The sequence below is a fragment of the Guyanagaster necrorhizus genome, assembly GCF_019112545.1.
Source record: "Guyanagaster necrorhizus MCA 3950 unplaced genomic scaffold BT62scaffold_58, whole genome shotgun sequence".
NCBI lineage: Eukaryota > Fungi > Basidiomycota > Agaricomycetes > Agaricales > Physalacriaceae > Guyanagaster > Guyanagaster necrorhizus.
In genome coordinates this window covers 8,794-144,033 of record NW_025064937.1, presented here as the reverse complement: position 1 = coordinate 144,033, position 135,240 = coordinate 8,794, and the positions used below count along the sequence as shown (strand labels likewise).

The following is a 135,240-nucleotide window of genomic DNA, read 5'->3' as shown; positions in this document are numbered from 1 at the left end:
CATGAACGTGACGTTAAATGGAATCTGGTACTCCTTTTAGAGCGGCCTACGGAGTACGTATATGAGGGGCCTTGTAGAGCGCTTTCATCCCCCACCCTTTCGTGTCTTTCGTGCAGCTCTACAGGGACGTAGTCTTCGGACAGTGTGTCCCTCGACCATGAGAGCATGACAGAGCCGACCTTCTCAACTGCTGTGGAGATACGCCGTCCGATTCCTTAATCTGATCACGCTTTCGAGGTCTCGTAACAGTGTTCGTGGCCATGAAAAGGTATCCTTGTTGGTGAGCTCTCGACTAGCACACCGCACATTCTACCTGGTACAATTTTTGTCACAGACAGGATCTTAAAGGTCGGAATGCATACCACAGTCGCGCAAGCCATGCTGAACAGTATTTCCAGGGCAATCGGTAATTGCCTTACCAGATTCACCGATATGCAATTACCGCTCGAGCGCTCCACATGAATCCATGGTACGTGTGCAGTGAAAGGCGCGATAGTCATTCTATACTGATTGAAGGCAGGAATAAGGAAAAACCGGCATCCGGTCCGAGCCAGTGATAATTTCGGACCACGACATCGAACTTATTGTTCGCAGTGGTCATGTTCTCTATGACTCTACCTTCTGCTTTTACAATACGCCAGGTCAGTCGCAACAATTTTTCTTCAACAGTCCTAGTCAGAGCTCAGAAACACGAAATTCCGCCGTCCCGTCAGAGTTGTAGAAGACATTCTGGGTATTTATTTATCTTACCACAGGTTGCACTATGCTGACCACGGTTATTCTAGGATATATCAATGTTGCCAATACCGTTTTTCTCACTGAGATGAAACCCAGGCCGTATCATACTGTTCTTTTTCTTCCACGGGGAACTGGCCCATGTGTGGCACCTTGACAGTGGCACAAGTAAACCTATTCTTTTCGTCTCCATTCATTATTTACTGATCTTCAGATCGACTCTTGCATTCCTTGCTCAAGAATAACAGTTAATTCTCTGGGACCGTGGTTCGCTGGGCAAATGGATGACGATATAGTACAAAGCTGCGCTACCAACGATGGGAAGCTGCAATATCCCTGAATCCTGCCCTAAAGTTCACGCGACCCTGATGCGTCTCCTTTTTCCATTTAATATTTTCTGCTCCTAAAGGTTACCCGTCGTGCTTTTGCTCTCGTCATACCAACATCTTTTCCACGGAAGACTCTTATTTTAATGTAAGTCTCTCTTCCTTGCCTCGATCGGAAAGCAAAGAGAGATAGGTCATCACAGGGGCGAAGTCTTTCTAGGGTCAAACATTAGGTTGGCTGGCGATGTATCAAGATGTGCTCAGGACTCAAATCTTGTTTGATCAGATGTCTGCTTCTCTTTTAATCTTGTGAAGTCCCAGCTCACCCCTTTATTGGATCGACGAGATTCATAGCCACGTGTCTTCTCCGCACAATCCAAGTCTCATCATCGTCGAAGCTGCATTCAATAGAAACATGGACCCGACCGATTCCGCCTCCCTGTCGATGCCTCTCTCTGAAGAAGTTGTTGCTCTGGTCGTGTTAGATAACTTCTTTTTTGCGTTAGGTATCTGCTGCCTAATCTGCGACGTTGGTTTCGCTACTCAACGATCAATTTTGATAAAGGGAAAGCGATTCGGTTCGCGTGTTCTGGGAGACGTTTCTTTCTCTTTTGGCCTGCTCATTGGCTTTCGGCTTATGTTGCAGGTCGGCATGGCTCTCTGCTGCTTGACGCAGTCCTGAAGTTGGTAAGAGGTTTGGTAGTTGGCAATAGGTAGCTCCAAACAGGTAAGTGCACTGAGCGACCATGTTTAATTCGTTTATCGCCTATGTATACACAAGACGATTTCACTTAGCCCCGATAGGCTCAGACAAGAGTACCAAAATACCACGCTGGACCTCTGCTGAGATTTGACTCGACTTTCCCTCCTCTCTGTTATGCTATTGTGTACTTAGAATAGGCATTGGGGATTAACTTGTCTGAGCCTCAGTCTGGATTTGACGACCGCGCAGGCCAGTGGTGTCGGCATTGCAAGGAAAGTGTGTGTCTGTACGGAATTAGGTTGCATCGCCTCTCTATTACTAGCCGGATAGGATTTTAGGGTTAAACGTTTATCCCATAATGGTCTAATTCACCCTTCTTCCTCGGATCTCAGACAACTTTAAGGGTTTATCATTACACCTAGATTGAGGAAATACCGTTTGCAGCGACGTCGGACTCAGACTTGATACGTCCAACCTGTGTCTTATTTATCTCGGATCTTCTACTTTGCTAAAGTTTAAATCCCTCCCTCCTCCCTGAGCTAGCGTTAGGCAAGGTGGCAACCAATGTTCGGATGCGGTGTTTCCAATCTGGGAACAACACACTCGCAGCGCAACGACTCACTTCACATCACCTGAAAGTGTTTTCTCTTCCTCAAAAAGCTCAATCTTTGGTGTGGGTGGGTCACTTCCCTTCTCCTTCCTCCTCAATAATGGGTTTCTATAACTATTCCTACCGGTCTATACACCCAGTCGCTATTCCCGGCTACCTGGACGCGTCTATTCTCAAAACAAAGATCATATACAGGATAGACTCGCTGTCCTCGCCGAATCAGCCTGCTGGGCTCCTCGCCAGCCTGAGCGGACCATCGAAGAAGTTGATATGGATCCTCCGCCCCTCTGTTCTCTGCCGCCACTTACGCGGTGGTTCAAGACGGGCTCGTCCTCGTCCTCGCAGGTCGGCTCTTTTTTTGGCGGTGCTTACTTAACGCTCTTTATAGAACGCTGCCGATAACTAGATACATGGCGAATCGAACCGCAACAAGTCGTTTGCAGAAGTTGCGGGAAGGCCATCCAGCTGGAGAAAAGGAATACGGGCCCTGAGAGTATTACACTGGCGGCCTATTACCTGAATGGGGTGATGAAACATAGGTATGTGTGCCCGATCATACAACAAAATTGGTTGAGCGGGAACGGGTACGATCCGGAGATTAAGCTGTTGATGAAAAGGAAGGAGGATCGTGAAAGGGGGCTCGGGACAGGTTAGGTTTGGTAACTTTGTGTTCAAGAAATTGCCCGGTCGAAGAATTAGAACAATGGAATTTCACATTGATGCATGCTGTTATGTGTGATTTAGGGAACTGGGGGAGACTTGTGGGCGCGGAAATATATACATATATGCAGTCCCAAGTCCTAGACCTCAGAGAAGAGGTGAATGACACGAAACATGAGCCGGTCAGTTATGTATGTCAACGTGAGGATAAAAGGTAAGGAAGGAAAGGGAAATGAAAGGTATGGCGCTGCTCCTTTCGAGTCTCGATGCAGGCAGACAATTCGGACGATTTGTACAGCTGTATATTCCAGCCAGAGCATTGGAAAAGTGTCCATGCACATGGTGGGCAGAGGATCGGAATTGATGCATGCTTGAATGATAGGCTGTATCTACTATCTTCAAGATTACACATTCTACTTGGTTGGGAAGGGTCATAAAACTATGGGAGCCTCAGGGGGAAAAGTCTCATCAATGTTTTCCTATGGCTGCTGATCCTTCACTGCAGTCCAACTTGGACTGCATCTCCAAAGGTAAGTATTTGTTCCAGGACCATAAGTTAAAATAGTAGTCTTACAACTACAATTCTTTGAAGACATTGACATGCCCTCTCCATATTCAGGCATGTAAATTTGCAAAATTTGAGAATACATAAACTATATTCCAGTCCACTAAGCATGTAACTAAAAATAGAGCTAGAGCATAAAGAAACATAGCCATTATGATGCTAAACTGAAGTAACAATAGGCAGAGTGCATGGCCTAGTGATAGACTAATACCAGGGGGGTTAGACTGCTTGAGAGGTCCCAGAACTTGGCCCCAAAATATGCCAATATCATTACAAGAAGACATGCTAAAAATAAAAAGAATATGATCAAAATATGATCAGCAATTCTGATCACATTGATCAAGGATGTGCATCCATTGATGTATGGATGAAACACACCTGAGAATAGAGAACTGAGATGCAAAGAAAGGTATCTGAATAATTAGATGTTGAACAGAGAAAAGAAAGGATGACAACAAAGTAATAAACAGAGAAATACTACCAAAGGGTGGATAGCACACATAGTGCTCAGAGACTTGCATGCATAATTATGATGCCTTAGTGTGCATAACACTGTGAGGGATTCTGCATCATCCCAAGATATGACACATACCTATTGGGTGGATTAATTGATGCATGCTAGACCATAAGTGGTGCATATTGTGAGTCAGACAGAATGCCTGGACACTGGGAAAGAGAACATAGTCATTGTGGCTGACTCCAGACATAAGAGATAACCCTGAGGGTCTGGAACAGTTCTCCAGTGTCAGGATGCTTCACCAGAGAAAGAAGAAAGTGAGCAGATCTGGCTAGGCCAGCTAGCTAATGTCAGCTAGTGAGAGAACAGTGGGCACAGTTCTGGCCCAGAACAGAATAAGCATAGCAACTGTGATATGTGCATGAATAACACCCATGGGATCTGGCATGGAGTCTCACACTTTGAAGATACCATAGTAGGACTGTATTAGTAAGTACCACAGTAGATATTTAAATACCACATTGTATGAGTAGAGAAAATGTTTCCAACCCCTCCACAGTTGCAGTGTATTAGGCACAGACAGCCTTGCACTATAGCTCTGAGTTTGTGTTTGTAACTTTGAGCAAGAGAATAGACTTGTTATTGATATTATTAAGAGAGATTTGAGAACTGAGCAAGGCACAGAAGCTCATGAGGAACTTGAGTTTGATTTGATAAGAGGTTTTAGATTGCACTCTAATCTGAGAATAAGAGAGTGGTGTCTGAAGAGCATCATCTTGAGTTTTTGAGGTATTTGTGATGTGTGGCACTATAGGTGGCGGAGGTTTGAACTCTTTGGCTTGATTACTGTGCACTTTTTGGTTATTTCCACAAGTTGGCAGAGGTTCAAACCCTTTGGGTCTGTCAGACAGTGTTTACTGTGTTTTGTGTCTCTGGATTGCATAGGTTTGAATCCTGTGGATCTATGATTGGTTTGGAAGCTTGTGCACAGAGATCTGAGCTCTTTGGCACTTGTGGATATGTTTGTGATTGGTTTCTGCTTAGAGCACTAAGCTTTGAGTCATGTATCATGTGTGTTAGGGACTTTGATTTGATCTGAACTATGCTTGGAACCTTTTTGAGAGTTGTGGGATTGTTTCAACATATTGTATTGAGCTACAATACCTTTGCCTTGAGGTCTGGCAACACCTGTTGTCACCTCTTGTTTTGATAAAATGAAAAGCTTTGAGACTTAGAGAGACCTAGGACTGTTGTATGCATGCTATTGCTATTTGCATGCAGTGAATTCATTGAAGAAGACAATTATATTTTCTGTTACTACATTTATCATATTATAATCTCTCCATGAACTAAGAGTATTGTGTGTGTTGGTGTGGATGTGATCAGTGGATAGCACTCTGCTGTATCCATTTCTAAGAAAGTGATGCATTTTTGTAACACCTAATAGAGTACACTGTTAGCTATAGTGTAGACTATAGGATACTAATCAGTAATATAAACAAAGTAACATAAGTAGATACTCATCCTCACACAGCATAGCAATAAGCAGAAATACAGTGAGGGTGCTTGATGGATCATATTCAATATATATTGTTCATCCCAACATAAAGAGGTATCAAGCTCATCTGGCAGGATACAATGGAGCTCCTGCTTGCTAATCCAACACTCTCCTTCAAGCAGAGTGAAGTCCAAGCTCAGTAGCAAAGTGCTTCACCTTGGCTGAAGGTAAAGGCTTGGTGAGAGCATCAGCAACCACATCCTCAGTGAGACAATAAACAAGATGAAGAGAGCCTTCACTGATGACCCAGCAAATGAAGTGGAAGCAAATATTGATGTGCTTGGTTCAAGCATGATATTGATGATCTTTTGAGAGTGCAATGGCAGACTGATTATCTGAGAATAAAGTTGTAGCCTCAGTAATCAGTGAGAAAACTTGAGAGAGCAGACTGCAAAGCCAGAGTGCCTCCTTTGATGCATGTGTTGCAGACACATATTTGGACTCAGTGGTTGAAACTAAGATGATCTCCTGCTTTTTAGACAACCACAAAACAACTTCACCATTCAGCATAAAAGCATATCCAGTAATGGCATACCTATCCTTGGCTATGCTCCTATCAGCATCCACATATCCATGCCAAACTCTTTTGTTTCCCCCAAACATCAACCAGTAATCCCTTGTGCCCTTTAGGTAGCAAAAGATATGCTTTACAGCCCTCCAATAGGCCTCTGCAGCAGCTGTTGAGTATTTTGAGACTGTTGTTATGGAAAATGTGATATCAGGGCATGTCCTGCAAATAACTCAGATTAAAGAACCAACAGACTCCCTGCAAGGGACATCTCTTATGGCTGCAATTTCTTGGGTAGAGGCTGGTGTAGAAAAGGAAGACAAATAGAGATTAATATCTATTGGTGTAGAGACTGGCTTGAGGTCTTCAAAGCCATAGCAATGAACAATGGCATTGATGTATGAGCATTGGGAAAGGGAAATGAAGTGTGACTCATCATCATGCATGATCTCAATGCTGAGAATCTAGTGCAGCTCCCCCAAATCCATGACTTCCACATATTTTGCCATACCTTCCTTTACCTCTTACACTAAACACAATGATGATGCTGCAATGGTGTAGTCATCAACATGGACAGCAATGACAGTCAAGTTTCAGCCCTCCTGCTTGTAAAACATGATACTGCTTGAATCCCAGCTACACCACCAAAATCTCAATGAGACATTGATACCAGTGACAAACACTCTGCTTCAAACTATACAGAGTCTTTACAAGATGACAGACTTGACCAGGATAAGAGCCAGGCTCAGGATAGCTGAGAGGTTGATGCATATAGATGATTTCTTCATTAGTGAGCTTTCTGTTCAAATATGCACTCTTGATATTGACTTGATGGAGCTCTAGGTCAAGTGCTGCAGCCATAGCAAGAATAGAATGAATTAATGCAAGTGTTAGGCTCAAGCTGCACATGATCAACTAGCATGTGATAAACTAATGTGGCTTCATGTTTGAGCCTTTCATTAGAGTTCACTTATGTGTACCAGTGTTGACTCTCTGTGCTTCAAGGCTTTGTGTGACTAGCTCAAGAGTAGAATGAGATGGAATAAACTTTAGCTCAAAGCTGGAGGTTACCAGCAAGAGTGAGCAGTCTTAAATACTGTATATGGTCTGCTAATAATACCACTACTTATTGTGCATTTCTCTGTCTGTTGTGCTCTTTGTCCTTGGGCATTGCTATCATACATAAAAGGTTGCTTGTGTGTCACCAGGCAATGCTGTTGTGTTGAAAGACAATGATAGACTTGGTTATTTGTGATGACTAAGCTTTTGTCCCACAGTCCTAAGTGCTCATCCTAGTGCTCTGACTAAGCATAAATAGGAGTTTTCTGGGGAATGAATGAAAAAATCATAACATTACCCCCTCCTTAAGACCATCATCCTGATGGCTTAATTTAGAGATAATTTATAGTCATATATGATGTCATCAGCATTCATCAGTTTCTTGTTGACTCACTGGTTAGATTCTGGTCTGTAGCCCTTCCAGCTGACCAGATAGTCGACTGTAGTTGTCATTCCTCTCCCTTTAGGTTTTACTTTTCATAACTTGTGGTTTAAGATTTGATTGACTTCATAGTGTTCTTCATTGTCGATAAGATCGGGGGGCAGAGGTGGAGGTCTTTCCTGATTAGGGAATGCAGGAGCAATATAAGATGTTAATAATGTCTCATTAAAGACATCATGGATTTTCCAAGCTGAGGGTAAATGAAGCTTATAGGCACTGGCCTCCACTTTGGAGAGTACTGGAAAAGGGCCAGTCTGTTTATCAGCCAATTTGTGTTTTGGATGTGGAAGGTGGAGGTTGGTGGCATCAAGCCAAATCTTATTGTTTGTATTATAGGTGTGAGCTGTGTGGTGATGTTTATTGTATTGCTGTGTCATGACTGTTGTGGCCTTTTCAAGAGCCATCTTGGTTTCGGAGTGTATTTTTGCCATTGTAGTGGCAAAGTCCATTGAGGCTGGGGTTGTAGTCCGGTGTTGCTCAGTGTGAGCAACTTGAGGGTGATGTCCATGATTAACAAAGAATGGGGTTTTCCTGGTTGCAAAGTGGACATGGTTGTTATGTTGGAAGGCAGCAAGTGCTAGCCATTCTGTTCAGTCATCCTGTCAGTAATTGATGGACAGTCACAGGTATTTCTCCACTTCTTGGTTTGCATGTTCCATCTGTCCATCAGTCTGGGGATGGTATGCTGTGGATGCATTGTGTTTTATATGTAGGAGTCAGTAGAGGTCATCTAGGAATTTAGAGATGAACTGGGGTCTCTAATCTGAGATGACCACTTGTGGCATTCTGTACTTTGTGTAGACTTTATCATGTAAGATTTTTGCCCATTCTTTGGAAGTTAGTTCAGTCAAACAGGTGATTGGTATGATCACCTTAGAGAAGCAATTGACTATGATGATTATTATGTCATAGCTATTGCAGTCAGGCAGTCCAGTGATCATATCGACCAAAATATGAGTCCATGGTGCTGACAGGATCTCATTCAGGTGTAATGGCACAGCCCGGGCCTGCATTGAAGACTTGCCACATTGACAGACTTCACACACTTTAATGTATGTGGTGATGTCATTGCCCATTTTGGGCCACCAATATTCTCATAGAACTAACTCTTTGGTTTTGGCAATGTGTGGGTGGCCAGCAGTTGTATGATCATGACAAGTGGCAATGATCTTGCCTCATAGTTCTTGGTCTTGGGGAATGTAGATTTGACTGTCATACTGAATTAAGCCTCCTTCCTTTGTCATGCCTCGCTCATGGTTGAGAGATGGGGCCACTCGTTGGTCCCATCTGTGGCTGTCTCAAGTTGTGCTTTTGATGCATTCATGGATTTCTTCCTCCATTAGCATTATCATGGCTCAGAAGTGCTCAGGCTATAATAATGTCACTCCTTTGTTGTTGGTACTCCCCTGATCATGATCAGCTCATTGGCTTAGGAGGTCAGCCTTTTTGTTGGCCATGCCAGCCTTGTGATGCAGGGTGTATTGATATTGGCTGAGCTCAGTGACCCACCTGGCTTGGTGGTGATTGAGCTTTTGGGGTTGTCAGAAATATTGAAGGTTTTGGTGATCAGTCCAGATCTCAAAAGCTTCTATAGCTCTGATGAGGTAATGTCACCATTCCTCCAAGGCAAGCATGATGGCAAGGAGTTCTTTGTCATAGATCTCATAATTTCGTTCAGTGATCATGAGTGCCTTGGATAGGAATGCGACAGGGTGCCATTTTTTGTCTTACTTCTGAGATAGGACAGCTCCAATTGCTCCTTCACTCAAGTTGGCCTCAACTCAGAACTTCCCTTCCTGCATTGAATTGGTGAGCCCAAAGAACATGACTGTTGGTTTGAACAGTCCTCAGTTCATCCTGAATGCTGCTTTCCATTCATCCCCTTTCTTAATGTGGACATTGTTATATCCCTATCAGACATCGAGCTTGATGTAATATTTAGCACCTTGGAGTTTGTTCATCAACTCTGAGATCAATGGGAGAGGGTATTGGTTCTTGATTGTCATTTTGTTAAGCTTTTGATAGTCTTGGACTGGTCAGAGCTTGCTGTCTTTCTTTTTGACAAAAAAGAATGATAATGCCATGGGATATTTTGAGGGTCTGATGTGTCTGCTGGACAAGTTCTCATCTAAGAACTTGTTGAGCTCCTGCTGCTCATTGTTGCCAAGTGGATATGTCTTGCAGTCCAGATTGGTGTTTGCATTTGGAATTAACTTGATTGCATGGTCTCATGGTTTCAGCTCTGGTAGTTCATCAAAGCTTTCCTTTTCAAATAGATCCTTAAAGTCACATGCCCATTTGGGCACCATTTCTTTGAAGGTTTTTTCCTCTCTCCATTCATTGGCCTTGGCAGTGAGGTTGTTGGAATGATGGATGGCACAAATGTGTAGTTCACACTGTAGGTCAACAGCAAGGATGGTTTCTCTGTCTTCCATCTCTTCATCTCACTGATCTTCTGGATCCTCATCAGGTAATTCAAATGGAATTTTCTGGCATTAGCACCTTGCAAATGTGACCTTCTCAGTTTTCCAATTGATTAGCAGGTTGTAGCATATCAGCCAATCATGGCCAAGGAAGACTTTCTTGGTCCTGAGATCCATGACTACTAAATCGATTTGTTCAGAATGATCACTGATCATAAGTTGGAGTTCCATGCACTTGGTTATTGAACCAGCCTGGTTTTTGGTTCCATCAGCATTATATACCAGGATCAGGGCCACAGTGGCCCTGGTTGGGAGTTGGTGCTTGTCGATGAAAGCTTGATTAATTGAACTCCCAGTACAACCACTATTGATCAAGGCAGTTACTGCATGAACAGATCAAGATGTAAGAGTCTCAATTTGTGCCTTAGTGATTAGATCTTGTCCAGGCATTTTGGATTGTCAGATAAATTTCTGTGGTCCATGAAGTTCATTGAGCCACTCCAGGGCATGGCACCATTCTGCCTTCTTCATTCCTTCTATCATCTTGTCAATCACTTCTTTGGCTTGGGTTCTATGGACCCAATTTTTAAGCATGGCCTTTGCCATTGCTTCATCCTTGGTGTTCCTTATTGCCCTCCAAGTCCATTCTGTGTCAAATGGCTTGAGCCAAGTATTGGGGCTCTCTGCCCCTGTTCAGCCCAAGGGCACTTGAGTTTTCTTTGGCAATTCTGTGGTGTGTAGGTTAAAAGTCTGAGGTATATTCAAATGCACTGATACAGTAGGCATAGGGGTAACTACAGAGATTTTATCAGTCCAACTAGTGGCTGGTGATTGCACACCATAAGAGTCTTTGGCCAGCACAGTGGAATTGCTCACTAGTCGGCCCCTTCTTTTACTTCCTCCACCTTGGTTTCTTTGCCAAGTTCCTTGTCTTCTTTCTGCAACTTGGCAATTTGTGCCTGAATGTCTTTGTGTGTTTGTTTCTTCTTTGGGCACTCCTTTGCCATGTGGCTCTTTTGTCCACAGTTAAAGCATTTGTCCTCTTTCTTCATCTGGTCTATGTCCATCAGTTTTCCAGTTCCTGTATATGTTGTTCCTGTCCTGGTCTTCTGGCTTCCATAAGTAGGGGCCATCGAGGGTCCCAGTGATTTTCCAGCAGTTTGCCCTGACTTGTTCAGGGTTGGCAGGGTCAGCTTTTTGGTATAGTCCTGCAGCATCAATGATTCCACTTTCTGCCTTTGTCATTCTTTGTACATCTCAATGATTCATTCCTTTCATTTGTCATATCCCACCAGCATTAATGCTTTAATGCTAATTGTGGAAATCATCATGATGTACAAAGAGGGGACACCTCTCTTGAGGGCCTCAACCATTCATCCATCATTTGCTATGTCATCCCAAATTCTGGTGAGCTTTGCAAGGTATTCCAGCTCATCGAAATAATCTGTGGCCACCTTATCTCTCATTTTGTATTCCTTGATCTTTTGTTTGTGAACTTCTTGTACTGCAGAATTGATAAATTTATCATTTAGCATTTGTTTAAATACCAGCCATGAGGAGTATCAGTAATGCTCCTGAGTCATTGACCAGAAGTTTGGGGAGATCAGAATCCACCAAGTTTTTGCCTTCTCTTCAAGGTAAGAGGTGGCAAATATGACCTTATTCATATTGGAGCCAAGATATTCGATATAAACTTCGAAGTATTGTTTGCAATCGACCAGGAATCAGTCAATATCATCTGAAGTGCCCTTGAAGGGACAAGGCTTTCAAAGTAGTTTGGGTCGACACTGTAAGACAGTGGCATTCTCAGGTAGGGCATCCATTGGGTTGGGCTATTCTGAGTACAGGGGTCATCTCCATTCATGTGGGGGTCCAGAGAATGAATGGAGGGAGTGATCATCAGCGACTGGACTCTCTTTTGGGGCAGTGTCCTTTTAGATGATCACCCCATCTTGTATGGTGAACCCAAGGTGGACAGCCTCAGGGTCATCTTGTACTGGTTCTTTTCCAGCCCCACTAGTCCCTGCTTGATCAGAGGGTGGCTGTCCACCAAGAAGTCAGCTCCCTTTTCTGGTCCAAGGGTTCTGGAATCCTTCACATCATAGTGCCAAAGGATTCAGCTGATATTGGATCCTGGTGAATCAAGTTGCTGTACTTCAGATTGATGGGTCCAATGTTTCAGTGTTGCTATGGATGGATGGTGCTGTGTATATGGCCTGTTTCAGTGGAATGGGTGGAGAGCTCAACATTGGTTGTGGTTGGTCTTTGGGTTGATAAGGGGGAATTGGCTTGAGTGGGTCCTCTGGATGCCATCAGCCATATTCCTTCCAGGCATATTCTGTTGCTGCATACTGTAAAATATTTCCCTTTTCAGTGCTGTCTGCCTGTTTATACTTTAGTCCTAGGGGGGTAGCCCTCCAGTGGGCATCCCTCCATAAAAAGAGTATCCCCTGCTCATATAGTTCTTGGTATTCCTTCTCTCTTTCTCATTCCATTTCTTCTCTTAATGCTTCTTTGTCAATTTCTTCATTGGCATATTCCATGAATTGTTCAGATCTAAAAGGGCTCTCACTGTCTTCCTCATCGCCCTCATCCCTGCTGTCCTCTTTCTTGAGGAGGGAACTGATGGGCAGATCATAGATGGATGAGACAGCCAGTCTGAGCATTGCTGGAGAGCTTGTTGTTGGCCCTAGTGCTGGGCCCAGCAGTGCTTGGGTCAGGTCCAGGGGTTGTTGTTGGACAGAGATATCTCTGAGTTGACTATATCATGTCTCACCATGCACTCTTTCTCCCTCCAGTTCTTGGCTATAGAGGCTGAAGTTTCATTGAAACCTGGGATCGAGGAACTGATGAGTGACTCTACTCTCCAGGAATCAGCAGAGGGCTCAGTCAGGGATGTGGGCATTGTCAGGTACCTGGAGCCTGTAAGCTCTGAGGACAGAGTTGGTGTTGAAGGAAATGGTATCTGTTCTAGTGGGATACTGGAGAGAAGGAGAGTGGTTATCATCTGCAGCATGACCTCTTCTGATGGCTTTGCTTCTGATGATGGCACTGCCTGATCCTGTCCACAGGTCAGCTTCTGAATCAGGCTCCCTGAAGGAGGATCATGAGGAGTCAGTTTGGAGGCCATAGTGACCAGGAGAGGCCATTCCCAATCTGGCAGCCTCCTCTTGTCATTCTCATTGTCATCTTTGTCAGTTGTACCCAGCTTCTTCATACTCTCACTGTGCCTCTGCCTGCATATATTCAGTGAGCTCTTTCTGAGCTTGCTTGATCTCTGCTTGTCAGGCTCAAATCTGCTGCTGCTGCTGTACTGCATTGTTATAGTCAAAGGGGACCCTAAGGTCCCAGTCTGGAAAGACTTATCATATGATCCTGTCCTAGGTGATTCTCTCCCTCGCACTGGCTGTCTCTGCCTCTGGCTGGCTTCTGATGTGAAGGTTGTTCTGGGGGTCCTCTGCTGCAGCAATGGCAAGCTCCATATTCTTGAAATCCTGATGGATGCTCCTTCCATGGGGGTCATCGAGCCTCAGCCTACTGATGGATGGGCTTGACTTGAGGGTAGCATAGAGGGAATGGTGGAGAGAGTTGGAGGTTGTCTGGGGTCTCGAAGCCACCTGAGTGGTATCAAGGAAGTCCTGAGCATGGTTTCCAATCCCTGAGGTGATCAGAGAGGTGGGGTGGCTGGAGGCAGAGCTCAAAGAGATGTTATCAGTGATCTTCTCAAGCTCCTGGATGACATTCATCATCCAAGGGTTTCAGAATCCTGTGAGAGCAGGGTCACAGTTTCTGCTGGATCATCGAGGGGGGTATCAGGGCCCTTCTTCCTGAAGGCTCTCTGAAGGCAGGTCACTAGGCCCAGCTTCAGATACAGGTCATTCTTGCAGCTGGAAGGATGTTCTGATAGAGGCAGAGATGTTATAGAAAGGTAAGTCTGGGGTTATATTTTGGAGAATGGTACAAATCTGCTGAAATGCCTGATAGTGCCTGACTATCCAAGCAGTAACTGATTGTCATCTGCAGCAAAGAGTAATGATGGCTAGAAGCCCTAGTAGCATTCTGATGATGGAAGCTATCAATTCAAAGAAGTCATGATTAAGGTTGGCAGTGGTTGCTGGTGGCATTCAGTTTCTCAGCATAATTGGGCTTGAGAAAGGGAAGGTGAAGCTTTGAGCTAATTGTTAGGCTCAAGCCACATGTGATCAACTAGCATGTGATAAACTAACATGGCTTCATGTTTGAGCCTTCTGTTAGAGTTCACTTATGTGTACCAGTGTTAACTCCCTCTGCTTTAAGGCTTTGTGTGACTAGCTTGAGAGTAGAATGAGATGGAATAAACTTTAGCTTGAAGCTGGAGGTTACCAGCAAGAGTGAGCAGTCTTAAATACTGTACATGGTCTGCTAATAATACCACTACTTATTGTGCATTTCTCTGTCTGTTGTGCTCTTTGTCCTTGGGCATCACTATCATATATAAAAGGTTGCTTGTGTGTTGCCAGGCAATGCTGTTGCATCAAAAGACAATGATGGACTTGGCTATTTGTGATGACTAAGCTTTTGTCCCATGGTCCTAAGTGCTCATCCTAGTGCCCTGACTAAGCATAAATAGGAGTTTTCTGGGGAACAAATGGAAAAATCATAACAGCAAGCTTTGCAACAGAGGCATAAGTGTTGAAGTAGTCAATGCTGGGTACTTGTGAGAATCCTTGTGCTATCAAGCCAGCTTTGAACTTGACTATGCCTCCCTCAGCATTCTTCTTGATATTACAGACCCACCTACTTCACACCCACAACATTTGCTTCAGCTGGTTTGTCAACAATTTCTCAACTCCCTGCAGTCTTCAATGTTGCAAGCTCTTCCTATATTGCACCGTCCCACAAAGGCCAATCAGGCTGACACTTCACTTCAGGTAGACTGCATGGCTCTAAGGCTTCTGCATCAGCTGTTGAAATGGCCATAGCATACTCCTCAAGGAAGTCAGCATCCTCCAGTATCATCAACCAATCTGCCTCTCTCTCTCCCTCAAACTTGAGAGCTTCATTGTTTTCATTGACAACCAGTAACTGAACACCAACAGGTACCACAGAATTGCTTGAATGTACTGATACACCACTTTTGCCAGATATGAGGTCCAGCACTCACTAGCTAGGCTTTCAAGTGTGTCTAGAATGGCTTTCTTCAACTATAGGTTAGACTGTAGGCTAGGCTTTGGAGGTAGGTGACATCTGTGATGGCTTTGCAGCAGGTGGGTTGGACTGAGTTTTTGGCATTGATGGAATATCATGTAGCTCAATGTCTTTCTCTCCTTCAAGATTGTTGGCAGCAATATGAGTTGTGTCAAAATAGACATTTTGCTTGATAGACACTGTCTTGCTCTCTGTCCAGTAGACACAGGATCCATTGCTTGTTTCATTGAATCTAATTCACTGACTCTCACATATGTGGCCATCCAGCTTCATTGTTATGATTTTTCCTATTTTCTTTTCCTTTTTCCTTGATTTATTCAGGATTGACCTCTATTTCTGCTTAGTCAGGGCATCTAGACCTGGCACTTAGGATCATGGAAATGCTTAGTCATCAGCACCACCCTGATTCTGGTTGCTGCTGTGAAGTTGTGCAACAGCATAATGACAGAGAAGTCTCTCTTATCTTTGCACAGCAGTAACAGCAGTAACAGCATAATACTTTTTGTAGATATCTTAACAATACTGGACAATACACTGTACAAGTGCAGCAAGGACAATTAGATAGTAATATTCTTAGAATGATAAGGATTTAGTATTTAAGTAGCATAGCTCTCGCTGTAGTAACCCCAGCTTTGAGCTAAAGTTTATTCTCCACTATCTTATCTTGAGTGACTTGTAACTGCCTTGACTACATAATGCTGATCACACATCAGTGGACTCTGATAGTATAATCTGAAGTGCAAGGTTCTATCAGTTTATCACATGTTATTGGTCATGTGGAATTTGAGCTTGGCATTCATAGTCTTAGCCTCAAGGTGTATCCAGCATTTCTCTCTCTATTTCTGCAACCCTTTTAGATCTGACTTCTTTCCTGTGACAGCCTCATAAGAAGTCATCCTATCTAGAGCCTTCATCAATGTTCTGTTGAGAACCCAAACAGCATGGCAAACAGCCTCAGCCTATAGGAAGTGAGGTAAGCCACTTGAATACAGCATAGCTCTAACCTTTTCAAGAGCTGTGCAATTATACCTTTTAGCCACCCCATTGTGCTGTGGCATATCATGCACAGTCATCTTCCTTGCTGTGCCAGCCATTTTCAGATGCAAGACAAATGCTTTATCAAAATATTCATCTCTATAGTCTGAATGGAGGATTTTTACAGGACAATCATGCTGGATGCAGATGCAAGCTTCATAGGCCTTGTATGCCATGAAAGCTTCACTCTTATGGCATAAGAATTCAAGGTAAGCCAAATGAGTGCTGTGATCAATGAAGAAGATGAAGTAATAGTGTTTACATAGGGATTCCACAGGTGCAGATCCCTATAAATCAGAGTGAATTTCATCTCCAATATCAGTTGCACATTCTCCCCCTTGAGCCTTAGACACTGGCTTTCATGTAGCCTTTGTTAAGCCCAGGCTCCACATGACTATCAACACATGATAAACAGTTCAGAACCTCACACTTCGGGTTAGACTGACTGAGTTCACTTGAGTCAATAGATGTGTGGTCAAGGTGTTTGCAAGTTGCTCAAGATAGAATGGTAGAAAATAAACTTTAGCTCGAAGCTGAGGTATTACAGCGAGAGCTATGCTACTTAAATACTGTTCTGTTATCTGGCTATTAATAACTGTTCACAAAAGATATTGTCTGTTGTAGAGGCTGTTACCCCTGCTGTTGCCAGGCTCTCTACAAAAGCTGTTGTCTTGCTGTTGTGCTGTTACTGCTGCACCGCAGTTGTAGGATGAAAGGAGTATTGTCTCTCCCTTCACAGCACACAGCAATGATAAGACAATGACTGGTTGGGTTGCTGAGCTAAGCGTTCCCACGGTCCTAGGCACTGGCTTAAGCACTCTGACTAAGCAAAGATAGGGGTTGTTTCCAAGGAAAAAGAAAAGAAAAGCAGAAAAATCGTAACAGCCTTAGCATAGACACATAACTCACAGAACTGTGGTTCTTGAGATGATTTGTTGAGCTTTACTCCAGTCATAAAGCCCTTTTTGATCAGATGATAAGCAACTTCAGATGAAATGTGACCATATGGCAGTGCAATTGGTCTAGAGTAAGCACCTTCTCAGCTGCCCCAGCCAAATCTCCCTTATGATGAGCCCAATATAGGCCACCATCATCTTTTGGGACAACTCTAACTACCTTTCTATCTGGTGCATGGATGGTGCATTTTATGTGACCAAAAATCAACTCAAAACCAAGATCATCAAGTCAGCCAACTGAAATGAGTGTATATCCAACTTCAGGAGAGTACATGACCTCAGTGAGTCACAGGTTGCTTGCATTTGCATCATTTGGCACATTAATGCTTATCACACTCTTTCCAGCTGCAGAGAATTTTTGAATGTTTGCAGCATGGAATGCCTTGAGCAGAACAGACTGGAACAAGTTGAAATTGTCATGGTAAGGGGAAATATGGTGTGTACAGCCAGAGTCATAGAGTTCAGTATGAATTCAAACATTGGGTGAGTTTACAGTGTTGGTAATGGCTGCAACTGACTCTTCAGAAGCAGATACATCCTCCAAAGTCAGCATGCCAGACATGGCATCCAATTGCTTGTCAACAAAGGAGTTTACATCACTCCAGTCAATGTCTGAGGACAACACACTGCTCAGCTCATCTCATGACTCACCACCAACCTCTGAAAAAAGGTCAGCACCATCATCTTCATCCTCTGAGTCCTCTGACAAGCCCTCAACTTCAGACTCATCTGACTCAGAAACTGCAGCCAGTGATGGCATATCACTAGCATCATCAACCCTGAATGCACTGCTGGCTTCTCAGTCTGAACCTGATGATTTCTCAGCCACATTGGCTATTTCACCCTTCAATCCAGAAGCCTTGCTGTCATTATCTGATGACTTCTTCTTAGGGCACTTGTTTTTGAAGTGTCCTTCTTTTCCACATTCTCAGCACAACTTCTTGCTGGGTTTCTTGCCCTTCTTATTGTCACCTGAGCTTGATGAAACAGACATGGCTTCATCTTGCTCCAAGTCCTTTCCCTTTCCAGACTGCCAGCTATGCTTGGCTTGCTTGCACTCCAGCCAGTCATATTCCTAAGAAATGGAATGGATCAGGTTCCCAAGTTTGACTTCCTTGTTGGGACTGAAAAGCTTTGCCACCATATGGAGAGTCAATGCATGCTTGGCAAGATAGGGGAGGATGGAGGTGAGAATTGTTGAGTGGTAATCCTTTTCCTTGATGATGACACTGATGGAAGCTAATGACTCCTGTTTCATTGACAGACTGTCAAGAAACTTGTGAACATTGCCTTTGGCTGGGCAATGTGACTCTATAAACTGCTGCTGAAGGTCAGTTTGTGCATAGCTGCTCTTATTGGTAAACTCTTTTTTGATCTTTGACCAGGCTTCAGCAACTGTGGAGAGACACTGAATCTTCATAGCAACTGAGTCAGGGGTCTTCAAGAGCAGGAGGTTCTTGGCTATAGCCTCATCTTTCTTCCATTTATCTAGCTCAGCCATGAGAGCTGTTGTGGGTGCAGTGAGAGAGTGTTTGGGCTTTGATCCATTGAAGTGGTTCCATTTCTCTTTGGCCTGAATGCCAGTGGAAAAGCAGAGGTAGAAGATAGACCAGTTGTCACCAGACATGTTAAGTGTGGGATGTTTGATGGTAGGCCTGTAGTCAAGGCAGCAATGGCAGAAGTCATTTGAGTATGAAGGATGGGATAGAGTAATTCTTGGGGCCATATAACCTCTAAGAAAGTGATGCATGTTTGTAGCACCTAATAGAGTACACTGTTAGCTATAGTGTAGACTATAGGATACCAATCAGTAACATAAACGAAGTAACATAAGTAGATACTCACCCTCACACAGTGTAGCAATGAGCAGAAACACGGTGAGGGTGCTTGACAGACCACATTCAATATATATTATCCATCTCTACATAAAGGGGTATTGAGCTCGGCCAGCAGGATATGACAGAGCTCCTGCTTGCTAATCCAACACCATTTTCACCTTGTGCATGCACAGATCCTCTTCAATGTAATGCCAGTGCTGCCGGGGCCCAGGCTAGCAGCTTTCTTTAGGGACAAACTTGACACTTGTCACCCTCCTACCCTGGGCACTTACTTTGTATTTGCATGACAACGTGTACGATTAAAGTTTAGATCCTCGGTTCCAAACTTGCCACTCTAGGAACAACATTGTCCTCAAATAACGAACTTCCCGAGTACTGATCCCTTCCTTTTCTCCTTACTATGACTTACAACACCGCCTCGTTGAATCATTCTCATTTCTCGGTGGGGCACACAACCTCGCTGCATACCGGTAGTTCTACGCACGCCAAATTCGATGACCTCGTCTTGCTAGCTGCAACAGCATGTAACACGCCTCGTCTATCGAAATGAGATGGTTGGAATAGATTTATCCGACCGTGTCAACCCATATCCGCCATTGACGGCCTGGTATAAGAGGGACTCGGATTTGTCGACGTAAGTGGACTTTTCTCGCAATGGCATCCGACTAAATCTGGCGATTAGGATGTATGCTGGACACTCGTCAAAGAGAATGAAAGGGGGTTGGAGTATACTTCCTCCTACTAGTACTAGGTGACAGTGGTTCCAGGATACTTTGTCCGTGAGCCATGTCTGATTCCGTTCTTAGCAGCTCCATCGACTTGGACGACGACAATAACAAAGATGATGAGCATATGTCAGATCATGAATGGTACGTTTGTCTCATTTCCTCCCACCCCGATGCGAACGATGATGAATTAGAGATGCACACCCGAGCGGAAGCCTGATCGACTTCGCAGAGCTGAGAAAGACGTTTTTACGGCGTCTTGTCCAGCCAGCTCAATTCCCAGGAGCAAAGGTGCGCAAGATGGACGAGGAGCACCTCCAATTCTTCAACGGGATCCTTGCGTCGACGTCGAATCCATCACCAAACAACACGTGGTGTGTAACAAGTGCCGGACTCCCGTCAAATTGGACAGCCGGGGGAATGCTGCATACGATCGCAGCACGTGGTTGGGGCATAAGAGGAGATGCATGAAAATGTACAAGGCCTGGCTCGAAGAGAATGGGTATGAGGACCAGAGCTGGATAGAGGCGGCGGAAAGACGTAGGGATGCGAGGTTGGGGATGAGCGTTACTGCGTAGGAATACTGTATATTTTTAACTTGTTCACAACCTATGGCTTGTTTGTAGTGCAGAGTAATTTGAGCTAGTGGGCCAGAATAATTGACTGGGTCGTGACTCGTGAGTCTTGCCTGAGCAATTAGATAAGTAGAACTCAACCATGGTAATAACTCTGGAATTTTCAGAACTGTACTGTCGAAGAACCAAGAGTACGGCAGCAATCAGGGTAGAACTGAATAGCTGAAAGAAAAAATGGCAGCAAAGGCGGTTAGAAGAATAACAAATCCATCTTGTGAGACGGGAAGCAGTACGTTTGAAGTATGGACTTATATTTCTAATTCTAATGAAGATACGCGTCGTGCAGGGCCATCGTCGTGTCAACGAGGGCGTCGTTGGCCTTCAGCAAGGCTGATGGTGGCTGTACAATCATCGGGGCAGGCCAACGCCAAACATCCACAATCTTTTCAACCAATCACCATCATGACGGTTGCCTTTGGTATGTCCGTATTTTCTCTTCTTCAACTCACAAGCATTGCCACCCTACGACCTCTCTCCAATCGATGTTCTTGTCGTCGCTGCGCTCTCTAGCCTACCGACAGTCTTGAGCTGAGCGGTGAGCCTGGCTGTTCATGCTGCTCGGGATGTGGAAAAGGTATAAGACTGGCGGTCGAGTGAGATAGTGAGACAGGATTTTCTTGCCCATTGATGGCCAGACTCTTCGTAGCTACGTATGAAATACCCTTCGAAGGTATGACTGTTCTTCAAGTATGCTGAGCCATACCCTGAGAAATCTTATTAGGATTGCCCTTTGACGCTCTATGCGTACGGATAGCTAGGACTGCTCTTTGATACTCTGCAAAGAAAGCTAGATACGGTGGTTTCAAAAGTCGAACCTGGACTTGGTGCACTCGTCATTCAAAGATATCCTTCAGTTTACTGACATCTGTGCAGCGTTCATCTAGTAATAGCACTGATTAAATAACATAGTCGACTTCAAAGTCTTCTTCAATGCTATCCAAATGCCGCCAACGTACTGATGTGAGGTATGCATATGTACCTTTCTGTTGGTAATGCTTGGTTATTTACGAAGGCTAACATAGGCGGCCTTGAGCTTCTCTCGACTGTAATGGACCCATGTCTATTGAAGAATGCACGAAAGAATGTTTGTCCTTATCTGGCAGATGCACATACAACGAAAAATTTTCCGTACAGCGGGGGGACGATGTTCGCTCATGTGTTGGTGCGTTACTTCACAGGCATAACTATGTCATTCTGAAGATGTATCTAGTACAGTATTGTGTTCCCCACGGAACGCTCCAGAGCCATAGCAAATGATGCTGGTACTCGAGTTTTACACAGTAGCCAGGCTGCATTTTTGACACTGGTGGCGGTATGTGATGACGTATGCCATTGCGTTCTTCAACATCTAGGGTTTCTCATATCGAGAAGCCGTAGTTGTTAGTCTCACTAGTTTCTAAATGTTCGTGCTTTGCGCTTCTCGCTCTCCTGCAAGGGTCGCTCTTGCCGTATGTATCATTCGATACTCGGTCAGCGGGTCTGACTTGTTCTTATTATTGTAAATGCCTAAATGACCTTTGTTCCGAAGCAATTTCACCTTGGAACAACTCATGAGAGTGTGTTTTCACCGGGGCTCACGTTAGCCTGATAAACAAGCCCGCTAACAAGGGCATAACAAAAGTCAAAGTTCACATTCACTGATTCTCCACTCTGAGGGTCGGTTACCGTGCGCTGTCATCTGGTGCTCGTACAACTACGTAATGCATTACATTTAACGGTATGCTCTGCTTTCTCAAAACGGCAAAATGCAGGTGCTCATTTACTCAGGTGCAGGTTGTCATGGACCGGTGCCCTGTACTTTTTGGGCTCACTCGCGCCAGTAGCAGAATCCTGGCATGATATTTGTTTCACAATGTCTGCTGGTATTTTCGCCACTCTGGTATGTCCGCGGATGTCACAGACACTCAACATTGTTTCTCACTTGTCACGGCCAGTACTATCGTTCAAACAAGGGTTCGCTCTGTTTCATATACTGGAGTATGTTCCAAAATCTGCAAAGTTGATGATCTGATCTTGTTTATGCTGGGCAGCAGTAAACATCGGTCGGAGACATTCTAGGAACATAACATAATCTACATCAGCTGTGTAGTCATCGGCGGATCATGTTCGCTGTAGTGGAAGTCCGTTAGTACTGGGAGGTACCTCATCGCCTCTGTATAGGGTTCTGAAGGTTGATTTACGAAGAATTGTAGAGGTCCTCGACCGCCATTGTATACTACATAATCATAACTATGTTTGTCTAAAAGCTTATCGCCATCAATTTTCAGTTTCATTGCAACGTATCGGACCCGTAACAAGTGTCTAAGCTCGAATTTGCTAATTCTCCCGCAGGAGGGTTGTTTACCATGCACTATCATTCTAGCGTTCCTACGAGTATCTGTTGCGTTTTGCGATATACTCTGCTTTCTCACACCAACGAAATATAGGAGCTTATCACTCCAGTGCAGATTGCCATAGGTCATTGCCCTGTATACTTTTCAGGTCCTCCTTCAGACAGTGCTAGGCTTCCTTTCACCATTCTATATCTTGATTCTAGCAAGGTGAGTCTGGTATGTCTGCAGATGTAATGGATATTCAATGGTGTTTCTTATTTTTCATGGCCAGCTCCATTATTCAAACAAGGGTTTGCTTCTGCTTCATGCACCAATGAGACCTAGTGTAAGACTGCTGACATGCCCTGAACATGTCCATGCATGTAATTTTGAAAAATACAGTACTACATGCTAAGTACAAAAGTACTACTAAGCATGTAAAGCAAAATAGAGCTAGAGCACAATAAAAGAAAGGCTAGCCATGATGGGCTTGAGCAACAATTGGTGGAGTACATGACTTAGCTTCAGGATGATACCAAAGGGTCACACTGTGCAGGAAGTCTCAGTACTTGACACTGAATGCACTGACAATAGCTCAGAGCTCATGCACTAAGAATAGAAATCATGTGGAACTACAGATATAACATGCATGTGAGGAACCATGAGACATGCATATATAATGTTATAACTTTTCCTTTTTCCCTTACTGATTAACCCCTATTTATGCTTAGTGTTACATGCATGCCACCAGCCTCCATGTCACCTCAACCAACCATGGATTCAATCACAGAAACCCACCAGACTCCAGCCACTCCCCATTACCTATTAATTTCATTTTCACCATTATTATTTCACATCTGTATTTCACATTGTAATATCTAGACCCTGAACTTGGTAGTGAATACTGATATCAGAACCCAATGGAACCCGACTCAGAATTAGCTACCATTAGTATATAAAGCCATGTATAACTATTGTAACTACTCAGTTCAAATATCAACTTGGATAGCCATCTACACTTCATACTCACTTCAACTCCTTCTTCATCTGTCAGATTCTGCTCCAAAGGATACTCCTCTTCACTTCCCCAACAGAACTCTGTTCCATCCATCCAAATCCTTGGGCCTCAACTCAAGGGTGACATTGCCAATAGCTTTGTTGATGCCCATGCACTCTGCCAGTCTCCACACATGCACTCAAACCCACTTGATTGGCACATTCCTAACACTTAGTCAGAGCATCTACACCAGTGCTTAGGACCATGAGACAGGCTTAGTCACTATAATAGGCCAAGTCTGTCATTGTCCTCTGATGCAATGATGACCCTCAACAATGAACAACACTCTTTTGTAGACAGTAACAATGCTCAAGGATAATGGGGACTATAGCATAGAAACTCACAATTAGTAGGGATATATTTAACTCAGACTCAAACAATATATAAGTAGCATAGCTCTCACTATATATCCCCAGCTTCAAGCTAAAGTTTATTCTCTTACCATTCTATCTTGAGCCAATCTGTAATGGCCTTGGAACACAATGCCATATAAACACATATAGTGAACTTAGATGTGACTGTACAAACTCGATACAGCATCTATTTATCATGTGTTTTAGTCACATGTCATTTGGGCTTAACACATAACACATGCATGCATGACCCATGTGTGGAACTTCATGCAGTACTGATGGATGATGCATAACCATGAGATGGATTAATTGATGCACTTTAGGCCAGAAATGACACATATTGTGAGTAATACAGAATATCCAGGCACTCAGCTAGAGAACAGAACAATTGTAGCTGACTCTGGACATGAGAGATAACTCTGGTGACCTGAAACAGGTCCTGGGAGTGGCAGAATAATTTTAAGGAGATAAGAAAGTAAAGAGCCCTGTGGCTAGGCCATAAACAGAGCTAACTGATGTCAGGTTACATAGAAACAGAAGGCACAGTCCTGACCTAGAGCAGAATATGCATGTCAAACAGCAACATGTGTGCAAATGACTCATGAGGGACTCCATTCTGGAGTCCCATGCATTAAAACTATTATATTAGGTGTCTCTTAGTAAGTACAGTAGTAGCCTATTTAAATACCCCATTGTAAGAGTAGTAGATGAGTTTCTGGCCCCCTACAGTTGCAGTATATTGAGCATGAAGGCCTTGCACTCCAGCTCTGGATTTGTGTTTGTAACTTTGGGTAAGAGAATAGACCAATTATTGAAATCATTAAGAGAGATTTGAGAACTGTGTGAGGCACAAAAGCTTGTGAGGGACTCTAGTTCAATTTAATAAGAGATTTTGAATTGTGCTCTAGCCTGAGAATGAGAGAGCAGTGTCTGAAGGGCACTATCTTGAGTTTTTGAGGTGTTTGTGATGTGAGGCACTACAGGTGACAGAGGTTCAAACCCTTTGGCCTGTGAATAGGGTTATTTGTGTTATTTCCACAGATTAGCAGAGGTTCAAACTCTTTGGATCTGTGGACAGGGTTCTCCAATGGCTCTGGTGGAGATTGGTGATCTTAGTAGGCTCATTTATATATTACCTGTCACTCAGACTAACAATTGATTCCATAGAATCTCAAGCTCTTGCAGAGCCAGCCTGTACTGAAAGCCACTGTAAAGTAGACATGCCTGATGTGCTTGTATCTCTCACCAAAGATTAGTGTGACAAAATGTGGACATGTATTCTGTCTATCATAAGTTTTCTTCTGTTAGAGTTCCATTCCATGTGACTGACATTTATCATGGATGCCCATCATGCTAAAATCCTGACCATCTTATCTAGCTGTGAAAGATCAATTTGCATATATATCAGTTCAGTTGATGAATGCTTTTCTTTACCTTCTTATCATGGATATTGTATACCAATATAAATTCAATGAATTTAGCAGTTTTGTTCTTTCTTATGTAAAAGAAGAGCTTTTCCAATGATGAGATAGTGTTGCTCTATTCAGTGGTTGGTCTTGCTCAAAGACCATGGTTCATCAGCTCTTGTCTGAGTTGGCAATGCTGGGACTGATTAGTACTGATTCCTCATTTGTCTGGGCTGAATAACTCTATAACTTTTTTCCCTCTCATCATAAACTGCATGTTGGCAGAATAGACAGATATTCCTCAACACACTATTGGATGTCTTGAATTCACCTTCTCTATCCTCTGATAATGGTCATCTTGTCAATATTGCTGAGAATGAGAACATCAACATTGATGCAAGTGTGAAATACCATGTTCACAATCCACATGTTTGCTGCATCCACCTGCTTCTGTTAAGCCCAAGCTCCACATGACTATTAACACATGATAAACAGTTCAGAACCTCACACTTTGGGTTAGACTGACTGAGTTCACTGATGTGTCAACAGAGGTGTGTAGTCAAGGCAATTGCAAGTTGCTTGAGATAGAATGGTAGAGAATAAACTTTAGTTCAAGACTGAGGTATTACAGCGAGAACTAAGCTACTTAAATACTGTTCTGTTATCTGGCTATTAATATCTGTTCACAAAAGATATTGTCTGCTGTAGAGCTGTTACCCTTGCTGTTGCCAGGCTCTCCACAAAAGCTGTTGTCTTGCTGTTGTGCTTGTTATCATTGCAGTGCAAGGTGGGACAAAAGGAGTGTTGTCTCTCTCTTCACAGCAACACGCTGACATGCCCTCTCCTTGTTCAGGCATGTAAAATTGTGAAAATTGCGAATACATGGGCCGCATTCCAGGCCAGTAAGCATGTAACAGAAAATAGGACTGGAGCACACAGAAACCTCGCTATCATAATGATAAACTGGAGTAACAATAAGCAGAGTGCATGGCCTAGTAACAGACTAATACCAGAGGGGTTAGGCTGCATGTGAGGTCCCAGAACTTAGCCCTAAGTGCGCCAATACTATTATACAAGGGCATGCTAAAAATAAAAAGACTATGATCGAAATATGATCGGCAATTCTGATCACATTGATCAAAGATGCACAGCCATTGATGCACTGATGGGACATGCCTTAGAACAGAGAACTGAGACCCAAAGAAAGGTATCTGAGTAAATGGGTACCAAACAGAGAGATAGCATGATGACAACAAGCTAACAAGTAGAGGAATATTACCCCAGGAATGAATAGCATGGATACTGCCCTGAGCCTTGCATGCATACATATGGTGCCTTAGTGTGCATAACACAGCGAGGGACTCCACATTGTACTGAGAAGTGGCACCTTTAGTGAGTCAGATGGAATGACTGGTTGGACACAGGAAAGCAGAACATAGCCATTGTGGCTGGCTCTTGGCATGAGAAATAACTCCGGGGGTCTGGGACAGTTTACCACTGTCAGAAATGTCACCAGGGAGATAAGAAAGCGAGTAGACCTGGCGAGGCCAGCTAGCTGATGTCAGCTAGTAAAGAAACAGCAGGCACAGTCGTCGCCTGGAAGAGAATAAGTGCAGCAACTGCGACATGCGTGTGAGTAATACCAGCAGGATCCAGCACAGAGTCCTGCACTTTGAGGATACCATAGTAGGATTGTATTAGTAAGTACCATAGTAGAGCATTTAAATATGGCCTTGTATGGCTGGAGGGGGAAAGTTTTCCAACCCCCACAGTTGCAGTGTATTGGGCACAGAAAGCCTGGCACTCTAGCTCTGGGTTTGTGTTTGTAACTTTGGGCAAGAGAATAAACCTATTATTGAATACCCTTGAGAGAGCTGTGAGAACTAAGTGAGGCATCAAAGCTCGTGAGGGACTTAAGCCCAGTTTGATAAGAAGTTTTTGGATTGCGCTCTAACCTGAGAATAAGAGAGCGGTGTCTGAAGGGCATCATCTTGAGTTTTTGAGGTATTTGTGATGCTCGGTGCTACAGGTGGCAGAGGTTCAAACCCTTTGGTCTGTTGGATGGGGTTTTATTGTGTTTGTGTCTCTGGATTGCATAGGTTTGAATCCTGTGGGTCTATGATCGGTTTGGAAACTTGTGAACAGGGATCTGTGCATTTGGTCACTTGTGGACATGTTTGTGGTTGGTTTTTGGCTTAGAGCACAAAGCTTTGAGTTGTGTATTGTGTGTGTTAGGGAATTGAGTTGATCTGAGCTGTGCTTGGAACCATTTGAGAGTTTTGAAGGAGTGTTTCGATGTATTGTATCGAGTTGCAGTACCCTTTGCCTTAAGGCCCAGCAACACCCATTGCCACCTCTTGTTTTGATAAAATGAAAAGCTTTGAGACTTAGAAAGACCTCGGACTGTTGTAAGCATGCTATTGCCATTTGCATACTGTGATCTCATTAAGGAAGACAATTATATTTGTTGATTGCTACTTTTATCGCATTATAATCCCCCCACGAACTAAGAGTTTTGTGTGTGTGTTGGTGTGAGTGTGGTCAGTGGAAAACGCTCTGCTGTCCCCACAATCACATTGCACATGTTTAGAACCTCTTCAGTGCTATGAGAGTGACTGACTGGGCTGCTGAGCTAAGCATTCCCATGGTCCTAAGTGCTGGCCTAAGTGCCCTGACTAAGCAAAGATAGGGGTCATTTTTGAGGAAAAAGAAAGGAAAAAGAAAAGAAAATAGGAAAAATCGTAATATTACCCCCTCCTTAAGACCATTGTCCTGATGGTTAAGTTAGAGTAAGTCTTTCCAGCTTGAAGGAGGTGGCCGATCTGCTGGACCTCTCATCGTTTCAATGGCAGGCTTCAAATGAGTCGAAGGTGTGGTACATTGCTCTTCACTGTATGTCCCCACCATTTCTGGCTCGCCCATTGCAGGGTCATCATCATCATCCTCTCTAACATGTCCTCTGCTGTCGGCAGGTTGGTTGTTGTATATCTGGCTAGATATCATCTCCCTTCCTGTTGTCCCTGTCATCTGTTTTGCAGATATAATATTGAACATGACCCCCTTTCTGTCCAAGTTATTGATCCTGTGTTTGTAATCCTGAATTGCCTCTTCCACATTCATGTATTTTTCGTTGACCCATTGGTTTGATTCTGGCCCATATCCTTTCCAGCTGACTAAATAGTCAATGGTTGTTTTCATGCCTCTGCCTCATGCTTTAACCTTTCAGGTTTTGTGGTTAAGCACCTCATCGATTTCATAGTGTTCTTCATCATCAATGAGTTCTGCTGGTGGTGGAGGTGGTTTTTCCTGGTTTGGAAAGGCCAGTGCCATGTATAGAGTTAGTAATGTTTCATTGAAAACATTATGGATTCTCCAGGTTGCCGGAAGTTGCAATTTGTATGTGGATTTGCCAATTTTGGCGATGATTTTGAATAGACCTGTCCATTTGTCTGCCAGTTTTTGTTTTGGCCTTGGCAGATGAAGATTCGTAGTATCCAACCAGACTCTATCATTGGTTGAATATTCATGTGCTGCCTGTCGGTGCTTGTCATACTGCTTCTTCATTGTTGAAGCAGCTTTTTCGAGGGCCACCTTTGTTTCTTCATGGATCTTTGTCATTGTAGTTGCAAAGTCCATTGATGCCAGTATTGTTGTGTGAAACCGTCCTGTCTGCTGTATTGGAGGGTTTCGCCCATAATTCACAAAGAAGGGTGTTTTACCCATTGCTGAGTGAATCCTGTTGTTGTGTTGGAATGCTGCCAGTGCCAGCCATTCCATCCAGTCATCTTGTCAGTAACTGATGAAAAGTCACAAGTACTTTTCTATTTCTTGATTGGCCCATTCCGTTTAGCCGTCGGTCTGTGGGTGATATGCTGTGGAAGCATTCCTTTTGATATTGAGGAGTCAGTACAAATCATCCAGGAACTTGGAGATGAATTGTGGTCCTCTATCCGAAATTACTACCTGAGGCATGCCATACTTCGCATAGACCTCGTCTCGTAGTATCTTTGCCCATCCTTTGGATGTCAATTCTGTGGAACAGGTGATCGGAATGATTGCCTTCGAGAAGTGATCAACTATGATGATGATCATGTCATAGCCATCACTTTCGGGAAGTCCAGTTATCATATCTACCGAAACATGGGTCCATGGTGATAAAGGGACTTCATTCAGGTGCAGTGGGGCTGCTCTGGGTTGTGTTGAAGTCTTGCCTCACTGGCAAACTTCACAAGCCTTGACATATCAGGTGATATCATAGTCTATTTTTGGCCACCAATACTCCCTCAGGACTAATTCCTTTGTTTTAGTGATCCCAGGGTGTCCAGCAGTCACATGATCATGACATATGGTGATGATATCACCCCACAGTCTTTGATCCCTTGGGATGTAGATCCATTCATCATAATGGATCAATCCCTCTTCCTTTTTCAGCCCTCGCTCATGGTTGAGTGATGGGGCGATTCTTTGATCCCACTTGTGAGGATCCTGAGTGGTGCTTTTGATGTGTTCATGCATCTCTTCTGTGGGCATGATCATTGCCCAGAAGTGCTCCGGCCATAGTAAGACAACCTCCTTGTTGTTGTCTCCTCCTTGGTTATGATCTGCCCTGTGGCTGAGGAAATCAGCTTTCTTGTTCACTACTCCAGCTTTGTGATGGAGTGTATATTTGTACTGTGATAGTTCTGTGACCCATCTAGCTTGTCGGCGATTAAGCTTTTGGGGTTGTTGGAAGTATCATAGATTCTGATGATCGGTCCAGATCTCGAATATCTGGTTGGCTCCAATGAGATAATGCTGCCATTCAGCAAGGGCGAGCATTATAGTGAGAAGCTCTTTATTATAGATCTCATAGTTGCATTCCATTATGGTGAGCGCTTTTGACATAAAGGCAACTGGTTGCCATCTGCCATCTTGTTCCTGGGAGAGTACCGCTCCGATGGCCCCTTCGCTTGAGTCTGCTTTGACTCAGAACCTCCCATCTTGGCTGGAGATTGCCAGGATGATGTCTTCAGCTAATCAGTGTTTAAGGTCATTAAATGCTTCCCGTTGAGAAATTCCCCAAGTCCATGGGGAATTTCCGGTTAATTGCATCATTGGTCTGACTATTTTGCTGTAGTCCTGAATGAACCATCGGTAGAAGTTGGTGAATCCCAAAAAGGATTGCAATTCCTTTTTCTTGGTTGGTTCTGGCCATTTGGTTACTCCCACTATCTTGATGGGATCCATCCGAATGCTCCCTTCACTGATAATGACGCCAAGGTATTCTGTTTCCAATACTTCGAACTCACACTTCTCAGCTTTGAGGAAAAGTCAACGTTTCCTCATTAAGGATAGTACTTGTCATACTATCCTTTGGTGCTCCTCCTTGGTTTTGGTCATAATGAGGATGTCATCCAAGTAGATCGTCACCTTCCCTGTGGCAATGAGATCTTTGAAGATGTCGTTCATCATCCACTGGAAGGTGGCTGGTGAATTGGTGAGTCCAAAGAACATTACCATTAGTTTGAATAGACCATGGTTGGTCCAAAAGGTGGCCTTCCATTCGTCATCTTCTTTGATGCACACGTTATTATACTCTCATCGAATGTCTAATTTGGTATAATATTTGGCACCATAGAGTTTGTCCATTAGCTCTGCAATCAAAGGAAGTGGATAATGATTCTTGATCATCATCTTGTTTAGCTTTCGATAGTCCTGTACTGGTCAGAGTTTCCCATCCTTCTTTTTGATGAAAAAGAAGGGTGATGCCATTGGTGACTTTGATGGTCGGATCCTCCCACTGGATAAGTTTTCTTCGAGGAACTTGTCTAGTTCCTGTTGTTCGTTATTGCTAAGTGGATAACACTTGCAATCTAAGTTGGCATTGGAGTTAGGGATTAGTTCAATAGCATGGTCTCAGGGCTTCGCATCAGGTAGTTCATCAAAACTTTCTTTTTTGAACAAATCCTGAAAGTTGCAGGCCCACATGGGTACTATTTCCTCAAACATTTTCTTCTCCTTCTCCACATTCACCCTTGCCACTAGGTCATTAGCATGGTGTGTTGCTTTAATGTTAATGGCCCTTTGGGGGTCGACAGCAAGGATTGTTTCTCCATCTTCCATTTCTTCATCCCATCGATCTTCGGGGTCATTATCTGGTAATTCAAACAGGATTCCCTGACATTGGCATTAGACAAAGGTGATGTGTCCAGTCTTCCAATTGATTAGCGGATTATGTCTGATGAGCCAATCATGCCCAAGGAATATTTCTTTGGTTCCTAGATCAGTTACTGCCAGGTCAATTCGTTCTGAATGGTCACCAATAGTGAGTCTAAGCTTGACATATTCGGTGATCGAACCAGCTTGGTTTTTGGTCCCATCTGCATTGTAGACAGGAATAGGTGCTGCTGTTGCCCTAGTAGGCAATTTGTGCCTGTTGATGAAGGCTCAATTAATGCTGCTTCCCATGCAGCTGCTGTTGATCAAAGCAGTGACTGCATGGGTTGATTGGGACATTAACATCTTGATCTGGGCCTTGGTCAATAGGTCGTGCCCTGGGGATTTGGTATGTCAGATGAATTTTCATGGTCCATGTAATTCATCCAGCCATTCCAGGGCTCGACACTGCTCTGCAGCTTTCATTCCAGTGATCATCTTGTTGATCACTTCTTTGGCTCAGGTCTTGTGTACCCAATTTTTGAGTACGGCTTTTGCCGTTGCTTCATCCTTAGCATCCTTGATGGCTCACCATGTTCATTCAGTATCGAATGGTTTAAGCCATGTTGTGGGGCCCTCTGCCCCTGTTCGGTCTGAAGGCAGTTGAGTCTGTTTTATATTTTTAGTTTGATGAACTTTCGATGAAGATGCACCTTTGGGGCTCTCTGCCCTTCTTTGGCCCTTTGTCAGCACTTGAGTTGTTGAAGTCGGTTCCTTAGGCGATTCTGGGGTCTGAGTAATAGGGTTGGGTATATTCGAATGCATGCATAATTTAGGCATAGGGGATAATACTACAGAAGATGAAATGTCAGTCTGTCCAGCAGAATATGACCCATTACTCATTTCTCTGACTGAGACAGTGGAATCGCTCACTGTTCAGCCTGGTCTTTTACCTCCTCAGGCTTGTCATCATGCCCAAGGTCTTTGTCTTCTTTCATCAATTCATTGATCTGCACCTGGATCTCTTCTCACATGCACTTGTTTTTCTTCTGAGGGCAGTTTCATGCCATGTGGCCCTTCTGGCCACAATTGAAACATTTCCCCCCCTTCTTGAGGTGGTCCACATCCATCAGCTGACCCGTTCTGGTATATATCATGCCTGTACCGGTTTGCTTTGTTCCGTAAGAAGTTGGGGTCGAGCCGCCAGGCTTGGTGGATGTGGTTGTGCCAGAAGTGGGAGGCCTCAGGCCCTGTCCCTGTCTCTGACTTCGATGGCCATAGGCCAAGGTAGTCACTTCTGCCTTCTGTCACTGCCATTTCTTGTACATGGTGATGATTTGGTTCTTCCATTCATCATAGCCGACGGGAATATCCTGGCCAATATCTGAGATGGTTATGAGGTAATGGGATGATAATCCCATTTTCATATATTCGACCATTCGTCCCATGTTGGCAACGTCTTCCCAGACTCTGGCGAGTGTGCCGAGTCATTCCAATTCATCGAAGTAGTCTGTGGCCAGCTTTCCAGCCATCTTGAACTCCTTCATCTTCTGTTTGTGGACTTCTTGGACCGCAGAGTCCATGAACTTATCCCTGATCATTTGTTTGAAGACCGGCCATGTGGAGTATCAATGATGGTCTCTGGTAGTGGACCAGAAAGTGGGGGCGATTAGGACCCACCACACTTTGGCCTTGTCTGCCATGTGGGTGACAGCAAACATTACTTTGTACATGTCGGCAAGGAAATATGGGGTGAACACCTGGAAGTACTGGTCACAGTCAACCAGGAATCGGTTAATGTCATTGGATGCTCCTCAGAAGAGGCAGGGTTCAGTGCAAAGGATTGGTTTGACCTGAAGAATTTGGGCGGCAGCATTGAGGACAGGCATCGGGTTCAGGAGTCTGCCATGAGACAGCTGTGCCCATCCCTTGGGAGGTCCTGGGAACAAGTGAAGAGATCTGTCATCAGTGATGGGACTCCCTGGCTTGGGGACTTCCTTTCGCACAATCCTCCCATTCCTGATGGTCCAGCCCTGGGCAAGCATCTCAGGGTTGTCTTCGGTTGGGGGAGGCAGCTCAGGTACTGGTTCTCCACTGCCTTTGGCTTCATCTGGGGGTGGCTGTCCAGCAAAGGGTCGTGAAAAGGGTGGCAGTCTCCATGAGCCAGGATACTGCCAGGCTGCCTGTGGTCAGCTCCTGGCAAGCTGAGATGCCATGCTTTAGATGGCTGATGTGGTGAATGAGTATCAGGATGATGCCGTTTGGATCAAAGATGCCATGTCTGCCAGTTTGGATGGCATTACACTTGGTGTCCACATCCTTGGTGCCATTCTTCCACTGTATTTTGGCTTGTATGGTGGTAATGGTCCCATCTGGTAATGTGGATATCTTTGATTAAAGTTAAAAATGGCCTGCTCAGTGGCCACATACTGTAAAATCTCCTCTTTTTCAATGAAATCCACGAAAGTATACCTTTGTCCTAAGGACAATCTTAGCCAAAGATCATCCTTCCATAACTCGGCTACCTGCTCTTGGTATAACCGAGTAAACTCCTCCTCCCTCGCTTTGTGTGCCTCTCATTGTAATTCTTCCTCTATCATTGGCTTGAATTTCTCCTTCCAGCTAGAGAGCAGATCCCCACTCTCCTGATGGGGGTCCACCTCCTCAGCCTCATTGTCTGCATCGGTTCCCTCCTCATCCTCAAGGAGGGAACTGCCGAGCAGGTCATAAACTACCAGTTCGGTTGGGCTGGGGCTGCATACTGGGTCTGGTGTCACTGGGTCTGGGGTGAGGAGCAGGCTGTCATTCGGGCTGCTCCAGTGGCTCCTCAATGCTTGTTGTTGCTCCTGGCACTATTGCTCTGCAATACCAGCGGAAGTTTCTGTAAAACTTTGGATTGAAGAAAAGAGCCATGAAGGCCCCATCAAGGAACCTCTTGAGATCACCAGTGGGGTCGATACCCTCATCGTCTCCTCTGATGGTGCCTCTCTTGGCTGGAATTCCATCTCCCCAGACTGGGATGTCCTCTGTCTCTGCAATGGTATCGGTCCTGTAAGATAATGGATGGTTGTTGTCAAGGTGGAGCTGGGCCTCTTCCTTGTGGTAGTTGGCCCAGGGGTCAGACTCAGTGGTGGGAGTGGCAGGTTCCCTAAAGGGCAAGTCGGGGGTGGTGGTTTGGACATAGGTTGTGGTCTGACTACCTCTCTTGCCTCTCCTGCACTCCTCTGCTGCTTGTGCCCAGAGGTACCTCCCAAAGAGGGCATTCTCCCTCGTAATCTCATTGTTGATATGTGTCTGGTTCTGCCAGTGCTCGGAAAAGTCTCTGGCACATCGTACCAGGCTCACTCTTGCAGGCCCCAGGACAACTGGACTGGTTGGCCATGTTCTGCTTGGTACCGCTCGTACGCTTTCTGCTCGGCCAGTATCACTGCCAACTGGGTGGCGCTCCACCCTGTCGGCCTCGACAGCAGCGGTTTGCCACCAGTGGTGCTCGTTGCTGTTGTCATCGTTCCAATAGGTGTCATCTCTGTTGTTAATGCTGCTGTGTTGTATAGATGGGGTATGTCAAGACCCTCGGCCCCTGGGACTTCTGGTCCCTCGAGCCATCTGTGGGGCATCCAGAGAGTCTCTAGCATGGTGCCCAAGGCCGGTGCTAGAGATGGGGGTTGCTGGCCTGGTTGCTGGGATACTGTGCTGGGGGGACAGGATGGAGGTGTCGGGTCTGGGTCGTCGAAACCCTGCAGCCCAAGGGTTGTCAGGGTTTCAGATGACTGCTGTTGGAGGTCACAGGGAGTATGTGTGCTGCTGATGCTGCTCCTCTTCTTCTTCCCTAGTATGCCCTTGAGCTGAGCTCCCAGGGACACTTTCTGGGTTGGTTCCTTCGGTGGGTCGGAAAGACTGTCAGGCAGAGGCAGGGATGTCATGGAGGGGGAGGTCTGGCATAACATTTCAGAGGATGGTTCAAATGCATTGGAATTCATGATAGTGTCTGATTGTCCAAGCTATGATCGATTGGCATCCATGGCACAGCTGTATGATCACCAGAAGACCAATCAAGATTTCTATAATAGAAGCCAAGAGTTCAAAGAACTTGTGGGTAAAGTTTGGATCAGAAGGATTGAGGGCAGGAGGCATTCGGTTCCTCAGCACAATTGGGCTTGAGGAAGGGAATGAGAAGTCTCAAACTAATTGTTAAGCCCAAGCTCCATGTGACTATTAACACATGATAAACAGTTCAGAACCTTGCACTTCAGGTTAGACTGACTGAGTTCACTGATGTGTCAACAGAGGTGTGTAGTCAAGGCAATTGCAAGTTGCTCGAGATAGAATGGTAGAGAATAAACTTTAGTTCAAGACTGAGGTATTACAGCGAGAACTAAGCTACTTAAATACTGTTCTGTTATCTGGCTATTAATATCTGTTCACAAAAGATATTGTCTGCTGTAGAGCTGTTACCCTTGCTGTTGCCAGGCTCTCCACAAAAGCTGTTGTCTTGCTGTTGTGCTCAATATCATTGCAGTACAAGGTGGGACAAAAGGAGCGTTGTCTCTCTCTTCACAGCACACAGCAATGTGCTATGAGAGTGACCAACTGGGCTACTGAGCTAAGCATTTCCATGGTCCTAAGCGCTGGCCTAAGTGCTCTGACTAAGCAAAGATAGAGGTCATTTTCGAGGAAAAAGAAAGGAAAAAGAAAAGAAAATAGGAAAAATCATAACAGCTTCTGCCTTCTTTTAAGCATTTTCTGACTACCAGGTCTTATGCATGTATTTGCAATTCTTAGAAAATCAAAATCTACATCCAGGAGAGAAGCAGACACCAGTCCAAGTATTTTCAATCTCTTGAACTGACTCAGGACAGGAACAAGAGTCTGATAAGTCATCATTATAAGTGGAGTATTGACAGTGGCAATGAGATGATAGATAAGCCAGAAGACTATCTATGATATGAGCACTGTCTAGGGCTACTTTTCTCATAGAGCATTGTGCTATAGATGGCTTAGAACACAGTGAAATCTAGTGGTAATAGTGAGATGAACTTGCTAGCTCACTCTGAAACAAAATGACTGACCACCTTTCAAACTTCTCAAAGTACTACAGCTTTTTGCTTCTTTTGCTGCAGCAATTAGCCTAAGTGAATGCTCTCTGGAGGTCCCATCATGGTTCAAAAGAGACTACAAACAACCATATATTGCCACATGTTCAATGTTGGGACAAAGAGGGACTATGAAATCACAGTAAGCATCAATCATAAGAGAGGTGATAGTAGAGAGCTTGATGCCCAACTCTCAAAATTCATTGTTGAAGTACTGAGCCTGTGCCTCATCAATGCTGAAGATGAGAGTGTGCAACTGGTGGAAGAGTGCAGACAGAAATTTGGCAAGTCAACTGGCTAGAACAGAGGGCATCATAGACTCATTCATACTATTCAAAACACAGGTCTGAAGAAATCTATTGTGCTTTGATTATTAGTTACATCTGAGTTTGCCCTAAAAACATCATCTATTCTGGCTGACAACAGCATCAAAAACTGTTGAAGCCAGCAGCCTTTCAACATTCTCTGTTGCTAATTTCCACACATCCTTGCAATATTCACAGTTGATGTGCACCTGCCAAAAGGGCATTGGCAGAGAAATCTCTCTCAGTCATTTGTTTACAAGTACAATTTTCTGTAGCTGTATGAGATTAGGACAGTGGGCATAAGAGCAAGTAACCATGTACTTCAGACTGCCCCAGTGTGGTGCAGATAGCACCAAGCATATCATTGTTGACATCTTGCAGAGAGTTTGACATTACCTTATAGTCAATTGTGGCAGAGAGACTTCACAGCCTCAGTTGCACTGCAGTACAAATCACATTACCTCCTGCCAAATGGTAAAAATGAGTTCATTTGGGCACTGCCACAATAAAAAGTGCAGGAGGATCATGTTGGGATCATGAAAGAGAAAGAGTAAAAGATGTGATGCCTAGGGTTAGAGATCAAAGCTGGTCCAGTCTCAGGCTGACTGGATGTATAATCACCTATTCTGAAATATAATTCTGTAATCTAACAGACACTCCTAGCAGGTGTCAAATTAGTGCTGATCAAAATTCAAGGGAAACAATTAGATACAGATAAACTTTTGACCACAGCAAAATATATTGACTTTACCATTAAAGGGAATCCTAACTCATTTTGCTATGGTTGAAAGCCTTGATCATAATTTAATCTGTTATCTATCGAATTTCCCAGATTTTTGTCTGATTTGAAACAGTTGCTTATCAGCAGTGATGGTTCCAGTCAGAAGGGATAGAGAAACAAAAAATAACTTATATATCATAGAATAAATAAATTCACAAATGTCACAGCTGCTTCTTGTGATAACAGTCTTGCATGTAGAGTATGATAACTCACCCCCAATACCAATGAGCTGAATGTGTCTACTCCATCATAGGTCAATGTCTCATCAACATGATGTTCTTTGTTGTCTACTGGGCAGTCTTTGAAGCTCATAGTGGTATGAATCTAATCTGTAGCACCTTCAAATTAGTACAGTCCTGTCATTATACAGAATATAGACTGCAATTGATGCACACAAGGATCTGGAGAGGAATTATATGTGATCCTTTTAATGGGGGCTAAAGTGGCAGGATAGTGTAAAGTCGATATGATGCATTGGTGATACCATGGTGAATGAAGAATGCAGTCATGATTATGATCTCATTGTGAAGCCGAGAATTCCGCTAGTTCTCTAGTGGAAACTTCATGAGTAACTGTGCAATAGTGAAATAAAATGTTAAGAAGAGGTGAATTGAATTTTCATGATAACTTTACATGCCTTCATGAGAAGACATTACGAAAGGATAGCAATGTATCAACTCCATAAATCCGAGCTGGCAAATTGTCGTCAATCCTGGGCGGTGGACCTACATGCATCCATGTCGATCAAGGCTTGGCGTGCACAGTCGATCAATGTCTTGGAGTTAACGCCGCCGGGACAAGACAGGACGTGTTTGAATATCCCCGCGGAATCTCTTTTCAACCACCAATCCCAATTACGGCGCTCTACAAATCCCAAGCGATGTGAGGCCTTGATAATCATTAAATATCACTCTTCGCCCCGAATTGCGATGCAAACCTACACGATGTGTTGGTATACGACCTCGTCGAAGATCTCCGTGACGCACTTCGTCAGTTCTCCGTTAGCACACTTCTATAGCCAAGATCTTCTCCATAGATGCATGTCCGCCGGCCAATGGTCTAGGTCAAATGCTTATACACTAGTGCCACTCGGCACCACATGGTCACTTTAGCCACTTTCCCATAACTATGTATGTAAGCTTACAGTCACTTCTCACAACAATGAATTTTCAACAACAATGTTTTCCTGCACATTAGCAAGTTACAATTATAAGGTGGCAAGCGGTATTCAGTAAAAGCAAAGGAAAGTGGGGAGAATGGAAAGGTATCTCCGAAGAATGTTGCTTCGTCGAAACAAAGACTGTTAGTTAGTGCCACCCAAGTAGGATGCCAAGAAATGCAATGACATGGAACAAGCCATAACAAAGGTTGTCCAATAGTCAACTATAAAAACGTCTGAGAACTAATTTACTTCCTCTCTTCGTGAAACGCTTCCTAGTCCCTGGCGGCATTGCAAAGACCATCATCCCTTCCATCTCCCAAGAATATTACTTACAAACATGTCCGGTCTCTACGATGACACGCCGTTATGCTCGGGGAACTACTACGGCCCTATCGCACCCTTAAACACCCTCGATTACCCTGCCACCTATGCCACTCCACAAGTCATCGATAACGGTTCTACTGAAAGCTATGACCAGCCTTATACCTGTACACAACCATATTCAGGTGAATTCGGTTTCATCCGGACACCTGAATTTTATCAATGGAGGGAACGATTTGAAGCCATGAATGTGTATAATGCCCAATCAGAAGGGATTTCTGGCCAATGCGAGTGAGTGTCAATCAAATCGACAAGATTCTGTGGTGTGCTGATAGGATTGCGGCAGAAATGCATACGACGAGGAGGAAGAATACGACGACGAAGAAACAGTTGACGATGATAGGGAGAACAACTATTCCTCGTTAATCAATGAGTACGGAAAACGGCCCACGATGCAAGTATTCCTCCGTGCTCACCAATAGCCTGTATACTCAAACCATGTACACAGCGAACTACCTGCGTCCAAACGATTACGCCTCAATGAGACCGGAGATGCACGGGAGGTGAACCCAGTGCTGGCTCCAAGGCAGAACCAAGAATCTGAGATCGAACAGGAAACGTACGTCGACGTCTTTACTATACTTCAGTCAGCCTCATTGACGGATAATTTGAACTAGTATCGCAGAGGTATCAACACCTCATCTCATAAAGGTTCTTCCAAGACGAAACGAAGCCATTCCCCCTTCCCCTCCGCCTGCGCTTGTCTGCCCTCCTCCTAGACCAAGTCCCTCTAATGAGACGGCTATACAGAAGAGGAGCAAAGAAAACCTCAGACTCCTTATGCGAAAAGCATCGGTTTCGCTGACGTGTAGACCAAATGCAGCAGAGAATATCCGGCGGTTCCTTGCTTCCCTCCAGCGTCTTCCAGGTGAGAAGATGCAGAAGGGAGATTGTGTACCTAGGCTGTCAAGGCTGGAACGCTATCGCTGGCTCCGCGAGGATGAGTGGGCGACGAATGTCGAAAAAACGTATGTCAACTGTGTCGGATGTGGGCGCAAAGTGCAGCTGGACAAGAGGGCCGATGCAGAGTGGTATCTGAGTCTATGGGTCAAGCATCGCGACAAGTGCCCCAAGGTGTACGAGAAGTGGCAGCATAGAGAAGATGCGACCCAGGCGCATACAGAGAAGGAGAATACACAGAAGGTGTTGGTTGTTGGGTGAACGTTCCTTTTTGTTTTATGGTATCAATATACGGATGAATGCTATTCGAACTGTTACAGCACGCTGAGGCGCTGAAGTCATGAATATATCATTCAAACAATCTTACGCTCGAGTTCCCTCTGCAATCTCCACCTTAAATCCGAAATTTCCGCCAAACTTCATCAAAGTAAAGGTACTTACCCCTGGTCGTAGAAATTTGTACGATCGACAGTGATGGAGGCTTGAAACCAATCTGTGACAAACCTGTATAGTTCAAAATTCAATCCCGTCAGTCATCTTACGATAGACACGAGGTACACCATACAGTCTACCACAAATGACAATACATGCGCGAGTGACCGCCGACGATGAAAGATGTGATTGATCAGAATTTGAATCTAAAATCCCAAAATGGAGTCGCCGCTTGATGATCACGTGGAGCTGTGATCCGCCTCAGGGCGAAAATCAGAAAAATCTTCATCTCGGACCACAACAATCCACACACGTACTGTCACGGCAGCCACTCTGTCGTTTCGTCTACTGAGCTGATGATTGAACCTTGACAATATCCTGGGGTTCTACATATCTCTGCGATATATGGGGTCCCCTCCGTTTCAAAAGGCACTGCGAGTGGCGAGTTGACTTGTGGTTAGGCCCGCCACCATCTGATGCTCTGCAATCCGGAGGTATTTCATTTACCTTGATATGAAGTCATTTACTACTTGTAGGGATGCGTTGTCAACTATAGGATCCCTTTTATCGGTAGTGGCGTCCTCGCGTTTCAGTGTCAAGTACCTCGCTAGAAGAATGCCACCATATGTACATCGCGACCATGCCTCAAGAACGTCTCAGCCTTCCTCTAGATGTATGAAACACTTGCTTTATGCTCTGCTCCTGTCTTGACAGGTTATCCTCTCCAACTGTTCTAGTGTCCAATCAATTTTTGAACAGCTCGCATTGAATTTGTACAATCCGCGGCGAGTCGTTTCAACAGCCCTGTTGGGCACAACTTGATGCCTTTAATCAGTAACAAGCAATCCTCATATGTCTATGAAATGTTGTGTCCTGTGCAAGTCACCCGTGACTGGAGATGGATGTGGCCGACGACCACCGTGCCATCGATCCTACTAGGGGTTGCAGCTCGGGCGAGTTCCCATGCCGTTTATGACTCGACTGCTACGAGACGCGTAAACTGATACGTCCGTTAGTAGCATCTGAAAATAGGCGTGTTGATTACATGATATTGATCGAAGTGAGAACTGCCTTCGAAGCAATTTTCTGAGCTCATTAGATAGGCATCTTCGGCAGGGCCAACAGGGCACGTACCTCATTCTCTGACATATAATGAGCCACGGAGAACCAGTGGATGCGATAGCAACCAGAGCCTTTATCTACTGATGACAATCCCCTGAATCATTTCGGTGGATATGCCTTCCGTTTCCAAAGCGGGCTTGAATGATAGGATTGGCGCTTAGACAATTTACTTCCCTTTGCTAGATCATCAGGGTTGATGTCATTCGGACCATACAAGCACCGCCCACCTTTCCCGACGGCGGTACATAAACGGAACCGTGATCGTGGCCGGCAACATCCTTTACACTCAAATATTCGTTATGACTCGAATACAGCTACCTCAAATGTGATGATTATCGGGAAAACGAGTTCCGGACTTCTTCCAATCGGTATACCAGGAACAACCGCAGGTGTCTATCTCCATCGATCCCCACATTGTACTACGCCTTACTTGTTCATCACAGCAGAATGCCGACTTTTCACGTTCCAAAAATGGGAGATGATCTGCTACAATTGCGACGGGACCCTGACTCATTCCTTTCTTATTCCATTTCTGACTCGTTTGGGCTGTACGTTCCTAAGCGAACCATGACTCTAGCTACAACTCAGCCGCTGAGAGTGGGAACCTCGAGAGTGCTTAAAACACTCCCATTTCTAATGAGATTGATCATTCCGTTCTCTTCTCTTTAACCAAGCACAACTACCTCACTCTATATCGTCTCTTCAACTAACCCCATCACTACTCACAATCTACCTACCTCCATACTAATGCCCGCCTTCTACCCCGGCTCCTTCTCAGCTCCCCGCCACCGTGTGTGGCAACCCGGTCATGCCTGGAATGTGGGCGACGTCTGCGTCGTATATTACATTGAGCACGGGCAACAGATAATCGTATCCTTTCAATGCATCGTCCACCGTGAGCCCATTGTTTCTACCTTACTCGCCACCTAACTGACATATTTCTCCAGATGTCAGCGATAATAGCAACGGGGTGAGCAAAACATATTTCTTGCCACCGCTGTATCGCTGACTCAATTCCACAGCCTCCTAACTCGTTCTTCTGGCGGTCGGTTCCCTTGATCCTATAGCTACGGACGGGAATCTGGCGGGGCGTCCACAGCAGTTTGACGTACCCGCCATTTGCTTCCTCGGCTGATGATTTGGTTTGTCTGGCTTTCGGACCGCCAAATTCCGTCCCCTTCAGAATATTTCTTCTTCTTCAGTTGCACGCCCTTAGATAGATCTTTGTTTGCCATCAAAACCAGCTTCATTTCGTTCACGCATCGCTTTGGGGGAAACCAACGCATGTATATTTTATTAATGATATTTACAAGACTCCCCCGTATCTACTTATGGTCATGAATCTCGGTCATCAATGTAGAAAGATTACTTATTGCTTACCAAATAGAGTACTCTAGCTGTCACTCCCACCATAATAGTTATCCTGTAGTATTTCAAAGTAGAATTTTCAAGTGCTGTTGTTCATAAGAACTACCGTTAAACCCGGATGTTTAATGGCCTAAAAGCTGTTATTTCCAGCTTCTCCCACCTTTTATAGCTATCCTTGTCTCTCATGGTTTTCTGTAGTTTGCGCTTCAAGTCAGGCTGTGGCCATCGATTAGCTATCGGAATTGTGTATGATCCGCGGCGGAGATGGCCGGCCCCGCGTTGAAGAAATGATTCGGACTTTTTTTTTTTCAATACACTTCGTCTAGCGTCTAATACTCACGGGTACTGACACCAGAGAACAAACGTTTGAGAAGCAACTGAGGAGTGTTGCCTCTCAATGACGGCTTCAGACTTTGATATCAGCCATTGAACATCTTGATCCGATCTCTTGATTTGCACTGCTAGAAATGACGATTGGAGGCGATCCCTTTCTGACCAGGACATTGATGCTCAAGCGGATCAGAGAACTATATATCTCCTTACTGGCTACACATGGAATTGGTTGTGCAGAGAGGCTATCCGCGTCCCAGCCTTATCATTGAGACAGAATGTTGTAGGCCTACCGACAGTCGCGATTGCGACTCGGACGTTTCGTCACCTTTGGGACAGGTATCGGCGCCACATTGGAGAGCACATAAATCCCCCGTTGAATAGAGAAAAAATAGAACTCGCTGAGCAGCCAGGCCACTCAGTCTATCTCCGAGTCCCGTCGTCGACTTTGGCTCAACTGAGTTCCCCTCGCAGTTGGTCGTACATTGTATATACGAGTTGTACAGGTTCACAGTGTAGAGACTACGTGACTGTAGGAAATCAAGTTCCACTGAATCTAGAATTGCCGGTTTGTCTTCGTCATGAGAGTGGGGAGTGGCATCTCCGGCACAGACGAGTTCCTATGACTGCCCAGACGGCCCGGGATTACGTACTTATCAGAGTCGTCCTTAACTGCCACCAAGTGCGGTTTCACTCACAGTTCTCCGCTCGTAGTAGCGTTACCGAGACCGCAGACACAGAAATTGTTTCCCTATGCCTTAAAATGGGACTTTCAAGATAGTTACTAAAGAAAAAGCTCTGCTGCCTCAGACAATTCTGCTGGGGTCTATAAGGCGTACGGCATGAATAGTGTCGGGACGGAAAGGAACCATGTGAGTAGTATTCAGACGGCATCAAAGCTTGCTTACAATCGTGATGTCTACTATCAATCAAGCTACGTCCGAGCTCGTCTGTTTTCCCCCCTCTACCGCAGCCTCCTTCTCCTCTGCCCTGTCTCGTAAACTTGATTCGACGCTTTATCTACAGCGACAGATGTACTCGATGTTATCCCTCTTGTCTGACTGGATCATCTTGGTGTCCCTCCCCCTCCCCTTGAGCCGCTCCTCGCCCTAGTACTGACTTGGAGGGGGAGCTTGAGAGATCGAACGAACCGCAGAAGGTCTTCTTTAGCATTTGGAAATGTCGTCAATGACACAGAGGCTCTTCGCACGAGTTTATTCATTATTTCTCTCTCCTCTTTCGTCGGACTTGGCCTTTGGCTCGTGGCCGACTTCTCAGAGTGGTTGAGGAGCTCTTCTGTGACGGCAAGGGTGTCTAGGACTTCCGTTGTTGTCGTCGCACTGACTCGCGTCCCGTAATGGTTGCCGCGGCCAAGGACTATCACTAATAATCACTTACGAGTCTGGCATTCTTGTTTGATGAGAATTCCGCGCGGCGCAACGTGCACTGAGGAATTCGTTCAGATATCCGTGAAACAGATTCCCTAGTAAAAACTGTTTCAATATATGAAGTAAAATTTCGAGGATATACTTACGGTTCGTCACAACTCTCCTTTTGAGTGCTCACGTACTTCTGGATCTACACAGCAATGGGTCATCATAATCCAATGCAGATCAGGCGCCATGCTACGAATCTAAATACCTGGCTGCATAGACATTTCTTATCTCTTCTTTCAGCTCTTCATGTTCGTCTGGAGGGTAGCCTATCTGGTCAGTCAAGAAAGCGTTAGGATTGGCAGACCGGCCAAATGACGGGTAAGGTTTCCCACCTGGAAGAAGGACTGTCTCATCGAAATCGCGGTTGGGGACGGACATTGCTCTGGGATAGTAGATGGGTTAGAAGAGCGGATGGCAAGTACTCCTCAGGGCGGGGAACCACACCTCTACTTCATACCAGACCTTTCTTCTTCTTCCACACGTATAGCTCTTTGTGTTGCCAGTATGACCTTTGTGCCCCCTTGAGTTTGGAAATTTCATGTGTAAAACGCTTACCGTGTCGCTACCTTTCTTCTAGACGGGCTTGTACTGAGATTCCTTTGTTCAGGACAAACAAAGCTTTTCTTCTGGGTTTCCCTGTACCACTGCATTCGAGAAGGTAGACTCGTTCACTAGGGAGGGGACATCGCGGTTAGACATCAATGGATCAAATTACGAATACATGCAACCGCGATATAGCTTATAATCTTATCTATTGGTACAGCATACGGAGCTGCTGTAGCTGACGAAGTGTTGATAAAAACGATAATTACGTCCACAATCAAATTTCTGGATGAGCCGTGCCTCGTCAATCTCATCGTTCACAGGTGGAAAACCATGCCTATGACTGGTCCAAACTTAAGGGTTATTAGGATGCGGCGCTCCAAATCATGTTAATGCCCTACGCGCACACGTGACGCTGTATCGCGCGCGCCGAAGGCTATGTTACTGAGACCTCTTAGATCATTTGAAGGGATTCAGTTACTTACATCACCGATCAGAATCCAGAGGCCCCGAACTTGAGAGTCACCTGTACGTACCCTATCAGAATCGAGATTTCTTCCCAGGATACTCTCGCATCCCATTCCTCTATCCCAAACAGAAACAATCGACTTTTCCCATCAGACGAGACGGCCAATATCCTCGAGCCAGCACCGCAAAAAAAAAGTATCAATAGTTACATTTTTGAATCTTGTAATACAATACATGATACACTGTGCCCTATAATTTAAACAATAACCACGAAACATCTAAAAAGCTAGAAATTGACCACCACCATACCCGTAATAAATCACAACGCCCTGCCAAAGTTTACCCAACATCCGACAAGAACGACACCCATACCGAGAACCAACCCAAGCCACTCTTTGCCGTTCAATAATACCCCCTTGCCGCTCGCTCTGATACCGATGGCCACAGCTTCGCCGCTCCACAAGTTTCCCCTCGCATTCACATTTGGGGGGACGGGCGCCGCCGAAGTCGTCAGCACCACGTTCTTCCCGGCCCCTTTCCAGTTGGGCAAGGTAGGCAACATGGCGACATTAATCTTTTGTAAATTTTTCGTCTACACAAAAGTTTAAGAGTCATCGACAGGTGCGACATGAGGGGGGGGTAGACATACAGAATACGGCGGGAACCGCAACGACATGAACAGGTCAACGTACCAAGGTGAGTCGATGACCGGACGGAGATGTGTAAAGGTGTCGAACCCGAACTTGCCCTTGTGGGCGCCGTATCCCGACGGGCCCACGCCGCCAAAAGGAAGGCCCTCGGCTGATACTTGAAGCAAGCAATCGTTGATGCCGACAGACCCCGATAGGGTACTGTTGATGACTGGTAAAATAAAAATAAAAAAACGTCAAGATTAAGATGCGAGAAAGATGGGAGGACGAACAACTCACCCCTACGCTTGACAGCTTCGTCTTGAGCGAAGAGATACAACGCAAGCGGGTGATCTCTGTACCATAAATCTCAGCCCCAACAACGTAAAGGAGTGACGAAAAATCGAACCTTGCTCTGATGTACGCAATTGCTTCGTCTAGATCCTCTACTGGTACTACCGGCAAGATCGGCGCGAAGAGTTCTCTAAACCCAGAACCACATCAACAATGACCTTCACCAAAAGGGGATGCGATACCGACTCCGATAGAAGGGAATCACCCTCGCGTACGTCCCTCACAACCGTCGGGGCGACGTAGTTCGTAGCCGAATCCATCTCACCTCCGAGCGCCACCTCGCCCTTGGTCGCGTCTAGCAACGCCTTGATCCTGGCAAAGTGTCTCGGCCCGACAATTCGTGAGAACGAATCTGACGCCGCGGGCCCATTAGGGTAAAAGTTCGCATACCTGTTATACAAGCGTCAGCCGTGGGTAAACGGATACAAAAAGAATATTCCTTACTGTACGCTCATCGCTTCGATAAACTCATCTTGAAAATGTTTGGGGACGAGTACGTAGTCGGGACCCGTGCAGATCTAATAACAAATCACAAATCAATTTTCAGCGAAGATGGATGACAGCGAATATGAATACGACGCACTTGGCCCGCATTACTAGTTTTGGCCCACAGGAGACGTCGACATGACGTTTCGAGGTCACAAGAAGGGTCAACGATGACAGGAGATTTACCACCGAGCTGGATAGGAAGAAGAAGTAAGACAACGTTGAAAAACGGAGAGCAATTACCTCAAGTGTGATAGGCGTGAGATATTTGGCGGCGGCGGTAGCAATAACCCTGCCAGCGTTAGGTCCGCCTGTGAGGAATACTGCAAGAAGAAAAAAAACCAATCAGCACCGCAGAAAATAAAGGATACGAAAAGAGGTTTCTGAATCGAAAACGGGGACAATATTAATCCGACACCAGCCGAATCATACCCCAACAGGAGTTCCGTGCGAGAAATGGGGCAGTGGGGGGGAGAAAACGCTCGTTAAAGACGAAAGAGGATACTCACTGTGATCCCATTGGAGATCCAGCAACTACCCAGAAGTGCGTCAGTGATTTTGAATGACTCGGAGATGGAAAGGAATTAACCGCGGAAACTTCGGCGTTATCTCCGAGCACGACGCGATATAGGGACGGATCGAGGTACTTGGGAATAAGCTCAGCAATGAGTGCGCTGGTGACAGGGGTGTGTGACGAAGGTTTGAGGACGGCAGCATTTCCAGCTGCGATAGCAGCAGCCTAGAAAAGGGACGAATCGGGAATAGTACTGAATTTTCGAGAGAAAGACATACCAGGGGGCTGAAAAGACACCATATTGGAAAGTTGAAGGGCCCAATGATGAGACTAGAAGCCGGTAAATACGATGGAGCAACAAAAGGACACAACTAGCCAACTTACACGACGCCCTTCGCTTCCTTCCTCAATCTAGGGCTTATTGCCCACGTCGCCAGGTTGAATATCGGTGACTCTTCCTTGGCCCATTTCTCGACGCGCTTGTAGCAGGAAAAGGCTTCACGTATAGATCCGTTCAAATCCAACCTGACGGTGGGGGATGAGACACAGAGGCATGGATAAGGGCAAGAACCGCTGACAGTGACGTCTCGAGCGGGGGACGGCCTAGATCACGTTGCATGGCCTCTTGGAAACGGGCTTGGTTCTCCTGCAACAGATACGCCAGCGCCAGAAGCTGCTCCTTGCGAAAAGCGACAGATTTGAGTTTTCCACTGTAAAAAAAAAAGCCAAAAAGGTTGTCAGCTGTGTCTTCAAGAAACGACATATCACTTTTGCTTTTTACCTGAAAAAGCTTCGTCGCAGCTCATCGCGGATCTGTAGAAAAGATGAGTTGAGCGCAGGGGAGCAGAATGTCAAGGACGGTGCGCACATGGGGTATGTGGTCAGACATAGAGTCTGTTTCTCCGCCTTTCCGGCGGGCGTCCCATTGATAACTGGGAATTTTGGGTTAGGAGGTGCAACGTGATTGAAATCGGAAGCAAAATCAATCGGTCACGGCACACGGCTGCGGCAGTCTTCTCACGCCGAACCTGGGTTTCCGTACCTTAACCCCGGATCGCAACCGCGAAACGGGTCTCCCTCCCCCACCTCCCTTCTAGAACAACGGGAAATGGAATTAAAAAAAAGCAATACTGCGATGGAGCTTTGCATGTGGGCCCCATGCAAACTTTTGAATGATATTCGGACGATATCTGAATTTTATTTTTTGTTTCTGTTTTTGTCTTTTTTTTTCTTTCTCGGTATCTTTTAGAGTGATAGGCACCCCATCGCGGTGCTTTAGCGGATCTTCTTACTGCCAGCTTTCTCCCTCACACCTTCGTTTTTCACATATGATATATCTGATCTCTACAACTCGAACAAAAGGAGGGTTCCTCCTGCCGAGGTGCTCAGAGGGCTTCTGTCAGAATACGTCTGTCCCTTTTGATCGAATCTCTGGGGGGGAGCCCCTTCGTAAAAGTAACTTTCTCCCCTCTCCATCCGTCGGTAACTAGATCTTCCCAGCGTATGGATGTGCCACGGTCATCAAGGGTTTGAATCTGTGGCGCATCCCCAGGTGACGTCAGGAATTAGGGGGAGGAGGCATATATAGAGTTCGTGATCAGCTGTGATCAGGAACGATGTGGGCCGCTAGAGTTCTAGGCACACCCTTACAACGATATCGATAAAGTTTGGTGGAGATGGGTTGGAATGTCTCTGTCGAGTCGATTTGTCGTCTTAACAATAATTGTATTTTCAGTTCTTGGTATCGATGCGCTGCAGCGAATGGTATCATTGCTTCAATTACCCGGAGTTACTTTTTTCCCAAATGGCGTTGTCATGCCTAATAAGAATCACAATGGCTCATCGCACACTGTACGTAGGATCTCACTGCTCTTCCTAATTCCATTTCCAATACGAGATCAGATCACTGTTTGAATGACAAGGAAAGAATATTTTCCCCGAAATCCCAATCACAGCGAAAATGTAGGGAAAAATTCCCGTACTATCTCTTGCCTGACACGGAGAACTTCCCATGCATGTAACGCGCAATAGTAGGTTTGATCTCCGGACACCCAGCTCGGAAGCGGTGGGTGGTATCCTTACCACACATATGCCCACGCATCAAGATAATCGCGTATGCCGGCAAGGAGCCCTCACGGTGGCGGAAATTTGATTCCGAGTCGGCGTGGGCCGTAAGCAGTTACCGTATGATTTCCCGACCCTTGGAAGAAATGGGCAAGTCGGAGAGACGGGTACCCAGTGGTATGTAGCAACCTCACCCGAATCTAACAACGCATGTTCTCGGACACTATCTTACCATGCGGTCCTTGAACCATATGTTATTTCGTATTCTTCCCCCCCCAATCAAAACTAGGACGATTCTTCCCACAGCAAAGAATCTCCAAGTTCAAAAAGGCGGTCAGCTTTTGTTTTCTCCCCCTCCACGCGGTGTCACCTGTTTGGTCGCCTGCGAATGTTCGGACCCGCTATTTGATCCCCCAAGTCTTGTCGTTCGTTTATAGCTATCAATTGAATAGCTACTGAACGCGACCAACCCCACTCGTCTGCCGAAAAAATGATGTATGATCCGTCCCACAAAAAAAAATGGGGGTTATCTTTAGCTTCTGTTCACAGCGTTGTTCAAGCCTTCCCTGAGAGCGACCGATACGGAGGGACAGTACGTGCGAGAGGAAGTCAAAATCGAGACACCGTACTGGCGAACTCAACAGGTTAGCCCCTTCCTAGTCCCATCGCCATGATTCCCCTGGCAACCCCCCCCCCCCCCCCAGATAAGTGGGTATGCGCTGTACTATCACTCCAAAAAAAAGGCAACATTTCGGGGGTAGTTTCTGATTCTGATAAACGGATTCTGGAACCCGCGGCATACCATGTATGGTTATGCGTCCTGTCCCGACTCCATCCCGCCCTATGCCCCCCAGTTTCTGGCCCATCAGAAGCTCCACAAATCTTATCTTCTTTCAGAGTGTATCAGTCTTGATCTAATGGTATTCAGTGAATCTGGTGCCTACGCCACCGCCGGCTCTCTGAAATACGCCGGACTCGGGAAAGCATGCCATGGTATGACCCTGAGCCGCACGTTCAAAGCGGCGCTCTCAACTGAAAGCATTCATCACCTAAGGAAAAATTCGGTCAGCATTTATCGATATCTACTATCCAAAAGACCTACCCACCTTAAATGTTTGGACTAAAGTTGCAACAAATACAGATCAAAGGAAAAATAAAAATAACACCACATACTCACGCTACTCTTCCAGCTTATCAGCAACCATCTCTAATATTTCCCTGGTTCCCTTCCTCACATTCCTCAAATCCTTACCAACCGCTGGCCAGACAAGCCCATGATGCGGCTCCGCCTGCACACACCTCGCCCTCACCTCCTCCCTCTGCTCCTCCACCCCATGCTGTCTCTCAAACCTCAACCACCACCCCCACAAATCCCCAAGATCCCCATCTACACCAACAGCCCTCCCAAACCACTGCCGAGCCTTCTCCACCTTCCTCTCTGCCCAAAACAGCCTCGCAACTGTACAGATAACGATGGCGCTACCACCGCCTTCTCCACCACCCGTTTTCTTCAGCGCATCAGCCGAACGAGCTTTCCTCATCGGTCTTGGCTCGCTCCAAATGCTTTTGGACCAGAGGACTCCGCTCGTTGGACAATCCTGCAGAGCCCGAGCAAGAACCTGTCCGGCTCCGCCACCAGACCGCTCTTCCACCCCTATGGATTCCAACCATAGCCACTCATTCCCGGGATTGACTTGTCTCGCCTTCTCCAAAAGTGCGCGAGCCTTGATACTTTTACCGTCTTTCTCTTCCAGCCGACTCGCTAGCATCCAGAGCGTAGGTTCCTTGGGACAAGATTTGAGCCCTGCAGAATATGACGCGCGTGCGGAGGGGATGTCGTTCCGGTCTTCGTATATCTGTCCCTGTACCATGTACAATTTTGCAAACTTGGGAAACTTTTTGAGAGCGGCGGACAGAGCCTTGAGCGCTTCGTCGATCTGTCCTTGCTGTCGCTCAAACACAGCGGATTTCATCCAAATCTACAAGGAAACGTTACTGGGATAAGAAACAGAGACAATCTACTGACCCTTTGAGTATCCGCGACATCTCTCGCACGGACCAACAACTGTCTCGCTACACCCGTCTCGCCATTCTCTGCTTCGAGTTTAACAGCTGCAAGCCAAATCTGCTCGCTCTCCTGATTGGCAATGAACGCTCTCTCGAGGACGCCTCTCGCTCCGGGAACATCTCCAGCCAGCCACTTCTCCTTGGCAGCCATCAACCACAAAACCTCGGCTTGCGGGCAACACTCCACGGCACGTCCGAGCAACTCGTCCAATCCCTCTCTGGTGCCATGGGTCTTTTCCAAGTCTGCTGCACGCTGCCATAGTGCCCGTCTATCCGGGTACACCTTCAGAGCATACGCCAAAATAGCTCGAGCCGTCCCGACCATTCCCCGGCCTTCAGCAGACTCGGCATCTCCAATCCATGTATCCAGCCGGTCCTCGTCTTCGAGCTCCATGCCAACCGTAGCTTTTACAATCGCCTCGCAGGTTCGTACCGACCCCTCACTCTCGCATCGTTCGGCCTCTTTCAGCCACTGCTCTCGCGTAAGCAAAACCTGATGGCGCCGCAACTCGCGTACGCCAGCCTCAATCGTCTTGTCCACAGCATTCATCTCCTTTTTCTTTTTCTCGGGATCCTCGTTTTTACCCGCTTCCTGCTCCAGCAAGCGTCCAGCGGCAATCCATATCTCGTGAGACGTCGGGATCGCTTTACGTGCTTTATTCAGAACTGCTTTTGCCTTATCAGGTGTCTCGATGCGAGCCAAGGCGAGCCAAAGCTCCACCGAAAGCGGGATTACTTCAACGGCACGGGAAAGCAAGGTCCGGGCATCTGTGGCTGAGGTCTCCAAGTTGACAGTTTCCTTCCATAACCGAACGGAGTTTGGGATATGTTCAAGGGCTAGACAAGGTACGGTGAGAAATGCTCATCAGCCGCAACAAAAATAATACCTTTTCTCAGCACCCTCTTCTTCGCTTTAACGTCTCCTTCTAAATCCGCCGCAGCGAGCCAAATCTTGACGCTCTGACCTACATGTTGCACGGCATTGGCTAGTATCACCTTGGCATCGTCATTGCTCTAGAAAAGCCGATTAGTTGCGCCACCAAATATAAACGTTCGCTTACATGTAGTCTCGCTGCCTCCAACCATACGTCTTCACTACCAGGACAGCGTTCGCATCCTTCACGAATAAGTTTTCTCGCAGCAACCATTCGGCCAGCATGTTCCTCTAAACATGCTGCAGCGATCCACCCAGGAGCATGTTTTGGATTCGACTTTACTAGCGAATCGAAAAGCATGCGCGCACGCTTGATGTCGCCGATTTCTGCAGAAGACTTCAACTGTACGCTGTCGAGAGAGGTGAGGTAGCCTTTGGGGTCGATGGAAGTGGACGTTCCAGAAGCGCCGAGGGAAGTGGCAGTACCAGATATCTGTAAGAACATATGAGGCACCGTTCTTTTGAGGAGAGAAATAGACATGCCTGATCCAGCTTGAGTGATAATATCTTATCTCTCGCCTGACCAATTTCCACAAAGTTCGTCAGAGTACCTGCATTCGCAGGAGTCTCCTGTCCATCTTGGACTACGTTCCCTATCCCGCCTCGCTCTCTGTCTCCGACTAATATACTGTCCGGAACGACGTACGTCCTCCCCTCGGTTTTCCGTTTCTTGCGCGTCAAGTTGCCAACTTCTGGTATGCCCTCCCACTCGGCATCAGTCACAGCCGTTAGTCCGCGTTTCAAATCAGCAAACTGAGCTTGTATCTTGGGACGTTCTGCGCGATGTTTTGCCACTTCGAGCTGCTCCTGCGCTTCCCTGAAGCGCAAGTCAGGACGAGGAAAACGTCAACAAGAGTATAATCCGCACCTCCGAGCTTTCCTCCTTGCATCCATCGCTTCGTCCACCTTTTCGTAGATCCGATCTGCTTCCTCGTCGTCCGCTTCGTATGTCGTACCAGCAAAGAGACCGTATTCATTGTCAGGATCCTGGAATTGGTCCGGATCCACTTCTGCTTCTTCGCCACGCCGGGCTTGGGCTTCACTAGAAAAAAAAAGTCAGGATAATTAGTAACACGTCGAATATCAGAAGTAGCTCAACGTACGCAATAACCTCAGCACTGGGACCCTCCCGTGCTGGACCAATATCAGATCGTGTCGTAAAGCCAGAAGCACTGACAAGTAATGAGTTGGCATTGGTTGTGAAGATAATTCTGAGCGTACCCTCGTCCAAGACCAGCGACATAGGACGCCGGCGCAGGCATAGACAGGAAGGCGAGCTTGTTGGGTTTTCCAGCCATATTGAAGCCTAACTTGCGTTTTGTATAGGAAAAGATTGAAATGTAATTGAGGAGTTTCTCGTCGGCGTCGCCGTCTCAGAGGGTACTCGCCGTCGCCCTCGACGCGTTATAAGGAGGATGGCCGTTAAGGTTGAAAGCGTGATGTGACGAATGTCGTCAGCGTGATTATTCCCTAATCTGGAGCATCAAACCTCTGGTTAGGGTTACCTTTACTCACTCCGGTACCGTAGGGCGTAAAAAGGTTTGTCGGCAGCCGCACTCGAAATGACTCAAGAAAACCCTGTGTTCCTGCGCTGAATCTCCGCTGACCGTCAACAATTTTTCCAATCTACTTCCTTTGCCAGTGGCCTGGGTGTCTGTCCGACTCTGCCAGTCTCCACTACTGTGGACCGTGAAATTTCCTGAACGTTCAAACTACCCAAAGCCTCACATTCAACGCGTGTATTGACTTATTATGCATTTTGTCTCTACTTGTTGCTCGATTCTCTCACAGCGGCATCTTCCCAATTCCAAACACTGATGCTATCATGATTAAGTACCTTCTAAACGACTGTCGCCTTTTCGTGATGGCCCGTGGATTTGTTCTACCGCAGCCTCTACTCTCACGATCTTCCCGCATTGGCTGATTCCTCTGCAACCATCTGGATGTTTCAGTGCTGCGCTTTTCTAAAAATAGTTCATCACATATAATTTTAGCTCGTCGGGACTCAGATAATGGCTAATGTTTACGCTGATGGACCAAGCAGCTTTTACTACCACCGTGTCAACCGTCACTACGTTCCTTGTCTTGTTCCACAGTCATCTCTTTCTTTCTCTGCCTCTGCGAGGTCAACTTCGTTCTTTGTCGTCCTCAGCTTTCCATCATGCTGGCATTATCCTTCGTTTTTGCTTTCTTACTCGCTTTCCAAGGCGGTAAGCTCTTATCCCTGCTTTCAGTGGCACCTACTGATACCTCTACCTCCAGTCCTCTCACACCAATTCTACGACCTGGCATCTCCGCATATCTACCTATCCCCCCGTCAATCGACCAAGAACCTCACTGACCTCCCGGAATCCTCGATCCCATCGGCATGTTCCGCGAACTGCAGTCAAGATGTGATCAAGTACCTTAGTGTAAGCCGCATTTCTCGGTCCCGATTCCAAAATATCCCCCCGCCCCCCTTAACAGCCCCACCCATCCAGAACTGTTCCACGACCGCGTGCATGTGCAACAATCAGACGGATCAGTCGATCACATCCTGTGTGGACTGCGTCGTTGCCCAAGGGAATATTTCCAGCGCCGTTGGAAAGGCTGTCATCGCTCGTGAGTTGTATCACCGAACAATCCATCATTGACTCACCACCCTTTCCCCCCAGAATACGGCTCTACTTGTTCTGCTTTTGGTGTTACTCTCGCTAGCGACAACAGTGCTTCTCAAGTTCAGATTGGATTAGTTGGCGCGGTTTTAGCTGCCATAGTATTGCCCATGGTGTTCTAGGGCGTAAACCTCCGACGGTCAACCGGTGGAGGAACGCGATTGGTTCATTTTACTTATCTTAATTAGAGTGACAGTGCTGGTCCGCTTGGTAGAATCCAAAGCTTTCACAACTTTATATGCCAGAGCGCCGCTCTAAAATGAAAAACAGAACGCAAGACGTAGGCCCCCTTTGTCTAATGGTCATGACGTCAGACTTCTACATTTGGTATTTATCTGGAGGTTGCGAGTTCGAGTCTCGCAGGGGGTTGTTTGCTTTTGCCACATCCCTGCATCTTTTACGTCTGGTATGTCCGGCGAATCCTGGATCTTTGCAGTTTGAAGAATCAGTTGAAAGTGAAGCTCACCGAAGTCTTTATTATGACCCGATCAAGTCCTGGGACCCCGATCTGGCCATCGCTGCTCTCACTCGCCCATCACCTCAGCTAAAGTCACATCGATAGCTAGCCGAATCTGATATGACAAGCTGTCGCTATACGTATGTGGAGTCCCTTGTCTTCAAGTAAAATCTTCAATTCCAGACCATTCCACCTGGGGTCGCCGCCGGCGAAACATGACTTCGTGCAGCGGCAAGGAAGGTCTGAAGTAAGACTGCGACACGAACAAGAGACAATTTTCAATATCTCGCGCTGCTGTGAACGATACTCGCTATATTTCCATGGGAGGGACTTTGAATATTACCGAAACCTCGCAGAATTGCTTCACTTTCGGATAGATGAACGACCCTCTTTCTTTTTCCGGGGCTCGTCTGTTATCGTTATTCAAAATTCTTTCACCCGCCTCCACATTCTCGACCCATCTTCCAGAACGTTTTTGCCCCCGCTTCCCGTGACATAAAATCCCACCGAACATATAGTGGCATTTAAGTTCCCGCATCCCTACCCCCCCACATCCGAGTCGAAATGGCACCATCACGACTCTTTCTCAGCCGTCTGGGGGCGTACGCCATGGCATTTGCATGGGGTGCCATCAGCCTTTCCATCGGTCTCAACACGGTAGTGAAGCAGAACCGCCTCAAATCATTCCTCCGCAGATCTGTCGCTCCTCTCGGGATCACCCTAAGGCTCGTCACGAACAGTACGTTCCGTCCCATCTTGCGTTCTTATCACCCTACCATGCATGCATCCTAACACAAAACCGTAGACGTCGTCCACCCCGCTATAGCATCGGAGGTGTTCTGCGTCATCACGGCCCTGTTCTCCCTCGCCGCCGCCGTCAGCCTCTTCGTGGGCTCATGCGCTACGAGCCGAAAGGCCATAACCGTCCAAGCATACGTCTTCACGTTCCTTAGCGTTGCGCTTTTCGCTTGCCAGATCCCCGTCTCTGACGCGGTGCGCAGAAAGGGAGTAGAGATCTGGGGATGGAAAGATGGTGTCGAGGTACCCGCAGTGACGCTCCTCGAGGCTGCAGCATCGCTTGGAGTCAACCCTCTTTACAGGCACATTCACTTCAGTAAGTCGTTCATGGCTGATGTTATTGTATCCGTCAGCTCATATCTTCGCCAGTTCTCTGGTTCGGAATCATCCCCTGGCTCGCGTTCCTGTTCACCCTTATTTCGGCGGCTGTGTCCTTTTTGGCTTTGAGTGGACTGAGGGAAAACAATCAGCCTCTTGCTAAGGCCAGGGATGCGCCCATGTCTCAAGTCGCTTGATTCTCGCATGCTGCTACAGCGCGGCTTCTCCTTCCCTTCTTCTACTCCCACCCCGCTGATGTTTTCAAAACGACCCCAATTTTATGCCCTTTACGCCTTCCCGCTCTGATTAGATTACTACTTAATTTTACTCTTTACTTTTAATGTGTACGCACGTCTGGATTCATGAATACCACGTCTTTTTCTGGAATGTCGAATGACCTTAGTCATGCAAAGCCGGGGAACAAGATCCAACAGCGGTAGATACCCACAAAGGAAAGACGAATACGAGCTGAAAAGGCCTGAGTCTTCCAGCGGCTAACATTCCTTGACCCTTCGAGATATTGCTTGCGGCACAGAGTACCTTCCTTCCACCCGCGAGCCATTGTAGCCGAAAGAAGGACCGTTCTTCTCGGAAAAAAATCGACGACCCTGGCTTAGAACACCTTGTATCCCCATACCAGCTTGGACCCAGTGTCAAAACCTTATCCCAGCCTTGTCTGACAACAGAATCTGAGGGAGTGGTCATGACGTATGACGCATCAAACACGGTACTGCATCCAGCCCACTTTCAAGTCTCTTCTGCACAAATGAAAAATTGTAACATTCAGACCGAGTAACGGTCTACGTGATATATAACCGGGGTAGAAGTTCCGAGAAAATGCTACCGCGAGTTTCAGGAATTGGAAGACCGACAAGACGACGTCTTCGACGAACGAGGAGATGGCCCCACCACCTCGGAGGAATTTGGGGGAAACGAGTGAGCATGGAGACATCCGGCTTCCTTGAGTCGTCCGCGTCGAGGAAGTAGTAGGTCCGCATGGCATGGGTAGTAGATGCAGTTACAAAGCACAAGTTTGTGATACGTTCTCGAAGGATATCACCAGAACGTCAATAGATCGGCCAGCAGTTGAATATCAAGGATGGAGGGGCGGGAAAAGCTGGTATGCCTCGCCTCGCCAAATTCAGAGAGACGAGTTTATTTCATAACAAACCAAGGTCAGACCAATGCTAGCGATCTCCCAGCATGGAAGACAAATTCGGCTACCCCAGACGCGGATCACTGGGGGGGTAGCATGGCACCGAAGTTCGTCTACCATCGACGCCTAAATCTAAGAAGAGATCAACGTCCGGCCGCTGTTTGTGCGTTACAACGAAATGATGGTTTTTCGACATGTTGCGGAGATATCCGAAAGATGGGTCGAAAGTTATTTGCTGGCAAAAAAACCACTATGAAGCAAACTGGAAATATACGAGCAAGCTTTATGAAGGACGCCGACGGTTCCGAACCAGAGGGCCGTCGATGCCTTTAAAAATCTGTTAAACGCGCCCGAATGGTTGGTTGTATTCCGAGCTTCTTTGTACGGCTGCTCTTCGAGTCTTCCCGGTCGACAGATGGTCGCTCTGAGGCTTGACGCCGACTGACGGTTGTGAAGAATGTCAAATCTGCCGGGAGTGTGTGGCAATAACAGATCCTGTGAGATTGTCACTGGCACGCCATGGTGGTTGAAGACAGAGCTTCGATTTCCGGCCCGGTCCGGGATTGCGGTGCAGCCTTGAAGTTCGGACCGGTATTTATTCTGCTTATCGCGGACGGGAATTTTCCGTTTCAATAAATTTGTGCATAACGAACGTAGGACCACCGTAAAAAGCTATCAAGCCGTAAAGCTACCTGAGAGTGTCGTCTGTGTATCCTTGCTCTCGTTCTTAAGCAGTCTCCAGATAGATTTCGGCCGAAATGAAGATTCGGACTTCAAACTGTGGGAAGGATAATACACGTACGTCTCATGTAATGCAGAAAAAGTTGACTTCCATATCTCAGCCCTGATTTGAGGGGCCTGGGGGGCGTATGAACCTTCCAATGGAAGAGTGAAATCGACTCATCGAATCAACCTGGAAGCCCTGAACAAAAGCACAAAAGGCTGCTTGAAGAGGATACATACAGCTTCCATTCACCCAAGTCATTTCAGTCTGTTGAGCAAAGTTCCACGAATTGTTACTCAGCTTGTCCATTCCATAGATCCAACCATGTGATATCCTCCATTGGTGTATCGAGACATGTCTTTGAACTCATAATTGTAAAGACTCATTCATGCCGTTGTAGCCGCCTCTTGCTTCACGTGGCATGGGAGGACGGAGACCCACAATTCAAAGAAGTTACCACCTATAAAATGCGTATTAGTTTCGCCTGGGTGCTTGTGATGCAAAACCATTGACACACATACACCAAACGGTTGCCATGAGAAGGAGTATACAGGTATTTCTGCGTGGAAATTCTGCTCTACGATCAGGATAGGAACGGCAAAGTGAGCGGAGCATGGATTCTTCTGACATACTTGTGTATAACGGCATCATCCTCTCCAGCGCCAGCCTAATTCAACATTACTATTTCCAGGTCGACAATATTTCTATCATAGCCATCTCTTACCGATGATCAATGGGAGAAATTGTGCACATCCGTCGCAGAAGTGTCTACGAACACAAGGTACAATCCCTACGAAAATACTTTATTGGATCGATGACCTACCTCCCGCAGGCAGGCTTCGACGTCCAGTCCATTTTTGTTTTCCAGAGGCTAAGAGGAATCCCTCACCTACCTATCCACAATTATCAGACTTTGATTCTGAGCAACGTCGTATAGAGGTGACCGGCAGATCGCTTTTTCTCATATTAACTACTCACTTGTTTAACATTAGAGTGTGACCCTCGCCATGTTGAATTGGGAGGACGCACGAACCATTCCGGCCAATCTAATTTTCCGCTTGATACTGTTCAGGCCGCCGCTCTCGAGGGCCTACCAAGATCGCCAACCTCCACCAGGGACATCAAGCCTCTTCGACGTTTTCGAATGCGGCAGGCTCACCCAGGTTCCGTTCTAGCTCTTGCATAATTGCCAACTCATCTTCTGACCATTCAGGGCTCCTCTCGCAATCACCTTCTCCGTAATCGCATCTATGCTGATCAATGTCATCAGAGAACGATCAATTGAAATTAAGTAGGGACGTACTCTCCGAAAAGAAGAGGAGGACTGGAACCTCTTCATGCAATCCTGACAATGGCAATGGCACTTCGATACGTACAAATGCTGCAAGGGAAACAGTTAGTAGAGAACAATGATGAGAAAAGGGGCCTACCTTTTCATAGGCGTCCTTGTGCAAGAAAGTCCATCCACAGATATGGCAGTACGTGTGTTCATCAGATAGGTCAAGACGATTCCGCTTATGCTTGACGGTCTGGACACACTGCGTGGAGTACTGCGGATTGAAAATCTCTGCAGGAAGAAGAGTGATAGTGAAAGATGAAGCTTCACAGGTGTTGGTTATATTGATAAAGTGCAGTTGGTTATCTGTGGTATTCATGTCTGTGATGAGACAGAAAAGGTTCTGTGGGGGTATTTATACGAGGAAAGGGGGACTTGGCATCTCAGATTGGCAAAAATGTCTCCGGTGAGAATCAGATGAGAATCAGACATCGTAGACACGGTATTCGTCCATGGACCAGTGTAAGTCCACGTCTGCACCTTCCGTCTTGACAAATTTGCAGCGAGCAGCCTAGTAAATGCAGACATGTGGTTAGCATTAGCAGAGCCGCTGTAAAACCCAGAAAGTCAACAACAGCGACAAGCATGCTAATGGGAGTAGGTTGTTACTTCACTGGTCTTACACCAGATCTCATCGGTACGTGAAACAAAAGTGAACCCCTGTTTGAATGGTGGAGCTGGCTAGGAAAAGTAAGAAACACCGTTAAATGTCTGTTACATCTGCGGACGTACCAGAGTCGCGAATATACCGGCCGAAATTGTGAAACAAGCATCATGCCTTGATTCGGCTACTGGAACGAGCGAGCCCAAAAACCGTTTGACGAAAGACTTCGAAAAGCACAGGGCACCAGTCCATGACAACCTGCTCCTGAGTAGATGAGCCCTGCACTGTGTCGTTTTCAGAAAGTAGAACATACCACAAAATAAAATAGATTATGTCTTGTACAAGCACCAGAATGAACGCACACGGTAACCAACGCTCAAGGTGGAAAATCAGTGAATGTGAGCTTTGACATTTGTTATGACCTTGTTAGAGGGCTTGGTTATCAGGCTAACATGAACCAGTGAAGGAACAGATAAAAGGTGCCATACCAACTAAAGGTGTGACCTCGCGAGTTGTTCCAAGGGCTTGCTTCAACAGTTTTAGACATTGTTGTCAGATACATTAGACGAGGTTCTTAGGGTGAACTCAGGTATCACTCACATCAAAGCACAATAGTTTTCTTCAGATCTGCCTTTTGAATATATGGTGCCATCCATCTTAGTCAGTCGACTTGGCAAATTTCTGTCTGCATCCTTCCGCTGGTTGCACACTCTCATCTTCAGCATTGATGAGGCGCAGGCCCAGTCATTCAATGACAAATTTGGAAAGTCAGGCATCGAGCTCCCTACTATCACCTCTCTTATGATCGGCGCCTACTGTGATTTCAGGGTCCCTCTTTGTCCCAACATTGAACATGTGGCAATATATGGTTGTTTTGGCCTCTTTAGAACCATCGTTTAGGCTAATTGGTGCAGCGGGAGGAGCACAAAAGCTTCAGCACTTTGAGATGTATGAAATGTGGTCAGTTGGTTTGTTGCAGGGTGAGCTAGCAAGTTTATCTCCCCCATTACCACTGGGTTTCACCATATTCTATTCCATCTCTGATGTAATGCCCCCTATCAGAAAAGTAACCCTGGACAGTCCTCGCATCATAGATAGTCTTCTGGCTTGTCTGTTGTCTCATTGTCGCTGCCAATACCCTACTTACAATGATGACTTATCAGGCTCTTGTTCCTATCCTGAGTCAGTTCAAGAGATTGAAAACACTTGGACTGGTGTCTGCTTCCCTCCTGGAAGTAGATTTCGATTTTCCAAGAATTGCAAATGCATGCACGAGACCTGGCAGCCGCGAAATGCTCAAAAGAAGGCAGGGCAAGGTGGATGGGGCAAACAGGCGGGTTGTGAACATGGTATTTCTCGCTTGTGTCAATGTTGATGTCCTGGTTCTCGGCAATATCGACAAGGTGACCGTCACCAGAGGACAGGGAAGGTGAATTCAAGACATCCAATGGTGTGTCGAGGAACAGCAGAAGATTGCGGAGGCCTACTACTGATGTACCTATTTTATTTTTTACTTCTTAATTCATAACCCTATGTGAAGCTAGCTATAAGAATCATCTATTGCTTCTGTTTGAGATGGCGTCAAATGGAGTGCGTGGCATATGCATTGTCAACGAGTGAACGTACGTCTGGAGCGATTCCAGGGAGGACTTAATCCGTACTCAGTCATTGAATACGTACTTTTTGCACTCACTGCATGATCATTGGATCTTTGTTATACATAGAGATCCTTTTTTTCAGTTTACTACCCGCCTGTGAGTTTGTTAATCATGTATTATGTCTTGCCTCTCTTCTGCACCGCAGAACTGTGGTTATCGAAAGACGCAAGGCACATCTTCGAGTCTATAATCTGCTCAATTATTGACACGTGGGATAAGCCCTAGACAAGCCCAGCCTTTATTGTCGTTGAAACAACATTATATGATATCAACCTTCAGCCAAGAAAAAGAGGTCCTTGTACGTACTCTCTGACCAAAACGTCGTTCTGCAACGATATCCAAGATACCCCATCTCAATCTAATTATCGCTACTTGGTTTGATTGCAGGACTCCGGAACCACAAGAACAAGACTTCTCTCCATCTGGTTGTTTTCCAGATTTCGTAGGAACGGGCTTTTCGTAATGTCTTCTCACCAAAGGATGTAAGGTTATCATGAAAATTTAACTCACCTCTTCTTAACGTTTTATTTCACTGTTCGTACAGAGTTATTCATGAAGTTTCCGCGAGAGAAATGTCCGAATGCTCAGCTTCACAATGAGATCGTAAACATGACCGAATTCTCTTCATTCACCATGGTATCGCCAATGCATAGTCTGTATCGTTACTGTACATGGTAGTAGTCGGTGTGACTTCCTTTCCGCCAAAAAATCGCTTGTAGAGCCGTGAATGATCCTTTATCTCCTTCTTGTCTCCGGAGATTCGTTTCTGGAGCCTTGACCGATGTTTTGGCTGAGCGGTGTGCGACTGCTCTAGCATGATAGACACGCGATAGGCTGTCGGTCGCTTCGTCGGATTACGTATCCAGCATTGTGCCATGACACTCCAAATCGCATCGGTAATCAGGTTGGATTCTGGCCGTTGAGGACGAACGTCGCCGTACCCCACCATCGGAAGGAAGTCCTCGTCTGATAAATGGGCGAGGGGAATTTGAAGAGTATATAACTGCATAAGGTGATGAATGGCATAGGATTAGAATGTACGGCACCACTCACTTCATAGATAGTCATGCTAAAGGAATATATATCAGCTGCGGACCTGAGAGGTTCCCCAGCCAGGCGCTCGGGACTCATCCAATTGAGACTCCCAATGTTCGGCAGACTGGCGCGCCTCATAATATCTTCTTGAATTTGGGATAATCCAAAGTCGCAGAGGACGGCAGTACGCGCATCGTCTATCAGGACATTTACCTGAACAAACCAAATCGGTCTCGTGACGAGTTCTCAGTTCTATGGAGACTATCTTACGGCCTTGAGGTCCCCATGGACGATTTTCCGCGAATGCAGGTACAAGAGACCATGGGAAATGTCAGTGAGCTTATAAGGAACCCTCCATTAAATCCGAATTCAGCATAGGAAAGATGGTGTTACTTACCATTTTCAGGCGATCGCAGTTGGGTTGAGCTTCGACAAACTTTCTTGCATTACCGTTACGGAGGTACGGGGTAACGACAAAGGGGGCATCGTCCAAGATATTTGCGCCCAGAAATGCTATCAATGTCTCGTTAGTACAAGGTTGATGGCATGATCTATAAACTCACGCAGGATGTTTGGATGTCGGAGAGAAGCCCACATCTAAGAAATGTATCAGGTATATGATGGCCGCGATACCATGGAAAACAACCTCAATCTCCTTGTGAATACCCTCTGTGTTCGGTGAAGCGTCCGACTTGAAAACCTTGATCGCTACTATCTTTCGGTGCCAGACTCCCTTGTACACCTTTCCGCTATATCGTACAAGTCAGCGATGATACATCAAAAGATTCAAGAAAAGCTCACAAGCCGCCCTCATCAATCTGTTTCTCGAACTCCACGTCGTATGAGGTGATCGTCCAAGGTTCGGTCTTGACCGACTTCTTATTGATCGTTGACAAATGTCGAAGGGTCCTGGTAAAAAATCGTTGCTCGGGCTTGCCGCCAGCGCCATTGGTCATCTGTCGCTGAAGAGAACTTATCATAGCCATGATATTTTCGTGGTTGGCTCCTGATAGGTGGGGTTGAGGCCTAGCAGAACCGTACAGTGAAAGGCTCAACGTACCTATCATCTCCATAAGCATCATCTGGTTGTTTTCCAGCTTCCGTAGTCGGCCAAGGAGCGCTGCTCGATCGGCTTTTCGAGACGCTTTGAAATGAGCTAGCATTTCCTGGACATTCACGAGGGAGGAGATCTGCGGAACAGTATTAATTAATGAAAGAAGCGCATTATACAGGTTTGATAACTGACGAACTTGGAAAACATGCATAAGCGACAAGATCCGTTTGTGAAAGGTGTCGATGTCGGCAGCGTAGTCCTCCTTGTGGTACAGATTTTTCAAGAATCCTTGTTCCTTGACTTTGCTCACGAACGCCAGTATGTCTTTGAGAACGCTGCTCGAGAGATGCAGATAAACGAACATAGGTCCTAGACATGGCTATCCTTACTTTTCTGTCTCCCTCAGATGGACCACTATCTTCTCGGGAATAACTCTGCGAGCTTTGAGCTCCCGGTCCAACACCGACAGCATCGTCGCCGTAGTGCTCGCCAGTGCTTCTGTTTGTTGCTTGAGAGTGTCCAAAGCGGTGATTGTGGTCCATATGAACTTGAGCAAAGTGTAAGCGTACGCAAGACATGGTACCGGAGCCAGGCTGAGGATGACCTCCATGGTGGGAGGGAAGAAGCATGAGGGCGTGGTACAGTGCGATTCCGTTATTTATGAAGCAGTCCGAGCTTCCTCGAGGACATCATGAGACAGGTTACCCCGCATCGTGGGAACAGCGGGCCGTTATGGACCAATTAGGTGCAAGCTACGTAGATAATCTTTGGTACTACCAACGTAGTGTCGAGACTATAAGTATCGTCACCCGCGAGCGGAAAATCCTAAGAATGGACGTTTCAGAAAACAAGGTGAAAACAAGGTCAAGTCAACAGCGGCTGATACTATTTCCCGCCTACAGTGTCTTCCTGAATGAAAAGCCTCTTCGATTTTCCGGGAGAGAAGACGATACAGTCTCAATGCAGGTATTAGCCAATCTTCGAAGGCGAGGCGATGGAAGTCATGTCCAGGATTGGGAGCACAGCCACATGCCCATCAGATTGCCTCTCCCCTGATTTTCTCCTACAAACACCGGTGCCTGCAGAACCTGTTAACTAGGTAACCCTGGTTGTGGATGAAAATTGACAGACATCCAAAACACCTTAGACCTTCATTAAAGCTGTTGCCCGTGTCGAATACCACAGTTTCAAGAGATGAAGGAGTCGCTGCGACCTACGACTTATTCAGGGGAAGGACATTTAGTACCTTGGGTCATATAGAGGCATGTAATTTAGTAAAAACATTGACTTACGTCTGGTTAATAGGCAAGGACCAGGTTTTCGCCAGGTTTCCAGCGTCGAAAGAGAGATTGCAAGCGATAGTTGAGGCAGGCCGATACTGAAACTTTCACTCGACGATGTTGTCAACGAGGTACATTCAAAAGAAAGTCTTTGGTAGAGGTACAAAAAAAATAAGCGTCCACTGAAAAGCATTAATGTATATGCAAATCCATCTTTCGCGGCTAGCCAAGACGGTCAGCCTTTCGGCATCATGGGCATCCCTGACTTTTCAAAAGTCTGACGGATGCATCTACGATGAATATCAGTTACACGCCATGGAGCCGTAACAGAAGAAAACTTACGATGGACAGAATATGTGCCCACATTTAGTCACACTCATTTTTGATGACGGATACAAGCACGCCGGGCATGTCTACTTCACAGTGTCTTTCGGTACAGGCTGGCATTGTAAGGGCTTGAGATTCTACGGGATCCACCGTTAACCTGAGTGACACGTAAGGTAAAAACGGGCGTACCAAGATCGCCAACCTCCACCAGGGACATCAAGCCTCTTCGACGTTTTCGAATACTGCAGGCTCACCCAGGTTCCGTTCTAGCTCTTGCATAATTGCCAACTCATCTTCTGACCATTCAGGGCTCCTCTCGCAATCACCTTCTCCGTAATCGCATCTATGCTGATCAATGTCATCAGAGAACGATCAATTGAAATTAAGTAGGGACGTACTCTCCGAAAAGAAGAGGAGGACTGGAACCTCTTCATGCAATCCTGACAATGGCAATGGCACTTCGATACGTACAAATGCTGCAAGGGAAACAGTTAGTAGAGAACAATGATGAGAAAAGGGGCCTACCTTTTCATAGGCGTCCTTGTGCAAGAAAGTCCATCCACAGATATGGCAGTACGTGTGTTCATCAGATAGGTCAAGACGATTCCGCTTATGCTTGACGGTCTGGACACACTGCGTGGAGTACTGCGGATTGAAAATCTCTGCAGGAAGAAGAGTGATAGTGAAAGATGAAGCTTCACAGGTGTTGGTTATATTGATAAAGTGCAGTTGGTTATCTGTGGTATTCATGTCTGTGATGAGACAGAAAAGGTTCTGTGGGGGTATTTATACGAGGAAAGGGGGACTTGGCATCTCAGATTGGCAAAAATGTCTCCGGTGAGAATCAGATGAGAATCAGACATCGTAGACACGGTATTCGTCCATGGACCAGTGTAAGTCCACGTCTGCACCTTCCGTCTTGACAAATTTGCAGCGAGCAGCCTAGTAAATGCAGACATGTGGTTAGCATTAGCAGAGCCGCTGTAAAACCCAGAAAGTCAACAACAGTGACGGGTGCAAGCAGATATGCTCAGTGCACTCCCCAGCAGGAGATGTAATGTAAAATTACCTTACGTTCCTAAAATGTCTCCGACCGCTATTTACTGCTCCTTAGTGTAAGATCAGTTCATTAACATTGCAGATTTTTGCAAACATTCTCATCAGATCAGCCATCCAAGCAGCATCTCAATATACCCCTTCATTCGCGCAGGTGATATAGAAAGAAAAGGACGTATTGGAAAAGATACAACTTTAAGCGGGTGCAGGAATCGAGAACCGTGCTGAGAAACAGGGAGAGCCACTAGGGATGATTGATGATCACAATGCGTAAATACAGGTTTGTCCAATCTCACTATGAGGCTACCAGGAATTGAATCATGGATGAGATTAAACGAAACATCTCCTCGAGCGACAGGCATACCACTGTCACGTTTCTGTCCGACCGTTGTGCTTCCTTTCCTTGAAAGAAAAAAAACCTAAATCGCTCGGCATATAGTCCAACATAATTTTCAGTCGTGCCTCGCATCTTGGGCAGCGTGGGCGCTGAGCGCTAAATGGCCAACCGTCAGCACGAGACGACCGTATAGTACAGCGATGAAAAGAAGGGAATTTCTTTGGACATTGGGACTGAATAACAGGGCAGAGTCAACAACGTCGCGAGTTGCGACCGTCCGTGATCGACTGTTGAAAAGATTGCGAGTACTTGTCAGCCCGCTTCAGAATAGCACAGCCACCGCCGGCTTTAGCGCAAATCCATTAGCACCGACGCGGCCGCCGACGATGTAACTTCGGCCTGCTCCGATCCCCCCCGCTCATCGTGCACATAGACTTCTCTTCTGTGTAATAGAAAATTGCCATTCCTTTCTTACTTCCTCTTCGTCAAACCGCTGTGGTAACCTTCAAGTTGATTTCAGAGGGTCATGCGGTGAGATATCAGCATTTTTCTCCTCTTTCTCGTAGCCCAATAATTTATGTTTTCATCTCTGTGTCATGAGGAATAGTGACGTGATTCTTCCAGAGTGACTCTTTCCAGCTGATACCCTATTATGGCTGGCAAGCCTAGGCACTACTGGTCCATTACTGCTCATACCCCCCTTGTGTCTGAAGAGAACGGAGAACGGAGAACATCCTGTAATATTATTGTCCGCCAACGAGGAAAAGTGGCATAAATTCAAATCTCCTGCAGACCGGAGGATATCTCAATAACTCGTCTTAAGGGCTGTTTGATCTTACTAGATCAAATTCTCCTCAGTCACAAACAATTTGGCCTTCGGCGATGTGATATCCCAAAGAAAATAGCACTATTTCTGGGCGCAATATGGCACTGGATTCTTCTGTAGTCTGAACGATCCCCATCGTCGAAGTATTTTTCCAATGGTATGCCTCAAGTATCCGCTGCAGAAACTGAAACATTAATGCAGTCCGAGTTTGTCTGGATGATAGACGACAGGGCCAACTAAGATTCATTCAGCTCGGCTCAGGTCAAGATGCCGGTCTTCTAGTCCAGCTCTCAAATTGACTGGCAGATAATTACTTATCACTGGCTGACGCCGGTGTGCAGAGCGTGGACCGACTGCGCGTTGCGAGGGACATAAGGCACGGTTTCAGGACCAATCTAAACTTGAATATATAAGAGGTTACGGTACGTCGCTCTCATGCTATATCCGTCTCATTTGCCTTCATTGACGACTTTAACAGTTAGTCTGGAGTGTACCTCACAATGTGGTGCATTGTTCTCCCTGAATAGTAACTTATAACAATGATATGTGGACCGGTGGAAATAACGATGATACTGGAAGCGCGTCCATCTGAACTGGCTCGATCATTCACAAGAATCACAATGCAAGCTGAAAGCGTACTGGACGCACACCATGACTACTTACCCATTGCAAACGTGTTAAAATCATCTACTGGGCGGCATGGCATTACCTGAATTAACCCTTAAAACATCGACGCTTCAAGGTTCAAAGGCCAGGCCATGTTTGGGTCATACTTCTTTCAAATATGTCGTAAATAGCCGGCATAGGCGATTTGCTAGTAGCTACTACAGACACGGGGTAATAGGCATTCTCTTCGTGTGCAAGACACGTTCTGCTTTAGTACCTGGGACCCCATTATGTCTTCCCTGGATTGCGGACCTAGATCCTTTGTTATCAAGCCTAAGTACCTAGAAAAACATAATTGGTTATATGGCCGAAAGCTTGGAGCCAACGTTGGCCGGTATCCTCGACCGTTCACGCGATTTTGAATGACTCTTCACTACCTCGGTGCGTTCTGATCCTTGATGTCATGTCCAACTGACGGTTCAACTTCCAGTACAAGCGGTTAAGGCCTGAAGGTCTTCTGTCGGTCAGGTTATTGGAGGCAGTGGCTACAGCACGATAACTAGAAATGTCGAAGATTTGTTAAATATATCTTGTGCCAGCCTCAGGCGCTGTCATTTTTCATCTAATGTGCCATCAGTATCAACCCCTCATCTATACATAAGTCACTCCAAAGACACTGCGATCTAAGCCAGAATGTGTCTAGCGATTCCCGTTTACTAGAAAACAAGACAACGCGCATCTAGCCATGACATCTTGTGTAAGACTGGTTTCCCAATGTCGTACACCGAAGGATCCATATCACTACACTCCGCTCGCCTTTCTAACAAACGAAGGGCGTTGCAGCTGTCCCCGGTTGCGAACTCCCATCCGGGTACCTGGCTCGCTATACGACCCCTCATTACCTGTCGAAGGTGGCTGACTTTGGAATCTGAAAGTAAGAATGGCCATCGGAAAGTCGGATTGGCAGCCCACATAGGAACGGTTCGTGTGCCCTCCCAGTCCACCACTGCGATAACGCGAGTCGGGTCGTCACGATCGACCAGGATGTTATGCAGTGAGTAGTCCATGTGGGACAGGACGATCTGCTCGTGGTCAAGAATCTGAGAGTCAAGCAAATGTGATTTCTGCACGATGTCGATAGCGGTTTCCCGCCACTTGCGTTCCTGCTCGTGGTCGACGTCTGGTGGAATATTTCGAGTGGGGGATAGTTTGCCGTTAGCCACAGCTACGAGCCACTGTCTGGAAGATGAAAATGGGCCAGATGTTGCAGCCTCTGGGGATGCGAGAGTTCCAGCTTGTGGAATGTAGGTCATTGGACCAATAAAATACCGATTTTCTGATTTTTCTTGATGTTCGTATATGCTCCCGATGTATTTGAAGCGTAATCGAAGAAGTTGGGACCAGATGTCCGCTACTGATGTACACAGTGTCTCCCATTGCTCATCCGTAAGAGACCTCCATAATAAGGTGGGGTTGACACCGTCAATCTGTATTAAAATTATCCGTTCGTCACCATAAATATGATATGATACGCACATATCTCATCAACATCCACTGTCCTCCAACTTTTCTGTCCCAATCTGGATCGTAAACAAGAATGTCTGGGACAGGAATACTGGTATGCTCTTTCACATAACGCATTGTAGCGACCTTGCTACAATTTTAGCGCCGTTAGATAGAAGTATGGAAGTAAGTACCTCGGAACGCATCTTAAAATCAGAGACTTCCTTGAATTGTCGGGTACCGTCGTCCCACACTGATGACCAAGCCACACGGAGCAAAAGCCGACCATGAAGCGATGAATCGACTCTATAAGTCTTCATGTTTGAACGTTAGCTTATTGAATAATCTCAAAAACGCGTAAAGATACCACATGGTTAGCGACTTTCTGTAGGTTAGCAGGAAACCACCACATCGAATATAGGCAAAATGAACGTACATGAGCGTTGCGAATGAAGGGAAAAAGTATCGTCTTTCAAGTATCGTTCAATCCTAGACTTCAAGACTTCCATGTGAATATGGTGGGACATTGAAGGCGCCCGGCGATCTAAAGCTACGCCTACCAGAGCGACTTATGTCGGTTGAGAGGGACGGTTCAAGGCACGCTAGGGTCGACGCGAAGTTTACACTCCGCAACTGGCTGGCTCCTTCCGGTCGGAACTACAAACAGATGACATCGATGTTGAATTTCACAGCGTCCAGTCCATGGAATAAGCTCTGTGTAAATTCTAAAGGTAAACCAGCTCGCCTTGATGTATGCCACCAGATATAAAATGCTTCCTTGTCCAACTTATTTCTTCGCTTCGACAAACCTCTCTCAGTTAATCGACATCCCGAGCCTCCTGATCCAGAACTACGATTTCCTGATTCGTCATGTCTGATGCTGGGTCTGGTGCTCCCATCACTCCCAGTTGGGAAAGCGCAAAGCTCTACGCTCTCAACGATACCGTTGTTGCCGTTGTCATCGTTTCCTATAATCCTTTCTTTGCGCGCCTGGGGAAATTTATCTGCATCAGGGCTCGTAAGTCTTATTTCTTAGTGGAGCCTATCTTTCTCAATGTTTGTTGTCTAGATACCAGTAATGAACACATAGAGGTATATTTTCCCCTCCATTATGATCATTCCCGCCTCCTCACGGTCGGTCTTCTAGCCCGGCAAGGACTACGGAGCCTACTGGAGCCTCGTTGAATGGTATAGCGCACCGTCCACAGAATGGTGAATAATGTTCACCTGTGAGTAATCTCTATCATTTAGCCTTGATATTATATTTAATGCGATATTGCAGCACGTATTGAATATTTCGTAATAGAACAGCGCTCCTTGCTCCAGAACAAGGGGCTGTGCTCTTTGAGCCTTGAGGACATGCTTTCAATGTCTATGCATTCATAATTTCATATGCAGCGTCGTAATTCATGTCGCTATATTTTCGATAAATTTCATTAGTGCTTGACTTCTGAATATATCTGGGCTGCGTAACCGATATCATGACCGAATGTAATTGAAGCGGCAATTCCGATTCCCGAAGTCAGAATAACTACCATAGTTCGTGGCGAAGATACTGAACAATCTCCCTGATACATACCGATTCACTGGGCCTTATATTTCTATTGAAGAGATATGGGCGGTGGATGTATCCAAAATCTCAGCCTTCGGTTGTTAGAGACAGACTTACCCGGAGACCCCCAAATGAACCAATGATTTTCTTCGACCCTTGTTTTTGACCGGGTTTGCACTTCGGGAATCTAAAGTAAAGACAAAAATCACGATGTTGTGCTCAATCTGCCCCGGCATCATGTTGGAACCCTCAAGCTGTTTACAAAAGATGCTGTGAGCCGTTCCTACTAGAAACGCCGTGGCCAGTGTGACGACGGACTTGATGAACGAAGTTGACATGATCCGTTTCTGGATCTGACCACCGATGACCGATCGGAAGGAACAGGCCCTGTTGCGGAGTGTAAACATCAACCCTGGTGTACCTTCAAGTTCAGCCCAGCTCGCCGGATAGGCGTGGTTACAAATCAGTCTCAATGCGGCATCATATCAACATAGATGCCATGAAGTCCAGGATTCAAGGGTACTTACAAGACGATACCCTTTCTCTTCATTCCCCTGCCTCATGTGTGTTTATTTCGACTAAACTCTTCCAGATACCTGACTGACTTTGTCCTGTCATGGAAAGTATCTAACCATGTGGTCCGTTCACGCAGTTTTTAGAATTTTCTTAATAACCGAATTTCCAAACATGAAAATTTACAGGGTGGATTCATCGCTGCACCGTGGACTTTTGCTCCGCGTGGCTTGGGCATCGGTGTGAGATGGCTGTACCCGACAATTCAAGGAACTATCCGATTTTAAGATGCGCTCAGAGGTGCCCCACGTTCTTCTGTCTGTCCAACCGAGCTAATAATGTTCCAAGGTAGCCACAATGAATTACGTGAAGAAGCAAAGAACCATCCCGGTCCCGGATGTTCTGGTCTATGATCCCCACTAGGACAGAAAGGTCGGCGGAGAATGGATGCTAATGAAATATGTACGGGTAGTATCGCATTTTTTTTCGGGGCGAGACAAATTTAATGTTCTCTTCAGATTGACGGTGACAACTCCGCGCGTCTGTGGAGGTCTCTTACGGATGATCAGCGGGAGACGTTGTGTATATCTGTAGCAGACACATGGTCCAACTTCTTCGATTACGCTTCAAATACATCGGGAGCATATACGAACATCAAGAAAAATCAGAAAATCGGTATTTTATTGGTCCAATGACCTACATTCCACAAGCTGGAACTCTCGCATCCCCAGAGGCTGCAACATCTGGCCCATTTTCATCTTCCAGACAGTGGCTCGTAGCTGTGGCTAACGGCAAACTATCCCCCACTCGAAATATTCCACCAGACGTCGACCACGAGCAGGAACGCAAGTGGCGGGAAACCGCTATCGACATCGTGCAGAAATCACATTTGCTTGACTCTCAGATTCTTGACCACGAGCAGATCGTCCTGTCCCACATGGACTACTCACTGCATAACATCCTGGTCGATCGTGACGACCCGACGAACTTCGGCTGCTGGAGATGCGCGCACGGTGCAGCGACATGGGCCATTCTATGTATGACACTGGAGAACCATTCCTGCATCTAATGTCGTGGATTGATGCACACTGTATGCCTTTCTGTAGTACACGATAAAGATATGATGTATATTGATTTCAAGCCTTATCGCCGTATTTTATCTCGTTGTCCATAGCAACTCCTTCTCTCCTCACAAAGTACTGGCCTTAGCGGGTACCTTCTGTACTACAGATTGTCACAACTCTGATTTGGCTAACTGCAAGTCCTCAGCGTAAAAGCGCTGAAACCAGTTAGCAATGCCTCGTGCGGACTCTTCCTTTGCCCAGCCTGTTGATCATCTCAATCGATGCAATTGCTTCATAAACTCAAAGAAACTTACGAGTATCGCCGACATTGGGATCGCCTCTCAAAGCAAAACCATGTTTGACTCCCGAAAAGACCTGGAAACAATAGCCGGTCTTTCTTTCAATCAGGATATCCTCAGCGCGCCGGCGAGACTCCAGCGGGAAGGTATGATCGATTTCTGGTGGTGGTGGTAAGCTGAAGTGAGTTAAGAAAACCATAAGAATTGATACGTGCCCGCGCATGATAGAAATAGAGGTTCTGAAACCAGAAGCATCAGTCCTGGGATATGAGAAAGACAGAAATGAGGCTTTACTATTGATATTCTTGAAGTGGTCTTCAGTAAGGAATGCTGGATGCGCGATAGCACCTAGCAATCCGTGCGTCGGTGAAAGAATGTCCAGAAGTATCTGTTTCACACTCACCAGCCACGATATCTCCACGAGCCGCCAGATCCAAAACGAACGGACCTCCGAAGCAGTACCCCACGGCTGCATACTGCGCATCCTGACCTGTTCAACTGCGTAAGATTAAAAGAGCTCAACAATGACCACTTACCGTATTTCTCCCGGATGGCGGCCATCCATGGCGGCATTAGCTCTTTCGCCTGTTGCTTCGACTTTTCTATCCATGCCGGCCTATCAAAGTCCGGTTCTGTGTGTATATAAACTGGGTCTCCGAGGAAGTAGTCGACCCCAACGACGAAAAATCCTATCGATAGCTGTTATCGCCAACTTTCCAAAGTCATATGAAGAAAACAGACCTTGAGAAGAAAAATAGTCTTGAACCAATTCGTTGTTGATGTACAGAGGGCCGTAAATGTCAGCAAAGAACAGCACAACCTTCGGCTTTGGGGTGGTCTTAGGGGACTTTGGCTCGGAAACGTAGGTCGGCACACCAGTAATGGTATCGATCCTCCCTGCAGGTGTCCCTTCGTGCTTAACTGCAGTAAAGCAGCATTCCCCCGGAGCTCCTGCGAGAATGGGAGTAGTCATGATGCCAGTTCGAAGTCGAGATACAAGTAGTCAGCAAACAAGAAGATAATTTGATTATGTGTGTGAGACGGAGGAATCAAAGGTTCCGCGATGGTCCAATTGGCTGAGATAGAAATGGCTGTGCGAATCAAAGAACTGCAGAGGTGGGAAATTCAGACCTAATGAGACTACTGCATATTTAAGCAAGGAATCATGAGTTGAATTGCTTACCTCATGTAACTGATGGCTAAACCGCATCATTATAACGCTTCCTCAGAAGCAAAGCACCGGAACCACCTCGTATGCCCAGCCTACAGATCGCTTGAATCGATGGTGTCCATAACTGTCCGTGTGAAAACCCACCCAAATCATTAACGCGACTTTAGCCGGTCTGAGTCTCCGACCTCAACTTCTCTTGCCACGTATCGAATACTGACTTGGCATTCAAGTAGGCTGGATCTCTGAGAGGTCAGTCGGGTTCCTTGAACGACAATGAATCCTGTCGGCCATAAAGAGACCGATTTGACTATGAAAATGTAGCCGTAGGAAACAAGACATGATATAGTGCAATGTGGAAGTAAAGCAGGAGAATCTTCACCATCGTGACGAGTCACCCAAAGCTGCCGCTTATACAAAGTATGCGAAGAAAAAATTCGGACAATAAGTGGACGCATTTTCACGCGTAAATATAGGCTAAAACAAGTCAACATGATCATCAGACGCGTTCTGACATTTAGCTGACATGGTGGACTGGGAAGAGAGTTTTCCCTGATTTTCTTCGGGATAACGACGGAAAATTTTCCTGATTGAAGGGTCACGGGATCCAGGATAGAAGCCGGCAGATACCGCGGCTCCGGGTAGGCAATCTGCATTGCCATCCTGCTCTCAACGGCGACAGGTGATTTCTATTTGGACAACGCGGCTCATTGACGCTCCGTAAGTTTACCTTTTAAACTATGTTATCTTGGCTCAGTGTCTCTAAGCCTCACAGAAAACCTCTGAGTAAGCAGCCATGTCCATGCTGCCGCAAGAACTTGTCAACGTGATTGTCGACTTCTTAAAAGGAGACGAGAAATACCTGCGTTCCTGCTTATCTTCGGCCCACTGCTTTGCAGAGCGTGCACGGATGCATCTATTCCGTCATGTCATCGTTTCTTCCCCCTTGCACCTCAAAGAACTCCTCAGTTTGTTCGGAATTTCTCCCAGCCTTCTATCTATGATCCATACGATTAAATTTTGTGGCAGAACATCCCTGGTCCCTGCAGACTGGATATTTAACGAAAATACGACTCATCTCGTCTTTAAAGCTCTTGGCAATGTCGAGAATTCGTCATTGAAGACGCTAAGATTCCTCAACTGACAGGCATTATTTCCCTCTCTTCCGTTTTCCCATCCCAGCCACACATAAAGCGTCTCACCTTTGACGCCATGAGTATAAAAAGTGCCGACGACTTTTACACCTTGCTATGCGCCTTTCCCTCTGTCAAATATCTAACTTTCGGTTTCGTTTCGTTTCCTCAATCGATACTGGCTGCTTTCCCTTCACCACCGCAAGAATTGCGTCTCGAAACATTGGACCTCCGGTTCTACTATAATTTCATTCATTCAGCGATGCCATTCCTACAAGAAGGACTCTCAGAAATTCTCGAGGACTTGAAGCACCTGCGCGTTGCACACATGACGAATCGCGAGCTTCAGCTCGTCAAACTTATTCTTTGTCAAACCCGCGAGTCCCTCATCAGCGCATACATTGGCCCTATGATGCTTGGCAACGCTGAATCTCAACAGCACAGTAAGTCGCCTGACCCTTCACATATATGGCTCGGTGCTTATTACCCCGCTGCTCAGCCAATGACCCCATCCTTCTTCTATCTCTTAGTCATGTTAAATATCTGACAGTCGTCATCGGCGAAACCGATCCGTATACCTCTACTCAAATACTGGATAGAGACCTTCTAGAGACCTTCTCCACAGATGACGAAAACTTCAAGTTGAAGGAGTTCACAACAAATCTGAAGGTTCACGTCGAACGATCAGATTCCTCTTTATCGGCATCTTTTCCCTCAGTGGCGCAGTGGTCAGCACTGGACGCTGCCCTTTCCCGCTCTCAAATGAAGGAACTTTGCGGAGTCAACCTAAACCTCACCGTCGACTCAGGGTCTGGATATGATCCCCAATTGGAGACCCTCTTCGCTCGCGTGAGGGGTATAATAGAGGATAGTTGCAAATCGTTGATGAGTCGTGATCTCCTACGAGTAGACAAGTGAACCCGCATTCACATCGGACGTCGGTCTGACCGCAATTTGCTAGATTTCTAAATACTGCAGCGATATCGAAAGCGCCACATTCTCTAAGAAAGACCGTTAAGACGGTCTCCAAATTGACGTTGATCGCGGGACAGACAATACGGACGTGATGTTGGCAGAGTCTGTCAGCCTGGAGAAGTATCGTCCAAATGTGATCTCATACCGCCACTCAGATGCCAGTGAGCGGGAAGAAACTCGAGCGCCACTGGAAACTCTATCCATCTTCTGTGGTATGTTTATCTTCCTTCCTTCCGGACGATTGGTACTTGACTGTTATTTGCAGGCAAAGATGAACAGTTTGCGTTCAAGCGTGTATTCTCAAGGTTGGTGGAGATGACGAATCCTGCATATAATGCACGCTGGGGACCTGGGGGAAGGACCTGGGAAGGAAGCAGTGTGGTAGCTGGTTATGGAGGGGCATATCGTTCTAGCGAGCTCCAGTTTCTACCTGGTACAGTTGCCCAGCACATCAAGGGAGAGGGTCCATTGGGTGGCAGAGAGGCACTGGAGTGTCACCATGCAGTAGGGGTGTCATCTTGCAATAGGGGGTACATGGGAGCACAGATAGGAGAAGGTGGAGGCAGATTCAGATTGTAGCATGTGTCTGTTTAGGGGAAGCATAGACATAGAGTGCCCCTTCCACAGCTAGATGAATCAATCCATCCATTCACCTATCATTGACTACAAGGTGTTCCAATACCTTCTTGTGAGGCTCAATAGATGTGAAATGTGCTACTACTATTACCAATGTATACCAGAGTGGACATGAATGTTCTGAATTTTGATCAATCAAATGTCAAACTTTCAGATGTCTGGAACGCACTTAATCACATGAAAATTTTGTCTCATAAGTCACAGTCATGGTATTTATAAAGATGGACCTCAAAGCCCCTGCCTGCCCCAAACTTTGTCCATGACCACCATGATTACCTTGCAACCTATCCTGCAACATGCAGTTTCGACACCTAGATTACCGCCAGAACTCATGGATCTAATAGTTGACATTCTTTCCGATGATGTTCCCTCTCTCACAGCTTGTGCATTGTCCTCACGCCAACTTCTCTGCCGCAGCCGCTATCACCAATTCCACACCATACACTTCGATTTCCTCCCAAATCGGTTGTTCAATCGCTGCGAAATTTTCTCGAGGAAGTGCCAAAATGTGGCGCCACTTGTAAGGACTCTTACCTTGAGCGAAAATCTCGACTGGTCCAATCCCCCCTCTAGTACATGGGTCGCCTCTGAACCACAGCTGCCTATCGTCTTTGCAATGATGAAGAATTTGACATCCTTGCATCTTGTCCAGGTGAAACTAGTCGGCATTAATATCATCTGTCCTCAAGTCAAGGAATTGAAAATGAAATACTGTTCGGTGACGAACCTTGGCACCTTCCTCGGCGGCTTCCACAAATTAAACAAGCTAGCACTACACCACGTAGACATTGTTGAAGAGACATCCTCATCATCTGAAGTTTCTCTTGACCTTGAGGAATTAGTGATTACCCATATCTGCAGCCGATCGAGCAAGAATACCATCAAGTACCTCCTCCCGCTCCTTTCCATCCCACCTCGTATTCGACGGCTTACCTACCCAATTTACCCCCCGGTGGAGAACATCCCACAATACGATGTGATTCCTTACACACACCTGGATGAGTTATTGCTAGTGGGAGCCTTCCTACCAAACAGACCCATTCTGCATATCCAAAATGTTACCAGGCTTCATTTGTCTATGATCCCCCTCCGGCTCTGGCATCCGGTGGATGCATGCAAATACTACGATGAGCTAACAGATTGGCTCATACACCTGCTACAAAAAGCTCAAGGGGGGTGCTTAAAGGAGGTCAAATTGGAGTACGGCCTGATTAGCATATCTTGGAGTCCGTATCAGTGGAAACAGCTCGATGCAATTCTACTGAAGATGGATTCTGGCCTGATTGGCATACCCGGGAGTCCGGGAAAGTGGAAACAGCTCGATGCAGTTCTATCGAAGATGGAATTGAGCAAGGTTGAGCTCGTGTTCAACACAACGCAGGAGGAGTGGGGTGGAGAAGGAGTAGAGACATCCAAGTGGAAGCTGGACAGATTGGCGCTTAAATATGCTGCTTTCTTTGAACAAGTTAAAAGGCGTGGGTTGTTGACAGTCTCCGGACAATACCTAAGTTACAATCGTATGTTTGCAACTATCTAGACACCACTGTTGCATTTTGGACATTGAATCAGTATATAGGTTACAAATAATACAACTTGCGTCTTTCATGTCCCAAGATTGCGTCCCAAGATTTCGTCGTGGAGAAATAATTCTAAGATTTACTTGGTCGTCGCAGAACTCAATGGCCGATGATGATTCAGCACCGGAAATAACAACCACTGCGACCAGTGCCGTCTGTACATTGCTTTCCCTTTTTACCTTCGTTTAGGACCCTCATTTTCTTCTATTCGCCCTCATTTTCCGTGCTCGTTCTCGGTGTACCAGCGAGAGTACATACACAGGTAATGCTGACCCAAAATTTGCGTCAAACCTTGGCAAATCGCCTCACGGAGGCCACCGTATGTCTTTCTTCCGGCGTTCTAATCAGCGAGAATCCGAATATACGACGAAGATAACGACGAGACTATTGATCCAGAACTATGCCTTCGAACCTTCTGGCGAGCCGAGGAATGTCTATGTAAATTATCCTTTGGGAGTCCTGGAAGTCGATGTTAGCGGGAAACCTATTGTTCGCTATGAGAGAAACAAGGTCCGGACTACCAATTTATACGAGCAATTTAGGCGGTATGTTATTGTACTTTCTATGCCTCTTTGTCGCGTTTGCCTGTTTATTCTGGGTAGCAAACCTATTTTCCCTTACCCTCGTCGTGATTCAACGTCAGCGCTCGTGTTCGCATTTTTATGCTCTACACCACTAACGATGCTCCGCAGCTTCCTCCGTGTTTGACGCAGCATCGGGCGCCATCTCGGTCCTACCCCTTGTATTTATTCTCACCGTCACTGACATCAAAGATGCTGTAGAAGACTATCGCCGTGCGACTCTCGACGAAGAGGTGAAGACGTTGGCGGCAACAAAATTAGGCTCGTGGCGTAATGTCAACCAACCAGCGGACCCCCGACGCTGTCCCAACAGGCAGAACCTCCATTTCACCGCTTCCAATCAATTACGCCTAGCGTAGATTGGGAGCCATCAGTCCGCTTGAATTTCCGGATTTAAATTACGCTGCGTTGATGTATCAGAAAGCGATGATACGTCCGGAGGGTAACTATAGGAATCGATGCTCTGAATATCATCCAACTGCAGATCAGAACTTGAGCGTGCATGATCAAGATCAAAACTCGTGGTGGACGGATCGTCATGCGAAAGGACGGTGGAGGTATCGCTGGTTTTGCTGAGCATGACACGAACGCTATGGCCAGCTTCGTTAGCCTCTTAGTCACGAAGTTTGCGTACGCTTTTAGTAACTTCCCGCGGTGGATTGATACCCAGCATCCTTTCAAATAATTGGAGACATTGTTCTCCTACGGGAGAACGACCAGATTCCTGTTGACATTGTCGTTCTCTCGACATCAGATCCTGATGGCATGTGTTATTTGGAGACAAAGAACTTGGGCGGTTAAACTAGTCTAAAACCTCGAAAATCCATCAAAGCCACTTCGTCTATCGCCTCTGAAGACAATATCGAGCGGTCGTCATTTTATCTTGACTCAGAACCACCACACCAGAACGTCTATCTTTACCATGGTGTTCTTCGCCACAAGGATACTGTCACGGGCGAAAAGAGGCAAGAGTCGGTCATGATCAATGAAATGCTCCTTCGTGGATGTGCAATCCGTAATACGACTTGGATCATTGGGCAGGTCATTTTTACAGGCGCAGATACCAAGATCATTGTGAACGGAAGTTCTACGCCATCGAAACGTTCCGAAATAGAGAAGGAGACCAATTTTAACGTTATCGTCAACGTCGGTAGTATTCATGTGCACCATTGCGGTTATTTTCAATGGCGTACAGGATGCGCAAACAGGCACCAGCACAGAGTTTTTCGAAATTGATTCGGAGGCGACAGACTCGTCAATCTTTAACGCCATAATAACATTTGTGTATGTATTCATCGTTTTCTTTCATGGATGACAGTTCATTATGCCCCATGAAGGTCATGTCTCATCGCTTTCCAAAACATTGTACCTATATCATTGTATATTTTTACCGAAATCGCCAAGACTATACAGGCCTACTTCATTTCCCAGGACGTGGATATGTATTACCAACCTTACAACACACCTTGCGTTCCTAAAACATGGAACATCTCCGATGACTTGGGGCAGATCGAGTATGTGTTTTCCGACAAGACTGGTTCGCGCACGCAAAACGTCATGAAATTCTAGACGTGCTCGGTCCATGGTATCGCATATGGAGAGGGTGTGACGGAGGCGCAGCGTGGTGCTGCAATCCGAGAAGGCAATGCAGACTCTCTTGATCCCCGTGACTTGACGGAGAAACTCACAGCGATCAAGCAGCAAATGCTGAGTGTTATGGAACGCACCTTTAAGAACCGGTACCTTCAGCCGGAAAAGCTGGCTCTGGTGTCACCTAAACTCGCGCAGCATTTGGCGGACCGTTCGTCTGAATAACGGAACTGGGTCACCTCATCGCCTTCGTCCGAGCGCTCGCTTTGTGTCACACAGCCCTTTCCGACAAACGGTCACAAACCCGAGCCCCAGGAATTACAGTGTCACTTGGATTACAAGGCTGAATCGCAGGACGGGGCCGCGTTGGTGGCCTCCGCGCGAGGTGTTGGGTTCACCTTGGTCAAGAAATCGAAGGATACTTTTGACATACAAGTCATGGGCCAGCCGGAGAAGTACACGCTTTTAAACGTCCTCGAGTTCAACAGCACGAGGAAACGAATGAGTACGATTTTCCGATGTCCAGATGGACGGTTGATCCTTTACTGCAAGGGGGGAGATAATGGTATTTACGCACGCCTTGCACAAGACCATGACCCGTGCTGAAAGAACAGATGAGCAAGGACATGGAGATGTTTGCTAACAATGGACTCCGGACGTTGTGTATTACATACCGCTGGCTCACCCCCGGAATGACTCCATTATGGTTGCCCGTTGCTACGCTCGTGAAATGTGCACCTCAGGACTTCTCCCCATCACTGAATATGAGCAACCCAGTAACGGGGAAACTACCACAAAAGGAAACAGAGTTACTCCAGCCCCATCGGTACGGTACTGGCATTTGAATCCAGATCGAGAAGTGCATGCTCGACGGTTTATATAGGCTGATTATGCAAGTCCAGCCAGTTCCGAAGAAGAGCGCGTTGTGAAAGAACAAGCCTGCAAACAATAAATTGAATACAACGATACGTGGAGAAGGGTGAAGAGAATGTTAAAGGGCGAGGTGCATATGCCGGTGGTAAAAAGATAGAAATGCAGCTGCACTGTTCATGTTACGCGCCCACCCAATCGCGGTTTCAGATTCAAGGGATGGGCCCCCATGGTGCGCAAATCGGAACGGCATCAATGCTGCGAAGTGCCGACTTAGCCGAGTTTCAATCTAGGATTATTTGACTTTGCTTCCGTCCCCACCGAAAAAGAATAACGCGTTCCCGTCTTTGTTTTTTCTTTTTTCCCCAGCCGCACCTAAGAGGTTTAAGTTTGGTCTCATTATGCCTTCATCGCGCCATGGTTCCACTCTTTCACGTCTTTGCTGAGACATAACATACTGCAAGTGGTCCACTGAAACGTAGTCAGTCTACATACTCAAAAGGTAGTACTTTTGATTCCCCAACTTAGCCCCTACATATACTTACACTCTAATTTTAGATTTGAACCAACCTGAAGCTGTGCAGACTGAGAATTCCCCAGTCTCTGGTGGTAGGCACGACTATTAATCATATTCATTGCAAAGGCTGATGCGTATTCGATAGTCCAAAATGGGACCTTGAAAGGTTTCGTTTTCTACTTCAGTTTTTGCACCTTTGGTCTGAGCACTGTACAATGAAAAGGTACATTAATTCCACTGTTCCATAGGGGGAGGAAGTTTTGCTAGGGCCTAGAAAGGCTTCGCTAACATTTTGCCGTTTTCTTTTTTACGGGCTGAAACGCACTCCTCCATGGCTGTTAGCTTTGTCTTGTGAAGTCTGCTAATGTCAATTGTAAGCTAATGTTGTTCCACAGAATTTTGCGACCCGGAAATGTGACCGATTTCAACAGGCCATCGACCTGACCAAGATACAGAATGAAGCTCGGTCTTCGTAGATCGCTATGACCGAAGATAGTGCCCAATATCTTAAACCCTAACCCTAGGCCTTCTTAAATAAACCCCGGTTTCATTACTAAGCGGCCACCGGCGCTCTCGCAATCCATGTCGGGGATGACGAACCCTGAAACGAAACTGAGTCACCGGCTGACTCAGCACGGTAGGAAGGATGACGAATAATTGCGAATCCATGCAATAAAAGCAACAGCGATGGACCTCTTGTTAGCAAGACACTACTAGACCAACCCCCACGACCAACATGACGGTTGGAATGGATTATCATCATGCGGACGGCAGCGGCCACGCTGCGCACACCAACAGCCACAGCAATGGCATTGACCACCAGGAGCGTGCAACCTGGAAATCACCATTAAAGTCTGACGGATTCAGCACCCTGGCTATCCACGTCGGCTCTGAACCAGATCCCAACACTGGCGCCGTCATTCCTCCTATATCCCTGTCTACGACATTTGCCCAGTCCTCAGTTGGCGTCCACAAGGGATACGAGTACAGCCGGTCCGGAAATCCCAATCGAGATGCGTTGGAAAAGCTCCTGGCAAGCTTGGAGGCTGGGGGAGGTGCAGCCCTCGCTTTTGGCAGCGGAAGTGCAGCGACTGGTGCAGTACTCGCAGCGATAGGCAAGGGCGGGCACGTCCTCAGCGTGAACGACGTTTACGGCGGAACTTGGAGATACCTGAAGCGTGTAGCAGGAGAACTCCAGGGCGTTGAGACGACGTTTGTTGATTTGGAAGAGGCGGCTGAGGAGGAGATTTATGGTTCGATAAGAGATGATACCAAGGTAAGTTCGACTCGTCTATTTTTGTCCTGGTATGTATACTCATCACTCTCTGCAGCTGATATGGATTGAAACACCTACGAATCCTACACTACGTGTGGTCGATATACCAGCGATAGTATCCATCGCCCGACGGCATCCGTCCAAACCGCTAGTTCTCGTCGACAACACATTCCTTTCCCCCTTCTACTCGTCTCCCCTTATCCTCGGAGCCGACCTTGTCCTTCATTCATTAACAAAGTACATTAATGGTCACTCGGACGTCGTCATGGGTGCTGTCATCGTTCCCCCTCATCATACCCAGCTCATCGAACGACTACGATTCCTCCAAAACGCCATGGGCGCTGTCCCGAGCGCGTACGACTCCTGGTTGGCTATACGGGGTGCCAAGACCCTCGGCGTGAGGATGCGCGCACACGGCGAGAACGCGCTAGCGTTGGCCAAGGTCCTTCAACAGCGAGAAGAGGTCGAGGAGGTGATATACCCCGGTCTGGCTACCCACAAGCGAAACGCTGTCGCATGGAGAGGCGTCAGTGCTCACGCGAAGAAGTGGATCAGCAGGACGACAGATACCTCGGCAGATGCTTTTGATTTCCCGTATGGAGGCATGATTTCGATTAGGATTCATGGTGGCTACGCCGCGGCGGGCCGGTTCTTTGAGCAGCTGAGGCTGTTCACGCTCGCTGAGAGTCTTGGTGGTGTGGAGAGTCTCGCGGAGCATCCGGCTGGGATGACACATTCTGGATTGCCGGAGGAGCAGCGCCGGAAGCTCGGGATATCCGGTGGGTTGGTACGACTGAGTGTGGGCATTGAGGATGGGGATGACCTCATCACGGATGTTGTTAACGCATTAGAGAAGAGTCAGTAATTACATTGTCGTTTTGTATTATAGATGTATGTAAAATACAATTACAGTCGTGTTGATCTTGTTTCGGTGAATATTTGAGCCCCCCCTTTTAACAACTGGCTTGCGCAATGGCCAAGCATATCTTCGGGACTGGGTTTGAACCTCAAAGTTCACGGTTCGTAACAGCGCCATGCAAGGGGGTATACTTTTTGATTGCTCTTCTGTCCATGTGGAATGAAGTAACCTGTTATCGAGATTTTGTAATGGAGCAATAAATAATTAGTCAAGTCGCGAACCTTGGGGAGATGCAAGTTCGAGTCTTGTAGTTCGCGTTGTGTGTTCACTTGCAATTCTGGTTGAAAATTTTCTTCTAGGGAAATAGTTCAGGCCCAGCATAAAAAGTTGAACTTAACCTCAGCATTCGAGAGAAGGTACATAGATCGAACTGACTTTCGGTGGTAGCTCTAGGGGCAACAGTAACAGAGATCCAAGATATGGAAGGATCAGTAGATAATGGGGCTACAAGGCTACTAATGGTAAAGGTGACCCATGTCATATGAAAACCCAGATGCGAGAGGCGCATCGCCAAGGGAGACAACTGCCCAGAGGACCAAAGTCATCGCATTACATGTAGGTGTATCGATTCCGATTGAAGACCATTAATTCTTGAGAGTAGCCTGAATAATATTAAAAGGGGCAGCGAGCATAAAAAACATGGTGACAAACACATGACTTTATTAGCAGCAACTTGTTCGACCAAGTGACTTTCGGGGATTCGAACAATGATATGGGTCCCGAGCGCTACCACTGCACCAAACTGCCTGGATACAGAAGAATTAATGTCAGTCTGGAAGAATCCTCTTCCTCTCGTTCGAATAATGAAGCAAGGAAACCCGAAAGATCGATTTAGCGCCAGGAGTCTGACTGAGAGATTTCCATGACGGAAACTGAAAAATCAATTTCGTGGGGGCCGTCCCCATGTAGAAGTAACGTAAGGCATAACTGGGGTCGGCTGCGTTGCCTATTTTGAACCTTAGTAAGGCACAAGGAGGGGAGTGTTTCTTTTTTGCCGGGCAAATATTGCTGGATTTAGGCAACGTAGGACCCTCAACCCCCCTTTGTTGGCACACCTGTAAGCGTAAAGGTGCATCAAGTTCCATAATTTATTAAAATCTGATATTTTTGGTACTATCAGTCCCTTATCTCGTCTCTATCCAGTGCCTCGTCGACGACGTCACGGTACAAGACGGCCGTCATCGACAAGGCCATCTATCTTTACGGTTCACGGTCCACCAATCACAGCCGTGGTCCTCGTTACCTCAACGAGACGTGGAATCTCTAACCGTGACTAACAGGTTCTTTCGGCGCGGCACAACTCTCTGAATAAAGATTGCAAGCGGAGGGGAATGAGAAAAGTTGGGAACGTTAACGCCGCAATGGACTCGAACCTTGATACGAGAGACAGTACAGTCGCCTCCCTCATAACCCATAGCCCCCATAACCCATAGCATGGTCCGTCTACCAAAGTGCGGATTTCCCTCAGATTATTCGGCGCTATGGGTTATAAGGGGGGTGACTGTAGTTGAGTTTAGAGCTTAATAAGGACCCCCCGGGGTTCTGTACCGCCATTGAATGCCCGGGGAAAATGTATCACCGTTTAAGGTAGACATCGTCGCGGGTTGAATTTCCAAAAAAACATTTCACAATAGTCACTGAGCCTGTTCTCGGTCGTTTTCATGGTTAAACAACCACCCTTTATTTTCTGATGATACGAGTCCTAGTGCACATTAACTACTCTCTGTTTTGTTGAGAAGGCGAGGAGCATCCGCAGAAACAGGGAGCGAAATATCTCACCGAGATACATTCTGATATTAGACGGGCTTTTCTGGCCTACGGGGAATCGGAATGAGCCGCCCAGGGGATGACTGTGAGTACCTCAGGATTTCGCGGGCATCAAGTTGACCCAAACGTCAAAGTCCGAGCCGACGTCGGTGGACTTACCGCAGTGGCTAGCAGTTTTGATATCTATGACAACAGATTTGTGTTGGTTTTGGTTGTTCCTTGTGCAGTAGTGCGGGGTGTCGATATCAGAGCTTGCGGCGAGATCCGTAGTCATCCGGTACCTGCTCGAGCTAGCCTGAAGTACCAGTTAATATAAGAAAGTTTGACATCAGTCGTCCAACGCCTGGGCACCAGATTTCATAAATGATGTACTGAGATCGAAACAAGTATTTTGAAGGGAAAATATGGATACAAATAAAAAGGTCTGTTGAAACACGACGTCAAACGACGAGGTATATGTGCCTACTTTGTACATACAATGACTGCGGAAAGAATTCCCGCAGAATAGAGCGCTCAAGAATGGCAAAGTAAGCGAGAGCGTCTCGAACTACTCAGAACAAAATGAATGGAAGGTAGGTTGTTAAGTACAGAAAGATTTAACATTTTGCTTGCCGAAAGCTCTAGCCTCTAGTGGCGTATACGACCGCTGGCTGAATCGCCAGGGAGCTCATGAACCTTCCAGTTGGCCAAATCCTTATCCGTTATCACATCGAGGGCAACATCCGTCGACGTCTTCATGGTGATGTTCAGCGGTAACGATATCCTGTCGTTGCCTCGGGACCGACGACTGAAATACGAAGTAACCGTCGCCGAAGAGTTAGTCGCCCAACTCTCGTCAGGGCGTGCCCGGCCAGACGCCACCCTCGCTACGATCAACGTCGGCGCAATGCCCTAAGATACGTCAATCAGAGAAATGCCGAGATTATGAAGAAAAAAAAATCCGACGACTCACCGTAACAGAATTTAAGATTGCCTGTGGATACACGCTCCTGGGGTCATCTCGGGCGAAAAACGCCAGGAAGATGATCAAAGACACCGCGTACAGCGCAGCAGACTCGATGACAATCTCGATAACCCCTCTGTACGACCGAAGCGAGACGGCATGGTTAGCGCCACGGCCCATTGTGGCAATTCGAAATACCACAAGACAGGTCGAGAGAACGGTGGTGATCAGCGACATCGTAAAGTATGCGATGCCCCAATCCACAGCGTCCGGTCCCCAGTTGCTCAATGAAGAGCTGGAAGTATGACCTATATCTTGATACAGAAAGAATCCGTCGAAAACTTAAAATGAAACGAGGTGAGCGCGGCCAAAAGGTGGACGAAACGGGTTGGAAACTGACTGATTTCGAGGATGGCTCCGATTATCGGGACGACGACGATTTTGAAATTGCGATCCCAGACGACCCAGGCGCGCCAAATCTGACGTCGGTGAGAAGATGAAGAGAATGGGCTGGGAAAGCAAGGGACGTACCAGGACACAGTCCGCTATCAGTATATTCACGCTGGCAAAGACCCCGCTCACGGCCCACATCCAACGATAGTCTGCATTCAGGAAGGATTCGTATATCGTGGTCCTTGAATCCCCGTTGACGATGAACGCTTGTCGTACCCAATACCATCGGACTCCCAAGTGAACGGTTTCGAAGCTATAGAGCACGGCGATAATCGCGACCATGAACAATCGGTTGCGACCTCTTTTGTTGAACACTAATATGTTGGTAAATTTGCGACTACGACATAGTATGAGAATTGCCCTTACGCATATTCGTGAGGCCGGAAAGCAGAACAGCCGTGTACAACCCTGATTTCGAGCAGTCAGAACGGCTAAAAGCAGTCTTCGAAAGACACAACTCACCATGCATTAGCGATTCAAGACATAGCGAATTCAGATATCCATCCAACGCTTCGTAGATAAGCTCCGCTTGCTCTTCACTGCTGGACATTGCCGTCGTTGAGAGTGAAGGTAGTCGTAGATGAAAGTCAAATTGGGATCGCTGTGCATTTTATATCCTTCGGCATATCGGGGTATATGAAGTAATCGAGAATCAGAACACGCGTTTCGAATCAATGATCTAAAGTTGTCTAGCATCAAAAGACAAGCGAGATAAGACAGAAGTTCCTTCGACGATCACTTTTCTTTATTGGTTCGTATGTCCTGCTCAGTTACGCGAGTTAAACGCCGCGATGTAAGCCAAGACGAGCCCAATCTTAACGATGTGTAAGCCTCCGTGGTCCAGGCGATGCTGTCAAGATCTGACCCTGATCGTTGAAGAGGATGTGTAAACTGTCGTTATATTCAAAAACGAAGCCTGCAACGATGACTAAATCACCTGAACAAGGGGAATGACCTAAATAGGTTGGATCGTAAAGCAGGCTCCTTTGCCGTTATCGCTAGATCAAGGGCAAAGCGGGACAACTTCAGGAGACGAGGGATTGAGGTGACGTAACCATAGGGCCGGAAACTATAGCAAAAAACAAATAAGAAGCCAATTTCTCGACCAGTTTTCGCAATCGGGGGAGACGAGAATGTTCAGCGGTAGACAACACGAGGCGTATCATGGGGCCATTCTAAAGCCTCTGACTCGAAACCCTGGATCCGGCATCACTATGGACCTACCGAAGAAATAAGCGCTCCCGTTGTCCTTGTCAACGACTATCCTGACGAGCCGGTAACTGATAATCTTGCGGGAATTACGCAGCGAAAGTACAGGATCCCACCGTGGATGGTCCACGGTTTCACCTCTGCACCAGAATAGACCAGGTGTTCATACGAAACTTTCTGATTCTTAGTTCTGGAGCTCTCCAGTCTGCATCTAATTCGATTAGCGTACCGAAGAGAGCAGAACCAAACGATACTCATGTTCCTATTGCGTGAACCAAGACTGACGCTAATGAGGAAAGTCTGACCCAAGTAACTCAAAGGTTTAGAGAGAAGAGGGTTGCCCGCATGGATGAAGCCCTGGACGAATGGAGCCGGGTGCATTGACGACACGGATGCGTCATCTGTGAGGGACAGTCAGACAATAACTCCACGCAGAAACTGGCCCAGCGACGATCTACACCGCGTAACCCATATTTGTCCCGAATCATTTTGAGGACATGGGCTACGAGATACGCCACATGTTTGCTTGGCTTAGTAAATCACCAACGCACCAGTACCTTTTGGTCAAATTTCAACGTTGTCATCCTGCGGATGCTCTTGGAATGGTAACAGAGGGAGAATGAATCAGGAAAGTCATTACTACATCTTCATATTAGGGTTCGGTCTGAGGGATGCACCTAAATTCCTTCTTTCATAACCAAGTCTAGCTCGGTGAAAAGAGAGAAGGGACACCAGAGCAGTGCCATAGGCGACTGAGCATAAACAACGTCGGAGCCGCTATAAGGGGTATCCTAAATGCAGTGTAGGGTGCAAGTGGCGTAAGAAGCCACGTGCTAAGAATACGACATCGAGTTTGAGCTTTGGATGAACTTGGGCACTACAACATAGATCAGGAAAAGGGGGGGACCACTTTACCTGTCGAAAACGGCGTCCATGCTTCTATCATTCGTAGGGTTCAATAGGGAGATCTTTCACCCGACTATAACAACCTAAGGGACGACAATAAACATACAAACCAATCACAAACCAGTTACGTTGGCGCCAATTACGGTGTATAATCAACGTAATCGCATTTTGAGAAGCGTAGCTTGAGACCGACTCGTCTTCTCCCGATAACTCAATGGGAACTCTTGCACTGTATGCAATTTGAGAGATATGAACTGCACATGAGAATGAGCAAATGAATAAATACAGAATAAAAAGACTCACACCAAGTCTTCCATATCACATAAAGACTTGAGGAGGGGCCATCCTTCAGCTGCATTAACCTGTCCATGTACAAGGATCTCTCTCAAAAAATCTTGGTGAGAGCAGGAAAGAAGATGGATGTTGGTTCAAGGATGACCTTATGCATTTTCATGGCATGAAACATCTCAGAACTCTTCACTGAATTATTACATGATGAATTCCAGTACAGTTCAGGCTCCAGAGGAAGCAGAAGCATTATCTGGATAGCAGTGAACTTGCACAGCACTTTCAGAGGGCAGTCTCATGTTTGTACCACTTCCCACTGAGGTCCTTCATCATCAGATCAAATTCTGCCCTTTACCATCAGTGTTCTGAATGTCCAAATCTCATCACAAAGTTCCCAAATGCACAGGGATTCATGTTATAAGATGGGACTGAGAAGATTTGCAGTTTGGCCTGGCACTGAATTCAACAATGGATGTTCCCAAGAAACAACAGTCTGTCCTCAATTCTGGCATAAAGATGTTTATAGGAAATGATACATGAACCAGCCCACTGTCCAACAAATTCATCCTTTTCTCATGTCTGGACTTAGGTTAATGCATGAAAGTGAAGAATGTGGTGATAAATAGAAATAGGTGGATGTAATTCTTTAAATACCAGTCAGCTATTGCAGTGTACTAAAGAAAACACTGATCAACATAATCCCACTTTCTGAGTGTGTTACTGCACTGGTAGATGAGGTTAATTTGTAGTTCAATTCCTTCTCATCATGCTCTAAAAGCTGTGGAATTGGTTTTTTACTGGCTAACTCAGCAGAGACATCTTTCTTCCTATGAGAGATTTATGATCATCAAACATGCTCTCTTGCAAGGTGAATTCACTGAAATTTATTGGAAATCTCTGTCAGTTTTATAGGCTCCAGAATATCAGCTTAGACAGTCAGGAACCCTGATGGAAAGATGCTGTTTCAGCCATAGAGTGTACAGGCCTGGTACTTGTAGCTTTTGATGAAACTATCCTTCATTCATGCATGATGTCAGACCCAAGCATCACATGAACAGAAACACATGATAAACAGAAGTCTCCTCACACTTTGGGAGATCAACTGAGTTCACTGATGCATATTCTGATTGGTGTGTCACAAGGCCTTTGGGGTTGGCTTGAGTATAGAATAGTGTGTGAATAAACTTTAGCTCAAAGCTGGAGATTACCAGCAAGAGCAAGCCTCTTAAATACTGTACAAGTTCAAACTAATTATACTACTACTTATTGTGCATTACTGTGTTCATTGTGCCCTTTGTCCTTGGGTGTCATTATCATACATAAAAGGCTGATTGTGCATCATTGGGCAACACTGTTGCATCAAAAGACAATGATCAACTCAGCTCAGTTGTGATGACTAAGCTTGTCTCATGGCCTTAATTGCTGGGTTTAGGTGCCCTGACTAAGCATAAATAGGGGTTAATACTGCAAAAAGAAAAGTAAAGTTGTGAAAATCATAACATTACTCCCTCCTTAAGACCATCATCCTGATAGCTTAATTTAGGGATAAGTAGGCTGGTCCTAGAGCAGATAACCTGCCCTTCTTCTCATGTCAGTCATGAGAAAGGTGATCTGGTATAGTCAATTTATTCTCTATTTGTAGTCATAGATTTGTGATTTAATACCTTGTCAATTTTGTAATGCTCTTCATCATTGATTAAATCAGGTGGCAGTGGAGGTGGATATTTCTGATTTGAGAATGTGGGTGTGACATAGAGTGTCAACAATATTTCATTGAACACATCATGAATTTTCCAGCTGGAGGGAAGGTGCAATTTGTAGGCTGAGTTGCCCACTTTTGCAAGGACAGAGAAGGGCCCTGTCCACTTGTCATCTAGTTTGCATTTTGGCCAGGGAAGATGTAGGTTTGTGGTATCCAACCAGACTTTGTTGTTGGTTGAATATTCATGTGCCAGTCAGTGGTGCTTGTCATATTGTTTTTTCATGGATGCTGCAGCCTTTTTGAGGGCTGTCTTTGTTTCATAATGTATCTTTGCTATGGTAGTGGCAAAGTCAGTGGAAGTGGGGGTTGTAGTGTGAAGACATTCTGTTTGGGCAATATTAGAGTGATGGCCATAATTGACAAAGAAGAGAGTTTTGCCAGTCATGGAGTGGACTCAATTGTTGTGTTGGAAGGCAGCAAGTGCCAGCCACTCTGTTCAGTCATCCTGGCCATAGTTGATGAAAAGACAAAGGTATTTTTCCACTTCTTGATTAACTCATTCTGTCTGTCCATCTGTTTGGAGATGGTAGGCAGTGGATGTGTTCCATTTGATGTTCAGAAGCTGATATAAGTCATTCAAGAATTTAGAGATGAATTGGGTCTCTCTGTCCAAAATAACCACTTGAGGTATGCTATATTTGGTGTATACCTCATCATGAAGGATCTTCACCCATTCTTCAGAAGTTAACTCTGTTAAACAAGCAATTGAGATGATTGCCTTAGAAAATTGATTGACTATGATGATAATGACATTATAGCCATTACAGTCCAGCAGTCCTGTTACCATATCCACTGAGATATGAGTCCATGGTGATGATGGGATCTTGTTTGGATAGAGTGATGCTGCTTGTAGCTGAGTGGAAGATTTGCCTCATTGACAAACTTCACATACTTTGATGTATTATATGATGTTGTTGCCTATTTTAGGCCACCAATATTCTCATAAGACAAGTTCCTTCATCTTGGTAATATCTGGGTGTCTGATAGTCATATGGTCATAATAGGTGGTAATGATCTCACCACATAAGACTTGGTTCCAGGGAATATAGATCCAGCTGTCATACCAGATCATCCCTTCTTTCTTCATCATTCCTCTTTTGTGATTTAGAGATAAAGCCATATGTTGCTTCCACTTGCTGATGTCCCTTGTGATACTCTTGATCCTTTCATGGATCTCCTCTTCCATGGGCATGATCATGATCCTAAAATGTTTTGGGCAGATCAGGATCACCCTTTTGTTGTCATGCTCTCCTTGATCATGATCAGCTCTCTGGCTTAGTAGGTCTGCCTTCTTGTTTATGGTCCCTGCTTTGTGATGCAGAGTATACAGATACTGGCTCAGTTCTATGACCCAGTGTGCCTGTCATCAGTTAAGTTTCTGCAGCTGCCTGAAATACTAGAGGTTCTGATGATCTGTCCAGATCTTGAAGGTTTGGACTACCCCAATCAGATAATGTCATCACTCCTCCAGGGCTAATATTATTGCTAGCAGCTCTTTATCATAAATCTCATAGTTCTGTTTGGTGACCATTAGGGCTTTTAACAAGAATGCTACTGGGTTGCCACTTTCCTTCTTGTTCTTGGGACAGTACAGCACCAATAGCTCCCTCACTTGAGTCAGCCTCCACTCAGAATTTTCCATCCTGCATTGATATTGCTAGTACTATGTCTTCTGCCAGTCATTGCTTAAGATTGTTGAAAGTGGCTTGTTGAGAGGGTCTCCATGTCCATGGGGTGTTTTCAGTTAATTGCATTATTGGCCAGACAATCTTGCTGTAGTCTCAGATGAACTATTGATAGAAGTTCATGAATCCTAGAAATGATTGGAGTTCCTTCTTCTTCATCAGTTCCAGCCATTCTACCACTCCTGCCACTTTGATTGGGTCTATGTGAATGCTCCCTTCACTGATGATGACTCCAAGGTACTCAGTTTGTAGTACCTTGAACTCACATTTCTCTGCTTTGAGAAATAGCTTGTGTCTCCTCATCAATGCTAGTACTTGTCATACCAACAGTCAATGTTTCTCCTTTGTCTTTGATATTATTAGGATGTTGTTCAGGTAGATGGTAACCTTCCTAGTGGTAATGAGATCCTTGAATATATCATTCATCATCCATTGGAATGTCACTGGTGAGTTCATGAGTCCAAAGAACATAATCATGGGTTCAAAGAGCTCTCAGTTAGTTCTAAACACTGCCTTCCACTCATCCTCTTTCTTCATACAGATATTGTTATACCCCCACTGCATGTCAAGTTTGGTGTAGTACTTAGCATCTTGAAGTTTGTCCATCAATTCTGAAATCAATGGAAGTGGATAATGATTTTTGATTGTCATCTCCTTGAGTTTTTGGTAATCCTGAACTGGACAGAGCTTTCTGTCTTTTTTTTTAATGAAGAAGAAGAGAGAGGCTATGGGGGATTTGGAGGGACAGATCCTCTCACTAGACAGGTTTTCTTCAAGGAACTTATCAATGTTATGATTTTTCCTATTTTCTTTTCTTTTTACTTGACTTATTCAGGGTTGACTCCTATTTTTGCTTAGTCAGCTGGTGCTAGAACCATGGGACACTGAGCTTAGTCAGCATACAGTCCAGTCAGTCACTGTTTTACTGCACTGCTGTATGATAGCAACAACAGACAATACCCTTTTTATCCTTATTCTGCTGCACAGCAGTAACAGCTCAACAGCAGACAATACTCTTTTGTAGGTAGCTTAACAGCACTGACAAAGCACTCTACAGCACCAGGACAAACAATGAAGTAGTTATATCTTTAGGATGAATGATGATTAGTATATAAGTAGCATAGCTCTTGCTGTAGTATCCCCAGCTTTGAGCTAAAGTTTATTCTTCACCATCTTATCTCAAGTGACTTGCAACACTTTGACAATACAACACCAACAAACACTTATAGTGGACTCTATCATTTTACCTGAAGTGTGAGGTAGCAATAGTTTATCATGTGTTATTGGTCACATGGAATTTGGGCTTAACAATCAAGTTCCTGTTGTTTGTTATTTCTGAGCAGATATGTCTTGCAGTTGAGGTTGGCATTGGCATTAGGGATCAGTTTCATTGCATGATCTCATAGCTTCAGTTCTGGGAGCTCATCAAAGCTCTCTTTTTTGAAGAGGTCCCTGAAGTCTCATGCTCATTCAGATACTATTTCTTCAAATGTTTTCTTCTCCTTTTGTTCATGGGCCTTTGCTGCCAGGTTGTTGGCATGATGCATCATCCAGATTTGGATCTCCTGTTGCATGTTGATGGTGAGAATAGTTTCACTGTCTTCCATTTCTTCATCCCAGCAATTCTCTGGGTCTTTATCAGAGAGTTCAAATGAGAGTTTCCAGCACTTGCATCATGCAAATGTTACTCTCCTGGTCTTTCAGTTAATCAGCAGGTTGTGCCTGATTAACCAGTCATGGCCAAGGAAGACTTCCTTCATACTAAGATCCACTACTGCTAGGTCAATCCTTTCAGAATTATTTCTGATTATAAGTTGGAGTTTGATGAATTCTGTGATCAAGCTGGCTTGATTCTTAGTACTGTTGACATTATAGATTAGAATGGGGGCTGCTGTTGCCCATGTGGAGAGCTTGTGCTTGTCAATAAAAGCATGATTGATTGAGCTTCTGGTGCAGCTGCTATTCACTAGGACTATGACCAAGTGGTTGGCTTGGTTTGTCAACATTTCAATTTGGGCTTTGATCATGAGGTTTCATCTCAAGGTTTTGGTGTAGCAGACATATCTCTTTAGTCATTGTAATTCATTGAGCCATTCTAGGGCTTGACACCTCTCTGCTTTCTTCATTCTATTGATCATCTCATTGATGATCTCTTCTACTCAGATCTTATATATCCAGTTCTTGAGTATGGCCTTTGCTGCTTCTTCTGTTGGTGCTTCTCAGATGGCCTGCCAAGTCTATTTGGTGTTGATTGGCTTGAGCCATCTGTTGAGGATCTCTTCCCCTGTTCAGCCCAAGGGTGGTTGAGTTTTCTTAGGTGATTCTTGGATGCACAGGGTAAATAATCGGGGTATATTTGAATGCATATAGTTTAGGCATAGGAGTAACTACAGAAACCATATTAGTCTGACTAGTGGCTTTTTAATGCATACTGTAAAGTCCTTTGGCCAGCTCAGTGGAATTGCTCACTGACTGGCCCCATCTTTTACCTCCTCCACTTTAGTATCCATGCCAAGTTCTTCTTCTTCCTTCTGTAGTTCAGCTATCTGTGTGCAGATATCTTCTCAGGTTCACTTCTTCTTTGGGCATTCTTTGGCCATATGGCCCTTCCACCTGCAGTTGAAGCATTTACCTTTTTTCTTCATTTGATCAATGTCCATGAGCTTCCCTGCCCCTGTGTATATTGTTCCTGTTCCTGTCTTCTGCATGCTGTAAGTTGGGGCCATCAGGAATCCTAATGATTTTCTAGCAGTTATCTCTGATAATTTATTTGAGGTTGGCAGTGTTGATTTTTTGAGATATTCTCACAGGATTGACTGTTCTGCTTTCTGCCTTTGTCACTTCTTGTACATCTTGATGATCCATTCCTTCTATTTCTCATACCCCACTGGTATCAAGCTTTTGATGCCAATGGCAGAAATCATTGTGACATATGAGGAGGGGACTCCCCTCTTGAGGGCCTCAACTATTCATCCATTGTTTGCTATGTCATCTCAGATGCCAGCAAGCTTCATGAGCTGTTCCAACTCATTAAAGTAATCCATCACTGCCTTATCTCTCATCTTGTACTCCTTGATCTTTTGTTTATGCACTTCTTGCACCACTGAATCAATGAATTTATCATGTAACATTTGTTTGAATACTGGCCACAAGGAGTATTAGTAGTGTTCTCTTGTGCTAGATCAGAAGTTTGGAGAAATAAGAATCCACCATGTTTTTGCCTTTTCTTTAAGGTAAGAGACAGTGAAGATGATCTTGTTCATGTCCATTCTGAGGTATCCAATATATACCTCAAAATATTGTTTGCAGTTGACAAGAAATTGATCAATATTGTCAGATGCCCCTTTAAAGGGGTGTGGTTTGTGAAGCAAGTCAGGCTTGCACTGTAGTACAGTGGCATTGTCAGGAAGAAGGCCCATTGGGTTGGGCCATTCTGAGAAGGAAGAGTGCCACCACTTGTTTGGCAGTCCAGGAAAAGAGTGGAGAGAATTGTCATTGGTGACAGGGCTCTCCTGCAGTGCTGCTTCTTTTCAGATAATGACACTGTCTTTGATGGTGAAGCCTAACTGTACTGCTTTTGGATCATCCCAGGTCAGTTCCTTCCTGGTTTCACTTCTGGTGGCTTCATCAGGTGGGAGCTGTGCCCCTAGTATGTGGCTTCCTCTACTGGTCCATGGGTTTTAATACCCAACAGGTCAGGTTGTCAGCAGGGGTTTAGGTCATGACAGCTGTATTGCCATTGATCACATTGAGGAAGCAGTGTACAAATAGCTGCTTCAGACTGACAGAGCTGAGTAAATAGCTTGCTTCAGCATAATGGAGAGGGGACCAAGGCATTGGTTGAACCTTGGATGCTGGTTGGTATTCTGGTATCCTGCTGACCAGATCTTCAGAGTGATTCTTGTTATACTGTTCAGCAGCATATGCCATAGCAGCATGCTGCAGAATCTCTGTATGCTCATATGGTTCAGCATGAACATATAATTTATCAAGGCATGATGCCAACCAGCTGGCATTGCACTATAGATAAGCCATGCCTCATTCATATCACTCCTGGTACTCCTGTACCCTTGCACTCTATATCTCTGCTTCCAGCTCTTCTTTGTCAGTGTCTTCTTTCAATAGAAAGGATAACTCCCCTCCAGAGCATAGGGCCTCACTGCTTTTAGTTTCCTCATTGGCCTCTTCCTTGTCCTCATCATCCCCTAGGAGAGAAGCAGCAGGCAGAGCAGAGATACTCCTCACATTCTCTGGCAGTTGAATGGTCCTCATTGATCCACTGCTCCAGCTGGATGCTGGATCCAGTGGAGGGGCCCTCAGCAATGGGTCCCATCTGGTAGCTGACAGCTGGTCAGCTCTCAATAGAGACATCATATCTATTTCTACCTGCTGCTTGTGCAACTGCCACTCACTCACTATAGAGATGAAAGTTTCAGTAATATTCTTTATTGAGGAATTGTTGGGTGGCTTGGCTTCTCAAGTATCCTCAGAGTGTCTGGGCAGAGATGTGGGCATTGAGAGGTACTCATAGTCTGTAGTGTCTGAGGATGGACTCATCATCCTCAAATGTGGTGTCAGGGCTGGAGGTTTGCTGGGGAGAGGGATACTTGAGGGTCTTCAGGCTGGTGGAGCAGAAATCTGCCCATTCCAGAGGCAGGATTCTGTTATCCCCTCTTGCTTGGGCTTTATCAGTGGTAAGGACCTTGTGGGATTCTTTTGCCTATGGGTCATGCTCATTGTCTGTGCTGGGCTCCCAGAATATGGAGTTGAAATAGATAGACTAGATCATAGCCTGTATCAGTTTGAGGATCTGCTGCTAAGATGTGCAGTTTCTTCTCTGCACTGCTGGTCTCTGTGCTGCCAGTCATACTCAGTGGCCTTATGTGCCTCATATCTTCTGGTGATGATGCACTCTTCAAGCTCACTGTAGGCTGGTTGGAGTGCATCTCACTGCCTCTGTTCCTCCTGTTGGAGGGCTTTGTTGTAGTTGAAGGGGTGGTTAAGGTCTCATGCCAGGAAGAGTCAGTGAATAACTGCATCCCAGTTTTCTCTTGCTTAGTGCTCATCATTGAGCTGGTCCAAGGATGCCTGCTCCATCCTAGTGCTGATTCCTGCAGAGTGGTAGGCTGAGGTGGGGTTGCTGCAAGGCTGGCTTCCAGAAGATGTGCCATGGAATCTTGGAGCCATCCAAGTGGCATTGAGGGAGTTTCAGGCATGGTCAGCAATCCCATGGATCCAAGAGGCAGTGGAAGGGTCAGGAGAGGGAGACTGCTGGAAGAAGTCTTCCAGGAGTCCCTCATCTTTGTGGTTAGGTATAGCATCTGGTACAAATATTTCTCAGTTTTCTGAGATGCAAGGATGCTGGTTTCTGCTTGGTCTAGGTTGAGAGGAGTGCTGCTCTCTCTCTTCTTTCTGACCATCCCTCTGATGCATGCGGCTAGGCCCAGCTTCTAGTAGGAGGCTGGTTGGAGGCTGGTAGGTTGTTTGTCAGGAGTCTGGGATATTATGTAATAGAAGGTCTGAGGTTACATTTTATAAGATGTGTCAGATGTGCTGGAATTCTTGATAATGTCAGATAGCCCAGGCAGTAATTGAGTGATGTCTCTGGCACAGCTGGATAATCACAAGTAAGCCTAAAAGTGTTCTGATGATAGAAGCTAGAAGTTTGAAGAACTCTTGATCAAAGTTTGGGTCAGTTGGATTCAGGGCAGGCATTTGGTTTCTCAGCATAGTTGGGCTTGAGAAAGGGAAGCTAGAAGCTTTGAGCTAATTGTTAGATCCAAGCATCACATGAACAGAAACATGTGATAAACAGAAGTCTCCTTGCACTTTAGGAGATTGACTGAGTTCACTGATGTGTATTCTGATCAGTGTATCACAAGGCCTTTGGAGTTGGCTCAAGTATAGAATAGTGTGTGAATAAACTTTAGCTCAAAGCTGGGGATTATCAGTAAGAGTGAGCCTCTTAAATATTGTACAAGTCCAAACTAATTATACTACTACTTATTGTGCATTACTGTGTTTATTATGCCCTTTGTCCTTGGGCATTATTTGTTGAAGTAGCACACCCTCCATGTCACTCTTACCTTACATAATTGTAGCTACCAATACTGGAGATTGAAAGTCAATGTCTACTAGCTTTTGACTTTTGACTCCAGACCTGGCATTCTCTGCTGTGCTACACAACCTGCTCTCAACAGATTATGGGCCTCATGCCTTACTAAGCCAAGCAAACTTTTTCATTCCCTCTCGCGAACTATTCACTAGACATCAAAGTCTCACTCACTTTCCTAAAGGATATCACTATCCATTCGGAAGTCACATCCACACACTCTCTAACCCCAATGGTCTCTTTTTCTCTCACACCACAATAAATGACTCAGACATCGTTGACACCACCAAACATGGTTTTCCCAACCTCTATGCTAGCAACTGGAACCATTTTGCACCTTCATTCGAGGCCTATATGTGCATCAAGGGGCTATTTGGCCACTTTGATGGCACTGAGGAGCCACCAGAGCAAGTCGACCCCAGCAAACCCACAAAGCTCAAAAAAAGGGAGATGAAAGCTTACCTTCAAGCTCATTCATCTGCAGCAGGATACCTCTGGCTTTGCATTGACAAATCACAGCATGCTCACATCAGTCTCCTCATGAGTAAGCTCACAGCTATGTGGTCGAAACTGAAAGACTGTTAGACCCAAATCTCATGTGACAGTCAACACATGATAAACAGTTTGGTACCTCGCACTTCGGGTATATCTGACTGAGTTCACTAAGGTGTCAAGAGTACTGTGTGGTACAAGGCTCGTCGAATTAGCAGAGCTCGAGATAAGATGGTAGCGTGTAAACTTTAGTTCGAGACTGGGATATTACAGCGAGAACTAAGCTACTTAAATACTGTTCCGTTATCATATTATAAATAAAGCTGTGGTCCTGCTGTTTATGCTGTTTCCCCTGCCTTTGTCAGTCTTCCTCCAAAAGCCATTGTCCTGCTGTGTGCTGTTACTGCTGCACCGCAGTTGAAGGATAAAAAGGTCGTTGTCTCTCCCTTCACAGCACACAGCAGCGTGTTATGACAAGGACTGACTGGGTTTGCTGAGCTAAGCATTTCCACAGTCCTAAGCGCTGGCCTAAGCGCCCTGACTAAGCAAAATAGGGATCACTTCTGAGGAAAAAGAAAAGAAAATAGAGGAAAAACAGGAAAAATCGTAACAAAGACATTCACCAACAGCAAAAACCGGGCATCCATTTCAATGCCTATGATGCCTTATTCAGCATTCGGAAGGATGATGGAGAGTCTCTCTCTACTCTCATTGGACGTGTCTCACAAGCTATACAAGACATCAAAGCACTCCATCCCAAAAGATTCACCATTGATCAACTCAATGAAGAGCTTCAATCCATGACTCTCATCTGTGCCCTCCCATCTGATTACAACAATTTCGTATCATCAGTCCTTCTTCTCCATTCTCTCAGTCTCGACAAACTCATTGCTGCCTTCCACACTGAAGAGATGCAGCACTGCTCTCATGACACCACTTCAGCAACATCATTCAAAGCAAGCACTGTCAGAGTCCAAGCCACTCATGTGGCATCATCTGATACCACCTGCAGCTGGTGCACCAACTCTGAACATACCAAGAAGGAGTGTTTCAGCAAAAAGAAAGCCAAGGAGTGAGCTATACAGCATGTCCAGGAACATCGGAATATAAAATCAGGCAAGAAGGTGGGAGAGGCAAAGACAGAGAAGTCAAACATTGTAGAAGAGACTGCCAGCCAAGCGAGTATCAATCTCTTGTCCCCAGCATCATCTAACTGGAATATGGACACAGGTGCTTCATCTCACATGAGCCATCGTCGAGACTGGTTTCATGTCTGGACACTACATGTGGTTCCAATTTGGTTAGCAGACAATTCAATCATCTATTCAGCAGGCATGGGGACAGTTGTGTTTGAGCCTAAAGAGAAGAATGGAGAGGTCTGTGAGGCTGTTGAGTTCCAGGATGTACTGCATGTATCTGATCTTTACAATAACTTGCTTTCACTCTTCCATCTTACATATCATAAAGGATATGAGATCAACATAGCTGGGTTATCTGTTTAGTTCTTTCAAGACAAAGTGCTTCATTTCTCAGCCACCGTTAATGATAATAACATCGGATATCTTAATGGCACCACTCACACTACAAGGCTGGTAACCTCCAATACTGCGAGCATCTGTCCATTTGATCTGACTCTATGGCATTGATGAACCTGTCACAGAAGTATAAACATTGTCTGGGACATGTACGAGAATCAACTTGTCTTGAATATGAAGATGAACAATACACAATCTAATCCTGACCCAATTTGTGAACCCTGTCTTATGGGCAAGCACAGGTGACATAATATCCCTCGAGAGCTCTCACCTCTTCCAACACACCCTCTTGCAATTGTATTCTCTGATCTTAAAGGACTGATATCAGTTGCTACATCAGAAGGTTATTGCTACTGGATCACTTTTATATGAGGTGCTCTGCATTTTTAGGCTGTTGCCTTGCTAAAGCACAAGAGTGATGCTCTGGCTGAATTTAAACACTACAAAGGCTATGCTGAAAACTTTCATGGTCTGAAGATCTTAGAGGAGCAAGACGATGGTGAAGGAGAGTATATGGGTCATGAATTTGATCAGTTATGCATAGAAGAAGAGATATCAAGGCACCATACTGAGCCTGATGAGCCTCATCAAAATGGAATTGCAGAACATGCAAATCGTGATATTGCTGAAGAGGCTATTACTATGCTCTATGAAGCTCATCTTTCTCCCTCCTTCTGGAGACTAGCAGTGCTTGCATTTGTATATATGTGCAACCATTGCCCTACAGCACCACTTCCTAAAACAACACCATATACTGGCTGGCATAAGAAGAAACCTGATGTCTCTAACTTGCGTGTCTTCAGCTGCTTAGCTTATGTTCATGTTAAAAAGAACAAGCAACAAGGTCTTCAGCCATGCACTACTAAATGCATATTTGTTGGATATCCATCAGGCACAAAAGCATGGAAGTGCTGGAATCCTGTAACCAAGAAGTTTATCATATCAAGCCATGTTGTTTTTGATGAGCAGGTGTTCCCAGGAAATACAAAAACTCTTATCAATCCCTTTGGTGATCTATTTTCTTCACTCCCAAATCTGTCAGATTCTCCTATGCTGCCTGATCAAGGGAGAGACTTTAACAATGATGATCTTTCACCCTCAGAAAATCCTCCAGCACCAAATCTCTTACCTCCTCCAAGCCCATCACCTCCAGTATCACCCCTTCCTCATGATGTTATAACTCCCCCTGGCTCACCATTTGATGGATCTCTCTCAGACCTAACTCCATCACCATCACCACCATCTCCAACAGACCTAGGTAAATATGAATACAGAATATGCGATGATGGCTTATATGATCCTGGCCCTGATTATGGTCGTGGAATGTGCTGAAATGTCAACAATGATGATCATGTGAGAGATGCAGAGGATCAAGCACATACAGCCTTTATGGAAGATAAAACTATTCTCAAAGGCATAGCTTTCTCCAGCCAGACAATTGAGCATTTGACAATGGAGAAAGGACTGGAAGTTGCATTTGAGAGCATGACAGAAGCAGCTTACAAGGCATCTACACATGATGGTGAACCTAAATCCTTTCATGAAGCTATGAAATGTCCTTCAGAGGAAGCTGCAAGTTGGTATGAAGCCACTATGCAAGAGATACAGGCACTCGTTGAGAATGGCATCTTTGAATTGGTGAAATGCTCTCCAAATTGAAAGGCAGTTGGGAGTCGCTGGGTATTCAAAGTAAAATGCAATGCTGATGGATCAATTGAGCACTATAAAGCAAGGCTTGTTGCAAAAGGATACTCACAACAATCTGGCTTTGATTACACTGAAACCTTCTCTCCAATGCCAAAATGGGCTGCTCTACGAGCTGTTCTAGCACTTGGTGCCCTCAAGGATTTAGAGCTATGGAGTGTTGACATCTCATCAGCATTTCTCAATGGTGAGCTGACAGAAGAGGTGTATATGGAGCAGCCAGAAGGTTTTGAGGAGAAAGAAAAGGAATGGGTCTGGCACCTCTTCAAGTCTCTATATGGACTAAAGCAAGCTGGGAGAGAATGGCATAAAAAGCTACATGCAACATTGACCAATGCCATGGGTTTTGAATAGGTAAAATGCAAGCATAGTGTCTGGGTTTACAAGAGAGACAGTGAGTGTATCATTATTCCAGTCTTCGTTGATGACATGACTATTGCCACAAAGACACCAGATGGTGTTGCAAAGGTCATCAATGATCTCAAGAAGCACTTTAAGCTTCGAGACTTGGGTTCAACGTCTTACCTCCTTGGTGTCAAGATCAAGTGTGACCAAGCCAACTGAACACTCTCTCTCTCCCAGCACCAATACATCCTAGATATTCTGCAATGTGCAGGAATGGCCAACTGCAATCCTGTTCTGACACCTTTGGATCCAAACATAAAACTTACAGCAGATCAGTCTCCCAAAACACCAGAGAAATATGAGACAATGTGGACAATCTCATACCTGAATGTGCTTGGCTCTGTGGCCTACCTCGCTATTGCTACCAGGCCTGATGTTGCCTATCCTGTGAGCATACTCTCATGATTCAGCAAAAACCCCAGCACAGCCCACTGGGAAGCTCTCAAACGGCTATTATGCTATCTGAAGGGCACAGTCAACTATCATATTATCTACTCTCCTGACTCTGAGTCAGATTCATCAGTCTTTGACTTTAAGACTTATTGTGATGCAGACCATGGGGGCGACAAAGATAGTGGGCATTCTACAAGTGGCTTCATTGTCAAAATGGGTACTGGAGCCATTAGCTGGATGAGTCGTCTTCAGGCATTTGTGACACTCTCAACAACAGAGGCAGAATACATTTCAGCTGTGTCTGCTGGTCAGGAAATCCTTTGGCTTTGCAACTTGTTCACAGAGTTTGGCTATTCACTCACCAATGCCTCAGTCCTCTATATCGACAATGAGTCTGCTCTGTCGGTTGCTCAAAACCCTGAACATCATGGCCAGATTAAACACCTTGACCTTCGATTCTATTGGCTGCATGATGAAGTTGAAAAGGGGCACATCCATGTGGTCCACTTATGAACTGAAAATATGCCAGCCGATGCCTTGACAAAGGGATTAGGAAGAGAGAAGCTCAGACACATGATTACCTTACTCAGACTTGTCTCAATACCTCCATAGACATGTTCGGTCGAGAGGGAGTGTTGAAGTAGCACACCCTCCATGTCACTCTTATCTTACATAATCGTAGCTACCAATACTGGAGATTGAAAGTCAACATCTACTAGCTTTTGACTTTTGACTCCAGACCTGGCATTCCCTGCTATGCTATGCAACCTGCTCTCAACATTATTACTATACATAAAGGGCTGATTGTGCATTGTTGTGCAATGCTGTTGTATCAAAAGACAATGACCAACTTGGCTCAGTTGTGATGACTAAGCTTTGTCTCACAACCTTAATCACTGAGTTTAAGCACTCTGACTAAGTATAAATAGGGGTTAATACTGTGAAAATTGTAACACATGACATGAAAGAAAATGGAAAAGCAGAAGAAGCTATTGTCCTATTCAGCATAAACTGAGACCATTGAATTTGTTTTCAGAGAGGAGCAAGACAGACACTCAAAGATAAGGCTATCAAAATCAAGTAGAGAACATTTCATTGCAGATATTATGATGCACTAGTCAAGTAGATTATACATCAACTGACCTATATACTATTATTCAACTTGTACTCTAGAACAACAGAACAATGCCATGGATATAGTGCTGCTGATGTGCTTGGTAATGGCTAAGTGACTAAGAGAGGTGAATGGGGAATAAACTCTCAAACATCAACACCTAACCACTCAATACACAATCACCAAATACAGTTGAGGTCAGTTGTTTCAAGTATGATAGAAGCACTCTTGCAGTCTTAAGTAAAATTAAAGAAACAGTCAATAAAGACAGTTATTCAACTCTATCTTGCTTTCTAAGGTGCAATACTCATGAGAGTAGTTTATAGCAATGTTTAAGTATAATTAGGACTTAGAATCAATGCACAATTGTGCTCTAAATCAACTTAGAATATTCTGAAACCCAAATACTAAGTCTATCAAGCACTTAGGCTTGACTAGCTGCACTCTTGGCTGGCTAGCAGTCCTCAAAACTGAAGAACTTGTATTCTGACACTGAAACCCTTATATTTTGGAACACAAATTAATCTGAAACCCAAAATACAGTTATTATTCCAATCCAATCCTCTCTAAGTGACAAAGCAACCTAAATAAATCACTCAGTCAAAGCAGAACTCAAAAACCATTGTCCCAGAGACTAACTATAGTGAGCTAGAAGGCCTGAATGTGGAGGTGTGTCACTTGCTTGCTACTTCCCCTTCTTCCCTATTTTTATACATCAACAACAGGTACAGAATCTATAAATAAAGCATTCAAAATAGTATTTCTCCTGTTTAAAGCAGAATCACACCATGATTCTGGATTTGCAGCACTCCTGGACCCACCTAGGTCTGCCCAGACCTGCCTGGCCACTGCACAGCTTTATTTTAAGCTTACAGTGCTTGTGGGTATCTAACTCCTTTATGTTTACCCAGAGTTTTAATCTTCTGGGTTATTCTTAGTAGCTTGATCAATGAGGCCCAAACAGGCCTGGCCAACCAGTCATATCTACTCTATTCCTCTCAATTCTAAGTCTCTTAGATCACCTGATACCTAGAAAATTCAGACTTAGGCATTTGAGTCAAAACTCAGAGTGCTAGCCACAGATCATTGGGTTCCACTTCCTACTGCTCCTGGATAGTGCTGTCTTTACTCAATACTCCACAACTGGCTATGATATTATACCACTAGCTGTCTTAGAATATACTTGTCTTAGTGGCATATAGAATTGGCCCTATTTGAGGTACTGTTTCTAAGTCCAACTTGGACTTAGTATTTTTCAAGATGTGATGCAGAACTTTTCTAAGTTCAAACCTGACTTAGGATTTTTATCCTTAGACCATGTTATTTTACAAAGTCCCTTTTGGACTTAGTATTAGTGACTAGCATGACTATCAGCTTGGAGCCTCAGCCATAGTCCTCAGTTACTAGCATATTCTAGTGTGTTATGCAGAATTCACAAGTTATAGGGCTGGACATATACCCAGCATATCACCAGTATTCTCACTAAGTGTGCTAGATACTAGATCTTGGCATAAGAGCTGAAAGATTGGCATAACAATAAATTCCACAGCTTGATCCATGGTCTGGCCAGATTGATCACTCAGATAGCTGCATATGAGCTCATATCTGCCAGAAAGTGAGTTCAGCATATCTGGTTGGGTCAGCAAGTATATCAGTCAGTAGTCTGTTATGTTAGTCAGATATAGATAGCCAGAAAGTATAAATACAAAGTCATATATAGAGAGAGGGCAGGCTTCTGGGCCTCTCAAAACACTATCAAGCAAATAGTATAGGTTGTATTTGACTAAGAGCTTTGAGTCATGGACCCAATCTGAATAGTATTGTGGTGATCAGATCACTTTATTTTGTGAAAGAACTCTTAGAAAGCAATCAAAAGTTTATATCAGACAGTCAGACAGTTCAGAGACAGTTCAGAACAGTCAGTATTATGTATAAGTCACAACTAGATGCATTGTATCAGTCCAGAAACTGCATCAGGAAGTCAGTACAAGTTCAGAACCTGCACCAGACAGACTATTTGAGATAAGTTTTGTTGTGTTCAGTGACACAGACAGCTTTGTCCAAGCAAACTCCAATATACATCTTTGAACAACCCCTTATGGCACCCTATCTATGTTACATTCTTTACATACTTAGAATCCAGATATTACCATTCCTCCCTCAAACTGCATTGTGATTTGGTTTTGGTGTTTTAGTAGTATGCATCCTGCACATTGTTGATTCATCCATTGCTGCTTCACAGCATTTCAACATCATAACACATTTGAACCCTCTGTCATTAAGGCTGTCTGTGTCTACCAAGAAATACTTGGGTTCATCTATCATGTAGTTTAGCCATTGAAAAGCAGACATGAAACAGGACAAAGCCATTGAAACCAAAACATATCTGAGAAACATGAGAGAAGCAAAAACTGATAGAAAGTGAGTTACACTTTGCTTTTTTTCTGTGAAGTCAGAAGAAGGGGATAAGTAACAAAGGAATTAAAAACCATCAGCTCATAAACTGTATCATGTTCAAAAACTTTTAACCCTTGGAATGAAGGGCTGATAACTAGCAATTTTGATGGGATGAAGGTATCAAACAGTGCAGGAGTATTCAGCAAGAACTTGTCCTTCATACAGAGACAGTACAGTCATGATTTCTGATAGAACAAACTTTGAGAAATTGAGGACATGAAGTCCAAGAATCAGCTGATTGTTAGTGACTGTTGAGTACTGCCTTCAAGCAGACCTCACAAGAGGAAAAAACAAAGAAATTCATATGCACTATGAAATTTGATTTAATCAAGATTGCTTTGCACATTTAGGCCTAGATGTGGGACAGCTTAATTGAACTGTGTGCATGTGAATTTTGAAGTAGAGGAAGTAAGGAAGGATGGGCATTGCCGTTTCGGCAGGTCGGATCCCTCCGGTCACGGTCATGTGAACTTTATGGCAGGGAATTATCGGTGGCTTTACCCGGACTGCGTAACCAAGTACTTATCGCGTTGCCTCAGACTCTCTAGCGACGCTAATTTACAGTTACAATGGCAGCATTCTCCAATGTTCTTGGCCTTGGCTATTCGGGTTAGTTCTTATTCTTTTGCTGCCTTTGTCTCCAACCTGTTCTCTACAGACTACGATCTATTCTTCCCTTCGCGGCTGCCTCTGCTGTGACCGCCCGTGAACATAAAGACATCCATCCAGCATCACAGTGAATTTGATTTCTTCCAGTAATATTGTATGTGTCGCAACTCTCCCTAAATATGTTGATTGACATGAAGTTGACTTCATTCAGTTCATATATCCTTGGGACAATGCCTCAGCTCGATTAATTAAGTATCGCCGGCAATGGTGACTCGGCAGATCGTCCAGTCTTAGTCTTTAGCTGGACTGTTACTGAGTTACTGCTATGCCGGCTCACTTGGTTTCTATTCGGCTTTTGATCTGTGACTTCCAACGATGTCATGATGAAGGACAGCAAGCAGACCGTTGTTCAGAAACGCAAGGGAATCTGTCACAGCAACTATAAAGTTCGCGCCTCTTACGCTCCTACATCACCGTCCCAATGCTACACACCAAACTCGCTTGGCTCTTCCTGTGTCCTTGTCTCCTGGCAACCGCAGCTGCGAATTTCGCCGCGGACCCCTCCATCGACGTCTCGGCTATCTACACCGCTGGTCAAGCGAGCACACTGTCACGGACTGGTATTATTGATAGCTTCCCCGCGACCGAGGGGGACGAAGACAACGTCTATATCCAGGGGAATTGGCTCAACCTTGATGGTGTGTCTGCATACCATTTTGTTGCAGGTGAGCATATCGCACCTTTTACCGGTGGAATGCGCTTCATGTCAACCTAGACATGGACGTGGATTGCGATGGAGTCGACGTATGTTTCTTCATATCACGTCGCCGCTCGAGCTAATGCTTAGTCTTATAGTACCAATGTGCGGTACGTACTATCGTGTGTATACATATTCCCAGCATCCTCCCAACGACGCCAGACAGGGAAACCCCGACGGTCAACCAGAAACCTCCTTTGGTGCACTAGACGCCTCGTCTGTGCCATGGTACGTTATACCCCAGACATTCTGGGACGCGCACCAGGATATCAAGCCCAATGCGCTTGGTGCTGTCATCTGTGACGGAAAGATGTTTTATGGGATTTTCGGGGACACCAAGTAAGTAGGCGGTTTTGGTTTCGTCTTGTGGATACGCGGCCAACATATCTTTGCAGCGGGGATGACCCGGAAGTTATTGGGGAAGCCTCACTTGTGCTAGCTCAGACATGTTTTCCGGATGAAGGTCTAAGCGGGGGCAATGGTAAGCCTATTTATTCTATTCTATTCCATATTTTCATTTTTTAAAACCTAGGCCATACGCCGCTGGACGTCCTCTGTAAGAATTTTTGGCGTCTACGCGTGTTCCATACTAATGGTTGTGCAGATATCATCTTTGGGTCTAAAGTACCCTCAGGCGTCGGGAAGGAGAGCATTGACATTGACGCTTTGAAGACGCTCGGGGACGAGCAGGTCCAGCTCCTTGCAACCGCTCTTGGCGGTAATGGAAGTGCCAATAGTACGATCACCATCATTGAATCGGGAAACTAACATCTTTTCTTGCTTAACCCATATTACCCGTCCTTTGTATACCCTGCAACAGAACACCTAGAGCCGGTCTCGCTATAAATTTTGTGTCGTTTTTTGAGCGTGTCGAAGTTGAGGCTGATTTTCGATATAACGCAGAGGATAGATCGAACTAACATAAGTGCATACGGATGCCTTTGAAGGGTTACGGTAAATATGCCACAGGTGACATTATACCATATGCTTCCAATATCTTGAGACCATGCGAAGCCTGGAAGGCGTGATTTATGAATGATACCGATTGCTCGGTCCCAACTCAGTTGCAACTTGAGTTGAGGCCACAGTAGTTTGTGGGTTTTATGGCTGGACGAAATCAGACTGGGGCAACTGGTTCGATTCCAGTTGATACCCATCACTTCTTCTAACTTGGGCCCATCTGTCTTACGTCTATAATCGCCAGTCTTATGCTAAATTGTGGTTCAAAAGTCTGAATCTTGAACAAATACTGGCCACATATTCAATACTCACATCACCTGAGCCAGAATAAATTGGCAGGGATCCAGCCCTCGACTGTAAATACATAAAATACTCCCCAAGAGGTATCTCTGAAACATCCTTAGACAAGCCCAATCTTGACAGATATCAATGTCTCCAACTGCACCCAGCACTGGCTCATTCTCAACAGGAGGACTTCAGGGACGGAAGGGTTCATCAACATCTCTGTTAATCTCAGCTTCAGGAGGATGACAATTTGGGACATAAACCCGAGGAGCTTCGCCGTCACACATGATATCGAACGCACTTGCTTCTCCTGTAATACAAACACCACCATGTATGGTGTTCTTGGGCTGGATCACCGGGGCGCCATCAAATGTGCTGTTATCAACAATGTCAGACACGTCAGTTACCGAATGAATGGAAAAACGACGGACGACAACGTCTTGACACAGTGCGTGATAGGTCGGCATTAGCCTATGAAGCGTCATCGGCTGAACCCCATTAGACTGGGAAGAGAGAGATTGTCACTGTCAAGAAGCTCCGCGACGAGATGCGGTTTGTTTTAGATCGTCGGGAAAAGGGCAAGAGTATACGAAAGGATAAAATGGCATTATTCCCCGGCAGAAAGGGGAACATCGGCGTTTCCAGGGTGAAACTCTTCAAATTTGTGAGGTACTAGAGGTTATTCAATATGACGTTGTTTTACGATATTCAGAGGGATAGAATGAAATTGTAACCATATTCATTTCTTCTCTTACCAAATCTGATTCCTTTTCCTTATCTTTAGTTGCAGCAGTATCAACATCAGATGACGTTTCCCGAACGTTTGAGCGACCCGCCTTCCCACAACCATGCGATCAGCTCATGAAAAAAAGCCTGCATTGGCCTGTGTCTCTCCACTTCGCCATCTCTAGTTTGATAATATCCAATGATGCCACAATTGGGCTGCCGTACAGTCTGCATGGTAATACTTCCGTGCGGAATTCGTAAGGCCTACAATCACAAGTACTATTTTTCTTTTTGTCCGTCTACTTATTTCCTATGTACTTCTTTCACAGGATGTTGATGTCAACCTCGAGCCGGCTCCGCCACTAGATGACACACACGCCTTCTTGGTGGGCTTTTTCGTGTTTTAACATGGCTGTATCATAGCAGCATGGCGCAGTGGTAGCGTGCGGGGCCCATATATCGATGGAATGGTTGCTTGACTCCGAGGTCACTTGATCGAAACAAGTTGCTGCTACTTGTCCGTTAGCATTACACTTGTTCTTTCGCGGGCCGTGGCCACTCGGTCGCGCTTGGAAAACTTGATTTTGCTTCTGCCTGTCTCACAATACCTCGTATCTCGCACTGGAGGGCCTGTTACGCATAACTGTCGTCGCCGTGGCACATCGATGTCTTTGCTATCTATTAAACAGGGGGTTGATATCATCGAAGTCGGCGTACCACTTCACAATACGGGATATCGACGTACGTCCCAAACTTCCTTCTTCCTATCCCAAAGCCTAATATATCATTCCAGTGCTCGTGTGCGTACTATCCTCCTTCGAGGAGAGGCTCCGCCATTCACGCACGTCGATACAGCCCGACGAAAATCCAGAATTATTTCTTTTCGTACTTGACCAATTTTCACCTTTGAAATCATCGTTGATCGTCAAACCAGCAACGAAAAGGCCATAGATCAATATAGACTGTTCAGGATTGCTGTATTGGGATATGGCCGAATTGAAATAAGTAACTCCTGGCTCAACTTGTTCGATCCCAGTTGGGGCGGATTATGTGATGATGAGACACTTTTTTTGACCCACATCGAAAGAGGCATCACGAAAGAAGTGCTGGGACACTTTGTTAATATATCACACATTTAGTTCTCTTTCTAGTTTTATCGGCAGTGTCGAATTTCGGTGCTAGGTACCATGAATTTGAAGTGAACCCTCGACTGAATATCAACCCTAATGAATTAATCTTCAAAACGAGAGACCTTATCGTCGGTCGTGTAGCCGAACGAGGTGACTCCGAGTGGCTCAACTGGTTCGATCCCAGTTGCCGCCAATCACCCCCGACTGTAGAATTGTCTTTTTGATCCGCATCCAGGGAGTCATGAAACATGTGGTGGATGGGACTCTACCAGAGCACACTGTATTCAGTGGTCATTCGCCAACACAACACTTTTATCGGCACGTCATTGCACGGTCGGTATGACACGAACCCTCGGCTGCCAGTGGGTATCAAGCCCAAGTTCACAAATAATGCGAGGCGATCGATATGTACGGGTGAGGGCCGGCCATCGCATTATCGGTCATATAGCCTAACAAGATAACTCTGGCTCGACTGGTTCGAACCCAGTTGTCGCTAATCACAGAAGAAACAACATCGTTTTTATAATCCACGTCCAGGGAGTCATGAAGAAAGGGGTCATTGCTCGGTAGAGCACGTCTGAAGCTAACCCTCGACTGCCCAAGCCCATATAGTTGGGTTTATGGCCGAATGAATACTTAACGCGTTCGATTTTAGTTGCTGCAGATAATGAGTACCGTTTTTATGTAAATCGCTGTCTCCTGACTCTCTGCTGGACCCCATATGAGTCGGTTGTCACTAAAGTTCAACTTTTCAATGCAACTCTTTTGTCGGCAGGAATAGGTGGTACCAATGCTTGACCTGTGCACTCATCTGAAGAGTAAAGCCCAGACCTGGATGATGTCCAGAGTCCTAGATACTATGGATTTTGGCTCAAACATGGCGACACTACTAGTATGTATTGCTTGCTATAAGAGAAACAAGGTCTGGACTACCAGTGAGTGTTAGAATTATCACAGCTAGTCAAGTCTAAGTGCTTGAGAGACTTAGTATTGGGTTTCAGAGTATTCTAAGATAGACTGAGCACAGTAGCTCATAATTTTAAGTCTAAATTCATATATTGTGTCTTAACCACACTGCTGTTGTGAGCATTTCATCTTAGAAGCAAACAAGCATTGAATAAACTGTCTTTGTACAATCACTTCAAGTCTGCAGAGTGCTTCTATCATTATTGAAACACCCAAACTCAACAATATTGATGATAGTGCTTGTTGAGGTTTGAGATTGAAATAAGGGTTGTAGATGGGTATAGAAGAGTTGTATTACATAACTGTAGTTGGAGTTTGTAGCAAGTTCCTTCATATTGAAAAATTCTAGCTACTTATATCATACAAGTGATGTGTTTCTATAGTAGTCTACTATGTTCCTACACTGCCCCAGAAGTCTGTGGTTAGTCAGCAATGAACTAACTTGAGTACTTTATTCATCTCAAAGTTTCCAGACTTTTCTGAATTGGCTGAGTCCAGCATAGTATATTTGATATAGTTGATCATGCTTAATCATTCTTGGTTTCAACTGTGCTTTAGAGTGATTGAGTATTAGTGTTTGAGAGCTCATTTCTCATTTTCTTGCCTTAGTTGTTCAGTCTTATTTGTGCAGCCATTACCAAGCACAGGACCAAATGTGAGCTTCTTCTTCTGGCTGATCTGATTTTCTGTGTCATCAAGGCTTCCTTGAAGAATGAGAGTCCAATGTTCATATTCAAGAGATGGTTGCCAGCTTGGACTCATCTCCAACCAATGATGATTATCATATTCTTAACATTGGAACAATGGAAGAATGGGATTGATGTCTCAAGAAGACAGGGGTATACCTTCCTGTGAGGTTCAATAGATGTGAAGTGTGCTACTAATATTAGCAATGTATACCAGAGTGGACATGAATCTTGTGAATTTCAATCAATCAAATGTCAAACTCTCAGATGTCTGGAGCACACTTAATCACATGAAAATTTTGTCTCATAAGTCACAGTTACAGTATTTATAAAGAGAGGGACCTCAAAGCCCCTGCCCTGAACTTTGTCCATGACTACCATGACTACCTTACAACCTACAACATGCAGTTTCAATACCTAGATTACTGCCAGAACTCACAGATCTAATAGTTGACATTCTTTCCGATGATGTTCCCTCTCTCACAGCTTGTGCATTGTCCTCTCACCAACTTCTCCACTGCAGCCACTATCACCTATTCCACACCATACAATTCGACTTCCTTCCAAATCAGTCATTCAATCACTGTGAAATTTTCTCAAAGAAGTGCCAAAATGTGGTGCCACTTGTAAGGACCCTTACCTTGAGCAAAAATTCCAACTGGTACAATGTCCCCTCTCATCCATGGATTGCCTCTGAACTGCAGCTGCCTATTGTCTTTGCAATGATGAAGAATTTGACATTCTTGCATCTTGTTCAGGTGGAACTAGTCAGCATTAATATCATCTGGCCTCAAGTCAAGGAATTGGAAATGAATCACTGTTCTGTGATGAACCTTGGCACCTTCCTTGGTGGGTTCCACAAATTAAACAAGCTAGCACTATGTGACATAGACATTGTTGAAGAGACATCCTCATTATCTGAAGTTTCTCTCAACATTGAAGAATTAGTGATTACCCAAGTCAACATCCAATTGGACATGAATACCATCAAGTGCCTCCTCCCACTCCTTCTCATGCCACCCCATATTCAATGACTTACCTACCCAATTTACTATCCAGAGCAGAACATCCCACAATACAATGTGATTCCTTATATGCACCTGGATGAGTTATTTCTAGTAGGTGCCTTCATGCCAAAGATACCCATTCTGGATATCCAAAACATTACTAGGCTTTGTTTGCTTATGACCATCCCCTGGCACTGGTATCAGGCAGATGCATGCAAAGACTATGATGAGCTAACAGATTGGCTTATATACATGCTACCCAAAGCTCAAGGGGGGGTGCTTAAAGGAGGTTGCATTGGAGTAAGACCTGATTGGCATATCTGGGAGTCCAGACAAGTGGAAAGAGCTCGATGCAGTTCTATCAAAGATGGAATTCAGCAAGGTTGAGCTCATGTTCAGGGCAACCCCAGAAGACTGGGATAGAGAAGGAGAAGGAGAAGAGAAAGCCAAGTGGCCATTGTGGGAAGGCAAGCTGGAGGGATTGATGTTCAAATGTGCTGCATTCTTTGAACAAGTTGAAAGGCATGGGTTGTTGACAGTCTCCAGACGATACCTAAGTTAAGTTCGTATGTTTGCTACTATCTAGACATCGCTATTGCGTTTTGGACATCGAATCAGTATACAGGTTACAAATAATACAACTTGCATCTTTTATGTCCCAAGATTTCGTCATGGAGAAATAATTCTAAGATTTACTTGGCCGTTGCAGAACTCAATGGCCGATGATGATTCAGCACCGGAAATAGCAACCACTGCGACCAGTGCCGTCTGTACATTGCTTTCCCTTTTTACCTTCGTTTAGGACCCTCATTTTCTTCTATTCGTCCTCATTTTCCGTGCTCGTTCTCGGTGTACCAGCGAGAGTACATACGCAGGTAATGCTGACTCAAAATTTGCGTCAAACCTTGGCAAATCGCCTCACGGAGGCCACCATATGTCTTTCTTCCGGCGTTCTAATCAGCGAGAATCCGAATATACGACGAAGATAACGACGAGACTATTGATCCAGAACTATGCCTTCGAACCTTCTGGCGAGCCGAGGAATGTCTATGTAAATTATCCTTTGGGAGTCCTGGAAGTCAGTGTTCATGGGGAACTAGCTCATTGTAATTAGTCCCTGGATCAAAGGCCTTGTGTCTAACCTTGACTTGAGTAGCTTCTGTTGCTAAGTCACCTTGTATCAAATAGAATTGAGGTCTTAATTGAACTTTGGGTTTGGCCTAATCATGGGGATTAGTCATCTACCTCGTGATCCCCCCATCCCACTCCTTTATACATGAGTAAAAGGTCCCTGGCTGGCCACTGATGTCATCAAGAAAAGTACACTGTTCCTCTCTACAATCGATCCGTATGAATCTCCAGACACAAAGACGGCCAATCTACCGAGAATGGGACCTTGTAGGGCTTTCTTATCAAATTAGGTCGGGCGCAACTCGTTCAATTCCAGTTCGTGTCCAAGGCTCAGGAATGGGCCTAGGAGTACTGTTTAGTTACAGCTTGCGCAAGAATACTTTCAGTTATACACGACGTCACTTGCATCTTCCTTAGTTTACGTTATACTTTATCAAGTACGATATCGAACTCGAGGCTGCTTCTCGGATTGGAACATTCGCTCAATGTCGACAAGATGGCGGGCGCGTTCGGCTGAACAGAATAATCCCAGTGAAACTGGTTCGAATCCAGTTGCCGCCCATGCACCGGCGCACTACCGCAGTTCGCTTCTTTTATTTTTATTTTGCAAATCATCAGTGTCCTACCAGCTATGTGCTCTCAGACTGGGAACTGAGACTTGCGTTTGGACCACATATTCAATCGATTCGGTACTGGTATTATTCAAGTCACGAAACAGCCCGTTGGCGCCTGAACAAGAATGCCTTATCAAGACCTTCGACCGAAATCAGATGAACCGTGACGCTTTGTTCAAGTCTGACATGTCGCTCCAGCATGAGCTGATGGTAAGATATTCGAGCAAGGGGAGGTCCAATCTGTCCTGTCGAGTCATGGAGAGGAATCCAGAGAAGGGGATGGTCACATCGAGCGACCGCCAATGAGAGGCGTTTTCCACACATGCTTCGATGGGCATTTGGACGCACTCATTCGTACAGGATTCTTCGCTGAGGACATGCATGAAAATGTCCGGCGCTCTACGACCCGCATGAGTCACAGGCGCCAATGATTTTCAGTGTCGCACCAATGAAGGTAGACGACCAGAAATTGGGCGAGTCGAAGACGAATTGGAGTTACGTGTCTCCATATTGCCTCAGAATATTAGAGAATATCGCAGAAGTTCGATGGGAAGGAGGTCGATGAGTAAGGGTATTTGTTGAACGAGACACGTGCTACCCGACTTTTCCCGCCTATATTACCCATATTGTACACCGCCGCCTATGGACTCTTTCGTTTACCCGAGCTCCTATACTTCACACCGACGTATATATACCACGTGGTTACTTCCGCATCCTCGGTGGTTTCACCCATACTGTGCCGACTGAGTACTTACAATGTTGTTCTCTTATTTTAGTACTGGGGTAATATTCTGCAAGAAAGGTGTGAAGTTGACGATGCCGTTAAAATTGGTCTCCATCTCTAGGTTAGAACGTTTCGACGGCGTAGCGCCTCCTTTCAACATGATCTTGGTATCTGCACCTGTAAAAACGACCAGCCCAATGATCCAAGTCGCATTACGGATTGCACATCCACGAAGGAGCATTTCATTGATCATGACCGACTCTTGCCTCTTTTCGCCCGTGACAGTATCCTTGTGTCGAAGAACACCATGGTAAAGATAGACGTTCTGGTGTGGTGGTTCTGAGTCAAGATAAAATGACGACCGCTCGATATTGTCTTCAGAGGCGATGGACGAAGTGGCTTTGATGGATTTTCGAGGTTTTAGACTAGTTTAACCGTCCAAGTTCTTTGTCTCCAAATAACACATGCCATCAGGATCCGATGTCGAGAGAACGACAATGTCAGCAGGAACCTGGTCGTTCTCCCGTAGGAGAACAATGTCTCCAACTTCCAGCTTCTTCCATAACGTCCTTTCCCATCGGGCAGAACCTCCATTTCGCCGCTTCGAATCAATTACGCCTAGCGTAGATTGGGAGTCATCATTCTGCTTCAATTGCCGGAATTCCGTGGTAGAATTACGCTGCGTTGATGTATCAGAAAGCGATGATGCGTCCGGAGGGTAACTATGGGAAACGGCCCTCTGGATATCATCCAACTGCCAACCAGAACTTGAGCGTGCATGATCAAGATCAAAACTCGTGGTGGAGGTATCGCTGGTTTTGCTAAGCATAACACGAACGCCATGGCCAGCCTCATTAGCCTCTCGGTCACGAAGTTTGCGTACGCCTTTAGTAACTTTCCCCGGTGGGTTGATACCCAGCATCTTTTCGAACCAGGGCCGGGGGTCTGTCGGTTGGTTGACATTACGCCACGAGCCTGATTTTGTTGTCGCCGACGTCTTCACCTCTTCGTCGAGAGTCTCACGGCGATAGTCTTCCACAGCATCTTTGATGTCAGTGACGGTGAGAATAAATGCAAGGGGTAGGACCAAGATGGCGCCCGACGCTGCGTCAAACAAGAAGGAACCTGCGGGGCATCGTTAGTGGTGTGGAGCATAAAAATGCGAACACGAGCGCTGACGTTGAATCACGACGAGGGTAAGGGAAAATAGGTTTGCTACCCAGAATAAATAGGCAAACACGACAAAGAGGCATAGAAAGTACAATAACACACCGCCTAAATTGCTCGCATAAATTGGTAGTCCGGACCTTGTTTCTCTCATAGCGAGCAATAGGTTCCCCGTGAACACTGACTTCCAGGACTCCCAAAGGATAATTTACATAGACATTCCTCGGCTCGCCAGAAGGTTCGAAGGCATAGTTCTGGATCAATAGTCTCGTCGTTATCTTCGTCGTATATTCGGATTCTCGCTGATTAGAACGCCGGAAGAAAGACATATGGTGGCCTCCGTGAGGCGATTTGCCAAGGTTTGACGCAAATTTTGAGTCAGCATTACCTGCGTATGTACTCTCGCTGGTACACCGAGAACGAGCACGGAAAATGAGGACGAATAGAAGAAAATGAGGGTCCTAAACGAAGGTAAAAAGGGAAAGCAATGTACAGACGGCACTGGTCGCAGTGGTTGCTATTTCCGGTGCTGAATCATCATCGGCCATTGAGTTCTGCAACGGCCAAGTAAATCTTAGAATTATTTCTCCATGACGAAATCTTGGGACATAAAAGATGCAAGTTGTATTATTTGTAACCTGTATACTGATTCGATGTCCAAAACGCAATAGCGATGTCTAGATAGTAGCAAACATACGAACTTAACTTAGGTATCGTCTGGAGACTGTCAACAACCCATGCCTTTCAACTTGTTCAAAGAATGCAGCACATTTGAACATCAATCCCTCCAGCTTGCCTTCCCACAATGGCCACTTGGCTTTCTCTTCTCCTTCTCCTTCTCTATCCCAGTCTTCTGGGGTTGCCCTGAACATGAGCTCAACCTTGCTGAATTCCATCTTTGATAGAACTGCATCGAGCTCTTTCCACTTGTCTGGACTCCCAGATATGCCAATCAGGTCTTACTCCAATGCAACCTCCTTTAAGCACCCCCCCTTGAGCTTTGGGTAGCATGTATATAAGCCAATCTGTTAGCTCATCATAGTCTTTGCATGCATCTGCCTGATACCAGTGCCAGGGGATGGTCATAAGCAAACAAAGCCTAGTAATGTTTTGGATATCCAGAATGGGTATCTTTGGCATGAAGGCACCTACTAGAAATAACTCATCCAGGTGCATATAAGGAATCACATTGTATTGTGGGATGTTCTGCTCTGGATAGTAAATTGGGTAGGTAAGTCATTGAATATGGGGTGGCATGAGAAGGAGTGGGAGGAGGCACTTGATGGTATTCATGTCCAATTGGATGTTGACTTGGGTAATCACTAATTCTTCAATGTTGAGAGAAACTTCAGATAATGAGGATGTCTCTTCAACAATGTCTATGTCACATAGTGCTAGCTTGTTTAATTTGTGGAACCCACCAAGGAAGGTGCCAAGGTTCATCACAGAACAGTGATTCATTTCCAATTCCTTGACTTGAGGCCAGATGATATTAATGCTGACTAGTTCCACCTGAACAAGATGCAAGAATGTCAAATTCTTCATCATTGCAAAGACAATAGGCAGCTGCAGTTCAGAGGCAATCCATGGATGAGAGGGGACATTGTACCAGTTGGAATTTTTGCTCAAGGTAAGGGTCCTTACAAGTGGCACCACATTTTGGCACTTCTTTGAGAAAATTTCACAGTGATTGAATGACTGATTTGGAAGGAAGTCGAATTGTATGGTGTGGAATAGGTGATAGTGGCTGCAGTGGAGAAGTTGGTGAGAGGACAATGCACAAGCTGTGAGAGAGGGAACATCATCGGAAAGAATGTCAACTATTAGATCTGTGAGTTCTGGCAGTAATCTAGGTATTGAAACTGCATGTTGTAGGTTGTAAGGTAGTCATGGTAGTCATGGACAAAGTTCAGGGCAGGGGCTTTGAGGTCCCTCTCTTTATAAATACTGTAACTGTGACTTATGAGACAAAATTTTCATGTGATTAAGTGTGCTCCAGACATCTGAGAGTTTGACATTTGATTGATTGAAATTCACAAGATTCATGTCCACTCTGGTATACATTGCTAATATTAGTAGCACACTTCACATCTATTGAACCTCACAGGAAGGTATACCCCTGTCTTCTTGAGACATCAATCCCATTCTTCCATTGTTCCAATGTTAAGAATATGATAATCATCATTGGTTGGAGATGAGTCCAAGCTGGCAACCATCTCTTGAATATGAACATTGGACTCTCATTCTTCAAGGAAGCCTTGATGACACTAAGAGTAGACTAAACAGAGAAACATTGAAGGATATTGATGTGTATACCATTACCCTCTCTTTTTGATCATCACTCATGTCTACTTACCATATACATATACAACTTCTGTCATTACTTGACCACCTATATAGCCTGGCCATAGATACTCATATACCTCAGTCATTTCACCTATGCTCCACCTGGCTGAGGTATGTATATTATTACTATGCCTCTTACTATATTACTCACTCTTATTCATCAAACTCTACTTATATTCTTCTATCAATAGGTTATGGGTCCTGTTGCCTAAAGCCTCAGTCAATAAGAATGTGCAGCAAAGAGTACAAATCAACCAACCACTCCAACTACATTACCACACCTCTAAACAATGTTGTCAATGCCAGACAGGAGTCACAATCTTTCTAGACATGAGTAGCTATTTCAATGGGAAGAACTATGCCTTCTGTAAGCTACAAATAACTGAGTTGGTAAAAGGAAAAAAGCTATGAGGATACATTAAAGGAACCACTACTCACCCCACCATCCCCAGGGCTACCATAACCACACTTACAACTGTACTATTACCATCAGACCCCACTCTCATCTACTCTTTCTTCCCATCTTATGATGAATGGGTTTTTCATGACCAACTATTCCACTTCCACATTGTGCTCAACATTCTTGACTCTATTAGACTAGAGGTCAAAACAGATGGAACAGCAAAAGAATGCTGGGAATCCATTTGTGCTGAGCATGCAAAAAAGACTGACATAGTACTGTCAGAGGCTGAAGTATCCCTAAGATCCACAAAGTTTGATGGGAATAGCAATATAAATGCTCACATTGCTGACCTGTATATAAAATGATGTGCTGTTAATAATCTCTGTGTGACAGCTCTGAGTGACCAGGAGTTCAAAGGGATAATCATTCACTCTATTTCTCCTACAGATCATTGATGCCTATTCTTGCAAGCCTGTATCAGATGGCTATATTCAGTGACCTCATTTCTCACCTCCAAACACATGCTGTGACCCTCTGTGCTGTAGAAAAAGGACCATCCCCATCTCAGACTCTCACAATTCCTTCTGCTAGAACCCCTATATCTGTTACATGCATGCCACTGGCCTCTGCATCATCTCAACCAATCACAAATTCAATCACCAAAACCCACTGGACTCTGGCTGCTTCCCATTACCTATTAATTTCATTTTCACCATTATCATTTCACATCTGTATTTCACATTATAATATCTAGACTCTGAACTTGGTAGTGAATATTGACATCAGAACCCAATAGAATCTGACTTGGAATTAGCTACTATTAGTATATAAAGCCATGTATTATCATTGTAACTACTCAGTTCAAATATCAACTTGGACAGCCATCTACACTTTGTACTCACTTCAACTCCCCCTACCTTGTCCATTAGATTCTGCTCTGAAGGATACCCCTCTTCACTTCTCTGATGGAACTCTGTTCTGTCTGTTCAAATCCTTGGACTCTGACTCAAGGGTGACATTGCCAATAGCTTTATTGACACCCACACACTCAACCAGTCTCTGAATGCACACTCAAAGCCACTTGATTAGCATGTTCCTATATTTGAACTCAAACTCTTGAGTCAAAAATTTTTATCATGTCCACCATATTTACCCAATCCACAGAAACTGATCCCAAACAAACTCAGCCTACCCATCACAACATGTTTTTTTATGGAAGACATCCTGGCCTCCACCTCAAAGAAACAATCAGGCCTTTTCAGATTGGCCTCCAGTGGAGGATAATCTTCCTATAGGGAAACCTACAATCACTCTAGCTTCACTGCTCACTAATCTAATTATGATGATTCCCCTAACCCTTTTGATGCCACCAGCATCCCAACCAATGGAGCCCAACAGGCCAGCCTGATATATGGCACTTGAATTGACCCTCCAATAGACCTCTTATCCCTGGGCAACATGCATGGGAATTCAGACAGCTTAGACTCAGAAGGCAGAGATAAAGACACCCTCACCCATACTTCTATCTGATGAAAACCAGGTGGTAATCCACCAAACCCTTTTCCAGAAGGGCCAGGAGGGTCAGATGGACCAGGAGGACCAGGCAGACTAGGTGGTCCCAATGGCTCAAGCAGCTCTGACAGCCCTGCAGGAAGCAATAATCAAAACCAGCAGGACATGTTTCTAGAATTCATAAACCTGTTACAAGGAGTCTCTGCTTTCCTCAATAACCCTAAACCAGCCACTATTCATACTAAAGTCAAGGAACCAGAACTATTTAATGACTCTGACTCTCACAAACTGAAGGCCTTCATCATCTCCCTTCAGTTGAACTTCAACAACAGACCTACTGCATTTGCAACAGATGCTAACAAAGTCAACTATGCAATTTCCTTCCTGACTGGCACTGTGCTTAACTGGTTCAAACCAGACATTCTTAACTCCAATCCATAGAATCCACCAGCCTGGCAATTCTCCTATGTGGCTTTCTTAGATGAGCTTCATAGCAACTTCAGCCTCTTTGATGCCATTGGAGATGCCAAAGATGCATTAGAACACCTTCAGATGCATGATGGAGATCAGAGCATGAAGTATATGGTCCAATTCAACCAGTACACCTGACAAATTGAGTACAGAGATAACTCTCTCTGCTATGCCTCTTACCATTGACATGCCCTCTCCTTGTTCAGGCATGTAAAATTGTGAAAATTGCAAATATATGGACTGCATTCCAGTCCAGTAAGCATGTAACAGAAAATAGGACTAGAGTGCACAGAAACCTAGCTATCATAATGCTAAACTGAAGTAACAATGAGCAGAGTGCATGGCCTAGTAACAGACTAATACCAGAGGGGTTAGGCTGCATGTGAGGTCCCAGCACTTGGCCCTAAATGTGCCAATACTATTATGAGAGAACATGCTAAAAATAAAAAGACTATGATTGAAATATGATCAGCAATTCTGATCACATTGATCAAAGATGCACAGCCATTGATGCACTGATGAGACATGCCTTAGAACAGAGAACTGAGACCCAAAGAAAGGTATCTGAATAACTGAGTGTGGAACAGAGAAATGATATAATAGCAACAAAGGAATAGATAGAGAAATACTACCCTCAGAGATGAATAGCACATGTACTGCTCAGAGACTTGCATACTTACAGTGCCTTAGTGCACTTAACACAGTGAGGGACTCCATATCATACTGAGACATGGCACCTTTGGTGATCAGATAGAATGACTGGCTGGACACAGAGAAGCAGAACATAGCCATTGTGGCTGACTCCTGGCATGAGAGATAACCCCAGGGGTCTGGAACAGTTTATCACTGTCAGAGATGTCACTGGGGAAATAAGAAAGTGAGCAGACCTGACAAGGCCAGCTAGCCAATGTCAGCTAGTGAAGGAACAGCAGGCACAGTCCTTGCTCAGAAGAGAATAAGCATGGTGACTGCAATATGCACACAAATAATACTCACAGGATCCAGTATGGATTCCCATGCTTTGAAGATACCATAGTAGAGTATTTAAATATGGCATTGTATGAGTAGAAGAGAAGTTTCTGACCTCCACAGTTGCAGTGTATTGGGCACAGAAAGCCTTGCACTCTAGCTCTGGGTTTGTGTTAGTAACTTTGGGTGAGAGAATAAACTTATTATTGAATATCCTTGAGAGAGCTGTGAGAACTAAGCGAGGCATCAAAGCTTGCAAAGGACTTGAGCCCAGTTTGATAAGAGGTTTTGGATTGCACTCTAATCTGAGAATAAGAGAGTGGTGTCTGAAGGGCATCATCATGAGCTTTTGAGGTATTTGTGATGCATGGTGCTACAGGTGGCAGAGATTCAAACCCTTTGGCTTGATTAGTGTGCGCTTTTGGGTTATTTCTGCAGATTGGCAGAGGTTCAAACCCTTTGGTCTGTCAGACAGTGTTTTATTGTGTTTTGTATCTCTGGATTGCATAGGTTTGAATCCTGTGGGTCTACAATCAGTTTGGAAACTTGTGAACAGAGATCTGTGCTTTTTATCACTTGTGGATGTGTTTGTGATTGGTTTTTGCTTAGAGCATAAAGCTTTGAGTTGTGTATTGTGCATGTTAAGGACTTTGAGTTGATCTAAGCTGTGCTTGGGACTTTTTGGAGAGTTTTGTGAGAGTGTTTTGACATATTGTATTGAGCTGCAGTACCCTTTGCCTTGAGGCCCAGCAACACCAGTTGCCACCTCTTGTTTTGATAAGACAAAAAGCTTTGAGACCTAGAGAGACCTCAGACTGTTGTAAGTGTGCTATTACTGTTCACACACTGTGATCTCATTGAAGAAGACAATTATAATTGTTGATTACTATCTTTATCACATTATAATCTCCCCATGAACTAAGAGTTTTGTGTGTGTGTTGGTGTGAGTGTGGTCAGTAGATAGCACTCTGCTGTATCTGTTTTCACCTTGCACACACTCAGATTCTTTTCACCAGGTCCAGTAGCAAGCATCAAGTTCTTAGGCAAGGAAGTGTATATCATAAAGGTTGTTTGGCTTCCTATGGTGTGCCATGTCATCCTTGATATGGGTGCAGAGGCTATGGTGAAGAGGATCTGAGTGTGTGCAAGGTGAAAACAGATACAGCAGAGTGCTATCTACTGACCACACTCACACCAACACACACACAAAACTCTTAGTTCATGGGGAGATTATAATGTGATAAAGATAGTAATCAACAATTATAATTGTCTTCTTCAATGAGATCACAGTGTGTGAACAGTAATAGCACACTTACAACAGTCTGAGGTCTCTCTAGGTCTCAAAGCTTTTTGTCTTATCAAAACAAGAGGTGGCAACTGGTGTTGCTGGGCCTCAAGGCAAAGGGTACTGCAGCTCAATACAATATGTCAAAACACTCTCACAAAACTCTCCAAAAAGTCCCAAGCACAGCTTAGATCAACTCAAAGTCCTTAACATGCACAATACACAACTCAAAGCTTTATGCTCTAAGCAAAAACCAATCACAAACACATCCACAAGTGATAAAAAGCACAGATCTCTGTTCACAAGTTTCCAAACTGATTGTAGACCCACAGGATTCAAACCTATGCAATCCAGAGATACAAAACACAATAAAACACTGTCTGACAGACCAAAGGGTTTGAACCTCTGCCAATCTGCAGAAATAACCCAAAAGCGCACACTAATCAAGCCAAAGGGTTTGAATCTCTGCCACCTGTAGCACCATGCATCACAAATACCTCAAAAGCTCATGATGATGCCCTTCAGACACCACTCTCTTATTCTCAGATTAGAGTGCAATCCAAAACCTCTTATCAAACTGGGCTCAAGTCCTTTGCAAGCTTTGATGCCTCGCTTAGTTCTCACAGCTCTCTCAAGGATATTCAATAATAAGTTTATTCTCTCACCCAAAGTTACTAACACAAACCCAGAGCTAGAGTGCAAGGCTTTCTGTGCCCAATACACTGCAACTGTGGAGGTCAGAAACTTCTCTTCTACTCATACAATGCCATATTTAAATACTCTACTATGGTATCTTCAAAGCATGGGAATCCATACTGGATCCTGTGAGTATTATTTGTGTGCATATTGCAGTCACCATGCTTATTCTCTTCTGAGCAAGGACTGTGCCTGCTGTTCCTTCACTAGCTGACATTGGCTAGCTGGCCTTGTCAGGTCTGCTCACTTTCTTATTTCCCCAGTGACATCTCTGACAGTGATAAACTGTTCCAGACCCCTGGGGTTATCTCTCATGCCAGGAGTCAGCCACAATGGCTATGTTCTGCTTCTCTGTGTCCAGCCAGTCATTCTATCTGATCACCAAAGGTGCCATGTCTCAGTATGATATGGAGTCCCTCACTGTGTTAAGTGCACTAAGGCACTGTAAGTATGCAAGTCTCTGAGCAGTACATGTGCTATTCATCTCTGAGGGTAGTATTTCTCTATCTATTCCTTTGTTGCTATTATATCATTTCTCTGTTCCACACTCAGTTATTCAGATACCTTTCTTTGGGTCTCAGTTCTCTGTTCTAAGGCATGTCTCATCAGTGCATCAATGGCTGTGCATCTTTGATCAATGTGATCAGAATTGCTGATCATATTTCAATCATAGTCTTTTTATTTTTAGCATGTTCTCTCATAATAGTATTGGCACATTTAGGGCCAAGTGCTGGGACCTCACATGCAGCCTAACCCCTCTGGTATTAGTCTGTTACTAGGCCATGCACTCTGCTCATTGTTACTTCAGTTTAGCATTATGATAGCTAGGTTTCTGTGCACTCTAGTCCTATTTTCTGTTACATGCTTACTGGACTGGAATGCAGTCCATATATTTGCAATTTTCACAATTTTACATGCCTGAACAAGGAGAGGGCATGTCACTGCTTCACATGTATCTACACTAAGCTCAACCTACAACATGTCTACCATCTCATTCACATAGCCAAAGAGGATGAATGGAAAACAGCCTTCCAAACCTATTATGGTTCCTTCAAATAGCATATCATGCCTTTTGGCCTCACAAATGCTCTGGTGGCATTCCAATGATTTGTGAACAATATATTTTCTGACATGCTTGACATATCAGTAGTAGTCTACTTTGATGACATCCTTATATATTCTGACAATCTGGGAGATTACCAGAAACATGTTCAAGAGGTCCTATGCAGGCTTAGAGCTAATGGACTCTACTGCAAAGGTTTCAAATGAAATTCAACTGGGATTCCATAGAATACTTAGGCTACATCCTATCACCTGAAGGACTTCACATGTCTGAAGAAAAAGTCCAGGCCATTGTTGACTGGCCAATGCCATGAAAGGTCAAAGACATCTAATCTTTTTTTGGCTTCACCAACTTCTACTGTTGCTTCATACATGAATATAGCAATATCATTCTTTCTCTTACATGACTTATCTATAAGAGAACTCCATGGAAATTTGATGACAAATGCTTGGCCACCTTTAATGAGTTGAAACAGGCCTTTACACATGCCTCTATCCTTATCCACTGGGTCTCCAATCAAAAGATAGTGGTGGAAACCAACATCTCCAATTATACAATTGCAGCTATCCTCTCTATCTATCTTGAAGATGATGAAATTCACTCTATCACTTTCTGCTCTCAGAGCCTCCACAATGCCAAACTCAACTATAACATCTATGATAAAGAGCTTCTAGCCATTTTTGAGGCCTTCAAACATTGGTGGCACTACCTTGAAGCCTCCATGGACTCTATTGATGTCATAACAGAGCACAAGAACCTTGAATACTTTGTCACCACCAAGATTCTAACCTGCTAACAGGTCTGCTGGTCTGAATACCTATCTCAGTTCAATCTAGTAATCTGGTTCTGCCCTGGGAAACTGGGAGGGAAACTGGATGCACTCACTAGATGATGGGACATCTACTCTAAAGAGAGGGATAGCCAATATGCCCAAGTCAACCCTCACAATTTCTAACCCATATTCACTCAAGAATGACTTTCTGCATCACTCTGCACAACCTACCTTGAAGACCCTACTCTACAGGCTAGTGCCATCATAGATATCAACAAACTCCAGATCAATATCAAATAAGCACAATTCTCTGACCCTACATGCTCTGACAGCCTCTGCCTGTTATGATTTTTCCTCCTTTCTTTACCTTATCAACCCCTATTTATGCTTAGTCAGGGTGTCAAAGATAAGTGCTTGAGACCATGGGACAGGGCTTAGTCAGCACAACTAGCCAACTCACCATTGTCACTTGATGTTGCCTGACAATGCACAATTGACCTTTTATATACCATAATGATGCTCCAGCACAAAGAGCATAAAGGACAGAGGAATATACAATAAGTATGTAGTAAAATTAGCAACTCATGTACAGTATTTAAAGGAGCTCACTCTCACTGGTACAACCCAGCTTCGAGCTAAAGTTTATAATCACCATTCTACCTTGAGTCTATCCTTTGACCTTGTGACACAACAATATAGATACACAACAGTGAACTCAGCTGATCCCTCAAAGTGTGAAGGGATATCTGTTTATCATGTGTATCAGTTCATGTGATGCTTGGGCCTAACAATTAGCTCAAAGCTTCCTTCTTCCCTTTCTCAAGCCCAATTGTGCTGAGAAACTGAATGCCTCCTTCTGACAACAACAATCTGAATTTTGACCATGAGTTCTTTGAACTCCTTGCCTCCATCATTGGAACATTGATCAGTCTATTGGTGATCATCCAGCTGTGCCAGAGACACCATTCTATTACCACCTGAGCCATCTGATATTACCATGAGTTTTGACAAATCTAATGAATACTACACAATGTAACTCCTGACCTCCCACTTCATAACATCCCAGAATCCTGACAAATGACCTACCAGCCCCCAGAAGCCAGGCCTAGTGGCTCACATCAGGAGAATGGTCAAGAAGAAGAGAGAGAACAGTGCTCCTCTCAACCCAGAAACTGGGACCTTAGCATTCCAAGACGACATGGAATCCTTATATCCAATGCTGTCCCCAACCACAAGGATGAGGACCTCCTGGAGGATTTCTTCTGGAAGTCCCCCTCCCCCTCTTCTGCCTCTCATATCCATGGGATTGCCAACCATACCTGAGACTCTCTCAATGCCTCTCAGATGGCTCAAAGATCCAATGCCCCAACTCCTTGCAGCCAGTCTCACAGCCTCTGTTCTCTCACCAGGGCCAGCCCAGGGGTGGGTGTTAGGCCCAAGCATCATGTGAACAGATACATGTGATAAACAGGTGTTCCTTTGCACTTTGAGGAATCACCTGAGTTCACTAAATGTATATCTGCTGGTAGTGATACAAGGTCAGTTGTTGACTCAAGTTGGAATGGTGTGTATAAACTTTAGCTCAAAGCTGGGGTTTACCAGCAAGAGCATTGTTCTTAAATACTGTATAAGGGTTCCTAATTATATCACTACTTATTGTGTATTCCTGTGTCCATGGTGCCCGTTGTCCTTGAGCATCGTTGTTACACATAAAAGGGTTGCTTGTGCGTCGTTAGGCTTGATTGTCGGGTAGACTGATGGATGAGTTAGTTGTGCTGACCAAGCTCTCCCATGGTCTTGTGCCTCCTGATTAAGCATAGATAGGGGTGAAAAGGCGATGAAAAGGGAAAAATCATAACATTACCCCCTCCTTAAGACCATCATCCCAATGGCATTAATTAAGGGATAATTCATAGTCATGTATGGTCTTGTTGGCTGCCATGTATTTTTCATTGATCTACTGGTTGGATTCCAGGCCATATCCTTTCCAGCTGATGAGGTAATCTACCGTCATTGTCATTCCCCCCCCGCAGGCTTTTACTTTTCATAGTTTATAGTTTAGGACTTGATCAATTTCATAGTGTTTCTCGTCATTGATCAGGTCAGGCAGTGGCGGTGGGGGGCATTGTTGGTTAGGGAAGGCTGGAGCAATGTATGGGGAGAGAAGTGCCTCATTAAAGACATCATGGACCTTCCATCCTACTGGTAGACATAGCTTGTAAGCACTTTCCCCTATTTTGCTGATGATGGGGAAGGGGCCAGTCTGTTTGTCAGCAAGCTTACATTTTGGTCGGGGCAGGTGGAGATTTGTCGTATCCAGCCATACTTTATCGTTAATATTATATGTATGCACTAGGTGATGATATTTGTCATACTGTTTTTTCATTGCAGAGGCAGCCTTTTCAAGGGTGATTCTGGTTTCATTGTGGATTTTTGTCATTATCATGGCAAAGTCTGTGGAAGCGGGTGTTGTCGTCTTTTTGTAGGAAGATGTCTAGGCTACGTGTGGGTGATGCCCATGATTGATGAAGAATGAGGTTTGGCCAGTGGCTGAATGAACCCGATTGTTATGTTGAAAGGTGGCCAGTGCAAGCCATTCGATCCAGTCATCTTGGTGGTAGTTAATGAAAAGTCGGAGATATTTTTCGACCTCCTGATTTGCATGTTTGGTCTGGCCATCGGTTTGAGGGTGATAAGCTGTTGACACGTTTCATTTGATATGGAGGAGTTTATAGAGGTCATCGAGGAACTTCGAGATGAACTGAGGTCCCTGATCTGAGATGACTACTTGAGGCATCTCATACTTGGCATATACTTCATCACATAGAATTTTGGCCCACCCTTCCGAGGTTAGTTCCATGGAGCATGCAATTAGGATAATTGTTTTAGAGAATCGGTCTACTATGACTAGGATGGCGTCATAGCTGTTGCAGTCTGGTAGCCCAGTGATCATGTCTACCATAATATGAGTCCAGGGACATGTCAGTATTTCGTTTGGGTGTAGAGGGGCTGCCCACGATTGTGTGGAAGATTTTCCCCTCTGGCATGTTTTGCAGGCTTGAATGTAGGAGGTGACGTTGTTGCTGAGTTTTGGCCACCAGTAGTTTTGTAGTACAAGTTCCTTGGTGTTGGCAATTCCCGGATGTCCCGCAGTGGCATGGTTGTGGCACATGGTGATGATTTCCCCATGTAGATTTTGGTCACATGGGATGTAAATTCTACCATTGTACCAGATCATTCCCTCCTCCTTTGTCATTTCTCGTTTATGATTTAGTGAGGGGGCAATCCTTTGATCCCATTTATGGGGATCTCGGGTTACGCTCTTGATCCGCTCCTGGATCTCTTCCTCCGTTGGCATGATTAGGGCTTGAAAGTGTTTGGGCCTGAGCATTATGATTCCCGTGTTGTCATCCCCTCCTTGGTTGTGGTCAGCTCGACAGGATAGGAGGTTGACCTTTTTGTTTGCCACTCCGGCCTTGTGGTGGAGAGTGTATTGATACTGAGCGAGTTCGGTGACCCATCTGGCCTGCTGGCAATTTAGTTTTTGCAGCTGTCGGAAGTATCTGAGATTCTGGTGGTCTGTCCAGATCTTGAAGGTCTCGGGGGCACCGATCAGGTAATGTCACCATTCTTCCAAGGCGATCATTATTGCCAGTAGTTCCTTATCGTAGATTTCATAGTTCCTTTCTGTCACGGTCAATGCTTTGGAGAGAAAGGCAACTGGGTGCCATCTCCCATCTTGCTCTTGTGATAGTATGGCGCCTATGGCCCCATCACTTGAATCTGCCTCAATGCAAAATTTTCCTTCTTGAGATGGTATGGCTAAGACTACATCCTCGGCCAATCACCTTTTTAGGTCATCAAAGGCAAGTTGCTGGGGTTTTCCCCATCCCCAGGGAGCATTACTGGTGAGCTGAGTCATGGGATGGATGATTTTGCTGTAGTCCTGAATAAACCTTCAGTAAAAATTTGTGAACTTGAGGAAGGACTGCAGTTCCTTCTTTTTTACTGGTGTCGGCCACTCCATTACCCCTGCCACCTTGATCGGGTCCATCCTGATGCTCTCCTCACTAATGATCACTCCAAGGTATTCCATTTCCAATACCTCGAACTCGCATTTTTCTGCTTTGAGAAATAGTTTATGTTTTCTCATGAGAGCGAGTACTTGTTGAACCAGGTCATGGTGCTCCCTCTTCATCCTGGACATGATGAGGATGTCATCTAGGTAGATCATGACCTTTCCAGTGGCGATGAGGTCTTTGAATATGTCATTCATCATCCATTGAAAGGTGGCCAGGGAATTAGTTAAGCCAAAGAACATGACCATTGGCTCAAACTGTCCCCGGTTAGTCCAAAAAGCTGCCTTCCACTCGTCTCCTTCTTTGATCCTGACGTTGTTATACCCCCAATGAACATCAAGCTTCATGTAATATTTAGCTCCACAGAGTTTGTCCATAAGCTCCGAGATCAAAGGTAGCAGGTACCAGTTTTTGATGGTCATCTCGTTTAACTTGCAATAGTCCTGGACAGGTCAGAGTTTGCTGTCCTTCTTCTTTACGAAAAAGAATGGTGATGCCATCAGGGATTTGGAGGGTCGGATGCGTCTGCTGGACAAATTTTCATCGAGGAACTTGTCAAGTTCCTGTTGCTCTTGAATGTTGAGGGGGTAAGTTTTACAGTCTAGGTTGGCACTGGCATTGGGGATTAGCTCAATGGCATGATCCCAAGGTTTTGGACAGGGGAGCTCATCGAAGCTTTCTTTTTTGAAGAGGTCCTTATAGTCCTGTGCCCATTCTGGTACTATTTCTTCAAACATCCTTGCCTCCTTCCCCTCATTGGCTTTGGCCACCAGGTTATTGGCGTGGTGTACTGCCCGAATATGAATTTCTTTTTGCAGGTCAATGGCCAGGATGATTTCTCTGTCCTCTATTTCTTCATCCCATCTATCCTCCAGATCTTCGTCAGGCAATTCGAATAGAATTTTTCGACATTGGCATCGAGTGAAGATAAGTCACCCAGTCTTCCAATTGATAAGTGGATTATGCTGAATGAGCCAATCATGTTCCAAGAATAGCTCTTTGGATCCGAGGTCTGTCACAGCGAGATCAATCTGCTCGGAGTGATCCCCAATGGTCAATTGGAGTTCGACAAACTCTGTAATTGATCCGGCTTGGTTTTTTGTTCCATCGGCGTTATATATGGGTATCGGAGTGGCTGTGGATCAAGTGGGAAGTTTATTTTGGAGTATGAAGCTTCAATTGATCGAGCTGCCTGTACACCTGCTGTCAATCAGGGCGGTTACTGAATGTTTCACCCTATTGGTCAGGGTCTTGATTTGTGCTTTGGTCATCAAGTCCCATCCCGGGGTTTTGGTGTGTCTGATGAATTTCTGAGGCCCCCTTAGCTCGTCCAACCATTCGAGGGCCCTGCTTCGCTCAGTGTTTGCCAATGCTTTTACTACCTCCTCTGTGGCTTCTTCCATCCTGGTCTTGTGCACCCATCCCCATAGTGTGGCTTTAGCAGTGTTCTTGTCCACTGCTTCCTTAATGGCTCTCCAGGACCATTCAGTGTCGAATGGTTTGAGCCATTTCGAGGGGCTCTCTGCCCTTGTTCAGCCTGTAGGCATTTGAGCTTTTCTTTGTGACTCATTAGGTTGTGCATCAACTGTGGGTATATTCGAATGCATATTTAATGGCATAGGCATAACTACAGAAGTATCATAAGTCCGATCAATGGCTGGGGTTTGCACACCATGAAGTCCTTTGGCCGATCCAGTAGAGTCACTCACTGATTGGCTCCATCTTTTACCTCCTCGACCTTTGTCTTCTTCCCAAGTTCTTCTTCCTCTTTCTGTAGTTCGGCGATTTGGGCACGTATGTCTTCTTGGGTCTGCTTCTTTTTCAGACAATCCTTGGCCATATGCCTTTTTTGTCTGCAGTTAAAGCATTTGCCCTCCTTCTTCATGTGATCTATGTCCATTGGTTTCTCTGTTCTGGTATATGTGGTCCCAGTCCCAGTTTTCTGGCTACTGTAGGTGGGGGTCATCGAGGGTCCCGGTGATTTCCCAGCAGTTTTCCCTGTCTTGTTCGGGGTTAGCAGGGTCGGCTTCTTGGAGTATTCCTGCAGCATCGTTGCCTCCGCTTTCTGCCTTTGTTGTTCCTTGTACATCTCAATGATCCTGTCCTTCCATTCGTCGTATCCAATGGGCATTAGTAGTTTGATGCCCATTGCAGAGATCATTGTGAGGTACGAGGAAGGGACTCCTCATTTAAGGGCTTCTACC

General features: G+C 45.3%; 29 protein-coding genes and 2 non-coding genes across 31 annotated transcripts in view; 17 read left to right on the top strand and 14 right to left on the bottom strand.

Annotated features, from left to right (window-relative positions):
* Positions 1–167, bottom strand: part of BT62DRAFT_1013284 (uncharacterized protein) — a gene marked incomplete at both ends in the record, with an annotated part of 1,858 nt that extends 1,691 nt beyond the window's left edge. The window contains one exon of the mRNA XM_043178035.1: positions 51–167. Within this exon, the coding sequence (XP_043033443.1) occupies positions 51–167 (117 nt within the window). The remainder of the gene's footprint in view (positions 1–50) is intronic.
* A 19,295-nt stretch (positions 168–19,462) lies between these two features.
* Positions 19,463–20,365, top strand: BT62DRAFT_924385 (uncharacterized protein; the record flags this gene model as incomplete). The annotated part of the gene is made up of 5 exons (XM_043184606.1): positions 19,463–19,586; positions 19,627–19,696; positions 19,869–19,916; positions 19,982–20,161; positions 20,200–20,365. The coding sequence occupies 5 exons, from the start codon at positions 19,463–19,465 to the stop codon at positions 20,363–20,365; spliced, it is 588 nt and encodes a 195-aa protein (XP_043033442.1).
* An 18,236-nt stretch (positions 20,366–38,601) lies between these two features.
* On the top strand, positions 38,602–40,568 carry BT62DRAFT_1013279 (uncharacterized protein; the record flags this gene model as incomplete). The annotated part of the gene is made up of 5 exons (XM_043178034.1): positions 38,602–38,864; positions 39,303–39,638; positions 39,694–39,780; positions 39,856–39,966; positions 40,025–40,568. 5 exons carry the CDS (start codon positions 38,602–38,604, stop codon positions 40,566–40,568), a joined length of 1,341 nt encoding a protein of 446 aa, XP_043033441.1.
* A 2,040-nt stretch (positions 40,569–42,608) lies between these two features.
* On the top strand, positions 42,609–42,928 carry BT62DRAFT_1013278 (uncharacterized protein; the record flags this gene model as incomplete). Its single annotated transcript, XM_043178033.1, has 3 exons — positions 42,609–42,756; positions 42,809–42,831; positions 42,884–42,928. The coding sequence occupies 3 exons, from the start codon at positions 42,609–42,611 to the stop codon at positions 42,926–42,928; spliced, it is 216 nt and encodes a 71-aa protein (XP_043033440.1).
* Positions 42,929–43,558: 630 nt separating this feature from the next.
* On the bottom strand, positions 43,559–45,602 carry BT62DRAFT_1081257 (uncharacterized protein; the record flags this gene model as incomplete). Its single annotated transcript, XM_043179652.1, has 6 exons — positions 45,201–45,602; positions 45,130–45,137; positions 44,958–45,042; positions 44,680–44,899; positions 43,853–44,179; positions 43,559–43,633 (listed from the first exon to the last, which is right to left on the bottom strand). The coding sequence occupies exons 1-6, from the start codon at positions 45,371–45,373 to the stop codon at positions 43,559–43,561; spliced, it is 888 nt and encodes a 295-aa protein (XP_043033439.1). The 5' UTR covers positions 45,374–45,602.
* Positions 45,603–46,447: 845 nt separating this feature from the next.
* Positions 46,448–48,956, bottom strand: BT62DRAFT_650230 (NAD-aldehyde dehydrogenase). The gene is made up of 14 exons (XM_043181767.1): positions 48,858–48,956; positions 48,771–48,802; positions 48,568–48,699; positions 48,374–48,514; positions 48,268–48,319; positions 48,065–48,214; positions 47,985–48,009; positions 47,719–47,798; positions 47,573–47,668; positions 47,434–47,507; positions 47,176–47,379; positions 47,045–47,119; positions 46,936–46,991; positions 46,448–46,867 (listed from the first exon to the last, which is right to left on the bottom strand). Exons 1-14 carry the CDS (start codon positions 48,876–48,878, stop codon positions 46,611–46,613), a joined length of 1,395 nt encoding a protein of 464 aa, XP_043033438.1. The 5' UTR covers positions 48,879–48,956; the 3' UTR covers positions 46,448–46,610.
* A 2,230-nt stretch (positions 48,957–51,186) lies between these two features.
* On the bottom strand, positions 51,187–54,487 carry BT62DRAFT_650176 (uncharacterized protein). The gene is made up of 8 exons (XM_043181766.1): positions 54,276–54,487; positions 54,158–54,226; positions 53,923–54,096; positions 53,538–53,871; positions 53,182–53,487; positions 53,008–53,134; positions 52,080–52,957; positions 51,187–52,032 (listed from the first exon to the last, which is right to left on the bottom strand). Exons 1-8 carry the CDS (start codon positions 54,350–54,352, stop codon positions 51,232–51,234), a joined length of 2,766 nt encoding a protein of 921 aa, XP_043033437.1. The 5' UTR covers positions 54,353–54,487; the 3' UTR covers positions 51,187–51,231.
* A 579-nt stretch (positions 54,488–55,066) lies between these two features.
* Positions 55,067–55,687, top strand: BT62DRAFT_911919 (uncharacterized protein; the record flags this gene model as incomplete). Its single annotated transcript, XM_043183845.1, has 2 exons — positions 55,067–55,465; positions 55,535–55,687. The coding sequence occupies 2 exons, from the start codon at positions 55,067–55,069 to the stop codon at positions 55,685–55,687; spliced, it is 552 nt and encodes a 183-aa protein (XP_043033436.1).
* Positions 55,688–55,992: 305 nt separating this feature from the next.
* On the top strand, positions 55,993–56,077 carry BT62DRAFT_t186. Its single transcript has one exon. It is a non-coding gene; the product is annotated as a tRNA-Arg (tRNA).
* Positions 56,078–56,248: 171 nt separating this feature from the next.
* Positions 56,249–57,668, top strand: BT62DRAFT_938522 (uncharacterized protein). The gene is made up of 3 exons (XM_043187559.1): positions 56,249–56,904; positions 56,971–57,279; positions 57,333–57,668. Exons 1-3 carry the CDS (start codon positions 56,730–56,732, stop codon positions 57,476–57,478), a joined length of 630 nt encoding a protein of 209 aa, XP_043033435.1. The 5' UTR covers positions 56,249–56,729; the 3' UTR covers positions 57,479–57,668.
* A 12-nt stretch (positions 57,669–57,680) lies between these two features.
* BT62DRAFT_1013271 (uncharacterized protein) lies at positions 57,681–58,279 on the bottom strand (the record flags this gene model as incomplete). Its single annotated transcript, XM_043178032.1, has 2 exons — positions 57,681–58,011; positions 58,086–58,279. 2 exons carry the CDS (start codon positions 58,277–58,279, stop codon positions 57,681–57,683), a joined length of 525 nt encoding a protein of 174 aa, XP_043033434.1.
* An 833-nt stretch (positions 58,280–59,112) lies between these two features.
* BT62DRAFT_924378 (uncharacterized protein) lies at positions 59,113–60,816 on the bottom strand (the record flags this gene model as incomplete). The annotated part of the gene is made up of 12 exons (XM_043184605.1): positions 59,113–59,215; positions 59,240–59,312; positions 59,401–59,495; positions 59,603–59,621; positions 59,679–59,738; positions 59,794–59,828; positions 59,886–59,929; positions 59,985–60,032; positions 60,140–60,225; positions 60,321–60,414; positions 60,465–60,542; positions 60,592–60,816. The coding sequence occupies 12 exons, from the start codon at positions 60,814–60,816 to the stop codon at positions 59,113–59,115; spliced, it is 960 nt and encodes a 319-aa protein (XP_043033433.1).
* A 1,291-nt stretch (positions 60,817–62,107) lies between these two features.
* Positions 62,108–62,770, bottom strand: BT62DRAFT_924377 (uncharacterized protein; the record flags this gene model as incomplete). Its single annotated transcript, XM_043184604.1, is given in 3 exon segments — positions 62,108–62,229; positions 62,249–62,599; positions 62,728–62,770. 3 exon segments carry the CDS (start codon positions 62,768–62,770, stop codon positions 62,108–62,110), a joined length of 516 nt encoding a protein of 171 aa, XP_043033432.1.
* Positions 62,771–62,953: 183 nt separating this feature from the next.
* Positions 62,954–65,854, bottom strand: BT62DRAFT_976438 (kinase-like protein). Its single transcript, XM_043189233.1, has 12 exons — positions 65,238–65,854; positions 65,045–65,183; positions 64,855–64,984; positions 64,596–64,800; positions 64,441–64,543; positions 64,358–64,391; positions 64,192–64,307; positions 64,065–64,133; positions 63,813–64,007; positions 63,270–63,762; positions 63,066–63,212; positions 62,954–62,995 (listed from the first exon to the last, which is right to left on the bottom strand). Exons 1-10 carry the CDS (start codon positions 65,456–65,458, stop codon positions 63,388–63,390), a joined length of 1,587 nt encoding a protein of 528 aa, XP_043033431.1. The 5' UTR covers positions 65,459–65,854; the 3' UTR covers positions 62,954–62,995; positions 63,066–63,212; positions 63,270–63,387.
* Positions 65,855–66,671: 817 nt separating this feature from the next.
* BT62DRAFT_924375 (uncharacterized protein) lies at positions 66,672–67,205 on the bottom strand (the record flags this gene model as incomplete). The annotated part of the gene is made up of 3 exons (XM_043184603.1): positions 66,672–66,803; positions 66,854–66,931; positions 66,981–67,205. The coding sequence occupies 3 exons, from the start codon at positions 67,203–67,205 to the stop codon at positions 66,672–66,674; spliced, it is 435 nt and encodes a 144-aa protein (XP_043033430.1).
* Positions 67,206–67,963: 758 nt separating this feature from the next.
* BT62DRAFT_1013265 (uncharacterized protein) lies at positions 67,964–68,270 on the bottom strand (the record flags this gene model as incomplete). The annotated part of the gene is made up of 2 exons (XM_043178031.1): positions 67,964–68,135; positions 68,218–68,270. 2 exons carry the CDS (start codon positions 68,268–68,270, stop codon positions 67,964–67,966), a joined length of 225 nt encoding a protein of 74 aa, XP_043033429.1.
* A 1,726-nt stretch (positions 68,271–69,996) lies between these two features.
* On the bottom strand, positions 69,997–71,310 carry BT62DRAFT_1013264 (uncharacterized protein; the record flags this gene model as incomplete). Its single annotated transcript, XM_043178030.1, has 5 exons — positions 69,997–70,767; positions 70,817–70,930; positions 70,978–71,097; positions 71,151–71,164; positions 71,220–71,310. The coding sequence occupies 5 exons, from the start codon at positions 71,308–71,310 to the stop codon at positions 69,997–69,999; spliced, it is 1,110 nt and encodes a 369-aa protein (XP_043033428.1).
* A 221-nt stretch (positions 71,311–71,531) lies between these two features.
* Positions 71,532–72,160, top strand: BT62DRAFT_1081249 (uncharacterized protein). The gene is made up of 4 exons (XM_043179651.1): positions 71,532–71,801; positions 71,853–71,875; positions 71,931–72,012; positions 72,066–72,160. Exons 1-3 carry the CDS (start codon positions 71,654–71,656, stop codon positions 71,997–71,999), a joined length of 240 nt encoding a protein of 79 aa, XP_043033427.1. The 5' UTR covers positions 71,532–71,653; the 3' UTR covers positions 72,000–72,012; positions 72,066–72,160.
* Positions 72,161–72,739: 579 nt separating this feature from the next.
* BT62DRAFT_938520 (uncharacterized protein) lies at positions 72,740–73,497 on the top strand. The gene is made up of 5 exons (XM_043187558.1): positions 72,740–72,898; positions 72,960–72,973; positions 73,037–73,148; positions 73,197–73,310; positions 73,367–73,497. Exons 1-3 carry the CDS (start codon positions 72,808–72,810, stop codon positions 73,133–73,135), a joined length of 204 nt encoding a protein of 67 aa, XP_043033426.1. The 5' UTR covers positions 72,740–72,807; the 3' UTR covers positions 73,136–73,148; positions 73,197–73,310; positions 73,367–73,497.
* On the top strand, positions 73,289–74,000 carry BT62DRAFT_649980 (uncharacterized protein). The gene is made up of 2 exons (XM_043181765.1): positions 73,289–73,310; positions 73,367–74,000. Exon 2 carries the CDS (start codon positions 73,450–73,452, stop codon positions 73,915–73,917), a length of 468 nt encoding a protein of 155 aa, XP_043033425.1. The 5' UTR covers positions 73,289–73,310; positions 73,367–73,449; the 3' UTR covers positions 73,918–74,000.
* Positions 73,957–75,341, bottom strand: BT62DRAFT_938518 (alpha/beta-hydrolase). The gene is made up of 7 exons (XM_043187557.1): positions 74,953–75,341; positions 74,748–74,900; positions 74,615–74,701; positions 74,506–74,559; positions 74,427–74,450; positions 74,227–74,370; positions 73,957–74,174 (listed from the first exon to the last, which is right to left on the bottom strand). The coding sequence occupies exons 1-7, from the start codon at positions 75,182–75,184 to the stop codon at positions 74,083–74,085; spliced, it is 786 nt and encodes a 261-aa protein (XP_043033424.1). The 5' UTR covers positions 75,185–75,341; the 3' UTR covers positions 73,957–74,082.
* Positions 75,342–76,344: 1,003 nt separating this feature from the next.
* Positions 76,345–77,983, top strand: BT62DRAFT_649929 (uncharacterized protein). Its single transcript, XM_043181764.1, has 4 exons — positions 76,345–76,955; positions 77,012–77,418; positions 77,474–77,699; positions 77,753–77,983. Exons 1-3 carry the CDS (start codon positions 76,592–76,594, stop codon positions 77,528–77,530), a joined length of 828 nt encoding a protein of 275 aa, XP_043033423.1. The 5' UTR covers positions 76,345–76,591; the 3' UTR covers positions 77,531–77,699; positions 77,753–77,983.
* A 408-nt stretch (positions 77,984–78,391) lies between these two features.
* On the top strand, positions 78,392–82,800 carry BT62DRAFT_924370 (uncharacterized protein; the record flags this gene model as incomplete). The annotated part of the gene is made up of 15 exons (XM_043184602.1): positions 78,392–78,643; positions 78,776–79,640; positions 79,738–79,853; positions 79,890–80,245; positions 80,303–80,328; positions 80,393–80,556; positions 80,636–80,723; positions 80,766–80,838; positions 81,088–81,427; positions 81,477–81,565; positions 81,619–81,799; positions 81,851–82,048; positions 82,151–82,436; positions 82,481–82,697; positions 82,755–82,800. The coding sequence occupies 15 exons, from the start codon at positions 78,392–78,394 to the stop codon at positions 82,798–82,800; spliced, it is 3,297 nt and encodes a 1,098-aa protein (XP_043033422.1).
* Positions 82,801–83,890: 1,090 nt separating this feature from the next.
* On the top strand, positions 83,891–85,399 carry BT62DRAFT_998043 (uncharacterized protein; the record flags this gene model as incomplete). Its single annotated transcript, XM_043190697.1, has 2 exons — positions 83,891–84,534; positions 84,590–85,399. Exons 1-2 carry the CDS (start codon positions 83,995–83,997, stop codon positions 85,397–85,399), a joined length of 1,350 nt encoding a protein of 449 aa, XP_043033421.1. The 5' UTR covers positions 83,891–83,994.
* Positions 85,400–87,563: 2,164 nt separating this feature from the next.
* On the bottom strand, positions 87,564–89,271 carry BT62DRAFT_649824 (uncharacterized protein). The gene is made up of 6 exons (XM_043181763.1): positions 89,079–89,271; positions 88,983–89,024; positions 88,695–88,930; positions 88,564–88,642; positions 88,173–88,504; positions 87,564–88,111 (listed from the first exon to the last, which is right to left on the bottom strand). The coding sequence occupies exons 1-6, from the start codon at positions 89,164–89,166 to the stop codon at positions 87,848–87,850; spliced, it is 1,041 nt and encodes a 346-aa protein (XP_043033420.1). The 5' UTR covers positions 89,167–89,271; the 3' UTR covers positions 87,564–87,847.
* A 20,319-nt stretch (positions 89,272–109,590) lies between these two features.
* Positions 109,591–110,871, top strand: BT62DRAFT_938503 (uncharacterized protein). The gene is made up of 7 exons (XM_043187556.1): positions 109,591–110,012; positions 110,063–110,091; positions 110,143–110,154; positions 110,211–110,383; positions 110,440–110,525; positions 110,577–110,600; positions 110,649–110,871. Exons 1-7 carry the CDS (start codon positions 109,769–109,771, stop codon positions 110,810–110,812), a joined length of 732 nt encoding a protein of 243 aa, XP_043033419.1. The 5' UTR covers positions 109,591–109,768; the 3' UTR covers positions 110,813–110,871.
* A 747-nt stretch (positions 110,872–111,618) lies between these two features.
* BT62DRAFT_1013251 (uncharacterized protein) lies at positions 111,619–112,966 on the top strand (the record flags this gene model as incomplete). Its single annotated transcript, XM_043178029.1, has 6 exons — positions 111,619–111,741; positions 111,792–111,953; positions 112,345–112,401; positions 112,439–112,485; positions 112,542–112,756; positions 112,809–112,966. The coding sequence occupies 6 exons, from the start codon at positions 111,619–111,621 to the stop codon at positions 112,964–112,966; spliced, it is 762 nt and encodes a 253-aa protein (XP_043033418.1).
* On the top strand, positions 112,437–112,529 carry BT62DRAFT_t187. Its single transcript has one exon. It is a non-coding gene; the product is annotated as a tRNA-Met (tRNA).
* A 3,553-nt stretch (positions 112,967–116,519) lies between the features above and the next one.
* Positions 116,520–117,980, top strand: BT62DRAFT_1013250 (uncharacterized protein; the record flags this gene model as incomplete). Its single annotated transcript, XM_043178028.1, has 5 exons — positions 116,520–116,570; positions 116,607–116,882; positions 117,353–117,517; positions 117,565–117,712; positions 117,778–117,980. The coding sequence occupies 5 exons, from the start codon at positions 116,520–116,522 to the stop codon at positions 117,978–117,980; spliced, it is 843 nt and encodes a 280-aa protein (XP_043033417.1).
* An 879-nt stretch (positions 117,981–118,859) lies between these two features.
* Positions 118,860–119,682, bottom strand: BT62DRAFT_867926 (uncharacterized protein; the record flags this gene model as incomplete). Its single annotated transcript, XM_043182511.1, has 3 exons — positions 118,860–119,398; positions 119,453–119,488; positions 119,544–119,682. Coding segments are annotated over 3 exons (714 nt in total), but the record flags the coding sequence as incomplete, so codon positions are not given.
* Positions 119,683–129,954: 10,272 nt separating this feature from the next.
* BT62DRAFT_1013248 (uncharacterized protein) lies at positions 129,955–130,280 on the top strand (the record flags this gene model as incomplete). The annotated part of the gene is made up of 2 exons (XM_043178027.1): positions 129,955–129,989; positions 130,061–130,280. The coding sequence occupies 2 exons, from the start codon at positions 129,955–129,957 to the stop codon at positions 130,278–130,280; spliced, it is 255 nt and encodes an 84-aa protein (XP_043033415.1).
* Positions 130,281–135,240: the final 4,960 nt, after the last annotated feature.

Bases quoted from the DNA above. Each gene is read 5' to 3' on its own strand.
- BT62DRAFT_976438 (XM_043189233.1), bottom strand. From the start codon at position 65,458: ATGGAGGTCATCCTCAGCCTGGCTCCGGTACCATGTCTTGCGTACGCT. The intron at 65,184-65,237 runs GTAAGGATAGCC...TCTCTCGAGCAG, and splicing joins CATCTGAGGGAGACAGAAAA to CGTTCTCAAAGACATACTGG. The intron at 64,392-64,440 runs GTTGTTTTCCAT...TACATTTCTTAG, and splicing joins GTATTCACAAGGAGATTGAG to ATGTGGGCTTCTCTCCGACA.
- BT62DRAFT_938520 (XM_043187558.1), top strand. From the start codon at position 72,808: ATGCGGCATCATATCAACATAGATGCCATGAAGTCCAGGATTCAAGGG.
- BT62DRAFT_650230 (XM_043181767.1), bottom strand. From the start codon at position 48,878: ATGTCTGACCACATACCCCAT. The intron at 48,515-48,567 runs GTCAGCGGTTCT...CCCCACCGTCAG, and splicing joins CCCCCGCTCGAGACGTCACT to GTTGGATTTGAACGGATCTA. The intron at 47,380-47,433 runs GTAAGGAATATT...CTTGTATAACAG, and splicing joins ATCGAAGCGATGAGCGTACA to GTATGCGAACTTTTACCCTA.
- BT62DRAFT_938518 (XM_043187557.1), bottom strand. From the start codon at position 75,184: ATGACTACTCCCATTCTCGCAGGAGCTCCGGGGGAATGCTGCTTTACT. The intron at 74,560-74,614 runs GTGAGTGTGAAA...ACGGATTGCTAG, and splicing joins TCGTGGAGATATCGTGGCTG to GTGCTATCGCGCATCCAGCA. The intron at 74,451-74,505 runs GTAAAGCCTCAT...TTCTGGTTTCAG, and splicing joins CCACTTCAAGAATATCAATA to AACCTCTATTTCTATCATGC.
- BT62DRAFT_649824 (XM_043181763.1), bottom strand. From the start codon at position 89,166: ATGTCCAGCAGTGAAGAGCAAGCGGAGCTTATCTACGAAGCGTTGGAT. The intron at 88,931-88,982 runs GTAAGGGCAATT...CCAACATATTAG, and splicing joins TTCCGGCCTCACGAATATGC to TGTTCAACAAAAGAGGTCGC. The intron at 88,643-88,694 runs GTACGTCCCTTG...CACCGACGTCAG, and splicing joins TGATAGCGGACTGTGTCCTG to ATTTGGCGCGCCTGGGTCGT.
- BT62DRAFT_650176 (XM_043181766.1), bottom strand. From the start codon at position 54,352: ATGGCTGGAAAACCCAACAAGCTCGCCTTCCTGTCTATGCCTGCGCCG. The intron at 54,097-54,157 runs GTACGTTGAGCT...TTTTTTTTCTAG, and splicing joins CCCAGTGCTGAGGTTATTGC to TGAAGCCCAAGCCCGGCGTG. The intron at 53,135-53,181 runs GTAAGCGAACGT...CGGCTTTTCTAG, and splicing joins TGGAGGCAGCGAGACTACAT to AGCAATGACGATGCCAAGGT.
- BT62DRAFT_649929 (XM_043181764.1), top strand. From the start codon at position 76,592: ATGAGTATAAAAAGTGCCGACGACTTTTACACCTTGCTATGCGCCTTT. The intron at 76,956-77,011 runs GTAAGTCGCCTG...CCCGCTGCTCAG, and splicing joins CGCTGAATCTCAACAGCACA to CCAATGACCCCATCCTTCTT. The intron at 77,419-77,473 runs GTAGACAAGTGA...GCAATTTGCTAG, and splicing joins TGAGTCGTGATCTCCTACGA to ATTTCTAAATACTGCAGCGA.
- BT62DRAFT_1081249 (XM_043179651.1), top strand. From the start codon at position 71,654: ATGTCTGATGCTGGGTCTGGTGCTCCCATCACTCCCAGTTGGGAAAGC. The intron at 71,802-71,852 runs GTAAGTCTTATT...TTTGTTGTCTAG, and splicing joins ATTTATCTGCATCAGGGCTC to ATACCAGTAATGAACACATA. The intron at 71,876-71,930 runs GTATATTTTCCC...TCGGTCTTCTAG, and splicing joins CCAGTAATGAACACATAGAG to CCCGGCAAGGACTACGGAGC.
- BT62DRAFT_649980 (XM_043181765.1), top strand. From the start codon at position 73,450: ATGGTCCAACTTCTTCGATTACGCTTCAAATACATCGGGAGCATATAC.
- BT62DRAFT_938503 (XM_043187556.1), top strand. From the start codon at position 109,769: ATGCTACACACCAAACTCGCTTGGCTCTTCCTGTGTCCTTGTCTCCTG. The intron at 110,526-110,576 runs GTAAGCCTATTT...TTTAAAACCTAG, and splicing joins AGGTCTAAGCGGGGGCAATG to GCCATACGCCGCTGGACGTC. The intron at 110,601-110,648 runs GTAAGAATTTTT...ATGGTTGTGCAG, and splicing joins TACGCCGCTGGACGTCCTCT to ATATCATCTTTGGGTCTAAA.
- BT62DRAFT_938522 (XM_043187559.1), top strand. From the start codon at position 56,730: ATGGCACCATCACGACTCTTTCTCAGCCGTCTGGGGGCGTACGCCATG. The intron at 56,905-56,970 runs GTACGTTCCGTC...ACAAAACCGTAG, and splicing joins CCTAAGGCTCGTCACGAACA to ACGTCGTCCACCCCGCTATA. The intron at 57,280-57,332 runs GTAAGTCGTTCA...TATCTTCGCCAG, and splicing joins TTACAGGCACATTCACTTCA to TTCTCTGGTTCGGAATCATC.